Genomic DNA, 144179 nt, shown 5'->3' with positions numbered 1-144179 from the left:
ATTTATTGTAGTATAGTTCTATGAACTAACTATGGAAAAGGTCCAAATATACACTTATACTATGAGAAACGATTGAAATATACCTTTCATTATACTTTGGGTCCAACTATACCCCTGTCGTAATACTTATTGGTTCATATATACCCCTCTTCCATTAAGTTTGTCCAAGGTGGACATCTAATCCTACGTAGCACTGATATTTGATGAGGTGGATGCCACGTAGCATGCTATCCCAGCGCCCCTAACCCATTAAACCCCTCTCCTCTATTTGTTTTTCTACCACTAAAATTTATTATTTTTCCACCACTAAAATTTTCTTCTCCTCCACCACCATTGCCACTATAACCGATACCATGAACTATATTGAATTTTCAGCTAGTCAACTCAGACCAAATCGAAGTATCTTAACAGTATGAGACTGAATGCTGCCCATTTGTAAATGCTTTGAGCACCTGGGTCTGCAAGAAAATACTTCAATCCTCACCCCAATATCACGCACTCTAGTAATACATAAATAGATTATCTAGTTTCTCGAGGAAGAGAACTTCACCTGGAATACGAAAACCTTCGGATTGCATTGAATTCAATGCGAGCGATGAGTGGAGAAACAAACATATATAAAAGACTAAACTTAAAAATATAATATTGTTCATGGCGGTAATGGTGGCAATGGTGGTGGAGGGGAGGAAAATTTTATAAATGGTGAAAAGAAATAGAAGGGAGGGATAAAATGGGTTAAGTGGCATGTCACGTAGCATTCACCTCATCAAATGTAAGTGTCATGTAGGATTGGATATCCACTTTGACAAACTTAACGAAAAAGGGGTATATTTGAACCAATAATATAACAACAGGGGTATATTTGAAACCAAAATATTACGACGGGTATATTTAAACCAAAATATTTATAACAACGTGATAGAGCATATAATCATACGACTACAAAAGTATGAGTGGTCATTTGGTTTAAGGTATAGGGGAAAAACTCCCGGTATAAGATTCCGCTTAATTGACTATACAGTGTCTGGTGTGTAACATATAAAATTTTATATTACTAATTTAATCTTTGCATAACTAACGTAACATTTGATTTTCAGTATAACTAATGTGATTTCTGGTATTACATTCTCTGTATCTAATTGACATAACTTATGTGAGGATCTAGTTATTATTTTGTCCAACAAAGCTTGTTGATCAGAACACACTATCGCAAATAATTAATATAAAAAAAATTCTATTGGCATCGTTTATTGAATTAGTAACTATTAGGAGGTAATGAACAACCATTCTGTTCTCCTGATCAAAACTTGACATGTCTTTATTACAAAAATAACTGTGAGCATTAAACAAATAGTATCTGAAATAGTTATAAATATTAATTTACTGATTTTGCTAATTTAGTTAGACAAGATACATATATATAGTGGGAAACATTCTATAGGCTAAATTAGGACCCTCATGCAGATTCTGGACCAGCTCTTTCTTGCTCTAGTGTTTAGCTTTTCAATGAGCAAAATAGAGAAGTTTAATATAAGGGGACAGGGCAAATTTACCCTTGTACTTTGATATATTATTCACATCTATCCTTCGTTATAGTACCGGAACACATCTACCCTTGCTTTTACCAAACTTTATAAAAATACTCTCAATCTAACAAAAACCACCTGACTAAAAAATGACCCTTTTTTTATTTTTAAAAAACCCTTTAACCCATAACCATGATCCGTTAACCCGTTAATTAAACAAGTGACTGAGTGAATTGGTGATCGAATACTAAGGTAAACGCTGTCACTTTTGCTTAGCTTATTACCAAGTCATGCAATATACTTATTCTGTGAAATTCTCAGCAAGATTCGTTCATAACTAGGCTCAGATATCTGACTTGTCGAAAAAGAATAGAAAACAAGCAATCAAATATTCTGCACCGAAGTGGGGTTAGTCTAATTTTTGATAACCATTTCTGGAACTCACTGGTTAAGCCTTTCCAGTCAACCACCAACAGATCAATTTGAAAAACTGAAGCTTACCACTTTCCAGTTTCCTCTTACTTTCTCATTTTTGTTCTGTGTCCACTATTCTTAAGGTTGATGTCAACTAGAAGATAGCAGGAAATTGCTTATGCTGCTCTAACTTTGGTTATGCAGAGCTTAGAGCAATTTCTCAAATACAATGTTTATTTGATTTCTAGCAGAAAGACAGATCGAATCAATGCATAAAAGTGTTAGTTCTTTGCAAGATTTCGTAGGGAAACACAGAGGTAATGAGTACCAAGGAAATGACCAATTTGTGAGGAAGAACTACACGGGTTTGACGGATTATGGATTTTTTTTAATAAAAAAAGGTCATTTTTTAATGTGGTGGTTTTATGTTAGATTGAGGATATTTTTATAAAGTTTGGTAACAGCGATGGTAGATGTGTCCCTTAGTATAACAGGATAGATGCGAACAATATAATAAAATAGAAGGATAATTTTGACCCTTTGCCTTAATATAATATAGTAATACAAATCACAATTCTCTAGATTCTGTGCATCTAGTTTTTTAGCCTAGCTAGAAATCCAAGACCTGGATCTGGAATTAGAGAAAAAGGATGAATATATCTGACACAAGGGCCAAAATTGTCCTTCTATTATACGAAATAAATAATTATACCCTCCTTTAAAAGTTGGTAGCATAAATGCACCAGTCATAACCATTTAGGCATATTTTTGCCTTCCTACTAACAGACTCAATTTTAAATTTTTTTAAATTCCAAATATAATTTTATCCCATTTTTAAATGACACCTGAAATTAATATATAGCCCCTTTTTTTCAAGATCCCACCACTCCTCTACCCTGATTTTTATACCCCATCCAACCCCCTTTTTTTACTCCTCCTCTTTCTTCTTACTCTAAATATTCTTATTTTTCCTAAAGCCACCTTTCATTATAGTATTAGCTTTTTCATTTTTAATCGACCTTTATAATTGACTGATCTAGTATAAAATACCAGTTAACTAGTAGCATTGGCAGAACGATCGGATCGGCTGAACTCTTTAAAGATTTCTTACAAAAATGATTCTTTAATGACTTTTAGTTGGTCTTCTTTTTTTACTGAATTAACCAGACTAAAGACGAGCCAAGAGTTACCATACCAGACTAAAGACGAGCATGTCCATCTCAGTTGCTACAACTGTATCTTTAGTGGAGTTTTTTTCTGTGAAGTAGTCTTTTTCCGCATTACCTTCTCCACATTTGAGCTTGCACTTCTATGATCCATGCGGTTGGCAACATGATATCTGTTAGAATAGCCAAAGAATTCTCGTTGTTGTTAAATGGTCATGCTAGGATGGTTTGTACCTCCATTGAAGTATGGATTCTCTTCATCCAACAGGATTCTACGTTGATGATCCATCCTATGAAGGGTTTGCTGATATTACTTTTTTGTTTCTTTTCTCTAGTGGAAAACAACAAGGAAGAGAGAAATTTTGTATAGAAAATTTTTTAATGGGGCCTTTGCGGAGGTCTGGTGAGGTTCTCTAATGGAAATTGAAAAGAGATGAAGGAAAAAGAGAACAAAAAAAAATTAAAAAGGGGGTTGGTGGGATATAAACGTAAGGGAGGGGTCTTGTAAAAGAAAGAGAGGAATAAGTGTGACATATGATATTTTAAATAAGATTTTAGAAAAGATTAAAATCTCAAAATTGGGTCTGTTAGTGGAAATGGGCAAAATGTGCCCAAATGGTGACATTTATGCTACCAACTTTTAACGGAGGGTATAATTGTTCCATATCTGATAATCCTAATGGTCATGGTTTTAGCTGGTTAGTAAATTTTAAATCAACTAATCATCCCCATTAAAACATTGGATGGATGCCTATGTCGTATGTACAAGACCAAATTAAGAGCATGTAATACGTGATGAAGTTTGGAGAACAAAATGGATTGGATCTGTAGGTTTCAAATTGAATCTTTTCATATTCAGAATGCGAATCTTATAATTACAAGGGATTGACCATAGTGTAATACAATTGAGATAAACAATAAATAATCAGATAGTAATTTGATATCTCTAACTCACCTTATAAACAAAATCCAAAACGGGAGCATAGTTTGTTGCAGATCCATACCTTTTGCCTTATATGTGCATGGATCTCAAAGTAAGCTACCCGAAATCCGAATGTTGGGCTATTGGCAATTCAGTTTCAGTTTACAGACATGCTGCTGCCTCTATTTCTTGTTGAAGCCAAACAGGGACTTAATCGCATTGATGGCATTCTCGTTAATGAAAGATTCATCGAACTTCTTCATGAGAGACTCAAAATCCGCAGACGTCCTTAGATTGGCAAGATCAGGGTCTGTCCTGATTCTCTGTTAACAAGCAGCATTTGAAAATTTTTAATCAGGTACTACACCGTACAATTTCCTGCAAACTTTTTGCATGTCTCTTTTTCTCATGTACCTTAAAATCTTCAAATCCTGCATCCATTGCATCCTCCAAGGCAGATAACCCTGCTTGAAGCTATCATAGGAGGTAAAGACTAAAGAGAGTCATTTCAAGAACCAAGATCCAGTTTATAAGAGCAATTTATTATCAAAACGAATTCATGGTCAGTTAAAAGCTCAGCCTACTCAAACAAAATATGCAGGCAGCATTTTAAAATTCGAGAAAGGTCAGCTTCCAATCAAAATGGTGGGTACTACTGAATAAAATTAGCCAAAGGTTTGCAGGTGAATGTAAACCTAATAATAGAAATACGATTTTGTTGAAAGTACTAATACTTACCTGATTAAGCTTGGAATAACAACAGGCAACATTGTAACTTGCCACAGCAGCTTCATTTCCAGTTGGTCTTGATCCTAACACAGACTCAAATTTTTCTAGTGCTTCTTCATATTTGCCATTCCTTTTACCAGTCAATACAAAGAAGAAAAATCAAAACGTTATATGCATGGCATTAATATTACTATCCCAACACCTGCATATGTAATGCATACAGGAAGCCAACAATCCAGAAATATGAACCTTTTTTACATGATTGACTATAAGCCAGTGCTAGCATGAGAAACAACAACAACAACAACAACAACAACAACAACAACAACAACAACAACAACAACAACAACAAACTCAGTGGAATCCCACAAGTGGGGTCTAGGGAGGGTAGTGTGTACGCAAACCTTACCCCTACCTTGAGAAGGTAGAGAGGTTGTTTCCGGTAGACCCTCAGATCAAAGAAATATATGTTCTTGACAATTTTGAAAATACCCATATGGTAGGTATGTAAAAGATTGGAGAGTACAGAACCAATCAAATGATTGCTTCAGCCTTACTTAGAGAGTTGCAGTCCTTCACGAAGATCCTTTTCTCTTTGCTCCTTTTGCTCTTTCTTCCTCCGAGCATTTGTCAACTGAGAACATCAGAGTTTGAGGCATCACATGCAAAGGCAAGGCAAATGTCTAAATAGTAATTTCGGTGTAATCGTGTATACGTGGAATTTGAAACTTCTTTACTCACTTGAATCTCCCTAACTCTATCACTAATGAAACCAGCATTCCTTTCTGCTCTGATAATTTCCTTTTCTGTCAATTCACCTGCTTCTTCCACCTTCCCTGAGAAATAATGGTGGACGGTATAAAAAGGCTAAGGAAAGCGATTTATATGAGTATGAGGTGAGAGGGATATAGCTAACATATAAAGGAATAATCAGCACGAAACCAAGTGAAGCAGTGCTGGCTTAGATCAGTTCAATCAACTAACCATATCTCTTTTGCATCTTCATGAGCAAAGGTCCAATTCTCTGTCTGATAGTGTACATTGTTCTTCCATATTCAGCAGCGGGCCATATTTCTTCTCCAAACACTGCACTGAACAGATTTTGACATTGTTTCAATCACATTCTTTGGCATGCTATTTTGTGCATGCATAAATACCATCAAATGTACAAAAAACCGCACGTGAAACACAGATTAAGCCACATCCACAGTAACATAACGCATTATGAAAGTTTCCTCGGCAGCCCAGTTTTTAACTTTTTATAACACAGAAATGCTAAAAATTTCTATCTGCCCTATCCTTCTCCTTTTAATTTCTTTAACTCTTAGAATGACAACTCTACCTAAGGTAGTAGTTAGTTTTGACAAGTCATGGATAATGGATGGGTTACAACTTCATAGTAACTATTTTCCGACGCCACATAAAACAACTAGCAATCAGCAAAAAAACAAGTACTTTACTTTCATTAGAGAATTACAACAACAACAAGCCAGTAATTTCGCACAAGTGGGGTCGTCTGGGAGGGTACGCAGCCTTCCACGACGGAGAGACTATAGAGAGACTGTTTTGGACGAACATCGGCGGGACAACAGATGGAAAAAAAATTAAAAAAATAAATAAAGTAGTGGGCAACAAGTATGGATAACAACAAGATAAAAACGACCGAAGTCAAGAAATCAGTTAAACTCTAGTTCTTTCATTAGAGAATTAAAAAAACAAAAAGATAGAGAAAGGAAGAGAGAATACCTGGTGGCAAGGACTTTATCTCCGACAGAGAACATGCCAGTCTTGTCAGCAAAACCTCCAGGGGCAATGGCGTCAATGTAAGTACCCCCATCTCTGCCTTTGGTAAATTTCAGCCCGTAAGGCTGCACAATCTCTACTTCATACTCTTCGTACTTCTCTTCTTTTTCTTCTTTCTTCCCCCTCTGCTTTTGCAGCCTGAGCTTTAACCACCAAGATTGAAGCTTTTCCCAAATGGCTACTGCAGAAACTCCTAAAAACTGGCAGATGATTCTTGACCTTAAGCAAAGAACAGGAAGATGGGTTTTGCTTGGTTTGATTGAGCTTGAGCAAAGAACAGAGTGAGGTGTAGCTGCTAGTGGTAGAAGCCATGAAAAAATGAATTTGATTTGCTTTTCAAATGCTGTTGTTTCAAAAGTGATCATTCAGGATTTCATTTTGTTGCAAAAGGATTACCATGGCTGTGACTAGTGGCTCTAGTAGCCTCTTCACTTTGATTCCAATTTGTGGTGCCACGTCGACGAATTGATGGGTTTGAGATTTTGGGCTGTCGGACTCAAATATCGGATCCGGACATTCTTGGAATCCCAGAATGTAACATAGCGTGAGCTGGCCATTTTTGGGCTATTTAATTAAAAACAAATAGCCAGCATTTATAAAGTAGTTTAAAAATAACTATGTATTTTTTAATACGAAAATAAATTAAAATAAAACTATCCTTAGTTAAAACAGAATAATTTGTCATGGAGTTCAAAGTTATGTATAGTTAAACTCTATAAGGTGGAATTCAAGCTTCTCCAAGCTAAACTCAAGAGTTTGTAACGTCTCGGCTGGTCGTTTTGAGTATCATAACCCCGTTTCCCATTTACTGCTCAATTTATATTTTATAGTTATTTTATGACTTACCGCGTTAGTTGGTTCGGGTCCGGAAGGAATTCGAAATGAAATGAAACACTTAGTCTCATAATTGAAAATTTTAAGTTAGAAAAGTTGACCGGATATGGACCTATGTGTAAACGATCTCGGATTTGAATTTTGATGATTCCAATAGCTCTGTATGGTGATTTTGGACTTAGGAGCGTGTCCGAAAAATTATTTGGAGGTCTGTGGTAGAATTAGGCTTGAAATGTCGAAAGTTTAATTTTTGAAAAGTTTGATCGGGGGGCTGACTTCTTGATATCGGGGTCGGAATCCGATTTTAAAAATTAAAATACCTTTGTTATGTCATTTATGACTTATGTGCAAAATTTGAGGACAATCGAACGTGATTTGATAGGTTCCGGAGTCATTTGTAGAAATTAGAAATTTCAAAGTTCATTAGGCTTGAATTGGGGTGTAATTCATATTTTTAGCGTTGTTTGAGGTGATTTGAGGGTTCGACTAAGTTCGTATGATGTTTTAGGACTTGTTGGTATATTTGGTTGAGATCCTGAGGGGCTCGGGTGAGTTTTGGATGGTTAACGGATCAAAAATTTGGACTTGAACAACTTGTAGGAATTTTATCATATCTGATGTTGTTTTCCTTCTACGCGATCGCGTGAATGCGTCTGCGATCGCATAGGCTTAGTTGGTCAGTGGGGGTTTTGTTCTACGTGATCGCATGGGGATATCTGCGATCGCGTAGGGTTAATTTGAGGCAGTGATATTTTGTGCTTCGCGTTCGCGTGAAACGGGACGCGATCGCGTAGCTATGTGAGTTTGTTATTCGCGAAAGTATGAAGAAGGTCGCGTTCACATAGAGGAAATGGGGCAGAAATGGAAATCACGCGTTTGTGCTTCGCGATCGCATGGTTAGGTCCGCGATCATGTAGGTCAGTGATGTTTTGCATCGCGATCGTGTGGAAAAGTCCGTGATCGCATAGAGTTAAATATGGGCGATGGAAATTGTTCTTCGCGATCGCGTGGGAATGTTCGCGATCGCGTAGAGCAAATGTCTGGGCAGAGAGTTTAAGTTCTGGAAATGGGACTTCGTCAGTTTTGACAGATTGGAGCTCGGGAAGAGGCGATTTTCGGGAGTTTTTCAAGAAAAATAATGGGGTAAGTGTTCTTAACTCAATATTGGTTAAATTACCCGAATTCATAGTTGTTTTTATCATTGAATTGATGAATTAAGTTGGAAAAATTTGAAAACCCTCTTGGTTTAATTTGGAGATTTGAGGGTCGAGTTGATGTCGGATTTGAGTAAAATTTATATTATTGTACTCGTGGTTGAATGCGCGTTCATATTTTATAACTTTTGTCGGGTTCCGAGACGTGGGAAATTAGGATTTTTATGGGAAAATTATATTTTCATATGAAATTAGTTCCAATAAATTTTATTGACTGAAACGAATTATTTGTGACTAGATTCGAGACATTCGGAGGCCGATTTGCGAGGCAAAGGCATAGCAGAGTAAAGAATTTCAAGCTTTGAGGTAAGTAATAGTTTTAAATCTGGTCCTGAGGGTATGAAACCTTGGAATTTGGTATCATGTGATTACTTTGGAGGTGACGCACATGCTAGGTGACGGGCGTGTGGGCGTGCACCGAGGGGATTGTGACTCGGTCCGTCCCGTGGAAACTGTAAAACTGAATAACTTGTTGATAGTTATGTGCTCTCTATGTGTTGTGGGAACTTGACTATAAGTCTTGCTAGAAACCATGTTTAGGCTATACGTTGGTATTGTTGGGACTCACAGAGGTCGTGTATATATTGAATTATCTGGTTAAATTGTTGTTTTGTACTCAGTCTCAGCTTACTTGATTATTTTATCTCAGTCTCTATTGTTTATTAATGATGTATCATATCATTGTTGTTTGGGCTAATTTTATAATTGTTGAGAGCCCGAGAGACTGGAGAGCTTTATGACTGAGTGAGGTCGAAGGCCTTATTATGAGATATTATACCACAGCATGTGAGTTTACCTTACGGTTCCTTATATTATACTATTGCACGTGAGTTGGTCGTGCAGCACGTGAGTTGGCCGTACGGATCCTTATATCATACTGTTGCACGTGAGTTGGCCAAGCAGCATGTGAGTTGGCCGTGCGGATCCTTATATTATACTATAGCACGTGAGTTGGTCGTGCAGCACGTGAGTTGGCCGTGCGAATCCAAATATTTATATTATGGCACGTGAGTTGTCTGTGCAGCACATGAGTTGTCCGCACAGATTATAGCGCTTGGGCTGTAGGAGCCTCTCCGGAGTTTGTACACCCCCAGTGAGCTCGGGTACCCATTGAGTGTGAGTGCTGAGTGCTGAGGGCTGAGAGCCGAGTAATTGAGTTGTTGTGACGAGTTTAGTAATTGTTGCCTGAGAGGCTGTACTTGCTTTCATTTGTTGTTACACTTAGTTCCTATCTGTCATTGTTGTAAAATTCTCTGAAAGATTTAATATCTGGATTACATGAACTTGAACTGTATAAATTGATTTGACTTAAACTGCTGGATTTGAAAGCATGTCTATTCTTTGCTGGAATTACTGAAAATGAATTATAATTGTATAACTCGTCACTATTTTTAGTTCCTTATTTATTATTGCTACTTGCTGAGTTGGTTGTACTCATACTACACCATGCACTTCGTGTGCAGATCCGGGTATTTCCGAACATAGCGGGTGTTGATTCTTTCGCAAAGTTGATATTCCGGAGATTCTGAGGTAGCTGTCGTGTTTCACAGACCTTTCATATCTTTCCCTATCTCTTTGTTTACTGTATTTGATCTCAGACTATTATAGACCGTATTTTCTAGACTTGTATTCATAATATATGCTCATGTACTCAGTGACACCAGGTTTTGGGAAGTGTTATATATGTATTTGTGAGTTTTTCTTCCGCTAAATTTAGATATTATGTTTTCAATCTTAAAGGAAATCGGGGGGTTATTGATGTTATCGGCTTGCCTAGTATTGAGATAGGCGACATCATGACAGGTCAGATTTTGGGTTATGACAAGTTGGTATCAGAGCCTAGATTACATAGGTCTCACGAGTCATGAACAGGTTTAGTAGAGTCTTGCGGATCGGTATAGAGACGTCTTACTTATCTTCAAGAGGCTGCAGAAGCCTTAGAAAAAAAAAATTCACTTTCTTGTATTCTGTCATGCGAATTTGTTGATTCCAGAAACTAAATTTTTGTTAGTCTATTCTCTCACAGATGGTGAGGACACATACTACCAGATCGGACAGTCAGCCACCAGTTAGAGCCGCGAGAGGCCGGGGCCATGGTAGAGGCCGGGGTCGTGGTAGAGGCCGGGGTCGATGTAGAGGTCGAGGTGTAGCTCGTGAAATAGTTGGACTAGCACCTGTAGTACCACCAGTTGCTCCAGCTCAGGAGCAGATTCCAGATATTGCCGAGACGACAGGATCAGCTCAGGCACCAGCTATGCCCATTGAGATTTTGGGCCTTCATGAGACTTTGGCCTAGATATTGGCAGCTTGCACTGGTCTAGCTCAGGTGGTTTCGGCTCAGGCCGCACCTGCCACTTCTCAGGCTGGGGGAGGTACTCATACCCTTGTTGCCCGTACTCCAGATCAGGTAGTACAGGGACTTCAGATACCGAGGGCACTACTAGCCCAGCCGACTGCAGCTGCTCAGGCCCCGGTAGTTCCTGTTATGGTAGATGATGAGCAGAGGATACTTGAGAGATTTGAGAGGCTTCGACATCCATCTTTTAGAGGTGGGAAGTCAGAGAATGCTCAGGGTTTTTTGGATAGGTGTTAACGGATGCTCCGAACAGTGGGTATTCTGGAGACCAATGGGGTTGCATTCACTACTTTTCATTTTTTTTGGGTTGCACTCAGATGGTGGGAGACTTACGAGAGGCGTAGGCCGGTTGGCGCAGCACCCCTTACTTGGCAGTCGTTCTCCATGGTCATTTTGGAGAAGTTCGTGCCTTAGTCCCGCAAAGAAGAGCTGCGCAGACAGTTTGAACTGCTTCGCCAGGGTGATATGTCCGTGACACAGTACGAAATGAGATTTTCTGAGTTGGCTCGTCACGTAGTCTGGTTGGTTCCCACTGATAGGGAGAGGATTATGAGGTTTATTGATGGCCTCACATATCAGCTGCGGTTACTTATGACTAGGGAGAGAGTATTTGGTGCTACTTTTGATGAGGTAGTGGACATTGCTCGGCAGATAGAGATGGTTCGTATCCAGGAACGTACAGAGAGAGAGACTAAGAGGCCTCGTGGTCCAGGTGATTACAGCGGTATTCCTTTAGGGGGTCAGTTTTACCGCGGTAGGGGTTGCTCTTACAAACACGCTCAGACGGTCGTCTAGTTCATCGTGGTGCATCAGCTATCCACGGTTCTTACAGTGTTCACTCAGGCCAATCTTTATTCAGTGCACTATCAGCACAGAGTTCTCATCATGCCTAGTCCGCTCAAGCTTCTGCAGGTAATTCTTTGGGTTATCAGGAGCAGCAGTTCCGTCAGAGGGGGGGTTGTTTCGAGTGCGGAGAATTTGGTCATTTCAAGAGAGAGTGGGGCTCCACAGCAGAGTCCTCAACTGACGGCACCAGCACCAGCAGTTCCACCACCCGCCCAGCCAGCACGGGGTGGGGGTCAAGCAGCTAGGGGTCGCCCAAGAGGGGGAGGCCGATCAGGTGGCGGGCAGGCTCGATTCTATGCTTTTCCTGCCAGGCCAGATGTTGTTACCTCAGATGCAGTGATCACAAGTATTGTTTCAGTGTTCCACAAGGAGGCTTCTATATTAATTGACCCTGGTTCCACTTATTCATATGTATCATTGTATTTTGCTCATTATCTGGACATGCCCTGTGAGTCCTTAGTTTCACCTGTTCGTGTATCTACACTGGTGGGCGATATTATTATTATGGATTGTGTGTATCGGTCGTGTGTGGTAACTATTGGGGAACTGGAGACTAGAGTTGATCTCTTATTATTCAGTATGGTTGATTTTGATATAATCCAAGGTATGGATTGGTTGTGTCCATGTCATGCTATTCTGGACTGTCACGTAAAAATTGTGACGTTGACGATGCCAGGGTTGCCAAAGGTTGAATGGAGGGGTTCTCTAGATCTTGTTCCTAGGAGGGTAATTTCTTATTTGAAGGCCCAACGTATGGTTGGAAAGAGATGCTTGTCATATTTGGCCTTTGTGAGAGATGTTGATGCAGATACTCCTATTATTGATTCAGTACCAGTCGTGCGAGACTTTTCGGATGTATTTCCTGCAGACTTGCTGGGTATGCCGCCCGACAGGGATATTGATTTCGGCATTGACTTGCTGAAGGGCACTCGGCCCATTTCTATTCCTCTGTATCGTATGGCACCAACTGAGTTAAAAGAATTAAAAGAGAAACTTCAGGAACTCCTTGAAAAAAGGTTTATTAGACCTAGTGTATCACCTTAGGGTGCACCGATTCTGTTTATGAAAAAGAAAGATGGTACTATGCGGATATGTATTGATTATAGGCAGATACAATCAAGAATAAATATCAATTGTCGCGTATTGATGACTTATTTGACCAGCTTCAGGGAGTGAGGGTGTTCTCCAAAATTGATTTGAGATCTGGGAATCACCAGTTAAAAATTCAGGATTCGGATATTCTAAAGATGGCATTCAGAACTCGTTATGGCCACTATGTATTTCTTGTGATGTCTTTTGGGCTAACCAATGCCCCAGTAACATTTATGCATTTGATGAATAGTGTGTTCCAGCCATGTCTTGATTTATTTGTCATAGTATTTATTGACGATATTCTGGTGTACTCACGTAGCCAGGAGGATCATGCACAACACTTGTGTATTGTATTACAGAGGATGAGAGAGGAGAGACTTTATGCCAAATTTTCTAAGTGTGAGTTCTGACTCATTTTGGTGGCATTCTTGGGACATATAGTGTCCAGTGAAGGAATTAAGGTGGATCCGAAGAAAATAGAGGCAGTTCAGAGTTGGCCCAGGCCATCTTCAGTTACTGAGATTCGGAATTTTCTCGGCTTGGCAGGTTATTATCATCACTTCGTGGAGAGTTTCTCGTCTATTGCATCGCCTATGACTAAATTGACCCATAAAGGTGCTCCGTTTAGGTGGTCGGATGAGTGTGAAGAGAGCTTTCAAAAATGCAAGAAATTTTTTACTACAGCTCCAGTATTGGTATTGCCTATAGGTTCAGAGTCGTATACTGTGTATTGTGACGCGTCGCGTATTGATCTCGGCGTAGTGCTGATGCAAGATGGTAGGGTGATCGCCTATGCGTCCAGACAATTAAAGGTACATGAGAAGAATTATCCAGTCCATGATCTTGAGTTAGCAGCTATTGTTCATGCCTTAAAAATTTGGCGGCATTACTTGTACGGTGTCCAGTGTGAGGTATATACTGATCATCGGAGTCTACAGCATCTGTTCAAACAGAAAGATCTTAATTTGCGGTAGCAGAAGTGGTTAGAGTTGCATAAGGATTATGACATTACCATTCTCTATCATCCCGGAAAGGCCAATGTAGTGGCCGATGTCTTGAGTCGTAAGGCGGAGAGTTTGGGCAGCTTAGCATACTTACCGGTAGCAGAGAGGCCTTTAGCATTGGATGTTCAGGCCTTGGCTAATCAGTTTGTTAGATTGGATATTTCCGAGCTGAATCGAGTTTTGGCCTGTGTGGTTTCTCGGTCTTCTTTATATGATCGCATCAGAAAGCACCAGTATGATGATCCACATCTGCTTGTCCTTAAGGACACGGTTCAGCACGATGATGCCAAAGAAGTCACTATTGGGGATGACGGTGTATTACGAATGCAGGGTAGGCTATGTGTGCCTAATGTAGATGGTTTTCATGAGTTGATTCTCGAGGAAGCTCACAGTTTGCGGTACTCCATTCATCCAGGTGTCGCGAATATGTATCAGGATTTGAGCCAGCACTATTGGTGGAGGCGGATGAAGAAAGATATAGTTGGGTTTGTAGCTCGGTGTCTAAATTGTCAACAGGTAAAGTATGAACATTAGAGGTCGGGAGTATTGCTTCAGAGACTTGAAATTCCGGAGGGGAAATGGGAGCGTATTACCATGGATTGCGTAGTTGGGCTCCCACGGACCGTGAAAAAGTTTGATGATGTTTGGGTGATTATAGATCGGTTGACCAAGTCCGCACATTTTATCCCAGTTGGTACTAATTATTCTTCGGAGCGGTTATCTGGGATTTATATTCACGAGATTATTCGCTTACACGGTGTGCCGGTGTCTATCATTTCAGATCGGGGCACGCAGTATACATCACAGTTTTGGAGAGCAGTGCAGCGAGAATTGGGCACACAAGTTTAGTTGAGTACAACATTTCACCCTCAGACGGACGAACAGTCCGAGCGCACTATTCAGATATTGGAGGATATGCCGCTTGTGTCATTGATTTTGGGGGTTCTTGGGATCAATTTTTGCCACTCGCGGAGTTTGCTTACAATAATAGCTAAGAGTCAAGCATTCAGATGGCTTTGTATGAAGCTTTATATGGGAGACGGTATCGGTCCCCGGTGGGTTGGTTTGAGCTGGGTGAGGCTAGGCTATTGGGTATTGACTTGGTTCGGGATGCTTTAGAGAAGATCAAAGTAATTCAGGAACGGCACAGTCTAGACAGAAGAGTTATGCCGACAGGAAGGTTCGTGATGTTGTTCACATGGTTGGAGAGAAGGTTTTGGTCAAGATTTCACCCGTGAAGGGTGTGTTGAGGTTCAGGAAGAAATGCAAGTTGAACCCTCAGCATATTGGGCCTTTTGAGATACTTAAGAAGATTGGAAAGATGGCTTATGAACTTTCTTTCCCACCTAGTCTCTCAGGTGTTCATCCAGTGTTCCATGTATCCATGCTCCGAAAATATGTCGGGGATCTGTCTCATATTATGGATTTCAGCACAGTACAGCTGGATGGTAATTTGACTTATGATGTGGAGCCGGTGGCTATTTTAGACCGGCAGGTTCGAAAGCTTAGGTCAAAGAACATAGCATCAGTGAAGGTGCAGTGGAGAGGCCAGCCAGCCGGAGAAGCTACTTGGGAGATTGAGCAGGCGATGTGGAGCAAATATCCACACTTATTTAAGACTCTAGGTATTATTATTCTAAACCCGTTCGAGGACGAACATTTATTTAAGAGGGGGAGAATGTAACGACCCAGCCGGTTGTTTTGAGTATTATAACCCCGTTCCCCTATTTACTGCTCAATTTATGCTTTATAGTTGTTTTATGACTTATCGGTTAGTTGGTTCAGGTCCGGAAGGAATTCAGAATGAAATAAGACACTTAGTCCTATAATTGAAACATTTAAGTTAGAAAGGTTAACCGAATATGGACCTATGTGTAAACGACCTCGGATTTGAATTTTGATGATTCCAATAGCTCCGTATGGTAATTTTGGACGTAGGAGCGTGCCCGAAATATTATTTGGAGGTCCGTGGTGGAATTAGGCTTCAATGCCGAAAGTTTAATTTTTGGAAAGTTTGACCGAGGGGTTGACTTCTCGATATAGGGGTCGGAATCCGATTCTAAAAATTAAAATACCTCTGTTATGTCATTTATGACTTGTGTGCAAAATTTAAGGTCAATCGGACGTGATTTGGGGTGTAAATCATGGTTTTAGCATTGTTTGAGGTGATTTAAGGGTTCGACTAAGTTCGTATCATGTTTTAGGACTTATTGGTATATATGGTTGAGGTCCCGAGGGTCTCGGGTGAGTTTTGGATGGTTAACGCATCAAAAATTTGGACTTGAACAGCTGCTGGAATTTTATGATATCTGATGTTGTTTTCCTTCTACGTGATCGCGTGAATACGTCTGCGATCGCGTAGGCTTAGTTGGTCAGTGGGGGGTCTGTTCTATGAGATCGCGTAAGTTTAATTTGAGGCAGTGATATTTTGTGCTTCGCGTTCATGTGAAGCGGGACGCGATCGCATAGCTATGTGAGTTTGTTATTCGTGAACGTGTGAAGAAGGTCGCGTTCGCGTAGAGAAAATGGAAAGAAATGGAAATCACGTATTTGTGCTTCGCGATCGCGTGGTTAAGTCCGCGATCGCGTAGGTCAGTGATGTTGTGCATCGCGATCGTGAGGGAAAGTCCGCGATCGCGTAGAGTTAAATCTGGGTGATGGAAACTGTTCTTCGCGATCGCGTGGGAATGTTCGCGATCGCATAGAGCAAATGTCTGGGCAGAGAGTTTAAGTTCTAAAAATGGGATTTCGTCAGTTTTGGACGGATTGGAGCTCGGGAAGAGGCGATTTTCGGGTATTTTTCAAGGAAAACAATGGGGTAAGTGTTCTTAACTCAATATTGGTTAAATTACCCGAATCCATGGTTGTTTTTATCATTGAATTGATGAATTAAGTTGGAAAACTTTGAAAATCCTCTTGGTTTAATTTGGAGATTTGAGGGTCGAGTTGATGTCGGATTTGAGTAAAATTTGTATGGTTGGACTCGTGGTTGAATGGGCGTTCATATTTTGTAACTTTTGTCGGGTTCCGAGATGTGGGTTCCATGGGCGATTTTTGGAGTTAAAATTAGGATTTTTATTGAAAAATTATATTTTCATATGGAATTAATTCCAATAAATTTTATTGACTGAAACGAATTATTTGATAGTAGATTTGAGACATTTGGAAGCCGATTTGCGAGGCAAAGGCATAGCAGAGTAAAGAATTTCACACTTTGAGGTAAGTAAGAGTTTTAAATCTGATCCTGAGGGTATGAAACCTCAGAATTTGGTATCATGTGATTACTTTGGAGGTGACGCATATGCTAGGTGATGGGCGTGTGGGCATGCACCGATGGGATTGTGACTTGGTCTGTCCCATAGAAACTGTAAAGCTGAATAACTTGTTGATAGTTATGTGCTTTCTATGTGTTGTGGAAACTTGACTATAAGTCTTGCTAGAAACCATGTTTAGGCTGTATGTTGGTATTGTTGGGACCCACAGAGGTCGTGTACATGTTGAATTATCTACTTAAATTGTTATTTCGTACTCGGTCATAGCTTACTTGATTATTTTATCTCAGTCTCTATTGTTCATTATTGATGTATTATATCATTGTTGTTTGGGCTGATTTAATGATTGTTGAGAGCCCGAGAGACTGGATAGCTTTATGACTGAGTGAGGTCGAGGGCCTTATTATGAGATATTATACCACAGCACGTGAGTTTGCCTTGCAGATCCTTATATTATACTATTGCACGTGAGTCGGTCGTGCAGCACGTGAGTTGGCCGTGCGGATCCTTATATCATACTGTTGCACATGAGTTGGCTAAGCAGCACATGAGTTGGCCGTGCGGATCCTTATATTATACTATAGCATGTGAGTTGGTCGTGCAGCACGTGAGTTGGCCATGCGAATCCTGATATTTATATTATGGCACGTGAGTTGTCTGTGCAGCACGTGAGCTGTCTGTGCAGCACGTGAATTGTCCGTGCAGATTATAGCACTTGAGCTGTAGGAGCCCCTTCGGAGTCTGTACACCCCCAGTGAGCGCGGGTACCCATTGAGTGTGAGTGCTGAGAGCCGAGTAATTGAGTTATTGTGACGAGTTGAGTGATTGTTGCCTGCGAGGTTGTTCTTGATTTTATTTGTCATTGCACTTAGTTGCTATCTGACATTGTTGTGAAATTCTCTGAAAGATTTAATATCTGGATTACATGAACTTGAACTGTATAAATTGATTTGCCTTAAACTGCAGGATTTGAAAGAATGTTTATTCTTTGCTGGAATTACTGAAAATAAATTATAATTGTATAACTCGTCACTATTTTCAGTTCCTTATTTATTATTGTTACTTGCTGAGTTGGTTGTACTCATACTACCTCCTGCACTTCATGTGCAGATCCAGGTAGTCCCGAACATAGCGGGTGTTGATTCTTTTGCGCTGTTGATTTTCCTGAGATTCTGAGGTAGCTGCCGTGTTTGACAGACCTTGCCTCTCCTTCCTTATCTCCTTGTTTACTGTATTTGGTCTCAGACTATTATAGACCATATTTTCCAGACATGCATTCATAATAGATGCTCATGTACTCAGTGACACCAGATTTTGGGGATTGTTATATATGTATTTGTGAGTTTTTCTTCCGCTAAATTTAGATATTATATTTTCAAACTTAAAGGAAATCGGGGGTTATTGATGTTATCGGCTTGCCTAGTATTAAGATAGACGCCATCACGACAGGTCAGATTTTGGGTCGTGACAGAGTTAAATTCCAGCACGGCATGTTAGAGTTCAAGCTTCTTCAAGCTAAAATCTAGCACAATGTATTTAGAGTTTTGCCAAAATGAATAAGATGAGCTCTTTTGCAACTTAAATTGCTTTCTCATACATCGAATGTGAAAAACAAGTGAATAAGAACTATAATAAAAATATAAGGAATTATTTCAGCGGCATCACTAACTACTCCAACAAATAAAGAAAAGTAGCATTAATTATGCATAGTGGTGGTAAAATAGTTGAAAAATAGTTATCCATGCATATTATCCATTAAAAATTTAGTTGGATAATGAACTTTTTAAAAACGGGCCAAATATGGATAAGAATCATATCATCCGCTTAGAAAATGGATAACTAATGGGGGTTCCTCAAGTTTAGGAAACTAGGAATTCTCCCAAAAGTGATCATATTCAAGAAGTTAATATGGATATCCATATTGTCCGCCGAATAACCCGTTTTTTATCTGTATTAAATATGGGTTGGATCGAATAATTTATCCGTTTTGCATTACCCGTTTTCGACCCGTCCATATCCGACCCGATTCATGCATGACAGCGGTATGAATGAACCATGTTCCTGTATATAGCAAAAAGGAAAAAGGACTAATCTGTTATAAAATAAAGAGTGTAAAGTAAAGACAAGTATAGAGAAAAACTAATATATTATTCAATTTCAAACTAATGTAGATAATGAACTAAAATCTCCTCTATTTAAAGAAGAAAGGAAGTTGTTGTGTAAGCTGCTTCTCCAAGCTGCTTGTAAGCTGCTATTATACCAGATATAGATAATCTTCTACCGGGTGTAATATTTATCCATAACTGAGTACCGAAAGGATAAGCTCATTGTACCAGATATAGATAATCTTCTATCGGGGATAATATTTATCCATAACGGAGTACCAAAAGGATAAGCTTCTTTAGGAGGCTTATTTCCAATAGAGTACTAAATAGATAAATATATTTACGGTAGAGTCCCGTATGGATAAGCTTCTTCGGGAAGCTTATTTACAACGGAGTACTAAATGGACATTCATAATATTATATATTTATAACACTCCCCCTTAGATGTTCATTAAAAGATAATGTGCCCCATTAAAAACTTACTAAGAAAAACCCCGTGGGAAAAATTTCTAGTAAAGAAAAAAGAGTACACATATCTAGTAATACGCATTGCTAGCTGCCTCATTAAAAACCTTAAAAGGAAAACCCTGTAGGAAAAACCTTAGTAAGGGAAAAAGAGTGTAACGCGTATTTTACTCCCCCCTGATGAAACCTTTGTTTCAAATATTGAGTTTCCGCATTCCAATCTTGTATACTATCTTCTCAAAAGTTAAAGCTGGTAAAGATTTAGTGAATAAATCTGCTAGATTGTCACTTGAACGGATTTGTTGCACAATAATATTACCATTATTCTCTAGATCATGTGTGAAAAATAACTTTGGTAAATAGTGTTTCGTTTTATCTCTTTTTATGACTCATCCCTTTAATTGGGCTATACATGTAGTATTGGATTCGTATAATATTGTGGATTTTTTATCACATTCCAACCCATATTTTTCTCGAATAAAATGAATCACCGATCTCAAACATACGCATTCCCTACTTGCTTCATGAATAGCTATGATCTCAACATGATTTGAAAAATTAGCAGCAATAGAATGCTTTGTGATGCGCCATGATATGACAGTACCTCCACATGTAAACACATACCCAATCTGAGATCGAGCTTAATGGGGATCGGATAAATAACCTACATCTGCATAACCAATACGATCTGCACCACGTTTGTTAGCATTAGCTAGATACATAAGTGCACCAATTGCACTGAGATAGAGTATTTCATGACCAATGAGTTCAGCATCCTCTTTTGGAGGTCGGATCAGATCCTTATTCACTTCAAGTAATCGAACACTCATTGGTGTACTTAATGGGTGCGCTTTGTCCATGTAAAAGCGTTTAAAGACCCTTTCTATATAGGCAGATTGATGGATAAAGATCTCGTCTGCTAAATATTCAATTTGCAGACCAAGACAAAAATTTATTTTTCCAAGATCTTTCATCTCAAATTATTTCATAAGATATTCAAATTGCCTTTTGGAGCTCTTCTGGAGTTCCAACAAGATTTATGTCATCAACATAAACAGTAAGTATAACACATTCTGATTCCATTTTCTTTATAAAAATATATGGAGAAATAACATCATTTATGTAACCTTCTTTCAGCAAATATGCACTAAGGCGATTATATCATATGCGCCCAGATTGATTTAAACCGTACAAAGATTATTTGTAATTCGATTTAGAACATTTCACGATACTTTGAGCTATATGCTTCAGGCAGTTTAAATCCTTCATGGATCTCCATATAGACTTAATCAAATGAGTCATATAGGTTATGACATGCATTTAGATGGCATGACATCTTCAGATGTCTGGACTATAGGTCCGATCCTCACAATAGTTTACAGTATTGTGAACTATATTGTACCAAATTTATCGTTGACGATCATTTTTTATCGGTTCCTAAGCGACATAACTTATTAAGATCTCATCACTTTCTTTTTTTCAGGCACCTGAACTTTTTCTGGAGTTTCATGAAATGTTATGTCGTGGGCTCTTCTAGAGCTCATTTCCTCCTCATTATGATCATTTTAATCATTTTCTCCTATCATTTTTCAAGGATTGTTACCTTTGGAACCGATCGGTTTACTACGCTTCATGCGTGCGGTAAACTTTATCCTTCGGGGACTTTAATTTAAATAGGAGCATTTGTAGTTGAAACATGATATTTAATTTTGGATCAGCAAATGCTTCTGGCATTTGAATTGAATTATCTTCTAAGTGGGGATCATATTAATGATGATTTCGATTCATATAGCATATTTTTCAGTTGTTTATTCCATCCCCCAAATGTTAGAAAAACTAACACAAATATCCCCAATCTTTTTTGGGAAACCTATTTTTGTGCATTGTGGTAGAGAAATTAATCATATACCACATATCAAAAGTTATTAGATAGTAAAAATATTTGATTTCTGATCCTAAACCAATTGTGAGGGGAGGACTTATCATAATTTGTTGGTCTGATGCATACAAGTGTTGTTGTATGCAATTTAGAAAATCTTAGACAAACACATGAGGGTTTTTTCTCATAAGTAATCGTTTAGCCATTAATAGGAGGTATTCAATACTAAACTAGCTTATATATAAACCATCATCATCAAGATGAACTATATTGACTTTATAATCTGAAAATTATGCTCTTAATTGAGAAAAGAAATTTCAAATGCCAAACTGCAGGTTGACAATAAACACACATGTAATCATCTCATATATGCATCTATAAGTAGGGGTGTTCATAAAAACCCGAAAATAACATTCTAGTTTGATTGTTAGTTTTCTTTTGTTAAGTATAAGAATCCATTTCATATTAAAAATAATCTACCTTTAATTGAGTCCTTAAATTATTCATCATTATTTGATTCAATTATCATTAATATATCTAGGTAAATAATAGATTTCTCAAAGACAATTGATTTGATAGTGTTACGTTGAAAATGAAGTCGCCGGAATATGTGTTTAGTAGTGTATGTCACATATTTAAGAAAAAACTGATAAATAACCAAAAAAACTGAAAAATCGACAAAACTCGATATAAATCAAAACGATAAAGAAACGACTTAATTGGTTGGGTTTAGTTCTAATATTTGAAAAACCGACTTACTTGGTTTGGTTTCTTTTTCAAGGAAAAACTTATCCAAACTGAATCATGAACACCCCTATCTATAAGTGGTTCACATGATAGGTGAATGTACCCATATTCACCTTTTATATATTCCAGAATTTAGGGGTTTTAGTCCCAACTTTAGCTGGTATAATCAATTTATTATGAGAACAAGCAACACAAGAGAATTCTTGAAAAATCTTCTTGTTCTTCGGTATATGCCTATCTGAATTCTTAAATAGCTCATTTCAAAATAGCGAATGAAAACTTCAAGATTATCATAGCATGTGATCTCTTAGTAAGCTTCTAGTTTACTATGGCATAAACTTTTGCATTAGTAAACTTCTGATTTACTGTGACTACTTTTGTATCAGCGAATTTCTGATTTACTGTAGCTACTTTTGTCTTAGTAAAACTTCTTATTTACTGTGACTGCTTTTGCATTAGTAAACTTCTGGTTTTACTGTGATACATGATATAGTACAAATTAAAAAATAAGGCGGGTCACTTCTCACATACATATCATTTTACCCCCTATGATTGTGGAAACATGAAGATTTCAATCTTCTAATCATTTGTATTCTCAATATGATAGCCATTTGTATTAGTAAACTTTAGGTTTACTACAACATATGTTTTGACCATAATCATATAATATGAATGATATGTTTGTACATAAGATTTTCGAGAGCCTTCGTTTATTATCCACAATCTAATATTTATCGAACACTACTGGTGTCATGTATCTTCTAGACAAACAGCTAGCTCTTCAGGAGTTGTTGATACATTTTGTACTATCAAATATTGCCCAGACACTTCTGGTATCATGAGAGAAAATTATAATCAAATAAACAATAAAAAAAAAATTGTTTAAGCACAAGAAAACATCTATTCATAATATTTTCCTACTTCAAGAGGAAATTTCAATTGTGTTACTTCTTCAGGAGCAAATTTAAAATACGAAATATTGAGTATATATTCTCTAAACCATATTAACTCTTCTGTAGGTGAATTGTAATATATTTACATCAAGAACGCGTTCATATTTATGGCTTTATTAATAGTATCACATTCACTTCAGTGAATGAATTAATATTTATCAAATATTCTCATCATTCAGGAAATCGAACATAATAATCTGAACGCGCATTAATCACATCAAATTGTGATGATTCAACCTCTTTTAAAATATTTACTACTTCAAGAGCAAATCGAGGCGTGCATGTAATATAGAGAATATTTCTCTAGCTTATCTTTAATTGTAACCATAGAAAGCCCAAATTGTCACTTCTGGTAGACATAGGCATATACCACTTCTGGTGGTTAACAAAATTTAGTTACAATGAAATATACGAAACATAACCACTTCTGGTGGTTGTATATTTTTTACAAATTCTGCTGGAGTTTAAGTGGATCTAACAATGTTATCCAACAATGTTATCCACTCTGTAATCCTTTATTAAGATAAGGATGAAAATAAATACCAAAATAGGTAATGTATACGTAATATATAACCAATCAAGTGATGATAAAGATATTAAAATATAAGCAAAAGGCTCAAATTAATTTACGCAAATTTGGCCACTCCAGATGTAAGTGATATCTACATCACTACTGTCAAGAAGAAGAACTCACCACCTCAAGGATATAATATACCTTATGATGCTCGGAATGAACAAGATCACCACGGATATAAGAGTGTTGCCTTACATCGGAGATGAACACTCTCATACATTCAAAGTATTTGATCGAGATGGCAGAGTCTCGTGCTGATAACGTGTGATGACCCAAAGGGTCATTTTGTGAATTAAGACTCTACTTCATGCCCGTTAGCCTTAATTTTACTCACCTCAATTTGCGTGTGCAGTTCGAGCATAAATCCGGAAAGCCTTTATGTGGAAATTTATGAAGTAATAATTTTTGGGATTTAAAATTAATTTTTATTTGACTTTGATCTATGTTTTGAGTGAACGGATCTGGATCCGTGATCCAATGGTCCCGGAAGGTCCGTAGTAAAATATGAGACTTGGAGGTATGCTCAAAATCAAATTCCGAGGTCCTTAGCTCGAGAAATAAATTTTTGATGAAAATTGTAAGACTGAAATTCTATGGATTTAAAGAAATTGATTAATATTTGATCTCGTTGATATCGGGCCCGTATTTTGGTTTCGGAGCCCGGTACAGGTTTAATATAATATATAAGTCATGTTTGTGAAATTTGGTAGAAATCAGAGTTGATTTGACGTGATACGGACGTCCGGTTGAGAAGATAGTAGTTTTGAAATGTTCTTGAGGAATTCATGAGTTTTGGTGCTAAATCCATAGTTTTAGGTGTTATTTTTGTGATTTGATCGCACGAGCAAGTTCGTATGATATTTTTACACTTGCGTGCATGTTTGGTTTGGATCCTCGAGGGCTCGGGTGAGTTTCGGGTAGGCTACGGAGTGATTTTGGAACTTAGAACTTTGCTGGTTTAACTGGTGTCTCTAGCAGGACTCTGATCCCGCAATTGTGAAATTAGGCTTCGCACATATGAACCAAGCAGGTATGGCAATTGCGAGATTTTTATCGTAACTGCAAAGAAAGCCTAGGCCAACAGTTCTCGCAATTTGGAGTTTATCTTCGCAATTGCGAAGGGGGTCTGGGGAAGGGCATGTTCGCAAATGCGAACTTCTACCCGCAATTGCGATGGGCCAATTGTCACAAATACAACATACTCTTCGCGTTTGCGAAGGAAGTGGAAATATAAAGGTTCTCGCCTTTGCGATGACTCCTTCGCATTTGCGAGCTTTGCAATTGCGAAGCTCAGGTCGCAAATGCGACATCCGCAGCTGATAACTTTAGACTTAGACGGGATTTTTTATTCATTCTTCAATTTTTCAAAACCTAAACCTCAAGAGGCGATTTTCCAAAGACCAAATCTTACCCAAATCATAGGTAAGTGATTCCTAACTCTTTTCTTTCAATCTTTTATATCTTATAACAAGATTACCTAGAATCAAGAATTGTTATGGTGAAATTAGGATTTTTGGGTAGAACTTAGGAATTTCGAAATTTGGGGATTTAGACCTCGAATTAAGGTCGGATTCCAAAACAAATTGTATATCCGGGATCGGGGAAGAATGGGTAAACGGATTTTGTTCCGAACCTCGAGTTTGGACCAAGCGGGCCCGAGGTCGATTTTTGACTTTTGTTGGGAAAACTTAGAAAACACTGTAATTATGCATTAAAGTTGATTGCTTTAGCGATAATTGATGATATTAAACTAATTATGATTAGATATGAGTGGGTTGGAGGTGAATTCTAAAGGGAAAGTGGTACTTGAGCAGTGAGTGGCCTGCGAAATTAAGGTAAGTGTTGTGTCTAACTTTGGCTTGAGGGAATAGGTATTGTGTGAGTATTTGCTACGTGTTTTGTTGTTGCATATGATGTATAGTTGAGGTGAAGAGCATCTATGCGTTGTGGTCGAGTCATAGCATGCGAGTGAAATTCCATTCTTGCAAATTTGTAGTCTTAAATCTTATTATCCATGCTTATTGTTGTTGTTGAAATGTTGGGAGACTTGTATCCGGTTCCACCAAGGTTGATAAAATTGTGAATATTGATTAGAGGTTGAGATGTTAAATTGTGAAATTAATCATTGATAAAATATTGATTTCTTTGTGAAACTTCTCTCTATCCGTTGTTATTGATTCTGTGAATTGTGAGGAATAGTGTAAAGCACAAAGGGTGATGCCGTGCATGATTTATTTATATTGTGAGAAGAGTGTAAAGCACGAAGGGTGATGCCGTGCATGATTTATTTATATGGTGAGGAAGAGTGTAAAGCACGAAGGGTGATGTCGTGCATGAATTATTTATATTGTGAGGAAGAGAGTAAAAGCACGAAGGGTGATACCGTGCAGTCTTATTTATTATTTGGTGAGGTTGAGAGTAGAAGTATGAAGGATGATGCCGTGCAGTTTTCCTTACGGTTTTAATTGTTTGATTTGCTTACTAATTGTTGTTTAATTATGTCTTTTCATTATTCTCACTCCTTATATTGAAATCCCCCACTGCATGTCCCCTTCCCATTATTTTATGTTTTAGTTTTGTATTGGCGGTTATTTCCACTAGCATGATTATACTGTTCAGGTTTTATGTGGGTGTCTTGTCCTAGCCTCGTCACTACTTCGCCGAGGTTAGGCTCGACACTTACCGGTACATGGGGTCGGTTGTACTGATACTGCACTCTGCACTTTCTGTGCAGATTTTGATGCCGGTTCGGGTTGATCGAGATTTTGCTATTGGTCTGCTGTCCGGAGACTCAAGGTAGATTTGTCGGCGTTCACAAACCTTGAAGTCCCCGTCTATCTTTTCTGTTATACTATTTCTTTCATTCAGACAGTTGTATTTCTTTCAGACTATTACTTGTAGTAAATTCTAGAATGCTCGTGAATTGTGACTCCAGATCCGGGTGGTAGTAATTAATACAGTTTTATGATATTTCGCACTTATTATATTTCATTTTAGTTAATTATTGTTAATTACTGAATGGAAATATGGAATTTGTTAATGATTCTCTAATGTTGGCTTGCCTAACAAGTGAAATGTGAGGCACCATCACGGTCTTGTCGGTGGAAAATTTCGGGTCGTGACAAGTTGATATCAGAGCACTAGGTTGCCTAGGTCTCACGATTCACGAGCGAACTTAGTAGAGTCTGGAGGATCGGTACGGAGACGTCTGTGCTTATCTTCCAGAGGCTATGAAGTTTGGGAACAAGTTTCACTTCTATTCTTCTCCGTCGTGCGATTTTGATTTCTCAAAACTGATTGAACTCTTATACCCATATTCTCTAGCAGATGGCGAGAACACGTACCGCTTCCTCAGCTGAGCAGCAGCCAGAGCCTCTAGTGGAAGCTCCTACACGAGGCAGAGGTCGAGGCCGAGGTCGTGCTAGAGGCCGAGGCAGGGGAAAGGCTCAGCCTAGAGCCCGAGTAGCAGCCCCAACAGTGGAGCCTCAGATAGAGATTGACGAGGAGGTTCCAGCCCAGACTGTTCCTGCCGGACCAGCTCAGGTTCCGTAGGGGTTCATTGCTACCCCAGTACTTAAGGACGCTTTGGTCCGTTTGGTGGGCCTTATGGAGAGTATGGCCCAGACTGGCGCATTTCCCATGGCACCAGCAGACTCTCATGCTGGAGGAGGAGCTCTGACTCCTACCACTCCTGCTCCAGAGCAGATAGATCCCCAGTATCAGGCTCCAACAGCTTAGCTAGTCGGATTAGTTCAGCCGGTTATTGCGGCACAGGTCGAAGGTGGGCCAGCTATGTCTTCTGAGGCTTTATGGAGATTAGATAGGTTTATCAACCTCTTTCCTGTTCACTTTAGTGGTGCTCCTTCAGAGGATCCCCAAGAGTATCTTGACAGCTTTCACGAGGTTTTACGAAACATGGGTATAGTGGAGACCAATGGGGTCGATTTTGCTGCATTTCAGATGGCTGGTTTTGCCAAGAAATGGTGGAGAGATTACTTGTTGACCAGACCAGCTGGGTCGCTTGCTCTTACTTGGGACTAGTTCTCTCAGCTCTTCATAGAGAAGTTTCTGCCTATCACATTGAGAGAGGAGCGTCGTCGTCAGTTTGAGCGTCTCCAGCAAGGCAGTATGACTGTTACTCAGTATGAGAGCCGTTTTGTGGATTTGGCCCGTCATGCTATTCTTCTGCTTCCCACCTAGAGAGAGAGGGTGAGGAGGTTTATTGATGGACTTGCTCAGCCTATCAGATTGTAGATGGCTAAGGAGACTGGGAGTGAGATTTATTTTCAGGCGGCTGCTAATGTCTCTAGACGAGTCGAAATGGTTCTTACTCAGGGAGGTCAAGGGTCTGACAAGAGACCTCGTCATTTCGGTGAGTTCAGTGGTGCCTCATCTAGAGGTAGGAGTACTTTTTGTAGAGGCCATCCTCCCAGGCCATTTCATTCAGCGCTCCAGGCATCCCACGGTGCCTCAGGTAGTCGTGGCCCTCAGATGTATTATTCCGACCAGCTAGCCTACAGTGCACCACCAGCTCCTATTAGTGCACCTCCACTCTAGAGTTATCAGGGTGGTTATTCAGATCGACAGGTTCAGTTTCAGGGCCAGCAGTCACAGCAGCCAAGGTTATGTTATACTTGTGGTGATCCGAGGCACATTGCTAGATTTTGCCCTCAGGAAACGGGCAGCTCACAGCATCAGAGTTCACGTGCCATAGTCCCGGCACCAGTTGCTGCACCACCTGCTCAGCCAGCCAGAGGCAGGGGTCAGGCAACCAGAGGTAGAGGCCACACTGTTAGAGGTGGAGGTCAGGCCGTTAGAGGTGAAGACCAACCAGTTAGAGGTCATCCCAGGGACGTAGTTCAGGGTGGTGGGGCCTAGCCCTGGTGTTATGCTTTCCCAACCAGGCCTGAGGCTGAGTCATCTAACACTGTTATCACAGGTACTATTTCAGTTTGCAGTAGAGATGCTTCAGTTCTATTTGATCCGGGATCTACTTACTCCTATATGTCATCCTATTTTGCTTACTATTTGGTTGTGCCCCGTGATTTTTAAGTGCTCCTGTGTATGTGTCCACACCAGTGGGAGATGCTATTATGGTAGATCGTGTTTATCATTCGTGTGTGGTCACCATTGGGAGTCTTGAGACTCGTGTAGATATTCTACTTCTCGACATGGTTGATTTTGATATCATACTGGGGATGCATTGGCTGTCACCTTATCATGCTATATTAGATTGTCACGCCAAGACGGTGACCTTAGCCTTGCAGGGGTTGCCTCGATTAGAGTGGAGAGGGAATCTTGTTCATTCTACCAGCAGGGTTATCTCTTATGTGAAGGCTCGGCATATGGTCGAGAAGGGGTATCTAGCTTATTTGGCTTATGTCCGCGATTCTAGTGCGGAGGTTCTTTCCATAGATTTGGTGCCGGTTGTTCGTGAGTTTCTAGAGGTATTTCCTGCAAACCTGTCGGGGGTGCCACCCGACAGGGATATTGATTTTTGCATTGATTTGGCTCCGGGCACTCAGCCTATTTCCATTTCGCCATATCGCATGGCCCCACCAGAGTTAAAAGAATTGAAGGAGCAGTTGCAAGATTTGCTTGATAAGGGCTTCATTAGACCTAGTGTCTCGCCCTAGGGTGCACTTGTGTTGTTTTTGAAGAAGAAAGATGGATCGATGAGGATGTGTATAGATTATCGGCAGTTGAACAAAGTCACCATCAAGAACAAGTATCCATTGCCCAGGATTGATGCTTTATTTGATCATCTTCGGGGTGCCAAGGCGTTTTCAAAGATTGAATTGAGATCTGGCTACCATAAGTTGAGAATTAGGGCATCCGATGTTCTTAAGACAGCTTTTCGGACTCGGTATACGCATTATGAGTTTCTAGTGATGTCATTTGGGCTGACAAATGCCCCGGCAACATTCATGGGTATGTGAACCGGGTGTTCAAACCCTACTTGGATTCCTTTGTGGTTGTTTTTTTGATGATATCTTGATCGACTCCCACAGTCGATAGGAGCATGAACAGCACCTTCGGATCGTTTTTCAGACTCTAAAAGATAGCCAGTTATATGCTAAGTTCTCAAAATGCGAGTTTTGGTTGAGTTCAGTTGCTTTCTTAGGTCACGTTGTATCAGCGAAGGGTATTCAGGTGGATCCTAAGAAGGTTGAGGTAGTTTAGAACTGGCCTAGACCCACATCAGCTACAGAGATCCATAGTTTCCTAGGTTTGGCGGGCTATTAACGTTGATTTGTGGAGGGGTTTTCATCCATAGCAGCCCCGTTGACCAGATTAACCCAGAAGGATGCCCCGTTCAGGTGGTCAGACGAGTGTGAAGCGAGCTTTCAAAAGCTCAAGACTGCTTTGACCACGGCACCGGTATTGGTGTTACCCACAGGTTCAGGATCTTATACAGTATATTGTGACGCATCTCATATTGGTTTGGGTACGGTATTGATACAGGGTGGCAAGGTTATTGCATATGCTTTATGGTAGCAGAAGGTTCACGAGAAGAATCACCATGTTCATGATCTAGAGATGGCAGCCATTGTTCACGCGCTGAAGATTTGGAGGCACTATCTTTACGGCATGCCATGTGAGGTATTCACTGATCATCGTAGCTTGCAGTATTTGTTCAAGCAGAAGGAACTCAATTTGAGGTAGAGAAGGTGGTTGGAGCTATTGAAAGACTATGATATCACCATATTGTATCGTCCCGGGAAGGCCAATGTTGTGGCCGATGCTTTGAGTAGAAAATCAGCTAGTATGGGTAGCCTTGCATATATTCCAGTTAGTGAGAGACCGCTTGCATTGGATGTTCAGTACTTGGCCAACCAGTTCGTGAGGTTGGATATTTCTGAGCCCAGTCGTGTTCTACCTTGTACAGTTGCTCGGTCTTCTATGTTTGAGCGCATCAGAGATCGGCACGATGACGATCCTCATTTACTTGTACTTAGAGACACTGTGTGGCACGGTGGTGCCAAGAAGGTTACTGTTGAAGATGACGGAGTTTTGAGGATGCAGGGTCGTATTTGTGTACCTAATGTGGATGGGCTTCGTGAGTTGATCCTTGAGGAGGCTCACAGTTCTCGGTATTCTATTCACCCAGGCGCTGCCAAGATGTACCAGGACCTGCGGCAGCATTATTGGTGGAGGAGGATAAAGAAAGACATAGTTGCCTATGTAGCTCAGTGCCTAAATTGCCAGTAGGTAAAGTGTGAGCATCAGAGACCTGGTGGTTTACTTTAGAGGTTTGAGATTCCTGAGTGAAAGTGGGAGCGTATCACTATGGATTTTGTTGTTGGACTCCCACGGACTCAGAGGAAGTTCGATGCAGTTTGGGTCATTGTGGACATGCTGACTAAGTCAGCGCGTTTTATTCCTATGGCAGTTACCTATTCCTCGGAGCGGTTGGCAGAGATTTACATTCGTGAGATCGTACGTATTCACGGTGTGCCCGCGTCTATCATTTTTGATCGAGGTATGCAGTTTACCTCGCACTTTTGGAGGGCAGTACAGCGTGAGTTGGGTATGTGGGTTGAGTTGAGCACAGCATTCCATCCTCAGACGGACGGGCAGTCCGAACGTACTATTAAGATCTTGGAGAATATGCTCCACGCTTGTGTCATAGACTTTGGAGTTTCTTGGGATCAGTTCTTGCCCCTCGCAGAGTTCGCCTACAATAATAGCTACCAGTCAAGCATTCAGATGGCTCCCTATGAGGCCTTATATGGTAGACGGTGCAGGTCACCAGTTGGGTGGTTTGAGCCGAGGGAGGCTCGGTTATTGGGTACAAATTTAGTTCAGGAGGCCTTGGACAAGGTCAAGATTATACAGGATCGACTTTGTACAGCTCAGTCCAGGTAAAAGAGTTATGCCGACCGTAGAGTTCGTGATGTGGCATTCATGGTCGAGGAGAGGTATTACTCTAGGTATCGCCCATGAAGGGTGTTATGAGATTTGGGAAGAAGGGCAAGTTGAGCCCTAGGTACATCGGGCCATTCGAGATCCTCGAGAGAGTGGGGGAGGTAGCTTATAGACTTGTGTTGCCTCCAGGGTTATCCTCAGTTCATCCGGTATTCTATGTGTCTATGCTCCGAAAATATCATGGTGACCCGTCCCACGTGTTAGATTTCAGATCTGTCCAATTGGACAAGGATTTGACTTGTGAGGAGGAGCCGATAGCCATTCTAGACTGGCAGGTTCGTCAGTAGACGTCAAAGAGTCACCCTTCAATTCGAGTGCATTGGAGAGGTCAGCCTATTGAGGCAGCTACTTGGGAGTTCGAGTCGGACATGCGGAGTAGATATCCCCACTTGTTCGCCAGTTCAAGTACTTTTCTATGTCCGTTCGAGGACGAACGTTTATTTTAGAGGTGGAGATTGTGATGACCCAAAAGGTCATCTTGTCAATTAAGACTCTATTCTGTGCCCGTTAGCCTTAAAAACCTTACTTTTACTCACCTCAATTTGTGTGTGCAGTCCGAGAATAAATCCGGAAAGCCTTTATGTGGAAATTTATGAAGTAATAATTTTTGGAATTTAAAAATGATTTTTAGTTGACTTTGGTCAATGTTTTGAGTGAACGGACCCGGATCTATGTTCCGGCGATCCTGGAAGGTCCGTAGTAAAATATGGGACTTAGGGGTATGCTCGGAATCGAATTCCGAGGTCCCTAGCTCGAGAAATAAATTTTTGATGAAAATTGTAAGACTGAAATTCTATGGATTTAAAGAAATTGATTAATGTTTGATCTCGTTGATATCGGGCCTGTATTTTAGTTTCGGAGCCCGGTATAGGTTTAATATAATATATAAGTCATGTCTGTGAAATTTGGTAGAAATCGGAGTTGATTTGACGTGATTCGGACATCCGGTTGAGAAGATAGTAGTTTTGAAATGTTCTAGAAAAATTCATGAGTTTTGGTGCTAAATCCATAGTTTTAGGTGTTATTTTATTGATTTGATCGCACGAGCAAGTTCGTATGATATTTTTAGACTTGCGTGCATATTTGGTTTGGAGCCCCGAGGGCTCGAGTGAGTTTCGGGTAGGCTACAAAGTGATTTTGGAACTTAGAACTTTTCTGGTGTAACTAGTGTCTGTAGCAGGCCTCTGATCTCGCAATTGCGAGATCAGGCTTCGCAAATGCGAACCAAGCAAGTATGGCAATTGCGAGGTTTTTATCGCAATTACGAAGAAAGCCTAGGCCAGCACTTCTCGCAATTTCGAGTTTATCTTCGCAATTACGAAGGGGGTCTGGGAAGGGCATGTTCGCAAATGCGAACTTCTACCCGCAATTGCGATGGGCCAATTGTAGCAAATGCGACATACCCTTCGCATTTGCGAAGGCAGCGAAAATGTGAAGGTTCTCGCATTTGCGATGACTCCTTCGTATTTGTGAGCTTCGCAATTGCGAAGCTCAGGTCGCAAATGCGACATCCACAGCTGATAACTTTAGACTAAGACGGGATTTTTCATTCATTCTTCAATTTTTCAAATCCTAAACCTCAAGAGGCGATTTTTCAAAGACCAAATCTTCCCCAAATCATAGGTAAGTGATTCCTAACTCTTTACTTTCAATCTTTTACATCTTATAACAAGATTTCAACCTAGAATCTAGAATTTTTATGGTGAAATTAGGATTTTGGGGTAGAACTTAGGAATTTCAAAATTTGGGGATTTAGACCTCGAATTGAAGTCGGATTCCAAAATCAATTGTATATCCGGGCTCGGGGGAGAATGGGTAAATGAATTTTGGTCCGTACCTCGAGTTTAGACCAAGCGGGCCCGGGGGCGATTTTTGACTTTTGTTGGGAAAACTTAGAAAATACTGTAATTATGCATTAAAGTTGATTCCTTTAGCGATAATTAATGATATTAAACTAATTATGATTAGATACGAGTGGGCTGGAGGTGAATTCTAAAGGAAAAGCGGTACTTGAGCAGTGAGTGGCCTGCGAAATTGAGGTAAGTGATGTGTCTAACTTTGGCTTGAGGGAATAGGTATTGTGTGAGTATTTGCTATGTGTTTTGTTGTTGAATACGATGTATAGTTGAGGTGACGAGCATCTATGCGTTGTGGTCGAGTCATAGCATGCGAATGAAATTCCATTCTTGCAAATTTGTAGTCTTAAATCTTGTTATCCATGCTTATTGTTGTTGTTGAAATGTTGGGAGACTTGTATCCAGTTCCACCAAGGTTGATAAGATTACAAATATTGATTCGAGGTTGAGATGTTAAATTGTGAAAGTAATCATTGATGAAATATTGATTTGTGAGGAAGAGTGTAAAGCACGAAGGGTGTAAAGCACGAAGGGTGATGTCGTGCATGATTTATTTATATTGTGAGGAAGAGTGTAAAGCATGAAGGGTGATGTCGTGCATGATTTATTTATATGGTGAGGAAGAATGTAAAGCACGAAGGGTGATGTCGTGCATGAATTATTTATATTGTGAGGAAGAGAGTAAAAGCACGAAGGGTGATGTCGTGCAGTCTTATTTATTATTTGGTGAGGTTGAGAGTAGAAGCACGAAGGGTGATGCCGTACAGTTTTCCTTACGGTTTTAATTGTTTGATTTGCTTACTGATTGCTGTTTAATTCTATCTTTTCGTTATTCTCACTCCTTATATTGAAATCCCCCACTGCATGTCCCTTTCCCATTATTTTATGTTTTAGTTCTGTATTGGTGGTTATTTCCACTGGCATGATTATACTGTTCAGGTTTTTTGTGGGTGTCTTGTCCTAGCCTCGTCACTACTTCGCCGAGGTTAGGCTCGACACTTACCAGTACATGGGGTCGGTTGTACTGATACTGCACTCTGTACTTTCTGTGCAGATTTTGATACCGGTTCGGGTTGATCGAGATTTTGCTATTGGTCCGCTGTCCGGAGACTCAAGGTAGATCTGTCGGCGTTCACAGACCTTGAAGTCCCCGTCTATCTTTTCTGTTATATTGTTTCTTTCATTTAGACAGTTGTATTTCTTTCAAACTATTACTTGTAGTAAATTCTAGAACACTCGTGAATTGTGACTCCAGATCCAGGTGGTAGTAATTAATACAGTTTTATGATATTCTGCACTTATTATATTTTATCTTAGTTCATTATTGTTAATTATTGAATAGAAATAAGAAATTGGTTAATGATTCTCTAATATTGGCTTGCCTAACAAGTGAAATATTAGGCGCTATCACAGTCCCGTCTGTGAAAAATTTCGGGTCGTGACATAACATATTATAAAATAAAGACTGTAAAGTAAAGACAAGTATAGAGAAAACTGATATATTATTCAATTTCAAACTGATGTATATAATGAACTGAAATCTCCTCTATTTATAGAAGAAAGGAAGTTGTTGTGTAAGCTGCTACTGTAAGCTGCTATTGTACCATATATAGAAACTCTTTTACCAGGGATAATATTTATCCATAACGGAGTACCGAAAGGATAAGCTCATTGTACCAGATATAGATAATCATCTACCGGAGGTAATATTTATCCATAACGGAGTACCGAAAGGATAAGATTCTTCATGAGGCTTATTTCCAATAGAGTACTAAATAGATAAACATATTTACGACTGAGCCCCATATGTATAAACTTTTTCAGGAAGCTTATTTACAACGAAATATTAAATGGACATCCATAATATAATATATTTATAACATAATCCTTTTTGTTTTGTTTTCTTTCCGTTGTTCCTTGAAAGTCGTTGTATAAAAAAGTCAAATTGGCGCAGACAGTTCCATCTTGTCTTGATCATGTTTAGTTCTAATTTTTTGCTAAATAAAAAATAAAGGTCAAGTACAAATAGGCATAGTTCGTATGTTCTTCAACTTCAAACTATGGCTGTCCAACGGCACGGGACGGGACAAAATTAACGGGACGGAACGAGACGATATTTAGTCGTGACGGTGGCGGGATGGGACAAACGGGACGAAACGGTAGGCCCATCTCGTCCCGCTAACAAACGGGATGGGACGGGACGGGACGGACGGTAGGCCCATCCCGTCCCGCTAACAAACGGGACGGGACGGGTTCGCGGGCCTTAAGTGTCGTTTTAAAAAAAAAAAATATTTAAGCATTGAGTTTGGCAATGACTATTCTTTTGACAATGACTAAGTTTTTAAAGTTTGCAACAACTATTTTTTTGACTTATTTAATAAACTTAAAAAATTAAACGAAAATTAGAAAACTAAGTAAAGAATTATAAAATATTAAAACAAAAGACTTGTAATGAAATATTCTAGAAATTATAAATTTATAATAGAGTTATAATTTATTTAATATAATTTTAAGCCATTAAGTAATTAAGTAAGAGTGTAAGACAATTCATAAAAATAATTCAACGCTTAGAGCCTTTTATTTTATTAATAGAACTTTCAAATCTCACGTACAAATATAATTCTTTTGAAGAGTACCTAATCTACGGCTCTACGCAGCCACCTTCTAGGAAGGGTTCTATTTGAACTAGGCCTCTTAGTAGCCAATTACAAATTATCATACTAATATTTGTAAACTCCTATATAACTTCGTTGTAACTTATTTATAATTTCTCTCGGACATTGTTCTAGAATTGGCAATGTTGATTGATGTTCCATGAGTTCAATATCGTCATCTCTCCCAGTGCTAAGTATCTTATTGTATTCTTCTTCTTCCCTAGTGGTTAATTTTTCAAAACCAAAATTTCTTCTTTCTAAATTAATCCAATCTCTTAATAATACGGAAATCTCTAGGTTGTACTCCGCTAATGAATGTCTATGATCTCTGATTTGAAATCTTGTCGCGCTAAAAGCACTCTCTGATGCTACTGATGATGCTTGAATAGCAAGGATATCTCGGGCCATTATTGAAAGTGTTGGAAAAGTCTTGTCACGCTCCCTCCACCATGCCAAAAGTTGTTCGTTGTCTTCTTCGTCTTTAATACTTTCCAATCCTTGATTAAGATAAGAATCAAGTTCATCATCAATAGAGGAATCAAAACCTGTTATATCATCCATATCTTCCCATATAACTTCTACTCTAGACTTAGAAGTAGAAGAAGCAGTTTCACCACATGTTGTTTCCATAGATTTATATTTATCAAATATTGATCTAAATTCTAACATAAGAATATATGTTAGCTTGGCAGTCTTCAAGAGATGGTTGTTTATTTTCTTGAATTGCTAAATTCTCATAAATTTTACGAAGAAGTCCCTTTGCACCTCTTAATTTTAAAGATGTGTTAAGTATAGTAGAAATTAAATAAACTTGGGGAATAGGGAAAAAATACTTTTAAAATTTTGCAATCATTTCATTAATGGCCGGTGCATTAGTTGGATTAGTTTTATACTTACCAAATACAACAGAAATTCCATAAATATACCATAATATTTGTGTAACAGTAGGATAATATATACCAGAAAATTATTTTGTAGCATAATAAAAATTTTCTAAAATTTTGTAAGCAACTGGAGCCGTTGCCCAACGACTAGAATTCAAAAAAAAAAAAAAAGGAAGCGGGACAGGCGGGACGGGACGGGACAAACGGGACGAAATGTACATCCCGTGTCCCGTTTAACATGGCCCCATCCCGTTTAGAATTAAGTGGGATGGGACGCGGGACGGGACCGGGACGGGACAGTCCTGTCACGTTGGACAGCTCCGTCCCGTCCCGTCACGTTGGACAGCCTTACTTCTAACACAAAAGGATGTATATGCCACTTTCTCAAATCTCAAGGGACTAACTGCTAGTTTTTGGAACCTCAAGGGGTCTGTGAAAGTTACACCTATAAAATACCCAAAATATTAGAATGATGTAAATTTTTCTAACGTCCATGGAAAATCCCAATGCTGAGAGATAACCAGTCAAAATTGCTCACCAAAAGCAAGCCAAACGATCTTCACTTGTTTATATTCTATTTTCAGACCAAAAACACTAGTGCCACATTGACTTTAATCACTACAATGACTAGCTACCACCCTATAGTCAACCACAAAGAACGATTTGTCACTGTAATACTCAATTCATTTGACTTCACCTAACCACTAGAATGACTTGACTCCTATTCTAATCAACTAGAAAGGCAACTGATTTGTGATTTCCGTACACAATCCATTGACTCAACTAGTATGGGCAAAATTATCTTCCTATAAAACCATATTGTGCTCATTAATGCCTTACTTGAAGAAAAAGAACTGATAGTTTGACAAAAGAATATTTCAAAGAGTATTCGAACCAACCATGACTAAACTATGCCTACTGCTTCTTTCACTGGGATTTCTTAGTTTCTTTAGAGCTGCTTTTTGCTGTCCAATTGATCAAAAACAAGCCCTTCTCAAGTTTAAATCTGCATTCCTCAAGAATGCTGCTGTTAATTCATCTTCTTCAGATGGTTTCTTCAGCTTTGCACTAGAGGACTGGAATTCCACCTCCGATTGTTGTACTTGGGATAGAGTCATTTGTGACTCTAAATCAAATTCTAAAGCTGTGATTGCTCTCTATCTGGATTCCCTTGTTTCTCTTCAATCTCTTGAACCTGTTGCGGTCAGTTCTTCTGTTTTGGCACCCCTTTTCGGAATAAAATCTTTGATGATGCTTATCTTGTCCTCAAATCACATAAAAGGCCAAATACCGGGTGAATGGATCGCCAGTCTTGGAAACTTAGTTCATCTTGAGTTGATGCAGAATAACTTTACTGGCTCTATTCCTCCACAAGTTTTTCACTTAAGGCACCTCCAATATCTAGACTTGAGTGAGAATTTGCTTACTGGTGTTTTGGTTCCTGAAGTAGGATTTCTTCAAAAGTTGAGAACATTGAAGCTTGATGACAACTTTCTTGGTGGAAACATTCCCGTGGAGATTGGAAACCTCAGCAAGATTCAAGAATTGTCCCTCAGAAACAACCACTTTTCTGGTGGATTCCCACTTTCTATATTGAACTTGAAGGGATTGCAAGTGTTGGATTTAAGGGAAAATCTATTTTCACAGCAGATTCCAACTGAGATGGGGAGCTTGTCAAATCTGTCTACTTTGGCCTTGAGCAAGAACAAGCTGACTGGTGTCATTCCAAGTTCAATAAAGAACATGACCAAATTGGAGACTCTTAAATTGGATAACAATATGCTTACTGGAGAGATTCCATCTTGGTTATTCCACATGAAGGCTCTGAAAAATCTGTTTCTTGGAAAAAATGCATTGAAATGGAACAACAATGCCAAGATAGTGCCTCAATGCATGTTATCTGGACTGTCCCTTCAGTCTTGCGGCCTTGTAGGACCGATCCCAGAATGGATTTCTTCACAAAGAAGTATTGATTACTTGGATTTGAGTGACAACAAGCTCGTAGGAACTTTCCCTCAGTGGCTTGCAGAAATGGAACTTGGAACTATTATTCTGTCAGATAACAATCTAACAGGTTCTCTCCTTCCTAGTCTCTTCCATTCCAGAAGTCTATCTCTTCTTGACCTTTCAAGAAACAGGTTTTCGGGGGAGCTGCCAGAAAACATGGGTAATGCTACCACGATTATGGTTCTCATATTGGCTGAGAATAGTTTCTCTGGAAAAATTCCGAGCTCCATCACCAATATTTATCGCTTGTTACTGTTGGACTTGTCAAAGAACAGACTTTCTGGCACAATTCCATTTTTTGATCCAACTTCTTTTGTTGCGTATGTTGACTTATCCTTTAATGACTTCTCCGGTGATGTTCCTCTAACCTTTTCACAAGAAACCAGAATTTTAGCCTTAGGGGGAAACAATTTTTCAGGGAGTTTGAAGAGGAACCTGACCAATTTTTACATGCTTGAGCATCTTGATCTTCATGACAACAGAATCACAGGAGAATTCCCAAATTTTATCTCAGAAATGTCCACACTTAGAAGCTTGAATTTGAGGAATAATTTCCTACAAGGTTCAGTTCCTTGTAGCATTTCCAACTTAAGTAAGCTTCAAATACTTGACTTGTCACACAACAGCTTCACTGGAAGTATCCCTTCAGAGGTCGGAAATCTAGTTGGAATGATTGAAACGCCAAGTACGTTCTCATCAATTTCATTCATTTTCACCTTCTCAATTGAATACACTGACCTGATAGTGAACTGGAAGAGGTCAGTACAAGGTCTGTCATCGGGTGCCAGCATCGACATCTACTCTTGGCTGGACTTGTCAAAAAACCATCTTTCTGGTGAAATCCCATCTTCTATAGGCAAACTTAGAGGCCTAAAGATGCTTAACATCTCTTACAATGGCCTTAAAGGCAAAATTCCAGCAACTGTTGGGAATTTAGAGAATCTTGAGAGTTTAGATTTGTCTCACAACAGTCTCTCTGGTCCAATACCGCAATCCTTTACAAAGCTTCAACAACTCACCACTCTGGATGTCAGCAATAACCATCTAAAGGGTAAAATCCCAGTTGGTGGCCAAATGGATACAATGGATGATCCAACTTATTATGCTAATAATAGTGGTCTTTGTGGCTTCCAAATTCAACTGCAGTGTCCTGAAAACAAGTCACCACAAGCAATGGAACCAGAGAATGAGAGCAAAGAGCCATGGTTTGCATGGGAAGCAGTGTGGATAGGATTCCCAGTTGGTTTCCTTGTATCAATTTTAGTCATATTTCTTACTGGACTTTTCACCCCCAAGAAGCCTACACAACAGCGTAGCCTCCTAAGAAGGCACGCTCGGAACTGAAGCAGTTGCACTTTAAATTGGTGATTCCCTTGAAGATACATAGTACAGATCAAGAAGCAGCAGAGAATTAGGATAGTATAGATAATGACGGGAAGAGTAATTGCCTCAGTTCTCTTACACAGCTGCAGTGGAACCTTTCCTGCATAATTTTACTAATAAATATTTCCATTATGAGAGTACATTCTTTTTCCTTTTTGGGGTACCTTGAGATGGCTATGAGGTTGCATTTGAGTGCTAAAAACAATAGACTTGAGTGCTAATTCGAAACCAAAAACTCTCCTAACCCACTAAGATTTTAATGGCCTATCCAGGTCAGTAAAATTGCCTTTTTCTTTTCCTAATATGGTTCTAGTATATGTGTCTACTGAAGCAAGGCTTATGTCTACCACTATGTTTAATTATCCTAAATATCATTCTAATTGCTTACAAAAATGGAAGAGTTGTAAAATCTCAACTGAAAAAGAAAGGAATGATATGCCGCGAGAAGCAGATCAGCCAAACATGAAATTGAAATGAGCAATCTAAAGCATTTGCAGCTTTAGAAATCTCCAAATTCTTGACTTTCCAGGAAACAATACAAAACAACCCGTCAGAGATAAGAAATCTTACTCTGAAGAAAAACCAGCAAGATCTTCATATACTTCTCCGCCGACAAAAGATGTACTTCTTAGCTTATAATACAATAGAAAAATATATATCGCAGCCTAAGCTCTTTTTTGAAAGAAAAAAAAAATTACTACATGAACTATTTGATTTTACTGATAAAGCTGATCATTGGCGGCAATCTGTTTGTGAGAATGAAGAGGAATTATAACTTGTTACATCTTCAAAGTTAAGCTTGTTTATCCCTCTAATATTCCTTTCATGATCAAAAGCAGTTTCACTGATGCACAATATATTATTGGTCTACAAAGCTGAAACTCATTCAAAGTTTATTATTTGGAGAAAACAACAGAAACAATACATGCTGCTTGTTCTTTATAGTTCAACATTTGTGCGCACAGCTTTTTCAGTAGCCTTCAGATGCTAGAACCAGAAAACTTACTGCAGGAGAAAACAGTTAGTTTGTGTGTGGTTTTATTGCTCAGAAGAATCAAGCAAGAATAAAAGCTTCACGTGTTTACAACAGGGAACAATTGTCAGTTGACATGAATTCTCACATAAGAAGCTTGAAGTGATCACGATCCGCAATGGCAGGAAAGTGATACATGAACAACCTTCATTCCCGTGTAGGATGTTCCCCGGATAATGAAATGTACTCAAATGAGGAGTCTAGCTTTGAAATGACAGCATCAACTCCGCTTCTACTAAAGCACGGCATGGAAGAAATTCTCGATGTAAATGCAATAAGAATAGCAATTCTGATGGAAGCATGCTTAGATGAGTGACTTTAGCGCCTGTAACTTTTCTAATCATGAACAAAGTTCCCGTGCACATGAAGTCAATTCCTCATTGTCTTCTGTTAGGTTAAACTGCAGCCCTACTTTGGAAGTAGTTTCAGGAAGAAGCTGGTTGAGCAGCATCAAAGAATAATGCATAGACAATGTCTTGTCTCCTCTTCAGTGTCAGTATCCCCCGTTTCACTGCAGATAACATCATCTTAACAGTTAGCTTACTATTAAAGGAACAACCCAAGAGGGAATTAAACTGAAATAGGATTTAGACAGAACACAACTACAAAAGTGAAAAGGAAATTACTAATGGAGTATTAATTCATCTAATTTATTTTCATAAAAGAAGCAACGAAATCTTTCAGGCTCCTAATTTCTCTAGCATGATGTAAAGAAAATCCATCCATCAGGAAAGCAGACAGACAGAATTTTGGTACTAAATGTGACATCACATCATGCTTCTCTAAGTCTAGTCTGTAACAGAAGGAATGCAGCCACTAATTTTATGTTTCTGAATGGTTAGATCGTTATGTGTTTCACTATATTCCTGGAGAAGTAAGCATTCCCTCTTTCATATGATTAGAATGCATTTGTACCAATGCCTGTACATGCCATTTCCATCTTCATGTCCAATCAACTAATTGCACAAGATCAATTCACTTAAGGATAGCTCAATAAATAGCTTTTAAATTCTAAGCCGTAAATCCTGTTCTACAAAACTGCACTAAACGGGCTTTAAATAGCTCAGAACTTGACACCATCTCCACTTATCATTAATGAGGCAGGCAGTTAATAGTTTTAAATGGCTAGAAAGCTGTTTGTACTTTCTAGAAAATCTCGCCAACAGCTTACTCGACAAATACTTTATATTAGCATAAAATATAACCTAAAATTGAGTCAAACGCGCTTCAGTTGGGTCATAGCTTGACTGAGTACCATCGTGAGCCAATTCGAAGGCACACATCTTCCAGTTCGACATTATGACCTGTAGAATCTTATTACGTCTTCCAGTTCAACATTATGACCCATAGAATCTTAGTCATGGCAATCAATGCAACTTTCTAATCACACCCTTTTAACTCTCCCCAGCCCAGATTCAAAAAGCCTCATACTCGTTTAGTATAGGCAAAGAAAGTAACAAAAATCCTAGACTGCAAAACACAGGCATTGCACATTAGTACTGTACTTATCATTGTTCACTCACGTCCCATGTCCAACTAGAAATTGTTCTGCGCAGAACTTCATATTCCTATCACATGCCTAATTTCTATTTGGTCTTTATTTTGTTCAGAAATCAAAGATGTTCAAACTTCAAGCAGATAGATCTCAATAATATATCTAAGTAAATCCAACAACCTGGATCTATATTCTCCAAATTTTGTCATATTTACCCCTTAATTTAAACCCCAATAACAGAATTAACAACTCACCTCAATTGAGCAGAAACATTTTTTGTGCAAAAAAGCTGATCAAAGTAGAGCCAAATGTAATGCTGTTCTCAGCAAGAACATACCTGGATTCAAACTCCTTGATCTCAGCAAGTTCTTTCCCTATGTTATCCATCCATTGAACTCTCTTCTTGCCAATCTCCTTAGAAGAATTAGGGCTTTTCCTAATACAGCTTTTAAGATCATTTTCAGGAAGTTGGTTTCCATCTAAAGGACTCTCTTCTTTGACCTCAGCAGCAACAGATTGTTGATCAGAAACAAGTGTTGGAGTGACATGTGGGCCACTTTCCAGTTTCAATGGACCTGAAGTGTAAAGATGAGCAGCAGAGGGTTTACAGAAGCAAATAAATGGACAATGGATTTTGCAGAACAAAACCCTCATCAAACTGCTTTCCTTCATCAATAATTCATCTCAAGAATGACCAGTAGCAGCCCATTGCAAACAACCCCACCTAGTAGAATTCAAAAAAGATCCAATCTTTGACTTCATAAAGCAATTGAAACAACCAATTTTTCATAACAGAAACAATTAATTAATCCAATTACACTTTGAACTGACACTTTGTACACAGGAAATAATGATGTCCCAAATTCCAAAATCCAGCAGAAAATTCTTGTGCTTCATCCAAGTGAAGAAAAAAAAACTACTGAGCAGAAGAAAATAAAATAGAAAACAAAACTAGTGTATATATTTAAAGAAAGAAGCAGAACCAAGAAGCAATAGTTTTGGAATTTGGAAGGGTTCTGATTGTAAAATGAACACCTCTCAATCAATCATCATAATGTCCAGAAATTCTGCTTCTGTATTTGTTTTTTATTCTTGAGACTTATTTTAATGAAAAGAAAGGGACGTGTCTTGTAGTTACATACTACTTTTTAAGAGAGAGAAAACAAAGGTGCTTCCATCTAATGGTGAAATGACTGTCCTACCCTCTGATGATTCATTGATGTGATTCATTCACTTCACAAAACATCCACTTCCTCCCAAAGAAAAACCAAATCCAAATAATGGAAGGCAGAAGAATTCTATCTGAAGCTTGAGTTAAGTATCAGAAGGAACAAAAAGTAAGGTAAAGCTTAGCTGGAAGAAACTACCGGCTGATTTATGAAGAAGATGCATACCAAATTTCATAACACTCCAAAACATGGCAACTGTACCCTTCCCTGTTTATTTAAACTACCACACAAAAAATACTGAGATGTCCCTTTTGAAATTGAAAGCTGCTTTCTTTGTGGTGTTAGTAAGTCTTTTCTTATTTCTTTTTTCTATTAAATTGTCACCAACCACCATGATAATAATATTTATTGTGAACATCCACTCATGTGTGATTTATAAATAACTTGGAACTTTGTACAAAGTACAAACAAACAAAGCTTATAAATAAAGAAATGAATAGGGATCTTCAACAAGGTCTTGGGAAGATTAGGTCAACAAGACAAGATATTGTACAAGAAAAAGAAGAATATATGCAAACAACCAAAGACAATGTTAGAGTTTTACTAAAAAAGATACATAGTGGTTTGCATGATGTAACCCCACTTTAAAAGTAAGCGTAACCAACTTTATTATTAAGTTATATATTTATTTAAGGGTAATAAGATAATGAGATTTGTGACTTAAAACAATACAAGAAGTCTTCAGATTGATATCCAAGGTCTTGCATATATATATATATATATATATATATAGTCCTTACTTTAACTTTCGTGTTTCCTCTTTTTAGTTTTCCTTTCTTTTCTTGGTCATATTGACTTCATTTAAAATGTTTTTCGACAGAACCTTTTTTTTCTTACATTTTATAATATCTATATTTACTTGAGTGTTGATGAATATATAGCATATCAAGGCATTCGAATTCGATTGGTGGGTTATGCAACCTTGTGTGAAGCCAGTGAACAAAAGAAAAGAATCTAAGTATTACTTTGAAAGGCAAACTATTTTATAGAGCATAACCTTGAGGGGAAGTGTTAAGGAAAGTATCATAAAAAATTATTTTTTAAAAAAATATTTTCTACTCTCTAAATAAATACTAAAAAAAATTTTTTGAAAAAAGTTCTTCACTCACCAACGAAACAAGAGAAAATAAATGATAAAATCACTCATTTTTCAGGATCGTACCAAACACACAAAAATAAAAATGAAAAGCAATTAAGGATATTGCACTGGTTTCTTCTCCTTAATTAATGGACGGGCAAATAACCTTTTAACGGTTCTTGGGGCCAAAACTTTTTCATTGCCTCCATTGCTCTCACTTTAGAAAGGCAGACAATAGTTTATCAATACACTTTTTCCTGTCCTGGCAATATTTCAAAGTAGACTACTTGATTAATCTTTGGTTTTCTTGGATTCATTTCCCATATAGCTTTTTATTATTTTCTTTTTCCTTTTGGCAATAGATATCATTTTCATACAATATATAGCCATTTATTACGCCCTTGTTTACTTTTGGCTTTTCTCTAAATTTAGATTCATTTCTCATGTTGTTACCATTTGGGGATTAATATCATTTCGTGCAAGCTAGAGCTACTGATCACGCTATTTATACTAGACAATATTGATTTCTTTCTCTTATGACAAAAAAGCTAAAAGAAGTTATTTAGTTGAAACTAGTAAGGTGTACAATTTCTGATGAGAGAATGGCTAGTGGGGTTGTAGTCTTCTTCTTCTTCTTTTTCTTTTTTTCCTTGGTTGACATGAGCAGAATTGTGGTCTTTTATTAAGCTGCGAAGAGCAAAAAAAAAAAAAAAAAAAAAGGAAATTGTAGTCCGATGCTTATGAGATTAGTGACCAAATTTATCTCTTTTTTTACATTTTCTTTGTACTTCATATGAAAATCTTCCCCACTGGTAATGGTATTATATTCAGTAGTTACACAAATATTATGACTATGCATGAATAATTAAAGCAGGCCACTTGTTTATATAGCATTGCGATGAAGGTGGGGGCCAGTTTAGGATATGAAATGAAAATAGAACCAACCAAATGATTAAGAAAAGCCTATAAAGTTGAGAGCTTTTAAGGACAGAAGTGAAAATATTTCAATCTTTAGACACCAACTTCTTTTAAAAAAAAAAATTTTAACTTTTACCCCCAAAATTGGGACAAACGCATGGGGTAATGTATTTGATTGCGGAAGCAAAGTCTCAGGCTTCTTGTCCTACCTAAAGCCCTACAACCCTAGCCATCAATGATATGGTTCCAAAATCAAAAGCACCTCACGCTGATTTTAGTTGGGTATACTTTAGATTATAGCCTATGCATTATATATCGAGATTGCTCGTGGCAGTAATTATTACGAAAAGCTTAAAAGGAAAAAGGTAAGAAACAATTCATTAGTATGTGGCTTTTCAAAAGTTAAAGAGGAAGTTGTGTAATTACGACAATTACTAGGAAAGCGAGTGTAATTCTATCTTACACTGATATCCTAAAAGAATTCCATGCCCTGCCTCAGTATCATACAAAATAGTGTTAGATGTCAATTTTTATTGGTTTTTACCCGAATATTTTTATTTTATTTTATTTGGGGGGGAGAAGAGGGGTAGTTTGTTTAAGACTTCGTCTTTCATTCATAGTATCATACTATGAATGAAAAGACACGCGCGAAATTAGTATCTTTTTTATTGTTATTACACTAAGCAGCTGCTTGTGGAAAGGAGCAAGCCAGCACCCTCAAAAATATAAGAAGGAACTAATTAATAGTACTAGCATTTATTATCTTTTTTCGTCGATCAGATATGGTGTACCTGGTACAAGAATGGCCAAGGTAAATATAATAAAACCACGCACACTTGTCAAGTTACAGTTGACCAAACCTTTTAAACGACAATGTCCTATTATTAGAACAGTAAGGATCTTAAAGGGGGGGAATTTTGAGTAAACATAAAAAACCCCGACTATTAGACATGAAAAAGCTGAAAACCCCAACTTTTCTTCTAAATGATGGGAAGAACACTTACAACTTTCACGGAAAAAATGATTTATTATCGACGTTTTTGCTCAAATTCAACTTTCTCAGGCAAAGGCAACAATCCTGGCTCAAAATTGGCGAACTTTGTGTAATAATCAACTCAACCACTCTTCATGAAACTATTGTTGAATCTTGAGGACTGGGAAAGCAATAACATCGCGGATGCTTGCAGAGTTTGTCAGAAGCATTACTAGCCTGTCAATGCCAAGTCCCTGAAAATGGATGTCATCCTTTAGTTTAAATGATTCAAATAATAAACAAGTTTATGAGATACTTAGTTTTTTGCTGATCCAAAATTTTGAATCATACAGTGTATAACCAGAATATCGAGCAAACTGTATCAAAACATGGTGCATTTGACAGAATGTTTCAATTGTCCTGTCTTGTAAATCACCAAAAACTAGAAGTTTCATTTGTGGGCAAAACTATGCATTTAAGGAGAAAATTTAGTTACTATCACATAGACATAGTTGTCCATTTTGCTGGATATTTTATAATATGGTTACAAAAGGATATAATCTGTGTAAGACGAAATACAGGTAAGCGGAACACCAAAGGTAGCTGCACCATTTAGTAACTATGAATTCCATGAAAGAGATTGGCTCAACATACCATTCCAGAAGCTGGAGGCATTCCATATTCCAAAGCTGTGAGGAAGTCTTCGTCAAGAGTTACTTCATACGAGTCATCATCATCATCTTTGTTCTCTTGTCCCTCTGAACCAGCCTTATTTAAAACTGATGCCGCTTTCTTCTCATTATGCTGCTTCACTTGCTCTTCCAAGCGTCTTCTCTGCAGCAAGTTACAACAGAACAGTAAATCTTGTTCTGCATATATAAGCAAGTTACAAGGCTTGAATGTATTACAGCATTGATATGTTTTCATATGTAAATGAGCTTCCTAGTATATATATAGGAATTTCAATAGATTATAGTGGGTTTCAAATGGTTCAGCTTTCCTGCGTTATTGGAAATCCCACCTAATATGGCTATATGAGAAGATGTTCATTGATTCAAATCATAGAAGCCCCAGATTTTGCCCACCAACAATTCATGCCAAGCACGGGTATAAGTATTGGTAAGCAAATTTGCAACCGGAAGGCCTAAAAGAAGCGCAACAAAATGATATATTCGATCCAAGCAATTCTCACAAACCAACTAGCAGAGATTCTTAGAACAGCTGGAGTAACTCCAAGTAAGAAGCATGATAGGATGTAACAGGAATTGTGTCTGGGATAGAGTGGTTTCCCTGTCCTATCGGTGGTATAAGGCCATATGCTCTTTCATGATATTCTATTGTACCCATCTTGAGCTATCTTTAAAGAGATTGGAAAGCCCTAATAAAACATTCTGTTTAGCTTGAAGGACATAACCACTTCTTTCTACTCTTCTTCCTTGAGAATAAAGCCTTCATCTTTCTATCGCCAAAACATAAGTTCCGAAGCAGGGAACTCAAATCTAGTAGATTTTGCTAGCTTGAAGAACCCAGACTTCTTTATAAAACTCTTCTTCCATGTTTAAAAGAAAATTCTTCATCTTTTAACCCCAACACAAAAGGTTTTATGCACAGAAATTCAGACCCAAGGAATTGCTCAATGTAAACTTGAAATGCATCCTAAGTATGAACTCTTCAGCAAGAGAAAGCACATGTGCCTGCCTTTTTCCAATGATATCAGCTTACACTCCTCTGCACGTCTAGAAACACAAAAGTGAATCAGGAAAGGACATTTCACAACCAAAAAGATTGTCATTGTCCGCTGTCATTGCCTTGATTAAAGCCAGTATCCGTCTCTCAAAGAATTGGTGAAAATTCTAAAAAGAAAAATCATCCACCCGTTGTATAGGAATTGACAATCCATCATTTTGATAATATGGTGGCAAGAGATTCTTTCGCTTTATCAAATTAAAACATACAGACAAGCAAGCAGTTTCAAGATTTCAACACCAGAATACCTGGTCCAGAGGATCAGTTAATTCTGAGAAGGCATTCGCTAGCTCGCGACCACAAATGAATAGCTCGAATCTCTCAGTTAAGCCTGAATGCCTGAAAAAACAAACATCATGTAACAAGAAAGTCGATGTGTATAATAGAAGTGAAAAATAGAAGCAGCTTCCTTTTGTAATATATTACACAATCCAATATTCATTTGAAACAAAACATTACAAGATCCAATCTTAACTTCAGGAAACTGACAGCGGAAAAGCTCTAACGACATCAAGAATCAGCATAAAGAGTGCTTATACCAGAATCCATATCATTTAAACAACCTAAGAAACTGAATAGCAGAAAGGACAGCAGAGCATCTTTTGACAAAGGAAGATCGCATTGAGTTGAAGCAAATGATACATGGAAGCCAAAACTACTAGACATGACCTCAAAAATTGTGTTCTGCCAAATATAATGTATTGGAGATTTCAGTATCAAACTCAAATATTTAGAAACATCTCAGAAAGCAAAAGCCAGTAACTTTTACTTGTAACAGAAGTACAAGAGTGAGTGATAATTCAGAAATTGATCATGACGTCAGAACTTTCATGTAATAAAGAAGTGATTAAAGACTGACATTCACACAAAGCAGCGAGGGACTAGTCATCTAATCCTAGGAAAATGCAGCATTAACTCGAGAAACGAAGGTGATCTGAAACGAGCTTCATGTATTATTTCAGATGAATGTACTTTACCTCGTGTAAATGTTCTTTCCACAACCATAAAGATGTCCAGGAAAGAAGGTTTCAGACAAAACAACCCCCCCCCCCACCACCACCACCACCACCACCCCCAACACACACACCCCACCCCAAAATGAAAATGTGAGTTGTGTAGTATATGTTGGTGGGAACATGTGGAATCATTTATTGACTTATGTGTATTTGGAGCACAAAAAAAAAGGAGCTTACCCAGTGCACTCCAAGTGTGAGGGTAAGGGGAGAGTGGTGTATACCCTATGCCTCCTTCCATCTAGAACTAGTGACCTAGAGATCTCCATTTTGGAACTGTCTGAAGAAGGAACTAGGTAATATTTTGAGACATAAAGAGTATCTCCTTTTTTTGCTACATCCTTTCGTTTTCGTTCTTATTTGGTAGACAATTTATCATTTTCTTCAACTATTAAGCACATGCTGCCTTAGAAAGATCCTTGATGTTTAAAAAAAGATATCTGAAGAGAGCACCCCCAGGTAAGTTGTTTCAACATTCAAAAGAGAGCCAAAAGAAAGGTCCATTTGACTGCTAGTGTGAGAATTCAATTGATGGTTCAGTACCTTCTATGTGGTTTGGCCAGTGGAGATATTTCAATAGGATAGTCCAAGACAAAAGTCGGTTGTAGAAGCTTTGGTTCTACTATCATCTCAAAGACCTGAAAATGGTTACAACACAAAGCAAATTCACATTAACAAACCAGCTTAACCAATAAGGTGCTCTCGCATTGACATGTGGTTTAAAGCTGCTAATTCTATGTATCTGCAGAAGGGAACATCAAAGATTCTAAAGAACACTATTCAACCTCATTAAGCAAATGGCCAACAGAAGAGCATGCTTCAATTGAACCCTTATCCAGATCATCACCAAGAATATCAATCGCTTTACGAGTATGTTCTTTAGCAGCTTTAAGATCATCACCAAAGTTATTAAAATCAATCCCGGTAGCTTCTCTCACAAGATTATGCATTGTCTCCCTCCTCCAAGGTCTTTCCAAGCAGATCTCCACACCCTGCAAGAAAGCATGAAGTTTGATTCCTTAGATTAAAGTTTAACAGGTAATAGGGGGAAGAAAAGAAATACCAAAAGTGAGAACCAAAACCTATTAAGCATCAAACTAATGATTCACTAAAAAGTTAGTTCAACCCAGTAAATATATGTAACTGGACCATGTATCCATAACCAGTGCTAAATCATTTTACACATTCTCCAAGTAAACATATGCAGCACATCAAAAGACATGACGTGGGATCCCCAGAAAAGATCAAATAAGACAAGATGCTTTGCTACAACTCAAGGAAACAGGTCAGACATGTGGAGAGCTGTCAACCCCAAAGAGTAACTAAAAATGTTTAACCGGCCATCTTTGGGCCAAAATTATTCTGCCGTTCAAAATTATTTTGTTATGATGAGAGAATATTATATCACGGCGCACAAGATGGTCGAATACGGAAGATCAGCACTAGGAATGGAAACTCAACAGGTGCCACACAAAAGCATGTAATTCCATTGAGAAAGATGAAGTTCACATGATCCCTCCTATTTCTCAAGCGCATCCTTATAGCCAGATCAAGGAAGAACTAGGTTGGCTTCCAAGGAATCTAAAAGAACAACAAAGCCAGATGCTTGCACGCTCAATCAATTCTCAATATTAGGTCCACAATATAAGAATGGTTGCCACACCTATTCCTGTAAATGACTAGTTAATAGAAATCATCATGACAGAGAAGATACATGAATGTGCAAAGAAGAATCACCAATTTCAAACACTACTGAAGAAGATTATCCAGAGGAAATGGTACTCACCTGATAATCAATTAAAAGTTTCCCATTAACTGCTAGGGCACATCGTGTCACCATCTCTTCTGTCATATTCATCATGCTTTCATAGTCCGAGTATGCTTCATACATCTAAAACCAACAATTGAAATGATTAATGATCAATTTGCAGGACAATAATTTGATTATACATTCTACGAATGGATTTGTAAATTCGCTTTAATGCCCCATAAACCAAAAATAAGAAGTCTTTTGACAAAGAGCTGTTACCTCTATGGTGGTGAATTCAGGATTATGTCGAGTTGAAATGCCTTCATTGCGGAATATACGGCCAATTTCATAAACTTTTTCGAATCCCCCAACCTACAGTTACGTAAGAAATATGGACTGTTACAAAGAAATCAGAAGAAGCACAGCTCTTCCAGTAAGGGGGAAGGAAAATACAACAGAATCCTTTCCCTTCTTTGTCCTATGTGCACATATGCACACGACTAATCATGGTTCCAGCATCTACTCATACTTTTACATTTAGCTCCAGGAAGAACTAAATAGTTAAAGTAGTCTCATGTGAACATCTTCTGCAAAAGAAATTATAATGGCAAGTTGGCAACTACAGGGAAAGCTCACCAGCATTCTCTTCAAATGAAGCTCTGTTGCAATTCTCAAATAAAGATCCCTTCCAAGAGAATTATGATATGTAATAAATGGCCTAGCTTCTGCACCACCAGCTGCTCCCTAGTAAATGAAACTGATTAAACAAATGAGAAATAATGTGATCTTAGAAACAATAGAAGTCCAAATCCCCCAAAAGGGGAGGAAAAGAACATAGATGCTAAAGTTACAAATAATACAGTTTTGTGTATGTATATATCAATGCTTTTTTATTTTTATTTTCCTATCTTTCCTCTCTATATTCATCCTTAACTTGATGGATCCGAGAGGGGTTTTTTTTTTTTTTGGGGGGGGGGGGGGGGGGATGTACAGAAGAAAGATGAGGACCAATAGATAGAGACAAATAGGAATAACCGAATTTCTAGTTTTTACACTAACAATTTCTAGTTATTCCCTTAATTTCGAACACTTTCAAAAAATGTAATCACTTCATATTTCAACAATGCACCACTTAAAATTTGATCAACTTGTAACTACAACTGTCCATGGCTACAACAATGCACTTCCCCCAGGTTTTCATTCAAACTAGTGGTTTTCCTGCTAAACAACAATATTTGTTTACTCATTGAGAAGGTGGATGATGATTGTTTCATTTTGCTCTGCCCATTAACCTATTTTCTAATTAATCCAATCATGTAATTCTACATCTTATCTCAAAAAGAAAGAAGATTAATGAGTGATAGAGAGGAAGATCTGGATGTAAAATAAGAGCAGCTGTTTAACTTGGGCCAATCCTTACAGGAATGACCTATTGACCTACAATTAGCTCAACAGGAGCTTGGAACAGCTTCAAAGGCTTGCACTGAATAAGTGCAAGGCAGAAATAGCAAGGGAAAAAGCTAACACAACAAGAGATGACTAAGCACAAACAACATCCCAACCAAGGGCTTCAACAAGCTAGAGAACCGAATAACAACCAATGTGCGCTTGGTTAAGCACTAGGTACTGAAGTAGTTATTGGTCATATGCAAGTATACAGTAGCTTAATTTATACAGGTAACTACAAAAGGAGCTTCTGGGATTTTTGATTGTGCACACACTGCAGCTTAATTCTTAAAGTATTTACAGTATTAAAAAAGTGCCTCTAAGGTAATCATGAGGATGCAGTGCACAAAGGATAATAAAGTGCTTATGCGAGAGTAGATGTGATTTTGAGGACTCTAGGAGGGATTCCTAGAATTCCAAAGTTCTCCTACCTTCTTGCCCACAACTATTACTATTGTGTGATCTAAATCTAGGACCCAGTTTGCAAATCTCATTTGCATGCATATTGCACTAACAAAGTGACTTGTAACATTAAGACGCTAAACCCTAACACAATAGCCTTGTCATAGGCTCATGGCCCACTAGTAAGGGAAGAGATTAATAAGGAGAGAGGATACAGCTTTCCCCTACTCTTCAGTATGGTCCCTAAAGCTCCAAGTTTGGCTGGAAGCACCAAGGTTTATCCTTACAGCTGAGAACTTGAGAGAAAGAAGTATGACACACACAATCTGCTCATATGCGTACAAGAGATTGGGAGGAGTCGTGGATCTCTCGCTGGTGCAGTGTCCGGGTAGCGTACCACCAGAAAAGATTTGCTAATCAGCTCGGCTTTGAGAAGGAGAAGTGGAGCTTAGCAAGTAGTTCCTCTAACTCTTATGTGGACAATCTGGATAAAGAAATAGAAGGGCTTTCGAAGGGATGGAGAACTCTTCTTTACAAACTAGGGGGTCCTTATTTTCTATAAATTTTTGGTGCACATATATGATTTCAGATAGTACATATGACTAGGTGCAATTCCCACAGAATCACATTTTTGTTTAGATTCTCTACTTTTTGCATGCCACTTGTATAGGGAGAGTTCTTGCCACTAAATCAATTCAATAGTTACTTTATTGAAAAAGGAAGAGATTAACCTAGGTCTCATCTAACTCCTTCCATTAAAAGATATTTATGGGGATTGGTCGGTACCTCTTTCTCGTATCAAGCAATACCAGTTAAAAAACCTATATTCCCTGAACAACAGGAGCAACCATTCTGCTGCATCTAACACTTGGAAGCAGTGGTGGAGCCACATGTATTCAAGGGTGTCAATTGACACCCCTTTGCCGAAAAATTACACTGTATATGTAGGTAAAAATTCTTGATTATGCATATATACTATATATTGACTCCCTTTGGCTTCTTCATTGGTTTACTTCTTTATATTTTGACACCCCTTAATAAAAATTCTGGCTCCGCCACTGCTTGGAAATTTACAAAAGCAAATATTATAACACTGAGAGCATAATATACTATTTCATGGAAGAGTAGCTCACAAGCTTCATGAGAAAAAAAACACTAAAAAGGAAAAATAAATCACAACTAAATAGGAGATAACATTTGCCCATACAACCAAAAGGAAATTCACAAACCTGGAGAACAGGTGTTTCAACTTCCACAAAGCCAAAAGATTCCACTGTCTTGCGTATTTCTGATACAATCTACTGAAGGAAGGATTAAATCAGCACGGAATCTAGTGCATATTTTCAATAAGAAAAGAAGAAAAAATATTATGCATTTACAACATTCATTGTACTTAACCTTATCAAAAAAAAAACATTCATTACTGCCCATTGCAACAGAAGTTCTAGAGAAAGTAGCACTATTAGTCTACTACACAAGTCTCCACCATAGGTAATTCAAGAAAGACAAAACAATATAGCATTAATCAGCAAAAGGCTATCTGAGGTTAACTTCATGCGAGAGATTATCACAAATTACTTAAGGGAAGATTCAAACAAACAATGCCAAGACAATATGAACTGAAAGCATTTTCCTTTATACTACAAAATTCCAAGTATAGTCTTGTAGATTTGTGCTTTATTTGTTAACTGTGGTTATAAGTGCATTATTTGAAAGATGACAACTTTGCTATGAAAATATATAAATATCATGAAAGCTACAATAATAAGCTGAAAGTAGCTTAAAAGTTAGAGCTTGAACTGAGCTCTTTATAGCTCATGATCTCTTTATAGCTCATGATCTGTAATATTTAGACACGTCGATCCTCAACAAAGCAGAGGCTTTAAAAAATCAAAAGAAGAGACAAAAGAAAAGAACCCCGTTCACTGATGACGAAAAAAATACCTTATCTATATCATTCTTTTAATAAGTCAGATCTCATTTATATGATTTACTACATGCATTTCTGAAATCATCAATCACCAGCGGGGAAAATAAATGCATGTTTAAAAGGAATGTTTAAAGTTCCAGCCTGCAATATTACCCATAATAACAAAATTACATTATGATCTAGTCACCAATTGTTAAGAAATAATGAGATAAAACAGGAAGAGGATGTCGACCATCAGAGAACTAGAGACCAAAGTAATAACACAAAACTTTATGCGCAACTTAACTCCCAAAACTGATGGAGACTCCAGTCATTTTATTCTGCAAGGAGAAAATAGAAGGAAAATTTGCAGACTAACGATCACAAATTATTAACTCAGTAAATCTCCATACTGCTGGGAAAAAATAATTTACTGAAAGGTTTTTACAGTTCAAGAGGTAACCAAATGATGATAAGAGAAAGATAGTATTGTACTTTTGACATAACAGTCAGAAGAAATAAATAGCTAACTAACCTTTGCCCTCTTGCGAAAAGTATCAGCCACCTCAGGATTTGCAATCATGTCTACATACCTAACACAAGCAGCAAGGAGAATGAACACACCCTGATTTTGGAATACCAGCTATCACAATTTGCTCCATGTTATAATAGCACGTGCCTCAATAACTTTTTTAAGCAGCAGTAAAGAAAATTAGACATTTTACTGGTTTCCTCCTTGTATGCATAAGACTCACGAGAAGAAAGGCAGAGAAATGTTTGTAATAGAAGATATTCTCTCCCGAAACCCAATATTGAAAAAAGTTGTAAGATATGCCAAAGGCCCAAACCTAAGGTAGATTGCATATTTTCCTTTGCTTTAGCTACTTTAAACGATCAACTTATGTGAAAGTAAAAAAGCAAAGGCCCCACGGCTTCGGTTTAGCGGTAAAAGCGCAGCGTGTGATGTGTGGATGAGGAGCATGTCACAGGTTTGAAACCTGTCGCAAACAAAAGGCCTGGTTGTTAATTGGAGAGGAATAAAGGGTCAGGCCCTATCGATCAAGTTTCGATCCGTTCGCCACTGGCCCTCATGAATTTCTCGGCTATCAAAAAGGAAAGTGAAAAGCAAAATACAAGCAGAACTGATAGCAAGAATAAGAGGCAATGGCACCAGCCACAGATGCAGAAAACACCTGGAGAGCAACTTATAAGAGTCGCTCATGTACCATCTGCCATTATTGACCAGAGTATCTAAAGTTACTCTGGCTAAAAAACCTGTGACAATCATATTATGTATTCTAACTGAAAAGATACAAATTTAATTGCCAAATAACCCACTCTACAGAATTGCTATGATAGTTGTGCAGTTACCCTTCCAATAATGAGTCAGAAGTTGCAACTAGAAGCTTCAATCACAAACTTGTGCAAGAAAGGAAACTCACCTCTGTCGATAGCGCTTGTCTACATCTGTTAAGCCATGATATTTGTCCGGCAATGGAAGCAATGACTTTGTGAGAATCGAGAATGAGTTCACACATACAGATAGCTCCCCTAGAAAGAAAACAGTAAGAGATACTTCAATGAAAAAGGCTTCAAGACTTCATGACAACAGCTCAAAAAATAACAGAAACAAAGTTTAAGAAGATATGATTTATGTATTTGCAAAAACTAATTACTCAAAATAATGCAGGTCATTTTCAGGATTTTGGAATCATAAACCAAATCAAACAGAAGTTGCAAGCGTATACAGAATCTGAAGAACGAATTGATGCTAGTGACTAGAAGGAAGTGAATATTAAGAGCATGCTACGCCAACTACAGATTTCCATCTTAGGCCTGTATAGGATACCATAACTGTCTCATTGCTCATGTATATATCTTCTGCTTCCTTAAAAGTGAAAATGCAAGCACTGGAGATAGGATGACATCCACGGATGAGTCGGTAACAAGTGTCTAACGAACCATACACGTGGTCAAAAATATGTGTTTTGCCGAAAAATTGTCAACTTCCCTTAAATCAGGGTTGTGAAAAGCAATCGCTTCCTCACTTAAAGCGAGAAGCGAAGCGAAGCGACCCTTTACCCGCTTCTACTATATGAAGCGACTCAGGTGGACAAAAGCATGCGCTTCCCACTAAAAAGCGAGAAGCGGCGAAGCGAAGCGACCGCTTCTCTGTTTTAAAACAGCTGCCAGCCTATTTAATTAAAAAAGAAGGGTGTACAGTGTTCTTTTATTAAAACACGACCAGCAGCAACAGAGATTCTAAGTAGGGTTCCCTTTTCAACTTCAACAGAGATTCAGCAGCAACAGGTATGTGATGATTTCCTCCTCCTCCTCCTCCTCCTCCTTTCATTGTTTCAGCGTCCAAATAGCAGCGAAATGCTGGCGAATATTTTTTTTTTTACCTTCGGTTCTTCTTTCTTAGTCTTCTCCTCTTCGTTGAAATGCTGCCCAGTTCTTCTTTCATTGTTTTTATGCTGCCCAGTTTTTAACAGAATGGTATACTGCCCTTCCTCTTATTTTTATATCCTTTATTCTTAGTTCTTATTGCCTTTCTTATGTGTTATGTAGTTGTTCTTTTAATGACAATCTTGTAGAAGAATAGGATGCTCATTTTGTGCTTTAATTAATGCTACTCTTTAGTTTTTACATTGAAGTATTGAACATTTGCTTACAGTTACATGTGTTGTCTATGTAGTATTTATTTTAATATTTTTTTTTTAAATTCCGCTTCACTTCAAAAAAGCGAGCGCTTCGCTTCTCGCTTTAAGCGAAATGGGGGTTGTCGTTTTTCCTCGCTTCACGCTCTTCACAACACTGCCTTAAATAAATAAAAAATTGATACATTAAATACCAGAGAAAAGAAAATTTAACTATACCTGCATTATTCTTCTAGACACAACTTTCTCTTCTATTTTATTCTTTTAGAACACAAAAATTAAATATGACCTTACATGTTTCTTAACAAATACTCTATTAAGCAACTCATATTTTAACTCCTCTTAATATTGATGCCAAGTCGAAAGGGATAAACAAATTGGACAGAGTGTACCAAAGTACGTATGTAAAACCTGCAAAGAAGTAGTCTTTATTCCTAGCTTAAATTTGACATGTTCTTTGATGTAGGGCAGCACTTAATCTAATAGATCTCTCATATATGTTCATCTCTAGGGTTGTAAGCAGCCTACTAAGTGGTCTCCTATGTACTGGGCTTTTTAACGTTCTTGTAACTGTCTTTTGTCTCGAAGCCCATGTTTATTCAACTTGTGCTTTTTCTTCACCTGAGCAAAGATATTGCCAAAAGAAGAAAAAAGACAGGAAATAAAAGAAAATTCCTCTCTTGATTGCAGCCAGAGAGATAGCAAAGAAGATGGGCATAAATCAAACTTTTGCTACACATATACCCCTGATGTGTCCTCCACTCCACATGCCTTCAGCATGTCAAGAAGAAGGCAACATTTTCTTATCGGGTTGCAAGCTCTAGTAGGATTTTAACCACTTATTTCTTCATTGCTCCTTCACGTCACAGATCTGGAGCCTCTTTTTGAATGTTCGTGGAGTTGCATGAACTATGCCTAAGACTGCAAAAGAGCTGCTGTTGGGCTGGAATTTACAAGGTCTGGGGAACGAAAACAGGAAATTTGGACCACCATTCCATCAGTAATTTGGTGGCTCATTTGAAAAGAAAGAACAAAGTGGAATCTGTAGTTAGCACTAAAAACAGATGTATAGCTTTGTTATTTTTTTTTGGTGCAATTGGTCTACTGCAAATGACATAGATGACATGGTTGATTTCTTGAGCTCATTACACAATCTGTAGTGTAGCTATCTCTTGTAAACAGTGTTATCAAAGGCTTAAGCCCTAAAGCGAGGCTCAAAACATGTTGAGTTTCAGTGTTGTCATCAAGGCTCTAAGGCATATTTTTCCTGGCCAACGAGCGTAATCCTGAAGAGGCGACACTAAACAATTGATATTTCACTTTATCATAAAAAAAAATTCAATTTCTTTGTCCATATATTTGGTAATGCTTACAGATATTAATCTTGGACGACACATACATATTTGTTGTTTTTCTCCATTTGCGGCTTTCTTCATTAAAGCCCACGCTTTATTTGAGCTTTACGCTTAAAGCCCCAACAGACCTTAGAGCTTTTTTTCACTTTTCGCCTTTGATAACACTGCTTGTAAATATTTTACAGCACTTGTTGCTGTATTTCAATGAATTACTTTTACCAATCAAAAAAAAAACTCTAGTAGGATTTTAAAATTTTCAGCGGATAATGGGCAAAGCCTGCTCTTATTTTACGACAGTAGGGACGATTGCTTCCATTACTTATCAGAAAGACTCCAAATTCTCCTTTTGGTGCTTCAACTTTGTAATCTTTCCTATCCTTTAGGCGGGGTTAGGTTTTTAGGAGGACTTGGTTACATAGGAAGGAGATCCAAACAAACAATAAGATGAAAATGAAGAGGCGGAGAAGGATTCACATATTTCGCAACACTACCAAAAGCAACAAAAAAAAAGGTGCACAAATGTCTTTATCAACCAAATATGTGATAGGTATAAATTGTTCAAGGATCTAAACTGTTGAATACAGAAGCAAGTGAACCTATTCATAGAAGAAATAAGAATGGATGTCAAAAGTAGAACCCTGATGGGCATAGACATGAAATTACCTTTCTCTGTGCGCTTGATTGAACCATTTGCCCCCAATATATCACCAACATCAACAAGCGTCTTCAATTGCTCAAACTGATCATTTACAAGCCTTTCCTTCTCACAATAAAGCTAAAACCAACATTAACTTATTTCAGTAGAATGCAACATTTTTCTATTTGAAGATTGCTAAATTTAAAGGTAAAATATCAATGCTAATTCAGAAATACAAGAAAATCTCTTATAACAGGATCTAGCAATATATCCCAAAGAGGTTTCTAACATGTAAAATGTTAACTGAACCTGAAAAATTCAAGCAATTGCAATCTCAGTTTCTTGAGCACAAAAATGCTAAGAGCTAGATAAGAAGCACATGAGATGTGCTGTTTAAAATGAATAAGCAGTTGAAAACTTCGCACATCAAACAGACGATAGAAACTATGAAGGACTGAAAGTATCCCTGAGACATGTCCGTAATCCATATCAAGCACTCACTCAGGCGATTTCAACAAATCTAGAAAAGAAACCAATTACTAGAACCATCAAACATATTTAAATAGATGTCTTAAAAATTTGTATATTTATAGTAATGCAGCACTATGTTGTTTGTATAGTAATGCGGCACTACAGCTATTGACTCTCTACCTCCATTAGGTAAGGGTAAGGTCTGCGTTCAGACTACCCTCCCCAAACCCCACCTGTTGGGAACATACTGGGTTTGTTGTTGTTTGTATAGTAATGCGGCACTACAGCTATTGCAGGCTTGCAGCAAGTAGACAGCAAGCAACGTAAAGTATCCCAAAAGCAAAAAACAGATAAAGTAGCCTATGGCAATATTTTATTTTATTTTGAAAAGGTAATGTAAGAATATGGCAAATATAAAAACCTGAATCATGCCAGAATCATCTCTTAAAGTTAAAAAGGCGAGCTTTCCAAAAGCTCTGCGAGCGACTATTCTTCCTGAGACAGAAACATAATCATTTTCACTATTCGACTCTTCACCATTTCCTAAATTCTTATAAATCTCTTGCAGTTGACCAGCAGTGTGAGTCCGGTCCCACTTGTAAGCATAGGGCTCCAAGCCATTGCTTCTCAGCTCTTCCACCTGCGAGTAAGCAGAAGACATTAGATTTGAAGATGAAATTGAAAGTTTACATTGGACATGGAATAAAGCCAGTCGAAAACGAAAAATGAAAAGATCAAGTAGTTGCTGGCTTTTGCTGGTACTAAACCACCATTAGTGGGAAAGATTAATGCAAAAATATTTTAATCCTTATTAAGTCTTAGGTAAAGAATGTAAGATAACTTCCATTACTCAGGGTGCTTGCCTTTACATGCTCTGAACTATGATGATGCATAAAATCTCAAGCTACGTTCGACAAGCGTGCTTTCATAAGACATAGTTACATCAATACAAGCTTAGATCTACCATGCATCTTGGTGTCCAAAGTCAGTTAGAAACTAGCATACGTGCTCATAATAAAACCAATATTCATAAAGACTTTGACGTCAAGATATCCACCAGGTATTGAGGTCCAAATGTTTTCTTTCCAGAGAAACTAGCATACGTGCTCATAATAAAATCAAGATTCATACCCAGAAATTTAAATAGGTTCACAAGTGATCCTTTTACCCCAATAAAAAGAATAGTTACAGATGGAAACTCTATAGCTAAGTACTCCCACCATCCCAATTTATATCACTTCTTTCAATTTATAACGTCCCAAAATGTTTTGACACCATTCCTTTTCTATAAAACAGGTATAAATTTTCAAAAATTCAATTTAATTAGACCATTCAACATTTTCTATAACCTTTCATATCAAACTAACTTTTAAACCATTGCTTCAATATTTTCCACCATCATTATTATTATAATATATGACTTGAACTTTGTACCCAATCAAACACCGTCAAATGGAATGGAGAGAGTGACTAGTTGTGAGAGGGTGTTTTACTGGTAAAATATAACTTTTAAATGGCCCCAAGTACGTCAAGAAAGCATTTCTTCTTATTCAACTTAGGATTATTTTTCTTGATAAGATAAGTTAACAAGACTCAGATTGATTATCCCCTCCTCAGGAGGTGTGATAAGGGGTTATGCGAGGATTGTAAGGTGATCCCGAGTGAGAACCTCGCGACACAACATAGACTTCTGGTGATGGACGTCGGTATCTAGATAAAGAGGAAGAAGAGGTTTGTACTGGGTCAACCGAGGATCGGGTGGGGAGTTTTGACTAAGGACAATGCGCAGGAGTTGGAGAGGCGGTTAACGGCTATGGGGGCCTGGAAGAGTAGTGAGGATGCTAGCATTATGTGGACGGCAACGGCGGAATGTATAAGGGAGGCGGCGAGGGAGGTGTTAGAGATCTCGAAGGGCTACTCTAGCGGGCACCGAGGCGACTGGTGGTGGAATGACGTGGTCCAGGGTAAAGCGGAAGCAAAGAAAGCTGCATACCTTAAGTTAGTGGAGAGCACCGACGAGGAGCAGAGGAGAGCGAACAGAGAAAGATATAAGGAAGTTAGGAGGGAGGCAAAACTAGCGGTCACGGAGGCTAAGACAGTTGCATTTGGTCAGCTGTAAGAGGAACTGGGGGCCAAAGGCGAGTACAAGAAGTTATTTCGGCTGGCCAGAGCGAGAGAGAGAAAGGCTCGTGACCTGGATCAAGTTAGGTGCCTCAAAGACGAGGAAGGTCGTGTATTGATGTAAGAGGCCCAGATTAAGCAAATATGGCAGTCGTACTTTTATAAACTGTTGAACGAAAAGGGGGACAGAAGCATCGTGTTAGGGGGATTGGGGCACTCTGAGAGTCGCCGAAACTTTAGGTACTGTAGGCGTATTAGGGTTGAGAAGGTCGTGGAAGAGATGCGTAAGATGAGTCGGGGCAAAGCGACCGGACCAGACGAGATCCCAGTAGAATTTTGGAGGTATGCGGGTAGAGCACGCTTGGAGTGGCTGACTAGGCTGTTTAATGTTATTCTCAGGACGAAGAGGATGCCAGATGAGTGGAGGTGGAGTACGCTGATTCCGTTGTACAAGAACAAAGGTGATATCCAAAATTGTAAAACTATAGGGGTATCAAGTTACTGAGTCATACCATGAAAGTTTGGGAAAGGGTGGTAGAAGGGAGGGTAAGGAGGGCGGTGTCTATATCAGAGAACCAGTTCGGGTTCATGCCGGGTTGTTCTAATACGGAAGCTATCCATCTTATTAGGAGGTTGGTGTAACAGTACAGAGATAGGATAAGGGATTTGCACATGGTGTTTATTGACCTAGAGAAGGCGTATGACAAGGTCCCTAGGGACGTTCTTTGGAAATGCATGTAGGTGAAAGGTGTACCGATAGCTTATATTAGGGCGATAAAAGATATGTATGATGGAGCTAAGACCCGGATTAGGACAGTGGGAGGTGAGTCAGAGCCTTTTCCGATGGTTATGGGGTTACACCAAGGATCTGCGCTCAACCCGTTCTTATTTGCCCTGGCGATGGACGCACTGACACACCATATTCAAGGGGAGGTGCCTTGGTGTATGTTGCTCGATGATGATATAGTTCTGATTGATGAGACGCGAGGCGGCGTTAACGAGAGACTGGAAGAATAGAGGCAGGCCCTGAAGTCTAAAGGTTTCAAATTTAGTAGGACCAAGACGGAATATTTGGAATGCAAGTTCAGCGACGTGTCGGGGGAAGCGGATGTGGATGTGAGGCTTGACTCACAAGTCATCCCTAAGAGAGAGTTTCAAGTACTTAGGGTCTATTATCCACGGAGATGGGGAGATCGACGGGATGTCACGCACCGTATCGGGGTGGGGTGGATGAAATGGAGGTTAGCGTCTGGAGTCCTGTGTGACAAGAATGTACCACCGAAACTTAAAGGTAAGTTCTACAGAGCGGTGGTTAGACCGGCCATGTTGTATGGGGCTGAGTGTTAGCCAGTCAAGATTTCACATATCCACAAGATGAAAGTAGCATAAATGAGGATGTTGAGATGGATGTGCGGGCACACTAGGATGGATAAGATTAGAAATGAGGATATTCGGGAAAGGGTGGGCGTGGCTCTCATGGATGACAAGATGCGGGAAGCGAGTCTTAGGTGGTTCGGGCTTGTGCGGAGGAGGAGCCTAGATGCTCCGGTTAGGAGGTGTGAGCGTTTGGCTCTGGCAATTACGAGAAGAGGTAGAGGGCGGCCTAAGAAGTAATGGGGCGAGGTGATCAGGCAGGACATGGCGCAGCTTCAGATTTTCGAGGACATAGCCCTTGATAGGAAGGTGTGGAGGTCGAGCATTAGGGTCGTAGGTTAGGGGGTAGTCGAGCATTTCTCCTCGCTGCATCAACTAGTCTAATAGTGTTTCGTATAGGACTGCTAGCGGTTTTTGTTGTGTTTAACATTTTATTTTATTTTATTTTATTTATTTTTATTTTTTATTTTTTATTTTTTTGTCTTTCACATTTTGGCCTTTCCATTTATTTGTTGTATTTTACGATGTTGATACTATTTTTTTGGTTTCAGTTGTGGTTACGGATCTATTGTCTTTGAGCCGAGGGTCTCCCGGAAACAGTTGAGTAAGGTTTGCGTACATTTTACCCTCCCCAACCCCCACTAGTGGGATTCTACTGGGTTGGGTTGTTGTTGTTGTTGTATAAGATAAGTTAACATAAACTGCACCAAGTAGGTGCTGATACATACCTCAGCACACTTATAATTGCAGGGCACTGAGGAAAACCATATTTGCCTAATCATATGAATTTAGCAATTTACACCAAAAAGCCAAAAAATACAAGCATTTGTATTTGATCTTCTATACTGGTTCTGCTTTTCTTTCAAAACACCTTGAATTCTGTTCACTCAAGAAATGCATAGTGGGATGATAGACCCATATGCTTCTGAGCTCTTCGTCAAGCTCCTGAGAGAGCAGCACCAGAGTACTTCTTTAACTGACTTTGGAATGACCCATGTAAGCCTAAGTAAGCTTCGGAACATGTCCCAGATTCTTAGGCCAAGCATGGGAGATAGGACTATAGTGTAAATGCAGTTCCAGAAAACACAAAGGAATCTGCCTTGTTGACATTAATCAACAAGAATTACAAGTCAATACAGAATAATTGAAGCATGCAGTAATACTATGTACAACTACTAATCTGAATTCTTAAAGGTAATGGAAGTCCAATGAACCTCAAGCTAAAAAGAGCGGACAAGTTTCCACAGCTGTACTTCTGTCTAAATTAACTTATCACCTCAAGATTATATGAGGAAACCACAATAAAGATATGATCAAAAAGTGAAAGCAATGACAAGTTAAGCATAAAGGGAAATCAATGTTATCTGATCCATATGGCAGTTATTGTTATGTCAAAAATTCTTGTTAGAAAACATTTTATTACTGATCGAATAGTGTAGAAAAAGTTACAGAGGATTGCATAGCTTACCCCCAAGTATATTGGTAATGAGGCCTAGTTAATTGGATTGATTGATTACAATATAATCGATTGTAATGACGCCAATAGTATTAGAAAGCACTCCGGTGTATAATTTCCATAACTACTAAACAAGACCATTGTGATAAAGATACAATTTTTACACTGACCATAGTCACAATTTTTACACTAGTTTTTCACCTAAATTCTAGTCGTAATTGGAATGGCCATAAATTGACAAAAATTAATAACAAAAAGTGAACTTTACAAGAAACCAGTAATAGTTTCAGTAACCTTGTTGATGCGTATGGCACGAATAGCCTCTTTATCGGAAGTGGAAGTAGAAGTGCCGGAATTGGACCTACGGTTGCGGCCGCCGGCTCTACCGGTAACTGCAGCTGCAGTGGCGGCAGAAGAAGAAGAAGAAGAGCAGCAACGAACAATGAAGAAAGGAGAAGAGGGTCGAAATCTATGAGACCTAAAAGAAGCAAAGTGGATAAGTTGCTTCAACGGCTGCAGGGCTTCCATTGTCGCACTTCTCTTCTTCTTTCTCTCTGTTCCCCCTATTTATAATTTCTTCCCTGATTTTTTCATTTAAATCGAAAATACGTCTTGAAATAATTTTAATTCAATAGTATCTAAAATTGTTTTTTGAGAATATAAATTTCTTATCATGATAGGCAACTAAATACTACATCTTCAACAGAAAAAGAGAAGTTTGAAGTTTGTACATTTTTCTATTATTTGTTTTTAACAGTATATTTTTTATCGAAATAGAAATATGAACAATCTCGAATGGACAAATTAAAAAGATTACTTTTGAATTTTCAGTTTTAGTTAGCGTAGGGTATCCACTGCATTATGTTAGTCACATGAGCTAATTAACTACGATTGATGGCGAAGAAAATTATCCTTTTTAATGTTAAAATAAAATCCTTTATAACACATGTCCTTAATTTTCGTGATATATTTGTTTGATTACACACTCCCTCACCTTACTCAAGCTCGAGATGAGCAACAATGGAGGTGAGAGATATAGAGAGAGTGCATAACGAGGAGAGAGAAGAAAAATATTTGGAATGAGACAACCGACTTTATTTGATATTTGTATTGACAATATATACAAAATTGCCTAACTAAAAATGAATAGCTAAAATAGCCTCTTTACAAATTAACTAACTAGCCATTTTACAAGTATATAGCCACTGGTTACATAATTAACCATCTCAACACCCCCTCCCCCAAGTTGGTGGTGTGAAAAATACTGTCAACTTGTGCAAAACTGCTGAATGTTTAACGCCTGTTAGTGCCTTAGTTAGAACATATGCAAGCTGGTCTGTAGTTCCTACATGATGTAGTGAAATCAGCCCCTCTTGTAGCTTACTTCTCACAAAGTGACAATCTACCTCTATTTGTTAGGTTCTTTCATAGAACACTGGGTTCCTTGCTATGTGCATGGCAGGCCCGCTATCACAAAACACTGCAATGGGCTTGAGGAAAGGAACTATAAGTTCTTCAAACAATCTACTAAGCCACAACAATTCCCCCCACTACCTTTCTTAGAGCTCTATATTCAGTTTCTGCAGAAGACAATGAAATGGTATCCTGCTTCTTGGATTTCCAGCTAACAGGACTGCTTCCCAATAGTAAAAGGTAGCCACTTAAAGATTTTCGGGAATCTGAGCATGTTGCCCAGTCAGAATCATAGTAGGCCCTGATAGTATAATTTGTATCTCTAGACATGAATATCCCCAGGGTTGGATCTCCTTTCAAATATCTAAGTAGATGAAAGGCTGCTTTCAAGTGAGGTTGTCTGGGGTCATCCATGAACTGGCTCAGATTTTGTACAATGTAAGTTATGTCCAGACTAGTATTGGTGAGGAAATTGAGCTTCCCCACTAGTTTCCTATAGTAAGTAGGATCAGTCACAGCCTCTCGTTCTTTTGCCTTGAGCTTGGCTATTAGGTCTAGTGGTGAAGTAAAGCTATTGTAATCTGTACACTGATATTCTTTGAGCAAGTCAAGTGTGAACTTCCTTTGAGATATTATCACACCATCATCTTTGTAAAGAACCTCTAAACCTAGGAAGTAGTGTAGTCTGCCCAGATCTTTTATCATGAAGTTGTTATTCAGAAAAATCTTTAAGTCTTCAAACTCCATTATGTCAGTTCTTATCACCACAATGTCATCTACATACAATGCTATATAGACAGTTGAGTTTTCAGTTTTATTGTAAAACAAAGAATAGTCATACATAGAGTGTGCATAACTCCTTGAACATAAGGCTTCAGTGAGCTTAGCATACCACCGCCTATTCGCTTGTTTCAGCCCATAAAGGGATTTGTTGAGCTTGCAGACCAACTCTGAACTATCTACAGTCATGCCCTGAGGAATCTCCATGTAGACTTCATCATTTAAGTCCCCATGTAGGAATGCATTGTTTACATCCAATTGGGACATATGCCACACCTTCTTCACAACAACAGCTATCAGAGACCTCACATTTTTCATATTGACTATAGGGGAGAATGTCTCTATATAGTCATTGCATGCTTGTTTGGTATATCATTTCACAACCAGCCTAGCTTTGAGTCTTTCTACACCCTCGTCTGCTTTTTGTTTTATCTTATACACCCATTTGCACCCTATAGTTTACTTCCCAACAGGTAAGGGCACTAGGTCCCAGGTATGGTTGGCATGTAATGCTTCAAACTCTTGGTTCATAGTTGTTTGCCATGCAGGATTCATAGATGCCTCCTCATATGATGAAGGCTCACTATCACTGCAAAATGTCTCTTACAAGACTTTGGCTCTCGGGATTTAGAGCATCAGTGGAGACATGATGATGTTTAGAAAATGAAGCATTGAGAGAAAATGGTATAGGTGAGTTACTGAGAGAAACATGTGATGATTATTTCAATTTTGGAAGTGGGTGTAGATAGTCTTGTAAGTATAGTGGTATTCTGTAAGGTCTTTGTGATTTTCTTAAGGTAATGGATGTGGGGTCTGGTTGATGCCCAACTGGTGATGTGCTTTGGCTTGAAGACTGTGGTGTATTAGATTGTGGTGAGGGGGTGGAAGATTCAATTAATCCGGAGGATCTCATAGGTATTAAAGGAGTATCATGCTCTGAAAGCTGAATGTGTGTAACACTTGTGCCATCATCACTATCACAAAGATGTTTATCATTCTTAGGAGTGTGATCAAAGAAATGGGCAGGATTAAAAACAGAAGGAAAAGGTGTGTTTTCATATGATAGAGTGAAGGGAAACACACTTTCAATGAAGACAACATCCCTGGAGACATGTATCTTTTTAGTGGCAAGACTTAGGACTTTGTACCCCTTGACTCCATAAGGATAACCAATGAATATGTGTGATGTTCTAGGTTCAAATTTGTCCTTATGCACCTTTGGTACAAAAGGATAACACATGCATCCAAAGCTCTTTATGTGAGAGTATATTGGTTTTCTTTTGTAAAGTAATTCAAATAGGGATTTAGGGTGACTATGGGAAGAAGGTAGTTTATTTATGATGTAAGTTGCATACAGAATGCATCCACCCCAGTACTTCACAAGCAATTTAGATTGAAACAAGAGTGCCCTAGCAGTTTCTAGGAGATATTTGTATTTTCTTTCCACTGTCCCATCTTGTTGTGGTGTGTAGGGGCAGCTCATTTGATAGGTGATGACTTTGGATTGGAAAAATACGTTGTCAGATCTGATAGTTTTGATTTTGGTGTTGAATTGGGTTTCAACCATGGAAACAAAGGTTTTTATAACTTGTAGGGTATTACTTTTACAAGTTAGAAGATTGGTCTAGGTGCACCTACTATAGTCATCTATCATTGTAAGAAAATATTTGTAATTATCATGTGTTGTCACATGATAAGGTCCCCATATATCTATGTGGAGTAATTGAAAATTTTCAGTTGTGAATTTGATTTTCTAGGGAAATGGTAGTCTTCCTTGTCTAGCCATTTGACAAATGGAACAAAGGAAAGGTTGTTTGGATAGAAAATAGACAAGGATAGAGGAGATCCCTCTCATTTTGACAAAGGGTACATGCTCTAGCCTATTATACCACAAAATATTCATATCATAATCAGTGGATGCACAAGAACTCAGATTAGAACTCTTATTGTTATTACTTGAATTTGAACTATTTACAAAGGGGAAAGGTATACACTTATTTGTAGAAATTGAGCTATGTACAGATGAATGACTAAGACAGGGTGAATTGTGTGTGCAGTGAGTCCTATTATCAAGGCAAGAAACTGAATTGCTGGCTACAGAACCTGAGTACTTGTTCCTCAGACACTTTGGGCAAAGAAAGTACAAACCATCACATGCCTTACCAATCTCCAAAGGCCTCTTCATTAAAAGAGGCATGCAGAATGCAAAGATGATCAGTGAAGGCTACCATACTCTTGGGGTTGGAACTGGCTAGACAGTGAATAGAAATTAGATTGTATTTGAAGGAGGGTATAAATATTACTTTATGTAAGGTGATGTCAGGCACAAGTGTTGCACTATCAATTTCTGTTACTTTTACTTTCTAGCCATTTGGGAGGACAACTAGGAGTGGATAAGGTAATGTCACAATGTTAGTAAGTAGGTATTTATTAAATGTTATGTGGTTTGAATCCCCTGAGTCTAATATCCAGGAATCAGTCTTGTTTTTGAAACACTTATAGGACAATTTACCAAAATCTATAGAGGAAGTGCAAACTACTATACCTGCAAAGTTCATAGCTCAATTGATGAGATTGCCAGCATTTATATGTTCTCCTCCATTCCCAGCTTGAAAGTGTTGCAACGAAGTCATGATCTGTCCATATTGCTCCTTTGATAAACTAATGTTTTGATCTTCATTCGGGTTATTAGCTTCCCCTACCTTGTTGCAAGATGTGTCAGGATGGACATTAGCCACTACCCTTTTTTCTTTGCTAAAACTCTGATTTCAGTTGAAACCTTGATTTTGATTGAAGCTTTGATTGGGATTTTAATTTTGATCGCGTGAATATCCAGAATTATCAGGGTAGCTATGTAGTTTATATCACTTATCCTTAGTCTGCCCTCGCTTCTTGCAGTAGTCACACATAGGCCTTTCCCTTCCATAACCACTGGGGTTGCCATTATTGGTGAGTAATTGGTCCTGTAGGTATTGGACCTAGAGCTGGTGGCATTCAATAATGTGGACTCGATGAACAATTGAGTGTTTGGTTTGATTTTCCTCGGTTTCTCGTCTTGTATCAGCAAGGAAAAGGCTTGAGCCAATGTTGGTAATGGATTCATCATGAGAATGCTTCCTCGAATTACAGTATATGTCTCGTTCAAACCCATGAGGAATTGTATTAGCTGCCTATCCTGTTCAGTTTTGTAAAAGTTTTCCTTGGCACCACAAGTACAATTACAGTTGCACTGGGACCTTTTACTCAAAGTGCTCAATTCTTCCCAAAGCTTTTTCAATTTAGTGTAGTAACTGGTAATATCAAGGGCTCCCTGAGATGTATCATTTATTTCCTTTTGGATTTGATACAATCTAGCTCCATTTGTTTGCTCATATCGATCTTCTAACTCAATCCATAACTCCACAACATCATTCGCGTATTCAACACTGTCTGCAATGTCCTTCGAGAGAGAATTAAGGATCCGGGAGGTCACCATATCATCACATCGCTCCCACTGACGGAATGTGGGCGAGTGGGCACTACAAGAAAGTATGAAATTTGCAACAACGTTTTAGCAACAACTGAAATATTATTGGCTAAAATAAATAAATGGCAACAACTTAATAAAATTGTTGCTATAGCATAGATTTTTTGGTAACAAAATTATCTTATTGGCAAACATGTTAATTTTGTTGCCATATTCTATTATTTAGATAATAAACTTTAAACTTTAAAAATGGCAACAACGTTCTAGCAATAATTATAGTGTTGTTGTTGAATTTTAATAAATGGCAATAACTAATTTTAGTTGTTACAAAAAATATAATTTTTAACATAATAAAATTAAATTATAAAGAGAATTGGCAACAATAAAGTTTTTTTGTTGGCAATACACATTAAATTGCCAATGAGATGCATGGGTTGTTGTGGCCTAAAACTTTTCAATGTTCCGCCAAAATTAAACGCGGCAAATATTTTGTATTTTAATTATTTTTTTCGGACTTTTAGCCCACTCTCTAATAACCATTCTTGCTAGGGTTTTTCTTATCATTTCTACTTGAAAGAGCCCTTCTTCTTCTGCGTCCTCCTTGTTGTGTCCTATTGCTGCTGATCGGAGAAGAACCGGTAAGAACTCTATCTTCAATTTCTTTACCTGATTGCTTGTCTTTTATTAGAGAAGTACTTAATTGGATATGGCTATCTTAATTTCTTCTATGCCAGATTAGGATTTGCACTTTTTCTTCTCTAATTCCTTATGCTTTAGAAAGCAACTTTGCATAAGTTTTTCTTTTATTATTGTTCAGTTTCTTGTTCCTTTTTTAATGGACCTTTTTCTATTGTTGTCATAACATGAATGTGAATTATTGTTTCCTCGAAGGATTCTGGATAAGATACTAGATTGAAGGTTAGCAATTCTACACTTCTAGTTTTAAATACTAATTTCATGAAAAGTTTATCAATTACTTGTTATTTGTGATATTGGAACGGACGACTATGGAAAATTTTCTTGATTGTATGATGTTGATATGTTAATCCAATATATAGTTTTGTTTTTCTTTACGAGTTTTTACACGTTTTCTGTTATGGCGAAATATTTCGGATATGTCATTGGTTTTGCCGTAACTCCATGTTTGCTAATTAATTTGAAGGTGAAATCTTTTTGGTGAGGTTGCTGGTTGTTTCTGATCTCTTCTTTTGAAATTCATCCTAGACTTTATGTAGTTGTGAACTTATGAGAAAAAGTTAATTATATAGTTTTACATCTATTGTTTTATATTTTATTGTAGGTAAGTATATGATAGATAAGAATTGGCTACTTATTAAGAATAGGACATTACTAGAATAGTTGAATGGTGCGGAATATTTTTTGAACTTTGCATTTTCTAATCCTGATGTTGGTGTAAGAATTCAGTGTCCGTGCATTAAATATAATAATGTTCTTAGAAAATCACGCGATGAGGTTAAGACAGATTTACTTAGGTGGGGAATAGATCCGACCTATGATAGGTGGATTTATCATGGTGACCCGGATTCATCTTCAGATGATGAAACAAATTCCGATATAGATTCAAATTTAGGGAATGATGATGCTCGCATTTTTGAAATGTTGCATGACATGTATCGTGGTGTTCCCTCTAATAGTCGTGAGTTTGATGAGACCACTGAGTCTAGGTACGAAGAGCCAAATACAAAAGCTAAAAGTTTCTATAGGTTATTAAAGGATGCAGAGCAAAAGTTATATCTAGATTGTGAAAAGTTTTCCAAACTCTCGTTTGTAATGTATCTTTTTCAGATGAAGTGTTTACATGGCTGGACCAATACTTCTTTTGAATCTTTGTTAAAATTATTAAGTGATGCTCTTCCCAAAGAAAATGTGCTCCCTAATTCTATCTATGAAATTCAAAAGATCATAAAAGATTTGAGTCTAGATTATGTTAAGATAGATGCATGTGTTAATAATTACATTTTATATAGAAAGGAATACGCTGATCTTGAGCAATGCCCTAGATGTAGTGAATAAATATGGATAGTAAGAAAAGGAGAAGATATTGATAATGAAGTTGCTTTAAGAAAATTGAATAAGAGAAATAAAAAAATTCCTAGAAAGATTCTTAGATGCTTTCCTTTGATACCAAGGTTAAAACGATTATTTATGACAAAACAAACCGCTGAAGATATGACATCGCATAAAAATAAGAGAGTTGATGATGGAGTATTAAGGCATCCAGCTGACTCATTGGCATGGAAAACTTTTGATGAAAAACATTCAAGTTTTGCTTCAGATCCACGTAATGTAAGATTTGGGCTTGCTTCATATGGTTTTAATCCTTTTGGTTCAATGAGTAATGTCTATAGCATGTGGCCAGTAGTTTTAATTCCATATAATCTCCCCCATGGATATGCATGAAACAATCTAATATTTTGTTATCCTTACTTATTCCTGGACCAAAAGGTCCTGGTATGAATATTGACGTATATTTCCAACCCTTGATTGATGATTTAAAAACCTTATGGGAGAGTAGAATTGAGACTTATGATGCTTTTAAGAAACAAAATTTTTACTTGTATGCTGCTTTGTTGTGGACGATTAATGACTTTTCAGGTTATGGTATGTTATCCGGTTAGATCACCAAAGGTAAATTAGCTTGTCCAGTTTGCCATGTACATACTGAGTTAAATTAGCCTTAAATGGCTTTAGGTTTCGAACAATGGAATCTGAGTTATATTTGAAAATCCAAAATAGTGGTATAGTTGTAAAGAGTGATGAGCATACAGAAAATGTTGATTATTATGAAAAGATAAGAGAGATTTTAGAGATCCAATATATGGGTAATTCAGTCATATTATTTAAGTGTGACTGGTTTGAAGTTCCTCCCCAAGGTCGAAGTCAAAGCAGAGGTTACGAAAGTGATGAATATGGATTCATATGTGTAGATGTGACACGAATCCATTACACAAATGATCCATACATTTTAGGCTCGCAGGATAAATCTGTGTATTATGTTAAACATGGTCAAAGTGAGAAATGGCATGATGTGGTAAGGGTAAGACCAATTCTCGAACAAGAAGATGAAGCAGAGCCATATCAATTAATTGACTTGGTTGAAAGGGAAGAAGCAAGCCTTCAAGCAGAATTGAACAATGATGTCATAATAATTCAAAGAGAAGATATTGATGGAGTGAGTGTTGAAGCACCTTCTATTAATAATGAGGAAGAAGTAGATTTAGAAGTTGGGGAAGAATCTGATCATGAAAATGGGGATGCCTATAATAATTCTGTAACATATGAAGAATACCTTTCTGAGGAAAAATATCTTTTTGAGGAAGAATATAATGAACACGATGATGATGATTGGTTGTGATCTTCAACTAGTCTTCAAAACTACTTTGCTTATTTCAATCGGTTTCTTCACATGACTTATGTTCATCCATCAACGTACCGAAATGGTTAATTTCTACTTTATACTACTCCTTTTATATTTTAATTTTTAAATTTTTGTGATTTTTGCTTTGTAACTTTATTTGTTTCTCATTACTTCTGAACATATTTTGTCTTTTTCTTATCATTTTGCTGCCTTCACTTCTATATTCGATGTCACAACCCAAAAACCTAATCTGTCGTGATGGCGCCTATCGTGGATCTAGGCAAACCGACTCATTTCCAAACAAATCGATATTTTTATTTCAAAGATAATTTCAATACTATTTAACATAAAACCTTCATTTAAGGAGTTCAAATCAAGGAAAATAGAAGTGCGGAAAAGAAAAGCCCGACATCGGGGTGTCACTAGTCATGAGCATCTACTATAATCTGTCTAATAATATCAAGGCTAACTCAGCCTGAAAAATAGCTAAATACTACTAGAGGAAGATAAGAGGGAGAAGATCAGGGGCTGCGATCGCCAAACAGCTACCTTGCTATCTCCAAGAAAATCTGCAACCAGAACACTCAATAACCGCTACCGTGTCCAGCTACACCTGAATCTGCACACAAGGTGCAGGGAGTAACTTGAGTACGCCAACTCAGTAAGTAACAACAATAAATAAAGACTGAGCAGTAGTGACGAGCAATAAAGCATATAACGTTCATATCATGAAATCTCAGTAAAGTACAGCATGCTTTAAAAATTAGTGTTTGAATCAAATCATCTCGTTTAAACCCAGTTTCAGTAAAAATCATTTAAAGATATTTTTCCAACAGTTTTTCAAACAAAGGCTCAATACAAAGGTGAGCAAAAATGATGAAATCATAAACAGCCCCTCGGGCAAAATATCACTCATATACAGCCCCTCGGGCAAACCTCACAGTCACTCTTGCCACTCGGGCATACCTCATAATAACTCTTGCCACTCGGGCATACCTCACAATCACTCATGCCACTCGGGCAAACCTCACAATCACTCATGCCTCCCAGTCACTCAGCACTCGGCACTCACACTCAGTAGGTACCTACGCTCACTGGGGGTGTGTACAGACTCCGGAGGGGCTCCTTCAGCCCAAGCGTTATAATCTACACGGATAACTCACGTGCTGTAATAATAAAGTATGCTGCAGCGGGCAGCCCCGATCCACACTCATCCTCACAAATTAGGCCCTCAGCCTCACTCAGTCATAAATATGCTGCAGGCGGGCATCCCCGATCCACACTCATCCTCACAAATTAGGCCCTCGGCCTCACTCAGTCAAAACCTCTCAAGCCACTCGGGCATTTCAGTAAAATAGGGCATTCAACCCAAAATATTTATATGCATCAAAATAGAGTCATAAAATTGAGTTATACGGTAAACAAATATAAGCATGACTGAGTATAGATTTTCAATCGAAAACAATGAGAGGATGGTAAGAAACAGCCCCTAAGGGTCCAAACAGCTTTGGTGCAAGGTCCAAACATGGCATTCAGCCCAATTTACAAAAATTCTTTCTAAAACATATAAGTATCATATAATTTCCATAAAATATGCAACTTTACAGTTGCTACGGGACGGACCAAGTCACAAATCCCAAACAGTGCACGCCCACACGCCGGTCACCTAGCACGTGCGTCACTAAAAATAGTACAATGATATAAAATCTGGGGTTTCATACCCTCAGGACTAGATTTGCAATCGTTACTTACCTCAAACCAGTCAAATCTCTAACCCGCAATGGTCTTGCCTCTGGACTCGGCCTCCAAATGCTCCGAATCTATTCACAATCAGTACAATACCATCAATACGCGCTAATGGGATGAATTACACAAGAAAAACTACAAAATTAGACCAAAACTCAAAATTGGCTCAAACCCGGCCCCGGGTCCACGTCTCGAAATCCAACAAAATTTACAAAACTAGAAATCTCATTCACTCATGAGTCTAACCATACCAAATTCATCAAAACACGACATCGTTTGGTCCCTCAAATCCTTAAATTACTTTCCAAAAATTCCAAACCCTAACCCCTCATTTTCACTAATTACAATGATTGAACAACGCAAAATCATCATGTATACAAGTATTAGGGCTCAAGCAACTTACCTCACTGATATCCCTTGAATCACTCTTCAAACATCACTCCAAAAGCTCCAAAAACCGACTTGAAAATGGTGGAAATGAACCAAAATCGCTAAGGGTTCTATTTATGGTTTCTGCCCAGGTTTTTTGCACCTGTGAAAAATTGTACGCTTTTGCGCCACCGCACCTGTGGAACAATCCATCGCAGGTGCGGAACTCACTTAGGAGCCCAGCTTCCGTATCAGCGGTCCAAAACCCCGCGCCGGCGAAGACGCACCTGCGCGTCTACTCCGCTTCTGTGAAGCCTGCCCAGCATCCCCCTTTCCGCATCTGCGCCCCAGGTTTCGCACCTGCGGGCTCGCAGATGCGACCTCTAACTCGCACCTGCACATCCTGCCTAGCCCAGCATTGCCCGCACCTGCGCACTCCCTACGCGCACCAGCGGCCTTGCACCTGCGACTCTTTCTTCCACAGGTGCGAAAATAGCAGTAGTAGCAGCTTCAGCTACATTTTCCAACTTCGACAAATCCGTTAACTACCTCAGAATCACCTTGAGGCCCTCGGGACCTCAACCAAAAATACCAACAAGTCATATATCAACATACCAACTTAGTCGAACCTTCGAATCACTCAAAACAACATCAAATCATCAAATTACCCTCGGATTCAAGCCTAAGAACTTCTAAATTTCTAAATTCGGCAACCGATGCCAAAACCAACCAAACCACATCTGAATGACCTCAAAGTTTGCACACACGTCACAAATGACACTACGAACCTACTCCAACTTCCGGAATTTCATTCCGACCCCGATATCAAATTTTCCACTGCCGACCGAAATCTCCAAATTTTCAATTTCGCCAATTCAAGCCTAATTCTACCACGGACCTCCAAATCACATTCCGCATGCACTCCTAAGTCCAAAATCACCTAACGGAGCTAACGGAACTATCAGAATTCAAATCCGAGATTGTTTACATATAGATCCATATCCGGTTGACTTTTCCAACTTAAGTTTCTACTTAAGAGACTAAGTGTCTCAATTCACTCTGAAACCACTCCTGTCCCGAACCAACTAACCCGATATAACATAATATAGCTGAATAACACAAAAATAAGTTGAAATAGTGAAAACTGGGTTATAACTCTCGAAACAACCGGCTGGGTCGTTACATTTGACTAATGTCCAATAATATATTTTTTTAACATATTACAGCCTATCATGACAATATATGTGCATGTTTCTAATAATACTGAACCTACAGCTGATGTAGTTTCAAGTTCGCATCCAGGTAAGTTATTTCATTCGTTAAAATTTTAGCCCTTTAAAATCTCTTGCTTGTATAGGTTTAATTTGCTATATACCTAAATATTTTCCTATGTGGCTGAAGGAAAAAAGATAAAGGGAAGGGGGAAGACAACATGGTTTTCAGTTCAAAAGAAACAGAAAGACATTGACAATGAAAAGTTGAAGGTGATTATTCCACCGGATAGAACAGTAGCAGTAGGCCCTGGAGCTAAAGATTTTGTTACCGAGCTCTCAGTCAAAGTTCTCCTCCATGCTAGGCATGATGTCAAGAAATGGAAGGATGTCCCTAATCTAGCAAAAGATAGAATTGTTGCTCATATGCTGGTAATTCTCGATCACCTGTTAAATTCTAAAAAAATGGTCCCTTTCTTGATCAGCTTATCAAATTCTTATTTATAAACTTCCTTTTTGTAACGTCTCATTTGATTAATTCAACTCATACTTATTTGTTAAGGTAGCTAAGATAATATACAAGCAAATTCTGAATACAAGATTATTGTTGAACTTGAACAATTCACTAGAACAATGATGTAAGTATACAAATAAAGTATACTAATAATTTATCAGTGGTAAACCAGATTTAGATATGTTGACCTGAAAGGTCCTCAATACAAAAGCAGACAATGAAAGTTCTATTCTAAGTAAGCTCACTTAAGTTTTTTTTTTTTTTGAGTGCATGACACCTTTCAACTTCCAGACACACAACACAATCGAGATACTATCCTTGAAACAGCTAATAATTTATATCGATATCGTCGTAGTAGGCTCCACGATCATTTCAATAAATTTGCTACGAAGGAGGAAAGCTTGCATAACATGCCAGCAGAGGTTAATGAAGCTGAATGGAATTTCTTAGGGGACTTTTTCAGTTCTGATGCTTTTAAGGTAATTAGGAGTACATCAAAATTAAATGGATTTAACTTTATAATATTTCTTAGTTTCTTCTTATACTTTCTTACTTAAATTATAACATATTCATGCAGCAAATGAGTTGCACGAAATAAAACTAATAAGGAAAAATAAGAAATGAATCATATTTGTGGCAGAAAGTCCTTCCAAGCAGTATCTTATGATGCGGTAAGATGTCTTTGTTTTTACTAATTTTGATCATTTTTATTTAATAACATAATATAATTTGTTTTGCTAGAGAGATTCATGTCATGACCCAAAATTCCAACCTGTCGTGATGGCGCCTATCTCGATACTAGGCAAGACTATAATCTCAATAAACCAAAACTTCTCTTTAAGGTTGAAAATATAATATTTAAATACAATACAAACACTCCTTAAAACCTGGTGTCACTGAGTACATGAGCATCTAATATGAATACAAGTTTGAAAAATATAGTCTATAATAGTCTGAGACCAAATACAGTGAACAAAGAGATAGAGAAGGAGAGACAAGGTCTTTGAAATGCGACAGCTGCCTCAAAATCTCCGGAAAATCAACAGCGCAAAAGGATCAATACCCGCTATATCCGGAAATACCTGGATCTGCGCACAAAGTGCAGGGTGTAGTATGAGTACAACCAACTCAGCAAGTAACAATAATAAATAAGGAACTGAAGATAGTAACGAGCTACATAGTTGTGGTTCATTTCCAGTAATTCCAGCAAAGAATAGACATGCTATCAAATCTGGCAGTTTAATGTCAAATAAATTTTTATACAGTTCTCGTTCATGTAATCCGTATATCAACAATCTTTCAGAGATTTCACAACAATGATAGATAGCAACTAAGTGCAACAACAAATGAAAATCAAGTACAACTTATTAGGACAACAACCACTCACTAGGCTCCCAGCCCTCATCACTCACTCTCAATGGGTACCCGCGCTCACTGGGGGTGTACAGACTCCGGAGGGGCTCCTACAGCCCAAGCGCAATAATCTGCACGGACAACTTGCTGCACGGACAACTTACGTACCATAATATAAATATCTGGATCCGCACAGCCAACTCACGTGACGCACGGCCAACTCACGTGCTATAGTATAATATAAGGATCCGCATGGCCAACTCACGTGTTGCACGACCAACTCACGTGCTATAGTATAATATAAGGATCCACACGGCCAACTCACGTACTATAGTATAATATAAGGATCTGCACAGCCAACTCACGTGCTATAGTACAATATAAGGATCCGCACGGCCAACTCACGTGCTATAGTATACAATAAGGATCTTCACGGCCAACTCACGTGCTGCACGGACAACTCACATGCTATAGTATCAATATCTCACCATCAGGCCCTCGGCCTCACTCAGTCATAAATCTCTCCAGTCTCTCAGGCTCTCAATAATCATGAAATCAGCCCAAACAACAATGATATGATGTATCAATAATAATAACAGAGACTGAGATAAAATGTGCAAGCAAAAACTGAGACTGAGTACATATAGCATTTAGCAGGCAATTCAACAAGTACGTGACCTCTGTGGGTCCCAACAGTACTATCACATAGCCTAAGCATGATTTCTAACATGATTTACAGTCAAAATTTATCAACACATAGAGAGCATATAGCTAACAACAAATTATTCAACTTTACAGTTTTTCCGGGACGATCCAAGTCACAATCCCCTTGGTGCATGCCCACACGCCCGTCACCTAGCATATGTGTCACTTCCAAAATAATCGCATGATACCAAAACCCGGGGTTTCATACCCTCAGGACCAGATTTAAAACTGTTACTTACCTCAAGCCATGAAATTCTTTACTCTGCTATGCCCTTGTCTCGTCAATTGGTCTCCAAACGCCTCGAATCTAGCCATAAATAATTCGTTTCAGTCAATAAAATTCATTGGAATTAATTCCATAAGAAAATAATAATTTTCCATAAAAAATCCGAAAATTAGCTCAAAAATCGCCCGTAGGGACCACGCCTCGGAACTCGACAAAAGTTACAAAATCCGGAAGCCCATGCAACCACGAGTCTAACCATACCAACTTTACTAAAATCCGACCCCAACTCGACTCTCAAATCTTCAATTTAAATCAAGAGAGTTTTCAAACTTTTCCAACTCAATTCACCAATTAAATGATAAAAATAACCATGGATTCAGGTAATTTAACCAACAATGAGTTAAAAATACTTACCCCATTGTTTCGTTTTAAAATCACCCAAATATCGCCTCAATCCGAGCTCCAAATCGTTAAAAATGGAAAATGGGACGAAGTCCCATTCTGAACTTAAACTTTCTAAACTGACCTCTCTTCTTCGCGAATGCGTGTAACGACCCGACAGGTCGTTTTGAACATTTGCACTTCGTTCGGTTGTTTGAGAGTATGAGTAGCTCCGTATGATGTACTTTGACTTGTGTGAATCATCGCTTTTGGGTTGCAGGTATTTCGGAATCGAATTGGAAGAAAGAATTTCATTGTTGAAGCTTTGAATTGGGAGAGTTGACCAAAATTTGACACTTTATCATTTGACCTTGGATTGGAATTCTGATGGTTACATTAGCTTCGTTAGGTGATTTTGGACTTAGGAGCGCGACTGGAATGTAATTTGGAGGCTCGTGGTAGAATTAGGCTTGAATTGGCGAAAGTTAGAAATTTGGCGATTTCGGTCGGCAGTGAAAAATTTGATATCGGGGTCGCAATGTAATTCTGGAAGTTGGAGTAGGTTCGTATTGTCATTTTTGAGGTGAGTGCAAAATTTGAGGTCATTCGGACGTGGTTTCGTTGGTTTCGGCATTGATTGCCGAATTTGGAAATTTAGAAGTTCTTAGGCTTGGATCCGAGGGTAATTTTATGATTTGATGTTGTTTTGAGTGATTCGAAGGTTCGATTAAGTTGGTATGTTGATATATGACTTTTTGGTATTTTTGGTTGAGGTCCCGAGGGTCTCGGGGTGATTCCGGGTGGTTAGCGGATTTGTCAAAGTTGGAAAATGCAGCTGAAGCTGCTGCTACAGCTATTTCCGCACCTGCAGAAGGAGGAGTCGCAAGTGCGAGGTCGCTGGTGTGTTTGGGGAAGCCGCATATGCGGAAATGGAAAGCCAAGGCTGGGAACGTAGGTGCGAAGAATTGGTCGCATCTGCGAGCCCGTAGGTGCCTTGAGCGCAAATGCGGAAAGGAAGAGTTGGGATGGTTCCCCAGAAGCGGAAGTGTTACGCAGGTGCGCGCCCGCAGGTGAGGAACCTAGGGTCGCAGGTGTGGAATTTAGGGCTTAAGTGGTTCTCGCAGGTGCGAGGATTCGACCGTAGGTGCGGTTCCGCAGGAGCGGACATACGGCCGCAGGTGCGACTGTGCTAGGCAGAAAAGCCCTATCTCATGTGTTTTGTCTTCATTTTCTGTTTTTGGATTTGAGAAACTGGGGAGAGAGGCGATTTTTCGAAGGTTTTCAAGGAGCAACATTGGGGTAAGTGATTCTAACCCCATAATGGTATAAATTTCGTGAATCTATGGCCTTGCTCATCGTTAATTAGTAGGATTTTGGAGTGAAAGTAGGGGTTAGGGCTTAGAATTCTTAAGAGTTTAATTTAAGGATTTGAGGGACCAAACGATGTCGGATTTTGATGAATTTGGTATGGTTAGACTCGTGAGTGAATGAGATTTCTAGTTTTGTAAATTTTGTCGGATTTCGAGACGTGGGCCTGGGGGCCGGGTTTGAGCCAATTTCGGGTTTTGGTCTAATTTGGTAGTTTTTCTTGTGGAATTCATTCCATTTGCGTATATTGATGGTATTGTACTGATTGTAAATAGATTTGGAGAATTTGGAGGCCGAGTCCAGAGGCAAGATCATTGCGGGGTAGAGATTTGACCGGTTTGAGGTAAGTAACAATTGTAAATCTAGTCCTGAGGGTACGAAATCCCAGATTTTGTATCATTCTACTATTTTTAGTGACGCACATGCTAGGTGACGGGCGTGTGGGAGTGCACTGTTGGGGATTGTGACTTTGTCCGTCCCGTAGCATCTGTAAAGTTGCATACTTTATTGAAACCATATGATACATATATATTTTAGAAAGAGTTTCTGTAAATTGGGCTGATTGCCATGTTTGGGCCTTGTGCCAGTATTGTTTGGACCCTTAGGGGCCTTTTCTTACTATCCTCTCACTGCTTTCGATTGAAAATCTATACTCAGTCATGTTTATACTTGTTTACCGCATAACTCAGTTTTATGACTCTATTTTTATGCATATAAATATTTTGGGCCGAATGCCATATTTTACTGAAATGCCTGAGTGGCTTGAGAGGTATATGACTGAGTGCTGCCGAGGGCCTGATTGTGAGGATGAGTGTGGATCGGGGCTGCCCGCCTGCAACATACATTATTATTATAGCACATGAGTTGTTCGTGCAGCACATGAGTTGTCCGTGCAGATTATAGCACTTGGGCTGAAGGAGCCCCTCAGGAGTCTGTACACACCCCCAGTGAGCACATGTACCTAGTGAGTGCGAGTGCCGAGTGCTGAGTGACATGGAGGCACGAGTGATTGTGAGGTATGCCCGAGTGGCACAAGTGACAGTGAGGTTTGCCCGAGGGGCTGTATATGAGTGATGTTTTACCCGAGGGGCTGTTTATGATTTTATCATTTTGCTCACCTTTGCATTTTTCTTCTGTCTGAAAACTGTTGAAAAATATCTTTAAATAATTTTTACTGGAACTGGGTTAAACAAGATGTTTTGATTCAAATCCTGATTTTAAAAGCATGTGATATTTTGCTGAGATTTCCCGATATGAATGTTATATGCTTTATTACTCATCACTACTGCTCAGTCTTTATTTATTGTTGTTACTGACTGAGTTGGCGTACTCACGTTACTCCTTGCACGTTGTGTGCATATTCAGGTGTAGCTGGACATGGTAGCGGTTATTGAGTGTTCTGGTTGCAGATTTTCTTGGAGATAGCAAGGTAGCTTTTTGGCGATCGCAGCCCCTGCTCTTCTCCCTCTTATCTTCCTCTAGTTTTATTTAGCTATTTTCCAGGCTGAGTTAGCCTTGATATTGTTAGACAAATTGTAGTAGATGTTCATGACTAGTGACACCCTGATATCGGGCTTTTCCTTCCGCGCTTTTATTTTGATTTGAACTCCTTTACGAAGGTTTTTATGTTTAATAACATTGAAATTATATTTGAAATGAAAATATCATTTTGTTTTGGAAATGAGTCGGCTTGCCTAGTTCCACAATAGGCGCCATCACGGCATGGGTTAGTTTGGGTCGTGACAGATTGGTATCAGAACCTAGGTTACATAGGTCTCATGAGTCATGAGCGGATTTAGTAGAGTCTTGCGGATCGGTACAGAGACGTCTGTACTTATCTTCGAGAGGTTGTAGAACCCTTACGAAAATTTCACTTTCTTATATTCTATTATGCGAAATTGATTCAGCTTGAAACATAACTCTTTAAATTCCTTCCACGCATTCGTATGCGCACATGAGTGTTCGGTATCAGTTGCGCATCACCGGCTTGTGATTCTATGAACGAGGTTCGAGATGTGTATTATGTGTTTTGGGGATGGACTAGTCTGGAGGACTTGAGGCCATGTTTAAACTGTAGTTTTGGCTCGGTAGCTTCAGTTGTAACCTGTACATTTGGACTCATATGTCCGATAATGCCCCTACGAGTGGAATTCGTGGCTCAATGAACGGTGGAATGGTTTTGTGATGAGTATGATGTAACTGCGGGATGTGTTAAGACGATTTGAATGTGACGAGAAGTGTTTCCTTGAAATGTAAAGGAAGGCCATTGGGTGCTTGATTTTCGTTTTGATGTGATGTACGGTCTCGAGTGTGAATGTTTTGAAGGATCTTTCACGTTGTTAAATTTTGAGGCAAATTAAATTCTCATATCTTGTCAAAGAGTTTGGACTCAAGAAGAGTAAGTGATTGTGTAGTAATTGTGGTTGTGAATGGGTATTTTTGATGTTCATCGCTCGAGAAAGATGATCTTCAAAGAGACTTAGCGTCGGTAACATTTTATTGGTTCAGGTGCGACAGAGATACATTTCGATTTGATGCAGCAGTTGGGTAGCAAAGTATGAGGGAAGACATGGCGGGAAGTGTTTCGCGGTGGTTGAAGTACTAGCAGGTCAAGTAGGAGAAGTAGAGGTTGAGAAGTTTCTTAAAGGAGATGATTTAACCGAAGTAAGAGTGGCAAATTAGCATATGAATTCACTAGTAGGGTAGTCGTGCGCCTTGAGAAAGTGTAGAATGGTTTGGAATCGTGTTAGTATGTGAATCGGCCTGCAAACTCTATTTGGAGTAATGGTTAGTGTACAAAGGAAAATTGAATATGGCAGAAAGGAGTGTGTTTGAAATGAATAGAGGCGTAAAGATCTGATTATCGTGTCAGGTGCAATATGACTTGAGTTCGAAAGGTATTGTTGACGTACAGTTGAGGTCAATAGGGAAAGTGCAGACTTATACAAATGGTGGGCGAGCATGAATTCAGGAGAATTTACGGATTTAGTGGTCGTTGCACTCAGTGCAGTGTCATTGGAAGATGTCGGTAAGAAATTCCACATGTGGGTTATCTCTTGTGTGCAGCTAGCGGTGGCGTAATGTTGATGAAGCTTTTGCGAGGAATATTACTTGCTACCCGGTAGGAGGCCGCGTGTGTGATTTTGGCTGGAGATTCAGAATGTTCATGAAAGGCTTAATAAAAGACTTCGAGAAGTCTAGCAGGTTAACAGTGCGAGACCTTGGTAATTGAGAAGGAGAAATCCTTACGGGTTCTAATTTTATATAATTGTAGCTTAAGGCTAAGTGAGGGAGTCTACTATCGATGAGTCGATTGCATGGTTATGGGTCATATTAGTTTCGGTTCAGGGTATACCGGTGAATCAGTTATGACTTGTAGAGTTCGAGATCAGGGATGACTCAGGTGAAGGTATTTCTGGACACAAGTTGTATTACACTCTATGGTTATAGGAGTACCATACAATAATTGAGTGGTTATTCACAGAGAATGTAGTGTACATGGAGTAGGAATTTGCTCGGTTGCGTAGGAGTGTGGGTTACTCTTTATTCCCTTGGGTATTGGTGTGCTAATGGGGCACAGGTCGTTTCGGTCCGTTTGGTCGGTTAATTCGAGATTTGAGTAGAGTGGATGACTCTCGAGAATGGTTCCAATGGATTCAAGATTTATAAATATGGCTAGAAAATTGGGAGTTGCATTGAACGGTGTTGAGACTCGTGGCATCTTATATCATTGTAAATTATGTATTTTAGTATTTAGAAGGTGAAGGAAACAGTTTTAGGTTCACATAAAATCTCTTCGGAGTAAGATTTTTGGTTGTGGAACCTTTGGAATACATAAAAAGGGAATTCGGCGGCTTATAAGCCTTAGCGCGGCGTGATTCTATGCTAGAGTTCGTGGGGTAAGTTTTAGTTAAGGATAGTAGGGTTCTAATAAGGAAAAAGTAGCAATTTGTAGGCAATTTAGAAAGAACTTGGAGAAATAGGACAGCTTGGTAGTAGGTTGGGTTAGCACAGTAATGGGTATGATCGGTTCTTTGGGTACTTATGATATGGCTAGTATCTACAGGTGTTTCGTGGCAATGCTCTCGAATTTGGCAACCTGTGTGGCTTGGTGGAGTTAGAGGAATTCAGTTCAGATAGCTTGGTTATGTGCAAATGGATTTCAAAGTGTTCATGATGGGTTCTACCATGGTTTGAACCGGATATTTTCTACCGATGTACGAAACGTGTTGTGTGTTATGATTTTCTCCTAGAAAGAAGCAAGAAAGAGGTTTCTGACTAATAAGGTATGTAATTTGCTAGTGACTCAGAGTTGATAATGGAATTCTTATGCTTGTCACATAATGGCATAATAGATGTGGTGTGTTGTGGGGAGAATAGGAATTACATGTACAAGGTCACAGTTCAGTTTTGAAGGGAAGGACATAAATTCTTAGGCAACATGAACAATTTCCGATGACTAGGTAAATGATATTACTATCTGGTATAACTTGATGAGAGTGTACATTTCAGAAGGGGCAGTGTGTTTTGATTTATGGGTACTTCGCTAGTATTGCGGTACTCTCCTGGTTGATCGACTGTTGATATTCAAATTTTTGTCAGGTGGCACGGAAGAAATTTTTTTAAAGTATTTCTCGTGGGATGATTTTGTATGAGAGAGGTGTTAGGCATTCAAGCGGTAGAGGTGGATTCAAATATGGTGATTCATGTGTTCTATGGAATTGGAGATTGGGAGTTCTCAGGAGCAGATTATTTCATAGTTGTGGACTGTGAAGTTGTGGCCGGAGCTAACCAGATGATATAAAGTGTTATGATTCCGTCATTGTGGACTTTCGGAGGTTGTTTATCTATTGGTGGATGACCATAGTTGATTTGGGGCCAATTGGTAGGCCCAATTAGGATGTGTATTCTACACCGAGCCGGATTGATTGGCTCTATACTGCTATTCTTGAAGGATGTGCCATTCAGTTGATGTGAAGCTTATTCGTGTTCTGAAATAATCTGTGAGTTACTCTTCTATGCTACGAGGAGTTGTGATTCGTTGGTTATATGCACATATGGTGCGGTTCTATTGTGGCCTTATAGCGGAATTTGAACGAGAATAGCATTGGATATTGCTTAGTTGATGACGTATTGGTCGTGTTCTTTCGGGTTTTATGTGGCATGGTGTCGTTTGCTTCTCTGTGGTTATGGTAATGCACTTTGGGTATTTGATGTCGAATTGCGCATGGTTATTGATTTTTTTAGCAGGGTGACTTGAGGTGTTTCATATGGACTAGTATTTGGATAGGGTCGCATATTGCAGCAGAGCTATGTGGAAATATGATCCCTTGTGTAAGATTCGTGTATTATGGTTATGTGGTGTGTGATGGGTTCTTAGCATTGCGTCGGGGTGGTACTCGTCGAGCTTGCAGAACGGTTCTCCTGTTTGGGTCATTGTTACGATTAGGTACACTTGGAATGTTGCTATCTGGTGCACGAATTTCACGGGTTGTGGCTTTAGATTGTATTGATGTGTCATGTCACTAGAGTGGTCATGTGGGATGAGTCGAGGTCATTGGGCCTAGAATGGATGCTATCGGATTTGATTATGGTATAATTGGGAGGATAATATCGGAAGTCGGCTTTGAAATTAGCTATAGTTCTTGTAGAAGGAACGAGAGCTCCATGACCCGTTGGTCTGATGAATGGTTATGAATTTGGTATGTTTCTTTCATCATCGGCAGTGTACGAAGGTTTTGAAATGAGGTTTTGTCTGATATAAGGCTATTACCGGCACTGGATTGATTTGAGTCGATACTGTGATTGAAAATCATTGCTTTGAGCATTCGAGCTATGCGGTATTTGAATTTTAGTATTTGAGTTATGGTTACGGCTTTTGGTACAGATTGTTTAGACTTATACGATATGTAGATGCAAACTTCTCATCTTATAGGAAATTTCGGATGTTGGAAATTTGATACGAAGGCTTGTGGGCTAGGTTGAATATAGAAATTTCAGTTATGCTGTGCTATCGGACCTGTATGGGATAGGGTGACGTGGGATCACCCCCGAGTATGTGCATGGGAAAGTTAAACAGCGATTTGATGGCTTTTGGAACAATTCTAGGCACGTTCGAGGACGAATGTATGTTTAAGTAGGGGAGGATGTAATGAGCCGACCGGTCGTTTTGAACATTTGCACTTCGTTCGGTTGATTGAGGGCATGAGTAGCTCCGTATGATGTACTTTGACTTATGTGAATCGTCGGTTTTGGGTTGCAGGTATTTCAGAATCGAATTGGAAGAAAGAATTTCATTGTTGAAGCTTTAAATTGGGAGAGTTGACCAAAATTTGACTCTTTATCATTTGACCTTGGATTGGAATACTGATGGTTCCATTAGCTTCGTTAGGTAATTTTGGACTTAGGAGTGCGACCAGAATATAATTTGGAGGCTCGTGGTATAATTAGGCTTGAATTGGTGAAAGTTGAAAATTTGGCAATTTCGGTCGGCAGTGAAAAATTTGATATCGGGGTCGGAATGTAATTCCGAAAGTTGGAGTAGGTTCGTAGTGTCATTTGTGACGTGTGTGCAAAATTTGCGGTCATTCGGACGTGGTTTGGTTGGTTTCGGCGTCGGTTGTCTAATTTGGAAATTCAGAAGTTCTTAGGCTTGAATCTGAGGGTAATTTGATGATTTGATGTTGTTTTGAGTGATTCGAAGGTTTGACTAAGTTGGTATGTTGATATATGACTTGTTGGTATTTTTGGTTGAGGTCCCGAGGGCCTCGGGGTGATTCCGGGTGGTTAGTGGATTTGTCAAAGTTGGAAAATGCAGCTGAAGCTGCTACTACTCCTATTTCTGCACCTGCAGAAGGAGGAATCACAGGTGCGAGGTCGCTGGTGTGTTTGGGGAAGCCGCATATGCGGAAATGGAAAGCCAAGGCTGGGAACACAGGTGCGAAGAATTGGCCGCATCTGCGAGCCTGCAGGTGCAAGGCCTTGAGCGCAGATGCGGAAAGGAAGAGTTGGGTCGGTTCCGCAGAAGCGGAAGTGTTACGCAGGTGCGCGCCCACAGGTGCGGAACCTGGGGTCGCAGGAGCAGAATTGAGGGCTTAAATGGTTTTCGCAGGTGCGAGGATTTGACCGCAGGTGCGGTTCTGCAGGAGCGGACATATGGCCGCAAGTGCGACTATGCTGGGCAGAAAAGCCCCAGCTCGTGTGTTTTGTCTTCATTTTCCATTTTTGGGTTTGAGAAACTCGGGAGAGAGGCGATTTTTCGAAGGTTTTCAAGGAGCAACGTTGGGGTAAGTGATTCTAACCCATAATGGTATAAATTTCGTGAATCTATGGCCTTGCTCATCATTAATTAGTAGGATTTTGGAGTGAAAGTAGGGGTTAAGGCTTAGAATTCTTAATAGTTTAATTTAAGGATTTGAGGGACCAAACGATGTTAGATTTTGATGAATTTGGTATGGTTAGACTCGTGAGTGAATGAGATTTCTAGTTTTGTAAATTTTGTCGGATTTCGAGACGTGGGCCCGGGGGCCGGGTTTGAGCCAATTTCGGGTTTTGATCTAATTTGATAGTTTTTCTTGTGGAATTCATTCCATTAGCGTATATTGATGGTATTGTACTGATTGTAAATAGATTTGGAGCATTTGGAGGCCGAGTACAGAGGCAAGAGCATTGCGGGGTAGAGATTTGACCGGTTTGAGGTAAGTAACGATTGTAAATCTAGTCCTGAGGGTACGAAACCCCGAATTTTGTATCATTCTACTATTTTTAGTGACGCACATGCTAGGTGACGGGCGTGTGGGCGTGCACTATTGGGGATTGTGACTTGGTCCGTCCCGTAGCATTTGTAAAATTGCATACTTTGTTGAAACCATATGATACTTATATATTTTAGAAAGAGTTTCTGTAAATTGGGCTGAATGCCATATTTGGGCCTTGTGCCAGTGTTGTTTGGATCCTTAGGGGCCTTTTCTTACTATCCTCTCATTGCTTTCGATTGAAAATCTATACTCAGTCATGTTTATACTTGTTTACCGCATAACTCAATTTTATGACTATATTTTGATGCATATAAATATTTTGGGCCGAATGCCATATTTTACTGAAATGACCGAGTGGCTTGAGAGGTATATGACTGAGTGCGGCCGAGGGCTTGATTGTGAGGATGAGTGTGGATCGGGGGCTGCCCGCCTGCAGCATACTTTATTATTATAGCACGTGAGTTGTTCGTGCAACACGTGAGTTGTCCGTGCAGATTATAGCGCTTGGGCTGAAGGAGCCCCTCCGGAGTCTGTACACACCCTAGTGAGCACATGTACCTACTGCGTGCGAGTGCCGAGTGCTGAGTGACTGGGAAGCATGAGTGATTGTGAGGTATGCCCGAGTGGCAAGAATGATTGTGAGGTATGCCTGAGTGGCACGAGTGACTGTGAGGTTTGCCCGGGGGGCTGTATATGAGTGATGTTTTGCCCGAGGGGATGTTTATGATTTCATCATTTTGCTCACCTTTGCATTTTTCTTCTGTCTGAAAACTGTTGAAAAATATCGTTAAATAATTTTTACTGGAACTGGGTTAAACGAGATATTTTGATTCAAAACCTGATTTTAAAAGCATGTGGTATTTTACTGAGATTTTCTGATATGAATGTTATATGTTTTATTGCTCGTCACTACTGCTCAGTCTTCATTTATTATTGTTACTTACTAAATTGGCGTACTCGCGTTACTCCCTGCACCTTGTGTGCAGATTTAGGTGTAGCTGGACACGGTAGCAGTTATTGAGTGTTCTGGTTGTAGATTTTCTTGGAGATAGCAAGGTAGTTGTTTGGCGAACACAACCCCTGCTCTTCTCCCTCTTATCTTCCTCTAGTTGTATTTAGCTATTTTCGAGGCTGAGTTAACCTTGATATTGTTAGACAGATTGCAGTAGATGCTCATGACTAGTGACACACCGATATCAGGCTTTTCCTTCCGCACTTTTATTTTGATTTGAACTCCTTTACGAAGGTTTTTATGTTAAATAACATTGAAATTATCTTTGAAATGAAAATATCGTTTTGTTTTGAAAATGAGTCGGCTTGCCTAGTTCCACGATAGGCGCCATCACGACAGGGGTTAGTTTGGGTCGTGACAATGCGACATGTCCCTCGCGTTCGCGAAGCACAAAATGTGCTGCCCAACATTTGCTCTTCGCGAACGCGATGCTTTAGAGAGCCCTTCTTCTCGAACGCGAGCTCCCCGTCGCGAACGCGAAGGCAAAAAACCATGCCCACTATTTTTTTCCTTCACGAACGCGATACCCAAATGCGAACGCGATGTACAACCCAACTCCTCTTCGCGAATGCGAGACCCCATCGCGAACGCGAAGAGTAAATCCTGCCTGCCTCAAATTCCTCTTCGCGAACGCGAAAGAGAAAATCCGAAAAATGCAGCAACAGATATCAGCAATCCCACCAAGGCCACAAATGATCCGTTAACCATCTCAAACTCACCCGAGCCCCTCGGAACCTCAACCAAATATATCAACAAGTCCTAAAATATTATACAGACTTAGTCGAACCCTCAAATTACCTCAAATAACGCTAAAACTATGAATTACACCCCAATTCAAGCCTAATGAACTTTGAAATTTCTAATTTCTTCAAACGACTCAGGATCCTACCAAATCACGTCCGATTTACCTCAAATTTTGCGCATAATTCATAAATGACATAACAGAGGTACTCAAATTTTAAGAATCGAATTTTGACCCCAATATCAAAAAGTAACCCCCCGGTCAAACTTCCCAAAAATTCAACTTTCGGCATTTTAAGCCTAATTTCTTTAGACTTAGTGTCTTATTTCACTCTGAATTCCTTTCGGACCCGAACTCACTAACACGATAAGTCATAAAACAACTATAAAGTATAAATTAAGCAGTAAATGAGGGAACGGGGCCATGATACTCAATGACCGGTCGGGTCGTTACAATTCAAGAACTGGCAAAGAGCCAAATCTTCAAAAACTTTGGGAAATGACTCACATACATCAGGACATTGGGTTAATGATGCCTCTGCTGAATTTAATGTATATACGAAGATCTTATCTTTATCCTAGAATATGAGCCGATTGAAACAAATATTACAAGTTTAAACTTGTACAATATTTTGTAGGATAAGCTGATAGAAATTGTGGATGAACAAATTCAAGAAGTGGAAGAGGGTACTGATATGGACCCAATTGTTAATGCTGCTTTCGTGAAACTTGTTGGAGAAAAGTCAGGATATTGCCGCGGTCAAGGATCGGGAGTCAAGCCAGCTAGTAGGAGAACTATGCATGTAACTCAAGAGCAACTGCAAGCACAACAGAGAGAGGTGGAAGAAGAACGCCATAAATGAGAGAGTGTAGAGTGCAAACTAATAGAAGTGGAAAATCAACTCTAGGAGGAGCGGAAAAAATGAGAAGTCATGGAAGCTCGTCTACTGGGTGATCAAAAAATATTAAAACAAGGCATGATGGCACTAGTATCCCATATTCAAAGTTCCAAGGTATTTAGTTTGTTTAAGGCGTTAAAGTTTCAATTACTTGCTTTTGATCCTACGAACAATTTTATTAAAATACTTAAGAATAAATGAGATAACATCACTATTCATGTTAGTCATTATCACACACATATATTACTTTCTTCGACTATAGACATGCCACAATTTTACATTTGAAATGCAATAGAACAGAACACTAAGCACTAAATGGTCCTGAAGTACATGAAAATGAATTTGCTATTTTCAGCTCTAATAGAAACTGAAGGAGCAGTAAGTTAGATGTTATCTTTGGCGAGGAGCTATTTTGTTGGGGTCTTGGAATACAATTTTTCAAGTAAACAATGACTTTCTACTAATTGGTTATAATTTACTACAACTTCAATACTTGTTTTAAATACTATGATAAAGATACTACTAAGTCTAATACATGATGTTCTGTTTTATATCCTATGGTACTAGCTTTGAAGAATGGACGTTCTCATACACTAATTTGTTTGTCATTTCTACATGATATATTAGATATTCAAGTTATAAAATGCTCTATGTGGATGTTGTCTGTTTATTTGAATCTCTAGAAATATTGTGTTCTACTGAAAGGAAACTTGTTCTAGATTTTTTTGATGTTATAAATTTGCTTCTTCGAGGTTCTATCATGTTTAAGTTTAGTTGTACAATGTTTAAACAGACTGGACTTCCTGCTGCAATTTTTGACATGATTGCTAATTTAAATGATTCGGATGAGACAAGTCCTACAAATCTTATGGATGATACCATGGTAAGTAAACTTATTTTAGTTCATATGAAAGGAAGTTTCTTGGCTGTATATGCAAATGAGTCTATTTGAATAAATCAATCTTTGTCTAGTATTTTGTTTCGACTATAGTATTGTATCTCTGGGAGTATTAATAGGTTCTGATGCAACTTTATTTTGGGGAGTACTTTAATCAAGCTTGCACTGCTAGCTTACATATCTATTTTTTTTAAGTTGATATATGATGTGATTAATGTAAATTCTTGATAAGTCTTCGTATGGAATAGCATATTCAACTATTTACTGTTGTTGTCAGGTTATTTATTTGAGATATTAAAATGGAATAGTATTACTATTAATCTGGCTGAAAAGAGAACCAGTTTGCTCAGATGAGGAGATATATAGAAACGCAAGACTGGTGCGATGGTTTGTTCTCTGCAAACAATGGTTTTTTACTTCTAGTGAGATGGAAAGTATTCTACTCGTTTCTTTCCTTTTGGAATTGTTTTCTTTGACTGAGTTGACACAGTTATTTCCCGTGTTTGTGCTCTTTTTAAGTTCTTGTATCGAGAGTCTATCGAAAATAACCTATCTACACCAGGGTAGGGGTAAGATCTGCGTACACACTACCCTCCCCAGACCCCACTTGTGAGATTATACTGGATTGTTGTTATTGTTTCAGTTATTTCTCATTAAAATATGTTATTGATTTTTCTTAAGTCTTTGGTTTCAATAAGACTTAGAGAAATTTTGGTATGAATGCCCATGGGAGGATGACTTGAAATATGCTAGGCTGTTTGTGACCAGGATTATATAATTTCTTGCCTGGTTGTGGAAAAAGAAAAAAGGAAAAAGGATAACCATACCAAATAGTTTGAAATAAGCATTAAATCAAGAGTGCTTTGAGGCATGATGCACTTTACTCTATTGCTTCTTTTTATCAACAGCTAATTATTGCTTCTTTGCAGTTAAATAAGCTTCCACTGGTTTCATTATGCACTTTTGTACTTTATTGCTTCTTTTTATCAACAACTAATTATATTTATTTTCTTTTTAGGATGAGCATGCGTAAACACGAACAATCCTGACATCCGGTTCATGTAGTGCACAAGCTGTTGGGAGAAGATTTATTTTTGGGTTACTATTAGAATAGAACTTAAGGACCTTGGATATATGATGCTTTTACTCGTTTTGTAAGTAAAAATATACTTTTAGGACTATTTAGTTTTTGAAAGTTAGTGTATCCACTGCATCAATTTTACGTATAGACGCTTTATTTATATCTATATAAAATATAATTTATTATTTCTACTTGTATTTGTGAAAATTTAAAGAATATATGAATTGTGTATTTAGTAAAAACACATAAATTGTTGCCAAAGTAGTACTAGAGAATCTGTTGGCAAAAAAGTATTATTGCCACAATAATAGTTGTTGCTAAAAGTCTTGATAACAGATTATTAACTTTACCGCCAATTTGTTTTAGCAACAACTGATATTGTTGGCAAGAAAGCTAATTTTGTCGCAACAATAATTTTTATTGCTACATGTCTTCATAATCCACGACTTTATTGACCTTTTACCAACAAAAAATAACTTATGACAACGATATATATTGTTGCGCTAAGTTACCTTTGGCAACAATATTTTCTGTTGTTGCATATACTTTTCCCATCGGTGTTTACTGAAACGGAGTGCAACGACTTCTTTGTCGTTGCCAAAACTATTTTTGGCAACAACATTGAATATATGGCAACAAAAATGTTGTCGAGAAAGGCCTTCTTTCTTGTAGTGGGGGGTCTGGGCGCTTGCATTCACTATTTATAAACCCTAGTTTATTTTTGACCGGCAGTCCTCGCAATACACTGCGTCTCCATGATCGATAACCAACTACACTAAAAGGAGTTGATACAAGTATAGCACCTGGACTATCCGACGGGTGCAAATACAAAGGATCGCTTGGATCGATTCCGAAATTTCTTTGAACTCCCACATTCACTGCTGTTAGGGGTATTCATGGTTCGATTTGGGTCGGTTTTTACCTTAAAAAAAAACAAACCAAATACGTCGGTTATTCAAATTGTTGAACCAAACCAAACCAAATTAATAGAAATTAATAAATTTCGGGTTTTGTCGGGTTTTTTTTTCGGTTTTTTGATTTTTTCGGTTTTTATCGGTTTTTTTAAGAATACATGAGTTGTGGCCTTTATGATTCCTTTTGGAAAGGGGTTTGCTTTCGGTTGAATGACTAGTAATGAGAAACTCAATAATGAAATGACTGGATAAAGAAACAAGATGTCCCAACTTTACACAAAAAACACATAACAAATTTTTGGCTCCTTTAGAACTCTAGCCAAAGAGTACAGCTAAAAGAGAGAAGTTATATGACCTTTCTAGCCACATAGAAAAATTAGACAAGCATGTCCAATTTCTATATCACTCACTACTCATACCTATGCACTTAAAACTTCATTACACAAATAAATACACATCTACAATCCCTCATGAAAAAAGAAATGCAAACTTGTAGTTGAAGATGGAGCTAATCACCAAAGACACACATTAATGCTATTTTATCACCCCAATTTTAGAAAGTTAACTGATGATTGCAAAGTCACAAAGATTATATTACAATAATTAAATTATAATAGGATATTGTAAAACAGTTTTTCATATGGTAAAGTAAATCATCCACATCAAAAAATACATCCAAATTCCAAGCAACAAGAATATAGTTGAAGCCAGTTCCATCATCCGATCTAATCAATGCTCAAAACATTGTCGGGATATTCTGAAAAATAAAAAAAATAAAAATATTAAGCATTAAGTAATTCACAAATATAAATATATTCATAATGAGTTAAATGTATAAAATTACCTTTTTCAACTATTTTAAATTTTTGGATTTCTTCTAAAATATCTTCAATGTTGCATTCTTTGGGAGTTGACCTGAGCCATTGTTGCGTGCAAATTAGAGCTTCTACCGTCTTTGGCGATAAAGAGCTTCGATATGAATCAAGAATCCTTCCACTAGTACTAAAAGCCAATTCAGATACAACAGTAGAAACAGGAATTGCAAGAACATCTCTTGCAATCCTAGAAACAATTGGATACCTTTTACTTGCATCTTTCCACCAAGACAAGATATTAAAATCTTTGGCCAACTCCAAATCATCTATCAAATACCTCTCAAGATCAGTCTTACTTAGGGGTGTTCGCCAAAAACCGAAAAATCGAACCAAACCGAAAATCAAACCAAACCGAGAAAATAAACCGACATTTTTTTGGTTTAACTTGGTTTGGTTTTTAATTTTAAAAAACCGACAATATTTGGTTTGGTTTTGGTTTTATACAAAAAAAATCCGAAAAAAACCAAACCAAACCGATCATATAGATACCTATTTTAAAATTTATTTTTATATAGGTATATTATTTCTAATTTTTTTTTATACAGTATATGTAATATTTTACACTGTTGGGCCTAACCTTTGAAATATTTCATTAACTGCAATGGGCCTAAGTCAATTTAGCATGTTCACACAAAAGGTCTTTAATTCCTTAGGGTTTATTTGATTCTCTTTCACCCCTTCACAACACAATATACGCAGCTTCCAGGCCAAACAAAATTCTCTCCTCTTTCCCTCTAAAATTCTTGATAGCGACCGATGGCAACCACAATTATGAGAAATGAGCAGGTTTTTGCCTTTCTTTTTGGTCTTAACCCCAACTAGTTATCTTTTTTTAATGGATAATTTAAAAATAATTTAAATGAAATTGTAAAGTATTTTTGTATCTCTTATGTAGTTCTTTTTGTTCTTGACCATTGTTTGCATGTTTCGTCTCTCTTAGCAGTTGGATTCAGAAGCCGAGGTTCAGAAAATTCCTTAACTTGAAGGCAACAATACTCCAGTTATTGATTCAAGTGTTCCTACTTCTCCTAAAAAGCATAAAAGATCAGCACATTCTGAAAATGATTTTGGCCTTGGGAGGGAAACATCAGACATTTGGAAATACTTTTCCAAATTTTTTGATAAAGATGGTAAGCATAAGTCAAAATGTAGTTTCTGTACTAAAACTTTTGCTTTCGATACTAAGAAAAATGGAACTACTACATTATGGAACTATTTGAATATTGTTTGTAAGAAATTCTCTTTTAGATTCATTGACACAACACAGACGACACTTAGGTCTTACCCAATTAAAGGAAGCGGACAAGAAGGTAATGTTGGTACTTGTAAACTGGAAAGAGTTGTGTATAATGCCAATGAAGTAAGAAGGGCTATTGCTGAATTTATGATCATTGATGAACAACTATTTAAAGTCGTCGATGGGGAAGCTTTTAAAAGATTAATGTCAATTGTTGTGCCTAATTTTGAGTTACCCTCTCGTTTGACTATTGCTACGCAATGTTTAAAAATTTATCATGAGGAAAAAGAAAAGCTTAAAAAGCATATTCAAAATCAACATGTATGTCTCACTAGTGATACGTGGACATCGCTCCAAAACCTAACTTACATGGTTATAACTGCCCACTGGATTGATGATAATTGGAACTTGCAAAAAATAATTCTAAACTTTTTTCAAGTTCCAGATCATAAGGGTGAAACAATTACAAATGGTATTGAGGTTTGTTTGTTAGAGTGGGGAATTGAAAATCTATTCATTGTGATCCTAGATAATGCAACTGCTAATGATGCAGCAATTAGACACTTGAAAGGGAGGATTGAGGATTGGAAAGGAATCGTCTTGGAAAATGACTTTCTACATGTTAGATGTAATGCTCACATTTTGAATTTAATTGTAAAAGAAGGATTAAGTGATCATATTGAGTCTATTTCTCGGGTTAAAAATTCTGTGAAGTATGTTAAGTCCTCTTCTGCAAGATTAGCTTCCTTTAAATCAATTGTTGAAAAGGTAAAGATTGATAGCCATGGCCTTTTGAGTTTAGACGTTGAAACCAGATGGAACTCAACTTATATGATGTTAAGTACATCTATAAAATTTAAGAAGGCCTTTTCAAGAATGTATATTGAGATCACAAGTACCAAAAGTATTGTCTAGATATGATTGGAAAAGCAGCGCACCCAAGTGGGGATGATTGGAAGAAGGTAAAGGTTTTTACAAAGTTTCTTGACATTTTCTACCAGATTACTTTGAAATTTTCAGGAACTTTGTATGTTACTTCAAATTCTTTCTTCCATGAGCTTTTTAATCTTCTTAACTTTATTGTCAAAAATTCTCAAGGTGATGATCAAGTTCTGATTGATATGGTTGTTTAGATAAAACTCAAGTTTGATAAATATTGGGGTGACTTTAATAATATGAATATTTTATTATTTGTCGCTATTGTGTTGGATCCTCGGTATAAGATAAGGTATGTGAAGTTCATTTTTGCTAAATCTTATGGTTCTGTGGCTGGAGATTTGAGATCAAACAAAGTGATAGATACTCTATCTCGCTTGTATAATTGCTATAAAGATTCTTCTGCTGAAAATTCTGATGAAATTTTGGGAGGTCAAGCTAGTACGATGAGTGAAGGTGATACTGGAGAGATATGGAAATCACAATGGGAAAAATATTTGCAAGAACAAGATAATGAAGGAAGAAAGACTGATCTTGAGAGGTATTTGATAGATGATTTGGAGTTGGCCAAAGATTTTAATATTTTGTCTTGGTGGAAAGATGCAAGTAAAAGGTATCCAATTGTTTCTAGGATTGCAAGAGATGTTCTTGCAATCCATGTTTCTACTGTTGCATCTGAATCGGCTTTTAGTACTAGTGGGAGGATTCTTGATTCATATCGAAGTTCTTTATCGCCAAAGACGGTAGAAGCTCTAATTTGCACTCAACAATGGCTCAGGTCAACTCCCAAAGAATGCAACATTGAAGATATTTTAGAAGAAATCTAAAAACTTGAAATAGTTTAAAAAGGTAATTTTATACATTTAACTCATTATGAATATATTTGTATTTGAGAATTACTTAATGCTTAATATTTTTATTTTTTTTTATCTTTCAGAATATCTCGACAATGTTTTGAGCATTGATTAGATCGGATGATGGAACTGACTTCAACCATATTCTTGTTGCTTAGAATTTGGATGTATTTTTTGATGTGGATGATTTACTTTACCATATGAAAAACTTTTTTATAATATCCTATTATAATTTAATTATTGTAATATAAACTTTGTGACTTTGCAATCATCAGTTAACTTTCTAAAATTGGGGTGATTAAATAACATTAATGTGTGTCTTTGGTGATTAGCTACATCTTCAACTACAAGTTTGCATTTCTTTTTTCACGAGAGATTGTAGATGTGTATTTATTTGGGTAATGAAGTTTTAAGTGCACATGTCTGAGTAGTGAGTGATATAGAAATTGGACATGCTTGTCTAATTTTTCTATGTGGCTAGAAAGGTCATATAACTTCTCTCTTTTAGCTGTACTTTTTGGCTAGAGTTCTAAAGGAGCCAAAAATTTGTTATGTGTTTTTTGTGTAAAGTTGGGACATCTTGTTTCTTTATCCAGTCATTTCATTATTGAGTTTCTCATTACTAGTCATTCAACTGAAAGCAAACTCCTTTCCAAAAGGAATCATAAAGGCCACAACTCATGTATTCTTAAAAAAACCCCGACAAAACCCGAAAAAAAAACCAAAAAATCAAAAAAAAAACCGACAAAAACCGAAATTTATTAATTTCTATTAATTTGGTTTGGTTTGGTTCAACAATTTGAATAACCGACATATTTGGTTTGGTTTTTTTAAGGTAAAAACTGACCCAAACCGAACCATGAACACGTTAGTCTTACTTCCTTCATTATCTTGTTCTTGCAAATATTTTTTCCATTGTGATTTCCATACCTCTCTAGTATCACCTTCACTCATCGTACTAACTTGACCTCCCAAAATCTCATCAGAATTTTCAGCAGAAGAATCTTTATAGCAATTATACAAGCGAGATAGAGTATCTATCACTTTGTTTGATCTCAAATCTCCAGCCACAGAACCTTAAGATTTAGCAAAAATAAACTTCACATACCTTATCTTATACCGAGGATCCAACACAACAACGACAAATAATAATATATTCATATTATCAAAGTCACCCCAATATTTATCAAACTTGAGTTTCATCTTAACAACCATATCAATCAGAATTTGATCATCACCTTGAGAATTTTTGACGATAAAGTTAAGAAGATAAAAAAGCTCATGAAAGAAAGAATTTGAAGTAATATACAAAGTTCCTGAAAATTTCAAAGTAATCTGGTAGAAAATGTCAAGAAACTTTGTAAAAACCTTTACCTTCTTCCAATCATCCCCACTTGGGTGCGCTGCTTTTCCAATCATATCTAGACAATACTTTTGGTACTTGTGATCAGCAATATACATTCTTGAAAAGGCCTTCTCAAATTTTATAGATGTACTTAACATCATATAAGTTGAGTTCCATCTGGTTTCAACGTCTAAACTCAAAAAGCCATGGCTATCAATCTTTACCTTTTCAACAATTGATTTAAAGGAAGCTAATCTTGCAGAAGAGGACTTAACATACTTCACAGAATTTCTAACCCGAGAAATAGACTCAATATGATCACTTAATCCTTCTTTTACAATTAAATTCAAAATGTGAGCATTACATCTAACATGTAGAAAGTCATTTCCCATGACGATTCCTTTCCAATCCTCTATTCTCCCTTTCAAGTGTCTAATTGCTACATCATTAGCAGTTGCATTATCTAGGGTCACAGTGAATAAATTTTCAATTCCCCAATCTAACAAACAAATATCAATACCCTTTGCAATTATTTCACCCTTATGATCTGGAACTTGAAAAAAGTTCAGAATTTCTTTTTGCAAGTTTCAATTATCATCAATCCAGTGGGCAGTTATAACCATGTAAGTTAGGTTTTGGAGCGATGTCCACGTATCACTAGTGAGACATACATGTTGATTTTGAATATGCTTTTTAAGCTTTTCTTTTTCCTCATGATAAATTTTTAAACATTGCCTAGCAATAGTCAAACGAGAGGGTAAATCAAAATTAGGCACAACAATTGACATTAATCTTTTAAAAGCTTCCCCATCGATGACTTTAAATGGTTGTTCATCAATGATCACAAATTCAGCAATAGCCCTTCTTACTTCATTGACATTATACACAACTCTTTCCAGTTTACAAGTACCAACACTACCTTCTTGTCCGCTTCCTTTAATTGGGTAAGACCTAAGTGTCGTTTGTGTTCAGTCAATGAATCTAAAAAGGGATTTCTTACAAACAATATTCAAATGGTTCCAAAATGTAGTAGTTCCATTTTTCTTAGTATCAGAAGTAAAAGTTTTAGAACAGAAATTACATTTTGACTTATGCTTACCATCTTTATCAAAAAATTTGGAAAAGTATTTTCAAATGTCTGATGTTTCCCTTCCAAGGCCAAAATCATTTTCAGAAGGTGCTGCTCTTTTATGCTTTTTAGGAGGAGTAGGAACACTTGAATCAATAACTAGAGTATTGTTACCTTCAAGTTGAGGAATTTCCTGAACCTCGGCTTCTGAATCCATCTGCTAAGAGAGACGAAACAGGCAAACAATGGTCAAGAATAAAAAGAACTACATAAGAGATACAAAAATACTTTACAATTTCATGTAAATTATTTTCAAATTATCCATTTAAAAAAATAACTAGTTGGGGTTAAGACCAAAAAGAAAGGCAAAAACCTGCTCATTTCTCATAATTGTGGTTGCCATCGGTCGCTATCAAGAATTTTAGAGGGAAAGATGAGAGAATTTTGTTTGGCCTGGAAGCTGCGTATGTTTTGTTGTGAAGGGGTGAAAGAGAATCAAATAAACCCTAAGGAATTAAAGACCTTTTGTGTGAACATGCTAAATTAACTTAGGCCTATTGTAGTTAAAGAAATATTTCAAAGGTTAGGCCCAACAGTGTAAAATATTACATATACTGTAAAAAAAAAATAGAAATAATATACCTATATAAAAATAATTTTTAAAATAGGTATCTATATGATCGGTTTGGTTCGATTTTTTTTGTTTTTTTTTTTTTGTATAAAACCAAAACCAAACCATATATTGTCGATTTTTTAAAATTAAAAACCAACCAAGTTAAACCAAAAAGATGTCAGTTTTTTTTCTCGGTTTGGTTTGGTTTTCGGTTTTTGGCGAACACCCCTAACTGCTGTACTAGATACAACGCTCAAATCGTCCACAACCATGAGTAATTGAAACTAGTTATGCTAGTATTACATTGTTAGAAGAAGAAGCCCTTATTTAGGCACTTAAATTAGGGTAAATAAAACTGACCTTAGGAATCGAACAAATTAGGGCAAAATCGAACGGATGATGAACAGAAGAGAGATAACGAATCAGAAGAGATAATCGTGATGGAATGGCCGGACTCTGATACCATGTTGATTACACACTCCCTCACCTTACTCAAGCTCGAGATGAGCAACAATGGAGGCACGAGAGATAGAGAGAGTGCATAACGAAGAGAGAGAAGGAAAATATCTGGAATGAGCCAACCGACTTTATTTGATATATCTGTATTAACAATATATATAAAATTGCCTAACTAAAAATGAATAGCTAAAATAGCTTCTTTACAAATTAAATAACTAGCCACTTTTTAATTTTTCATGATATATTTTTAAATTTTTATGAAGGTTAGTGAAGTTAACTGTTTTAATAATTACTTTAACTTTTTAACCGTCAACTGAAATAGAGTTATCAAAATAAAGATAACATTTTCTTAAAAGCCCCCTCCTTTATTTCAGAGGGAAATGGATTAAAAGAAAAAAGAAAAAGGTAAGTACTTGGGACTCGCTCAAAGAAAGTAGCTGTTTGATGGGCCTTATATAGGTTGAAGGTCAAGAGGTAATGTCAATAGTCCAAACCTCCTCACTTCACTCTACACTTCTCCCATTGAACGGATTTGAACAATATTTTGCTATCACACGAAATTAATTAATACCAAAAGTTTACATGAAAAGTTTCCTAGGGAGACATTCAGAAAAACACAAGAAATTAAGGAAGAATGGGATACTTATGGTATGTGTTGGGGATCCAAATAATATACACCATGTATATATCGACATCACCATCAATTGCAATGGAAAGTAATGATTCATCAATGGCATTGTCAGGTCAAGATGATCACATCGTGTTCTGCGTTAGAGATTGCATGCGCATTTGCATGAAGTTGGATGGTGCCACCTCCGGTGAGTGCGAGCATGCTTGTCGCAACGGATGTCGACCATTGCTTGCTCGCAAAGAAATAGGAACCCTTAAAAATTTTAACAGTTCTGATATGACTCTCCCTGAGTAGAATAACCCTATTGACAAACCTGAAAATTTTATAGTATATAACCATAATAATTAGGGTATTTGCGTGATTCATCTATTTTTGCAAGATAGCTAATATTAATAGTATGATGCTTTTTTTTAATTCTAGATCATTTTCAAAAGGTTGAATTCTGTACTCCGTCTTCATATGATACGTTAATCCGTAATCTCATTCATCACGCTAATTATCTGCATTTTTAGCTTTCCCGTTGATAAATTCTCTTGACTTCATATTCTTAATTTCCATGATATTATACTATCCGTCCCATTTGTAGTGTGGCACGCCTTCGCTCAACTGTTGCCTTTAGGCTGTAGACTTCATGAGGGCGACAATATTTATTGTTTGCAACGCCGCCGTTGATCATTTACACGGACTTACAATTTACGATTTAAGTTTTAGATACTTAAATTGCTCGTGGTAGAATAATTAAGCATATATTGAAAAAAACATGCAGTTAAAAGGTTAATTTGATAGAAAGCAAGTTTGACTAACATAACTGCCACCTTTCAAATAATACTTGACTAAGCGACCATGCAAATTCATCTCTGTTTATCTTTTTTCTTTTGTTTTGTTTCTTGAATTGTTCTTGTTTATCATGATGATCTAAGAAAACTAAATCAGTTTGCTTGTTGAGAGGGCAAAGATCGAGAGATATCCCATATGTTGAAGAACTTAATTCTTGTACATGATATATGAGTTTTGCCTTGAAGGCCCAACTGGTATGCAAGAGGAACAAAAGAACTAACAGGGGTTTAGGGCATTTTGGTTGAAGTAAAGTGGGCTTGTACTTTGTATTGTTTTTGCGGGTGAAATTCAAAAATAGGATTTATAAGTGATAATTGAAAAATAGTACAGTTTCAAAAGTAATCGAAATTTAGCCACTTTTCATGTAAAGATAAATTTGAACGAAAATATTGTTCAAAATCCGAAAAATATTCCAGCATAATATACTGGAGTTTGAATTTTTTACATGTAAACTTCCAATACAATATAATGGTCGAGCATAATATGCTGGAAGTTTATACACATGTGCATCAATCTCCAGTATATTATGTTGGAACTTTTCGTGTGTTGGAGTTCTAACATAATATGTTGTAAGTTCATACACAAGTGCATCAATCTCGAGTATATTATGCTGGAACTTTCCGTGTTGCAATAAAATAGTGGCTATTTGTCGATAACTTTGCAAACGCTGGCTATTTTTCAACAATCAGTCCAAAAACTGACTAGCCCGTGTTATTTTTATTGTTTTTTGTTGAACAAGGAATCACACAAGAATCGAATGCTGACATCTTTGCTCGTCGATTCCTTCCTAAAGAATATTCATCTATTAATATTTAAGGCCCAAGAGAAGTTCTATTATTAATGAACTAATTTGAATTCGCATAATAAAAGGTTCACTTTGACTCAAACTCAAGATATCAATTTTTTGTAATTCCTTCACACCCCTATATATTTCTAATAAATGGGGTGTTCTAGGCCCGTGCTATAGTGCAACGCATGAGCGGCCCTTAAGAGCTCCTGTAGCAATCTCTTGTGATGAGCTCTCCCCCCAAAAAATGAGCTAATATCTCGTGCCCGAATGACCACGTAACACACAATACAAAATTGAGAAGAACAAATAATACACTTGAACTTATGTGCTTGGTGCTTGAAATGTCTTGAAGTGCGCGACCCTATTTGGAATGTCTTTGAAATTCGAAACCTAAGATTGAGGAATGAAACAATCCATCGAAGGTGTGGATTTAGTTTATGAGAGATAAAAAAAAGTAAAGGTAAGAAGTCAATTTAATCGGATGTGCAAGGTAAGAAGTCAAGAATGCGACTAATTCTTGACAAAAATTGGATTTAGGAGACATTCATTTTTCCACCGCACCAATCACGGAATAATACATTCTTCCAATATATTATGGGGCCAATCAAAGAAAAGTCAAAACTTTAACAAAATATATTCATGGCGCAATCATGTCGTCTCATGCAAGAAAAATAAAAAAAAGTCTTCAAACGCTAGTGATATAGTTACGTATAAGTAGGAGGCAACTTTACATATATATCCACACTTTTCTCTCTTACATACATGTCTTCACTATAAATTTCATTTTTATGTAGAACATTTCCATGCTTTTTCAGTTCTAATTAGTTGCTCCATTTTCACGAGTGGTTGTGAAAAATACTAATTAGTGAGATCCTTAAAAGAGTTGCCCATGCCCTTTCTTTTTTATTTTCTTTATAGTTTCTCATTCATAGGGTTTCCATACTAGATGTTCAATTAAGCAAGCTGTTCGAACCAAAAAAAAAAAAAAAAAATTAAAATCGCATTAACTCATCTTTCTCATTTCCTCACTTTCAAATATATAAAGGATTTTAGTGCGAATCTAATGGAGGAGGAATAAACAGAAATGAAGCAGCAGGCACATAGAGAATTCATAGTTGTTTCATAAATTCATTCCTTCAATTAAGTAAGTTACTTTCAGTCATGCGAATTTGCAATCATTTTTTATGTTTATTTACCCTCAAAATCGGATAACAATTAAATTTGTAAGTAGTTTTAAGTATACGTGATTTAACTTGATCGGGCGGAATTCTAGTTTTTTTGCCAAAAAATGCAACAAATGAGGAATGATCATGGCTGGGCGGTGACTACGGTTCCTTAGGTCGTATTTGATAGTGAAAAATTCGTTTAAAGTATGATTGTCAATAGTAGTCATCACTTAACAAATACTGCGGTGATTACTTTGATGGAGTGATAATTGATCTTTTACAGTTAACTGGAACGTGGAAGAATGATATCTAGTTATCAATAACTATGACAATCCATAAAACAGTAAAACTTTAAGTAGAAGTTGGGAATCAAACAGCAAATTATCCCTTTTTATTTCTTCTTTTGGTGTCTGTAATCTGTTCACCGCGCTTTTCCATTAATTAGTTATTGTATCACGGATTTATTCAGAGTTCTTTTAATTGAGTAATAAAAAAATGCTTGTAAACGTACTTGATGCATTATTGTAGAAGTTTATTTTGATATGGAAATAAACTAAGGCCTTAGACTTTGCATTTACTTAGAGAAAATTTTGTCTTTTTCTTATTATAGGAATTAAATGAAATGAGAAGATATTCCTAAAATTAATTAATTAGAAGAGTGTAATAGATTGTAATTATTGCATTAATTATTAAAAAGTCAAAACAATTATTATAAAAAAATTAAAATAGAAGAAAAATAAGTACAACAACAACATCATACCCAGTATATTCCCAACATGTGGGTTCTCGGGGGAGGGTAGTTTGTACGCAGACCTTACCCCTACCTAATGAAGGTAGAGAGGTTGTTTTCAATAGACCATCGGCTATACCTGTTTAACAGGTCGGGTTGATCCGTTTCCGGACCGGCCCAGACCGGTTGTAACCCGGATCGGCCCGAACCGGTAGCTAGGGGGTCGGGTGGGTTGGATTATGGGGGTTAGGAGGGTTGGTCCGTTTAAAAAAATATTCGGTTAACCGAACCGGTCAAACCCGGTCAACAAAAAATATTGTTGAACCGGTTAACCGGCCCGGACCGGACCGGTTCAACGCCTATAAATCTAAATTATTTTTTTTAAGTGATGACCGTTGGCAACGGTCAGCTTCAATTTGGCCGTTGCCCAACGGATTGATTGCAAAAATATCCCTTTTGGGGCAACTTTTTTTAAAAAAGATAACACTTTTAGTAATTACTAATTTAGTCCTTTGAAAAACTATAAATACACCCCCTCCCCCATCTTCTTCATTTCTTCACTATCTCTCATTTCTCAAACTCATATTCTCAATTATCATTCTCTCTTTCTTTACCTAAAGTGCAATCAACTATTTGGCTCTCATTCTTTTTGGAATTTAATTTATCGTATTATTTATTATTTGAAGTTTGAACAATTGAACTTCAAACTTTGAACAATTGACCTTTTTTTGTGGTAACATTGGAGTTGCGAAATCATCAAGTGTTCAATTTATTGCCGAATTCGGTGCACTCCCTCCAACTCTTTCTCTTATTTACTATTTTATTAGCATATTTAATTTTTGCTAGCAGTTAAATTTTCACAATATGTTTAATGCTGCAAAAAGAGTTTGTAATAAGGTTGTTAATCGGGGTAATCGGGGAAAGAGAAAAAGAGGTACTATTTTAACATCTGGTAGTAATTTAAATAACTCTATACATATTTCTGAAATATTATCTGATAATAATATAGATTATGAACAATTACAGGAAGATTTCGGTATAGAAGATAATGAATTAGAAATTAAAGATGAGACACCACTTACACCTAGTAATGAATTAGAAATCAATTATTCATAAACTTATATGGAGATTGGACCAACTGAAACCCCATATATATATATGTAACACCCCGAAAAATTTTGAAGAACTTAAGCACTATTAAGAAAGTCGATGTGCGCTAATTATATTATTTTGTGTGAAGACGAGGTCTATTAATGGGATGGATATCAATTGGATATGATAAAAAGTGTATGAGTCATATTATAAGTGATGTGGGGTCTAAGGAGAGCCCTAAGTCCAAGTCAAGTTGGAAATTTCATGATAGACTAAAGTTCCAAATGAGTACGCACAAAACAAAACTTTGGACGATCATATCTATATATATGTAAGGAGTTAGGTTATGTATGACCTATTGAATTAAATGTCTTTGAGTCTAATTTCTAACTCTTCAAACCGTTTGTCATTTGGACATTCCTACAAGACGTTATGACCAAATTATCAAAGGTTGGCGGAGGAGCCTACGGATGCGAAGCATCCGAGGCCGCGTCTGAAAGAGAGGCTGGCAGTGAAGTGATGCCATAGCATCCAGGTCCGCATCCGAGCTTCAAAGAGGAGTGAAGTGGGGATGCGAAGCATCCAGGACCGCATCCAAAACCCAGAAATCTGGGCCTATAAATACAAGGTCGGGTAAAGAGGGTATTTTGTGTATTTAGGGGTTAGGGTTCTTGAAGTGAAGGGGCGATTTTGAGCTCAAATCAAGTCAATCGACCAAGGTAAGTTGTTGATGATATTTTGGGTTGATTATTACTCAATATACATGATTTCTAACATCATTCTTACATCCAAATATAAGATTTCATCATCAAATCCTCAAGAACACAAAAATCACCAAAGTTGTGATTTTTCAAGATTGATCTACTAGAGGTAATTCCAATGCTTCAAACTCGTTTATTATGAGTAGTTAGAAGTATTTGAAGTATTTGTTACAAGTTTTAATGGTTTAAAGATTGTATTATAAAACTCTAGTTCATGGCATGAATAGTACTTTTGAGAAAATAAGAGAGAAGATGAATGGTAATCTTGGCGATGAAATTTATGAATACAATGAATCTATGGGATTTTTTACTAATATTGGTCTCATTGGATGTTGTTATTGTAGATTAAAGTTGATTAGTGTAGTGCATCGTTGTAGTATCAAGGAAAGATTTTGAGGTATGTTGGCTAAACTCTTCTTTAAGAATTGGAATTTCCAATATCCTTGTAAGTCCGAGATGTTGATTATAAATGGAGTATTCCGATAAGTTCTGTGATGAAGATATATGTTCAATTCGTGTTTCAAATTCTCTTATCATATTGCATTATAAATTAATGATGTGTCCTAAACTATGGATTATATATCCACATATTATAATTTCTAGTCGTGATTTATGCGAAAGTTATTATTCCATGTTGTGTAGAGATTGTGATTGTGATACACCTCCACCCGCATACATTGGGGTGAGGCGGCATAAACACTTTGTGTGGGGATTATGGTATAGATATTGTGATTGTGATACACCTCCACCCGTATACATTGGGGTGAGGCGGCATGACTGCTTTGTGTGGGGAAGTTGTGTAGAGATTGTGATTGTGATACACCTCCACCCGCATACATTGGGGTGAGGCGGCATGACCGGTTTATGTGGGGATTATGGTATAGAGATTGTGATTGTGATACACCTCCACCCGCACATATATTGGGGTGAGGCGGCATGATCGCTTTGTGTAGGGATTATGGTATTGTGGAACTGCACCTCCACCCGCTAACATTGGGGTGAGGCGATACGACCGCTTTGTGTATAGTTTTGGTATTGTTGTGGCACCACCACCCGCATACATTGGAGTGAGGCAGCATAGCCGCTTTGTGTTGGTATTGGTATCGTCAATGCATTTTCACCCGCATACATTGAGATGAGGCGGCATAGCCTCTTTGTGTAGGTTCTTGGTACTGTGGTTATACATCCACCCGCATACATTGGGGTGAGGCGGCAGGGCCGCTTGATTAGAGTTGTGGTATCGTACGTACACATCCACATGCATACATCGGGTGAGGAGGCGGGGCCACTTTGTGTGAAGATGGTTACAGAGGTCCTCATCTTAAATCCTATAAATGTTATTGATAACTTTTAATAAGCTTGCTATGGTTTAATTGGTTATCTATATTATTCTATTGCTGCACTGGTTCATCATATTCATTTTGTATTTCTGAATTCTTAAATTAGTGTTTAGTTTTCATACTAGTACTATTCGACGGTACTAACATCCCTTTTATCGGGGGCGCTGCATCTTTAAATAGATGCAGGTGGTTCTACAGCAGGCGGCATTGATTAGTGATAGCAGTGCACTCTTTTCAGTTGATTTGGTGAGCCCCACTTCATTTCGAGGTCATGTATATTTTGTTTCTCATGGGTTTTTGTTTTGAGGTATAGTTGGGGCCTTGTTGTCGGTATTTTCATATTACTCTTCTATTGTACTTAGAGGCTCCATAGACAGGTTGTAGTTTGTGGTTGATGTTGGGAACCGAACTAGAAATGTTGGTATTTGGAAATCATGTTTTTCATTAATTCTATAAACTCGTAATATTTTAGAATTTATGAATGTAGTTGCTAATGGGAATGAAAAGAAAGTTGTTAATAAAAATTGTTTCCAGTGTTTGATTAATAGAGTACATCTCCTCTTTATTCTTGGATGAGTTTGGGTAGAAGGAAATCTAACAGGCTTGCTCGGTCGGGTTCTCTCGGTTGATGCCTGCCTTTCTTTTATGAGCTGTTCTCATAAATTTGTGCAACACCTATTATTTTCTATCATTAATGTCGTCTACCTTGCATCTATTTTTTTTTTTTACATACAGAGAAACAATGGAGAAGCTAGAAAAAACTATTGTTGTTTACATTTTCTCAGGGTTGTTTGTGTAAGAATCCATTTTCTCGAGTATTTTATGCTTCTGTAACTCTAAATCTATTGTAATATAGCTGGGATAGCATTTATTAGTTCATGCATACGTACAACTGAACTAAAAAGCTAAAGGGAAGTTACACGTTTGGCCGCTCGTTGTTGGGACCAAACACACTCACGCAAGTATACGCAGTCGTTAAGTAATAAAGTAGTGTCCCACGAAGACTTATGATTAACTTTTGACTAATTCAAACTCGAATAGCTTATCGATTCAAACTATTTCTGACAAAATATATAATTTTCTAAATTACTACCTAAAGGCTGTCAAGTAATGAATTGCTAAGAATCAAACACAACACTTAAATAGTTTTGAATAACAATCAATAGGATATAATATTCCAGGGTCACGTGTTATCTAACAATCATGTTGCATTCTTAGTTTAAAGTAACTAATTGATTTATCTGGATTGTTGATTCACTGGGTTGATATTACTCGTAAGCATCTGTCGAGGCCTTACTCGCCTATTCAAGCTAACTTAATACCTATATGTCTATGGAATTTAGTTTAACAAGAACGCACTTACAATTCCTGTATTGCAACCGAGTAAGGCAATTAGGTATATGTCTATCCTAATTGCGAATCTGTTCCCCGATACCCGGGTTTAAGAACTTACTCTATTTAACTCTATATGCAATCTAGAGTTCCCACTTTCGAGTTCAACTCTAGATTCATAGATAGTATTTCACTGTTAGCTACTCAGCAAAATAATTTAAAACAGAATTAAATAAACAACCCAATATGATAAAATCAACTTCGTCAATTTAAACTTCAAACATCAACATTCATGTATACCCATGACCCTAGAACAATAGGGTTCTTAGCCACTCATGTTCATACAATCATCAAAAATTGTATTTTCAAACATAAAATCAATGAATACTAGGAAAGGGATGGAAGAATTGATCAAATCCTCTTTTTTAGTGTTTTGTGCCTCTCCTCTTCCTTTAAATCCATTCCTCCCTTCAAAAATAGGTTTAGGTTGGCTTTTACATGAGTTGGGGGCGTCTAGGGGTCGAAATAACCGAGTCCTAGTCAAAAAAGGAGAATTCCTGTTGTGAGCGTCCAGGCCAGCATGGGGCGCTGGACCTGGCGCTCAAACTTCTTTGCTTCTGTAAAGTGCGCCACAGCGAGCGCCCCACGCTAGCTGTGGCGCTCAACTTCCATTTCTGCAATTTTGTTCCAGTTTCGCTCCAATTCGCACCCTTTCGTCCCAAATTGCATCCGAATGATTCCTATACATAGAAATACCAAAATTTAGCACAAACAATCATATTAAACATCTCAAATCGTCGAGACGTGAACAAAATGTGAGGCGATATATACTAAAATATGCATTCATTAAGCCGATTATCAACACCCCACACTTAAATTCTTGCTCGTCCTCGAGCAATGGAACTATCTGAGCACTAAAGAGGACTTCACAATTAATTCAATCAATTCACCCTACCTTTTGACTATGATCGATGTCGACAATTAAGCATGAACACACAAATTTCACATTCTTCCCGTTTTTAAACAGCCCAAGTATACTCAATGTTTTTCAATCAACTCAAGCAACCTCTCCACAACCACCTTACCTCAAGAGACGACTTGTTACCACTAAGCATCCTCAACTCACGCACTCACTCAACACAAGAAAGTGTACAATATCACCAATCCGTCATGAGATCAAGTGCCCTCACCACAAGCAAAAGAGTGAATATCAAAGTAGTCCACAAATTTAAATATGTCATTGAACATAAATTAAGGACATCACACAATTGAACAACATTCACTCACTCTCATAAAGAATTCATGTGCATCCCGTGGTCGTACCATAAGCTTGCCCGTAGTGTATATCTCTACTAATCTAAGCTAACTAAATCTAGGATCAATTAGGACTTTAAGGTTGTAATGTAGGCTAAGGGATGGGTAGGATACATTTAGGAATAGTGACTAACCCTCCTAAGTACTTTAATACACTACACTCACAATTCAAGCGCAATTGCTTCGCAACCCATTCACTTGTCATACACCATAACTAACATAGCCCTCTTTTCCATCAAACACCTCTATGGTTTCACTAGCACGAGTGAGACGGATTAGGAGGTCTGTCTTTCTACATTATTTGAACTTTTGTTTGCTCTTTCTTGCAAAACATCAACTTTTTCATTTTTATTTTTATTTTATTTTTTTATTTTTATTTTATTTATTTTTTTTTTTTACAAACACTCCATACATTGAAGCTCATGAGCTAGTGACCTTTATTCACAATTTTAGTGCACCTTAAGGGCCCTTCCATGGTTCCACTCGAAAGTCACTTCCCAATCTCTCACCTTACTTCTTCTAGCGACTAAGTGCCTTAGGAGGTTAAGGTTCAACAATCTCACCTTAAGAACAATTATAATTACGGCTTGTAATGTGGTTGCCAAGGAAACGGTCTATAGGCTCAAAGGGGCTAGCAATGGGAAAATTTTTATTTGTCAGTGACAAGCACCTTTATGGTCAAGCAAGAAACGCCTATGTCATCTCCTAGACTAGCACAACTTAATGATTTCGCATTGATTAACACACCGGGCAAGTTCTAGACTACATAAGATAGCACGGAATATCAACAATCCTTACACACACATGGCACTTGACTCACTCAAGATGGTTCTGTGTGACTCTCACGTCAAGCAAGCATATCAAGTTGAGAATTGTTTTTAAGCAACACTTCACTAGGTGGCATACAAGTCAATCAACTGAGAAAAAGGCGTCGAAGAGTAGGCTACTTAATTTACTTGGGCATTACAATTCAAATCATATATGCAGGAAGACAGAGCACATGCCCTAACTTAATTTACCAACACCAAACATGTCAACAGGTACCTCAGACCAATCTCAGTTTTCTCCCTTATCCTACTTCTAAAAAGAAATAAAACAAAACACCCGGTTCGAGCTACACCCTTGGAAAAGAACCGGCGTTCAAATAAAAATCAAGGGATACTACTAACGATCAAAAGTAAAACAAAGAGAATCTTTTTGGTATTTTTAATCAGACTTTTCATCCCTCAGGAAAAGTGTCCAATAGATCCATCGTCGGGAAAAGTCTTTGGTTTTTTTTATTTTTTATTTTTATATGTTAGTCTTAAACTAAGCTAAAAGGTGAAAGAGAAAAAAATAGTCTTAAACTAAGCTAAAAGGTGAAAGAAAAAAATTATAAAATAATAATAACACTAAAAATTTCAATTCAAGGAGTATTCCCTCCACCCCACACTTAAATAAGGCATAGTCCCCGATGCTAAATAAATTCAAAAATAAAGTAAGGTGGAAAGAAAGAACTCCCTGCTAGTCGGAGTCTGCCTCATCAGGATGCCAACCAGTGGCGGCAATGTGCGCATCATCATCCCCAAAGGGTACCAAAGCCATTGGTCTCATATCGTCATCATTATCCGCATTATCAGATTCTTCGTCAGTGTTTTCATCCTCAGATGGATGAACGGGACTGCCTGGTGCTATGCCCAACATCTCCTTGGAAGAACTGGAGAGATCACTTCGCATCTGCGCGCGCTCCCCATCTGACACCCCAAGCTTGCTCATAATAACATTGAGGGATTTGTAAAGATACCTGTTGAAATTTTCGTCCCTCTCATTCCTAGCAGCTTGGGTGAGCTTGGGTGTGGGTTCTAGCATGGATGTGATGTCTAACAATGCTGTGGGTGCCTCCACTACCTCGTCATAGCCAGGGTACTCTGGCACCCCACGAGAGAGCATGTATTGTGTTAAGGTGTTGCCAAAGAAAAACCTTTTTATCCTTCCTCCAAAACGGGTGCGGGCCATTTCCATAAGTATTAGCTCACCCATATTTATGGGGCGCCCGGTCATCAAAAAGTAAATCACACACACTCGAGCTCGAGTGCACTCAGTATTATGTTCAACGGGCATTACTCTAGCTTGCACAAAATTTTGCCAAACCTTAGCCGTTTTGTTGAAGTCGAAACGGAGCATTTCAAGGTGAATATTGCCCTTAGTTCGCGTCCATCTTGCATTAGAATCAACGCCACAAAGAGTGTGACCTATTGCTTGGTAGTTTGGACTTTTGACAAACTTTCGAAGCCTTCGTGGATTAGGACTATCCACTCCCAAAAATTGACACAAGGCTTCCCTATCCATTGGAATTTCCTGACCTCTGACCCACGATATGTCATTTTTCTCGTTCCAGTTAGCATACAACTCTCTTACCATGCTGAGATTTGTCAGGCCCGGACATTCGAGGAGCTTATCCATCTTCTTTGCAATCAATGTAGCAAGTATATTTGGGACGTTCCGTTCTAAAGCTTTCACATTTATCCCCATTTCAGATATATATCGCCCATATGGAACAAAAGTATCATGCCATTTGATGGCGTCCTCCCGAACAAGTTCCACTCGAGGCTGTGGTGGCCTTTCAGACCCACTAGCCTATTGCTTTCCTTTGGCTTGTCGGGAGGAGCTCTCGCCTTGCCTGCGTTTCTTTGGAGGGGGAGCAGTAGTGGAGGATTTCCCCACCCCTTTTCCTTTAGCGGCATCGTCACGAGCCATAGCAACCTACACATGATAAACACAAAGATGAGAATGAATCAAGAGACGTTGCCTAAGGTCATCGTGAGAGGCAAGATGACCCCACACTTAAAACCGAAGGTTATGTATAAGCGAATCATAATATTGATCCAATGTGCACCAATGTGTCATCACAAGGCTATAGGTACTTAGACTTCCCTATGCCATAAAATTCAATTAGCCTATCATGGCCGTAACTTAAATATAGTGCAAGCATAACAAAGTTAAAATCTATATTACTACACTAACTACACTTACAAAAGTTTACAACAAGAGACAATACCCCCACAACACCCCACACTTCACCCAAACTCATATATAACTACACTCGGCTACTTAGACTTCACCGGTGTTCAAATTTACTCTCTTAAGCATTTTAACAAACACCTTGTGGGCATCAATTGTGCTGTTCTATTTCAATAATGGTGGGAGAAGGTGGCCCTCCTAAATTTACATGAAGTAGAGGGAATTATAGTTTACTACTTCAAACACAAATGCTCAACCAATGTTTTGCACCAATTTCGTGTATAATCATTCCACCCACAATAACATCCAAATATGTTTAAGAAACCTAGGGTGTTGGAAGATGGAGGGAGAGAAATAAGACTACACTACTCTAAGAAATTCCAAAATACAAGAAAAGAGATAGGAAGAAAAACATACCTTAGAGTCTTGAGATGGAATTGAGCAAGAGATATTGAAGAATATTAGAATTTGAGAGAAAAGGGGAAGAAGAAGAAGAAACCGACAGTGTGTTTTGAAGAATGGGGGGTTTTGGGTTGGGTTGTCTTAATTTAGGTGGGGGAATGGGTTTGGGTAATTGGGTATGGGTTGGGTTGTGAGTGTATATGGGTAATTGGGTAATCGGGTAGGGTATTTTTAATTAAATAAAGAAAACGAAAAATAAAAACAACAACTACTTACCTGGACCGCCAGCCCAGCGCCCCACGCTGGGGTTGGCGCTGGAGCATTGAGGACACTGTAAAGTGCGCCCCAGGCAGTGTGGGGCACTGGCCTGGGCGCTCACTTCGGCGAATTTTTTTATTTTTTTTCGACTATCCGAGCACTCGATATATACATTACACACATTCCACACCATTTCAACCTACAAAAGAGAAGAAAAAAAAGAAGAAGAAAAAAACTATGCTGCGAAAGCGGTAAAAAAATTGGGTTGCCTCCCAACGAGCGCCTAATTTAACGTCGCGGCACGACTCAACACATGTTTAAGCATCATCTAAGTTCACTGAGGTCTTATGACGTGCAATGTCACCACCCCAATAATGTTTTATTCTTTGGCCATTTACCAAGAAGGTGCCACTTGAGCTCTTATCACGTAGTTCCACCGCTCCGTGAGGCCTCACACTTACCACAACAAAAGGACCTGCCCAACGGGACTTAAGCTTTCCAGGGAATAGCTTCAACCTTGAATTGAACAAAAGAACTTCTTGACCCGGCTCAAACTCTCGATGTTGAATGTGTTTGTCATGCCACCTCTTCGTCTTTTCTTTATATAATTTGGCATTTTCATATGCATGCAATCGAAACTCATCAAGCTCGTTGAGTTGCAGCAGCCTATTCTCACCAGCTGAGTCCATATCCATATTTAGCTTTTTGATCGCCCAATAAGCTTTATGTTCAAGCTCGACTGGCAAGTGACATGCCTTCCCATAAACTAACCTGTACGGAGAAGTACCTATGGGAGTCTTGTATGCAGTTCGATATGCCCATAATGCATCGTCCAGCTTTCCTGCCCAGTCTTTTCTATTTCTACTTACTGTTTTCTCCAGAATCTGCTTTACCTCTCTGTTTGAAACTTCTACTTGACCACTCGTTTGGGGGTGATAGGCAGTGGAAACTTTGTGCTTAACTCCATATTTTGCAAGAACATTATTTAGCAATTTGTTACAAAAGTGAGTTCCTCCGTCGCTTATCAACACTCTTGGAGTCCCAAAGCGCGTGAAGATGTGCTTCTTTACAAAACTTACCACTACCTTTGCATCATTAGTAGGCAGAGCAATGGCCTCCACCCACTTAGAAACATAGTCGACCGCCACCAAAATGTACCTGTGACCATTAGAGTATAGGAACGGTCCTATGAAATCAATCCCCCAAACATCAAAAAGCTCTACTGTCAGAATATTTTGCAAGGGCATCTCGTGCTTCCTTGTGATAGTTCTGGTTCTTTGGCATCTGTCACAATTTTTAACAAAGGCATGTGCATCCTTAAATAATTTTGGCCAATAGAAACCTGATTGTAGCACTTTTTGGGCGGTTCTATCCCCACCGTGATGACCTCCATATGGCGAAGCATGACAACCATGCAATATTGCATTCATCTCTTCTTCAGGAACACACCTTCGCACCAACTGATCTACGCATTGCCTATATAAGAATGGCTCATCCCATATGTAGAGCCTCACATCATGTAAGAATCTTCTTCTATTATCAGGTGTTAATTCTAGTGGTGTCACCCCACTTGCAATAAAATTTACATAATCCGCATACCATGGGGCTTCACCTGAGGTGACTGCTAATAGCTGCTCATCAGGAAATGTTTCTTTGATTGACTCTCCTTCAGCTATATGGTTCCGACTTTCTAATCTGGACAAGTGATCAGCCACTTGATTTTCTGTCCCTTTTCGATCTCGGATCTCTAAGTCAAATTCTTGCAAGAGGAGGACCCAACGAATCAGCCTTGGCTTGGCATCTTTCTTTTCAAACAAGTATCTGATAGCTGAATGATCTTTGTAGACAACAACTTTGGTTCCCACTAGATAAGATCTGAACTTGTCAAATGCCCATACCACTGCAAGCAACTCTTTTTCAGTAACTGTATAATTCATCTGAGCTGGATTCATAGTTTTGCTCGCATAATAAATGGAGTGAAATATTGTATCCCTTCTTTGCCCCAAAATAGCTCCGATTGCTATGTCACTTGCATCGCACATCAACTCATATGGCAGTCCCCAATCTGGGGCGATGATAATTGGTGCAGTCACCAACCTTCCCTTCAGCTCCTCAAATGCTTTCAGACATGCATCATCAAACTTGAAGGTGACATCTTTCTCTAGAAGCCTGCATAATGGAGAAGAAATTTTTGAAAAATCTTTAATGAATCGACGATAAAAACCTGCATGGCCCAAGAAACTGCGAATGCCTTTGACGGATGTCGGTGGGGGCAATTTTTCAATCGCCTCCACCTTTGCTTTATCCACCTGTAAACCATCTTTTGACACTTTGTGCCCCAAACTATACCTTCACGTACCATGAAATGGCACTTTTCCCAGTTGAGTACCAGGTTTGTCTCTTCAAACCTAGCTAGCACTTTATCAAGGTTTGTTAAACAATTATCAAAAGAACATCCAAACACAGAAAAATCATCCATGAATACTTCTACAAATCTTTCAACTATGTCAGTAAAAATAGCCATCATACACCTTTGAAAAGTCGCAGGTGCATTACAGAGACCAAAGGGCATTCTATTGAACGCATACGTGCCATAGGGACATGTAAATGTGGTTTTCTCTTGGTCCTCTGGGGCTATAGCAATCTGATTATACCCTGAATAACCATCTAGGAACCAATAGTATTCCTGTCCTGATAACCTATCAAGCATTTGGTCAATAAAGGGGAGGGGGAAGTGGTCCTTTCGGGTGGCTTTGTTCAATTTTCTATAATCTATGCAAATTCTCCACCCAGTGACAGTTCTTGTAGGAATTAAGTCATTATTTTCATTAACCACTACAGTCATCCCCCCTTTCTTTGGCACACATTGAACGGGGCTTACCCATTTGCTATCAGAAATTGGGAATACAATACCTACATTAAGACACTTAATCACTTCTTTTCTTACCACATCTTTCATGATTGGATTTAGGCAGCGTTGTTCTACACTTTCCTTGTGTCCATCCTCCATGAGGATTTTATGCATGCAGAAAGCTGGACTAATGCCTTTGATGTCAGACATCGTCCACCCAATTGCTCGCTTGTGCTCATGTAGCACTCTCAACAACTTTTCTTCCTACAATTTAGACAAGTCAGAAGAAACAATAACAGGTAAAGTGTCAGAACTACCCAAATAAGCATATTGAAGGTGAGGGGGTAGGGGTTTAAGCTCCAATTTTGGAGCTTCTTCAATTGACGGCTTTGGAGGGGGGGCACTTGGCCTATTCAGGGGCTCAAACGGGTTTATTCCTTGCATGTAAGCACATGATGCATCTAGGATATGCATCATCTCCTCAACCTCATCATCAATCTCCAAGCTATCAAACATCATGATTGCTTTTTCTAGAGAATCGTCTAGATATACAATCGTGTCAAGAAGTTTTTCATCCACCTTCACAACAGATATCATAGAGAGCTCCTCATAGTGGCGGGGAAGTTGGATCGCTTTGTATACATTAAAAACTGCTTCCTCATTGTCCACCCTCATAATCATTTTTCCCTCTCGCACTTTAATTATTGCATCACCAGTAGCCAAGAGAGGTCATCCCAATATGATTGGAACTTGTTCATTAGCCTCAAAATCAAGAATAATGAAGTCAGCTGGGAAGATAAATTTCCCAATTTGCAGCAATACATCTTCAATTACTCCTTCAGGGTAGGCTATGGACCTATCAGCTAATTGCAACATCACAGTGGTTGGTCTTGGAGCTCCCAGACCCAATTGCTTAAATAATGACAAGGGCATTAAATTTATGCTTGCCCCCAAATCACAAAGGGCACGACCCACGTTAATATTACCAATTTGTACAGGGATGGTGAAGCTGCCAGGATCCTTAAGCTTTTGAGGAAGCTTATTTTGGACCCTTGAAGTGCACTCCTCAGTAAGTGCAACTGTTTCGAACTCAGTCAATTTCCACTTGTGAGCCACTATATCTTTTATGTACTTAGCATATTTTGGGATTTCACGAAGTACATCCACCAACGGAATATTCAATTGAACTTGGCTTAACATAGAGAGAAATTTATTGAACATGCGATCATCATTCTTTTTCTGCAATCTCTGAGGGAAAGGTGGTGGTGGCCTTGCAGCCTCCACTGGCTCTGAACTTGCATCATTTTTCTTTGACTCGTGTATTGCCTTAGGGATTAGCTCCCTCTCAGGTATAGGACTGTTCTTTCTCTTCTTTGGCACTTCTTCTAGTTCCCTCCCGTTTCTGAGTGTAACTGCATTAACTTGAGGGTTCTTCTCTGTATCACTGGGAAGCGCGCCTGCAGGTCTAGTATTTTGATTTGCTGCTAACTGTCCCATTTGCCTCTCAAGATTTCTGAAATCGGTCCTGAGTTGTTGATTATCAAGCAACAACTTCTTCAGCAAGTCATTCGTACTCTCTTCTGTTTGTAGGGGTGGTCTCTGAGGTTGATTGAAATTTCCTTGGGGCCTATACTGGTTCTGATTCTGTTGATTTCCTCCCCATGAGAAGTTAGGATGATTCTTCCAATTTGGATTATAGGTATTCCCATATTGCGCATGCTGATTCATTGGACCCCTACTCTGTTGTCCCACATAGTATATAGACTCAGGATTCGTGGGGCACATGTCACTCATATGACTGTCACCACATAGTTCGCAACAAATAGACATCTGTTGTACATGTTGCATTTGTTGTGTTTGTTGCGTGGTCATTCTATTCATCTGATTTGCCAATTTTGCTATATCGGCTCTCATGGCGGAGAAATCATCAAGCTCAATCAACCCGGCTGCCTTCTGTTTAATTGCCCTTCTTGAATCCCCCTCTCCTTGCCAATTATGGTCATTGGCAGTAAAGTTATTTAGCAAGAGTTGTATTTCACTATACGGCCTCGCCATGCAACTACCCCCACAAGCTGAGTCAAGATTTATTTTTGATGCTTCATCTAACCCATCAACAAAAGTGTGACCCAATACCTCATCAGTCTGACAATGATGCGGGCAGTCTCTGAGTAGCTTCTTGTATCTTTCCCAAGCTTGACGAAGTGTCTCGCCATCCCGTTGTTGGAACCCAAGAATTTGGCTCCTCAGGGACTTCGTCTTCTTAGTTGGGAAAAACTTGATTAAGAATTTCCTTGCTAGATCATCCCAAGTGTGGATTGAGTTCGTGGGCTCCTTTTGCAACCATTCCTTAGCTTCCCCCAACAGTGAAAAAGGAAATAGTGTCAGCCTGACATAGTCCTTGGAAACGTTCGGATAATTGTAAGTGTCCGTAATTTCCAAGAAGTTCTGAATGTGCCTCTGCGGGTCCTCATGAGATAGACCCACATATTGTCCTGTGGACTGAATCAGCTGTACCATGTACTGTTTGAGTTCAAAATGCCCAGTGATATCAGGCTTCACAATAGCCTGAGTCATATTCGCAAGATTGGCCCTTGCGGCTTCAATCACCGGACGCTCTTCATTACCTGCCATCTCTATTGGCTGTGGTTGAACTACGATGTCCAACTCTCTTTCTATTTTCGTTCTAGCTTCGAGTTCCCTTCTCACTCTATGTAGTGTTCGTTCGATTTCTGGATCAAGAGGAATGAGGTTGTTTGCACTTCTACTCCTCCGCATTCAAGAGAAGATCCTGCGTTAACACAAACAAGGCAAACTGAAAATTAAAACTTGAACAAATAACTAATAAAAGCTTAACTTAGTCAAGTAGCTAATTTCTAAATCCCCGGCAACGGCGCCAAAAACTTGTTGGGACCAAACACACTCATGCAAGTATACGTGGTCGTCAAGTAATAAAGTAGTGAATAAAGTATAGTTCCCACGAAGATTTATGATTAACTTTTGACTAATTCAAACTCGAATAGCTTATCGATTCAAACTATTTCTGACAAAATATATAATTTTCTAAATTACTACCTAAAGGATGTCAAGTAATGAATTGCTAAGAATCAAACAAAAAACTTAAATAGTTTTGAATAACAATCAATAGGATATAATATTCCAGGGTCACGGGTTATCTAACAATCATGTTGCATTATTAGTTTAAAGTAACTAATTGATTTATCTGTGTTATTGATTCACAGGGTTGATATTACTCGTAAGCATCTGTCGAGGCCTTACTCGCCTATTCAAGCTAACCTAATACTTATATGTCTATGGAATTTAGTTTAACAAGAACGCATTTACAATTCCTGTATTGCAACCGAGTAAGGCAATTAGGTATATGTCTATCCTAATTGCGAATCCGTTCCCCGATGCCCGGGTTTAAGAACTTACTCTATTTAATTCTATATGCAATCTAGAGTTCCCACTTTCGAGTTCAAATCTAGATTCGTAGATAGTATTTCACTGTTAGCTACTCAGCAAAATAATTTAAAATAGAATTAAATAAACAACCCAATATGATAAAATCAACTTCGTTAATTTAAACTTCAAACATCAACATTCATGTATACCCATGACCCTAGAACAATAGGGTTCTTAGCCACTCATGTTCATACAATCATCAAAAATTGTATTTTCAAACATAAAATCAATGAATACTAGGAAAGGGATGGAAGAATTGATCAAATCCTCGCTTTTTTAGTGTTTTGTGCCTCTCCTCTTCCTTTAAATCCGTTCCTCCCTTCAAAAATAGGGTTAGGTTGGCTTTTATATGAGTTGGGGGCGTCTAGGGGTCGAAATAACCGAGTCCTAGTCAAAAAAGGAGAATTCCTGTTGTGAGCGTCCAGGCCAGCGTGGGGCGCTGGACCTGGCGCTCAAACTTCTTTGCTTCTGTAAAGTGCGCCACAGCGAGCGCCCCACGCTGGCTGTGGCGTTCAACTTCCATTTCTGCAATTTTGTTCCAGTTTCGCTCCAATTCGCGCCCTTTCGTCCCAAATTGCATCCGAATGATTCCTATACATAGAAATACCAAAATTTAGCACAAACAATCATATTAAACATCTCAAATCGTCGAGATGTGAATAAAATGTGAGGCGATATATACCAAAATATGCATTCATTAAGCCGATTATCACTCGTCTATGAAACTATCTTTCCGTTTTGCTAGTCAAGCTAATATACATAAATTATATATATATATATATATATATATATATATATATATATATACCTTTCGGCTATTTTTGGGGGACATGCGGCTATACAATGTAAGAATACTAAAACTAAATGCAAATGTTGGACTAAGTGGTAGGTAAAATGACATTATATAGCCTCTCAAAATAATAGTCGAAAATATATTTTTTTGTATATATACATTTTGTATGTTATATATAAATATTAAACAACCGAATATAAATAGTTTCTGGTGCAGGCTAAAAGTGAAACAACACTAAATGGTGACTTTGATTGTGTATTTTAGTGAACTTCTAAAACGATGATATATATAGCATTGATCTATATGTGTTTTCTTGTGTGTTTTGGAATAAATTCTGGTACTCCATATTAACTACTCTTTTGTCAGGAAAAGGGGATTCTAAATGGAATGGACACTGTTTTAATCAGTAAATATTTTATGTTGAAGTAAAGTTAATTCAACCACTGCATCGTATGAAAGAGTTCAACTTTAATGTAAATGCCTAACTCGAAACAGAGTCAGATCGAGAATTTACAAGTTATGTGTGCATCATTACCTTCAATAATAAGCATTCACTGGTCATAAAAACTGATAATAGGAGGCATATTTGGATGGTTCGATCGATTTTGAGTCAATTCAGTTCGGTTCCTATACTACATTCTTTATCTTTAAATAACCTTATCAATAAACATATCAAAATTTGTTTGATTTAGTTAAGTTTTTTCTCCCGCGATTCAGTTTCATTAAATAAAATTAGAAAACTGTGAGAAAGTAAGTGGTAAACATCTATTAACGGTCTTTTTCTTTTCCTATGGAGGCCATGAATAAAAGCAACAGATAAATGCTTGTGTGGTACGAGGGAAAAGGATAACTAATCTCAAGATTAATATCACGATCCAATTTAGGATCATGACCGACACCTAGGAGCAAGTGACTCCAAGTAAGCCTCATCGATATTTTACAGAAAATCAGGCAGAGTTTCCTCTGTTTTTGGAGTATCCCAAAAATTTTCCTGTCTCAAATCAACAACCAAACATCCTAATATCAATTCAAACGATAATGACTTTATCAATTAACTAAAATAAATATCTACCACTAATAGTCCACCCACTAACAACTAGAAATACTACTTTATCTCCAACTTTGTTAAGAATTAGCGATACTCAATATAAGTCTATAATAACAAAAGAAAACTCAAGACTCTAAAAAGAATGACTATGGAGCGACTCTAAGAGTTCAAATAAAAGACCATAACAATAAATAAAATTTTCGCCAACGCGAACAAGTGCGAGTCTCACCAAGAACTATCAACTTGTGCGCTCTAATTAACGAAATCCTCGCCCGCGTCAACTGTTGTCTCTGTAAAAAAAAAAAATTAGCGAGAAATGAGTCGCTAACTCAGTGAGTAATAACACTTAACCATTTTTATTGGGGACAAGTCAAAAACATGCTAGTATATTAAACAGAAAATATCATAAGAATGCCCTTTCAGAAACAATAAATAATTTTCAGTCTCATTATGTTTTTCTTGTAGTATAATACAAGTATAAATTAAGTAATAAGCTCGGTAACCATTGTATAATATCAATATTCACACTTGGGAGGTTTCAATGAACGGGTCATGTAATCGGTATAATTGTGGACTTCTTCGCAAGAAGTCAAATATAACGGCAGTCCCTACTCGAGGAAAATCAGTAACGGTATGTTAGTTCTACCTTTTCACTAGCGAGAGTTATAACGGTAATCTGTAATTACAAGGTGCACCAGGTCTAACGAACCCGCCGTTAGCTACGGGATCCTTCAATGTCTACTCCCGTTTATACGTGTCTCTGTAATCCGTATATACTCGTAGAAAATACTTTAAAACAATATAGGGCATGTCAACTCTTATCAAATCATATAATTTCATTTCGATAACAGTAAATTCAAGTAATGGTAAAACAGATCTAGTGACAACGGAAATATTTATAACAACGGTAAGCATCTCAAATAACTATTTTGGTATCATATCGAGTAAAAGACATGTCCCACATGCAACTCAAAATAATCGGTAACATATTCATATTAAAATCATGTGCAAATCGTGCAAGTTATGAAAACACAAATTGCGGTAACTTACTACTCACAGTACTTCGTGCGGAATACCAAACTCGTCACCTCGAACGATCTGTACGATTTTTTTCAATCAATCTATAATCACATCAATATCGATCTCGTGTTAATTTTTTTTGTTTTAGCTAATTCATAGCTAATTTAGAATACCCAACCCCTAGGTTCATGTTTGACTCTTAATTCGTCAATTTATACTTACTCACGCTACTAGTAGTTTAGAATACTTCAAAATCTATTAAATATAACTTATTCATATGTTATACCCAGTTAATTAACAGAAAAGTCTCATGAATTTCTCCCAATTTTCTTAACTTTATCTTTCAAATTCTTAATCTAAATTCCAAAATTATATCTACTCAGCCCTATAAGAATCATGTATATAAAATTCCATTATTTGTACTAGATTAAAAGTAACTTGAATTTTGTTATTTCTTCCCTTAGTTAACGAAGTAATAGCTAATAGTGTGCTAAATATTAAGTAAAGGAATCAGATTACCATGAAAAAATTTTAAAATTCAATTACCTAGCTTGTTCCCCTTCTCTGTAAATCCCCTTGCTAGAACAGAGTAAACCCACTTTGTGGTTGCGTTTGATCGCCTCTGTCCGTTTTGCTTCTGCCGAGTAAAGTTGCTTGCCCCTTATTCTTTTGTTTCTGTTAGTGTAGGGATTTGCCCCTATTTCATCTTATATTGTATTTTTTTTGTTTATTAGTTATTTTGGGTAAATTACTTAATTACCCTTTATGTAATGAGGAGTATTACATGCTCCCCACCTTATAAAATTCGGTCCCCGAATTTACCTTAGGTGCATACCTGTAGACTGAAATAAATGAGGATACTTAACTCGCATAGCATCTTCTATTTCCCATGTAGCTTCTTCAACAGTATGATTTCTCCATAAGACTTTCACGAACACAATTTCTTTTGACCGTAGTTTTCTTATTTGTCTAACAACAATAGCCATCGGCTCCTCCTCGTAAGACAACTTCTCATCGAACGGTATAGTCGGTGCTTCAAGTACCTGAGATGAGTCTGATATATATTTTCTTAGTATTGAGACATAAAACACTGGATGAATAAAAGACAACTCAAGAGGAAGTACCAAACGATAAGCCACAGCTCCCACTCTGTCTAGTATCTCATACAGTCCAATGAACATGGGGCTTAACTTGTCTCTTTTCCCAAACCGCATCACACCTTTCATAGGGGAGACTCGTAAGAACACTTTGTCCCCAATTGTGAACACTAAATCTCTTCTTCTCTTATATGCATAAGACTTTTGTCTACTTTGAGTTGTGAGTAATCTCTGTCTGATCAACTGGACATTGTCAATAGCTTCTTGTACTAAGTCTGATCCCAATAAGTTAGTCTCTCCAGCTTCAAACCATCTTATAGGAGAACGATATCTTCTACCATACAATGCTTCGTACGGTGCCCATCTGTCTATGTATGAAATGCAGTACTAAGATCTACTCGTGTACCCAATACTTCTTGAAACGATTTCCAAAAGTGTGAAGTAAATTGTGATCTTCTATCAGAGATGATGGATATTGGAACTCCGTGAAGTCGGACAATTTCGTTCATAAATATCTGTGCATACCTCACTCCATCATATGTAGTCTTCACTAGCATAAAGTGTGCTGATTTTGTCAGTCGATCTATAATTACCCACACAGAATCATAACCTCTAAGAGTACGGGGTAGGCCAGTCACAAAATTCATGGTAATTCTTTCCCATTTTCACACTGGAATCTCAAATTGTTGAAGTAGACCTGCAGGTCGCCGATGCTCAGCCTTGACCTACTGGAAAGTCAAATAGCTAGAAACAAAGTTAGCAACATCTTTCTTCATACTTTCCTACCAATAAAATTGCTTTAGGTCATGATATATTTTTGTGGATCCAGGATGTATAGTGTATCTAGAGTTGTCAGCTTCTTCAAGAATAGACTGTCTCAACCCATCTACGTTTGCTACACATAGCTTGTCACCCATTCGAAGAACACCATCACTTTCAACAATCATAGCCTTGCTTTTACCAGCTAAGGCCTCATCTCTGTATTTGCATAATCGCTCATCCTCATATTGGGTGACCTTAATTCACTCAACTAATTAAGACTTAGCCTGAGCACAAGCCAACAATGCCTCTGAATTTACGACACTAAATCTGATATATGTATCTTCTAGTATCTGAACATCCTTGGTCAAAAGTCTCTTTGTAGGAGCTATATGTGCCAAACTCCACATAGATTTTCTACTCAATGCACCAGCCACCACATTGGCTTTTCCAGGATGATACAAAATAGAACAGTCATAGTTTTTGAGTAGTTCCATCCATCGACACTGCCGAAGATTTAGATCTCTTCGCTGAAAGATATACTTCAGACTTTTATGGTCAGTATAAATCTCACAAGTTTCGCCATATAGGTAATGCCTCCAAATTTTTAAAGCAAATACCATTGCAGCCATCTCCAAATCATGTGTAGGATAGTTTTGCTCGTGCTTTCTCAATTGTCTCGAAGCGTAAGTTATAACGCGACCATTTTGCATGAGAACACATCCTAATCCTACCCTCGAGGCGTCACAGAATACTGTAAATACTCCAGAACCTGATGGTAAGGCTAATATTGGTGCAGTTGTCAAACATGTTTTATGTTTCTGAAAGCTCTGCTCACATTCCTCCGTCCACTGAAACTTTGCATTTTTCTGTGTTAGCTTAGTCAGTGGCGCTGCTATTCTGGAAATATCCTGCACAAAACGCCTGTAATAGCCTGTTAAACCTAAAAAGTTGCGAATCTCTGTAGGAGAGGTCTTGGCCATTTCTGCACAACTTCGGTCTTCTTAGGATCCACCATAATTCCATCTTTGGATACAACATGCCCCAGAAATGATACTAAGTCCAACCAAAATTCACACTTTGAGAACTTAGCATAAAGCCGATGTTCTCGCAATGTCTGCAACACAGTCCTCAGATGATTCTCGTGTTCTCCTTGGCTATGAGAATATATAGCAGGATATCATAATAAATACTATTACAAATCTATCCATAAACGGTTTGAACACCATATTCATTAAATCCATGAATGCAGCTGGAGCGTTAGTCAGTCCGAAAGGCATCACCGAAAACTCATAATGCCCATACCGAGTCCTGAAAGCAGTCTTAGAAATATCTTTATCTTTGTTTCTAAGCTGATGATAACCAGATCGAAGGTCAATCTTTGAAAAGTGCACAGCTCCATGTAACTGATCAAACATGTCATCTATACGAGGCAAGGGATATTTATTGCGAATTGTTATTTTGTTCAACTGCTTGTAGTCAATGCACATTCTTAGAGATACGACTTTCTTCTTTACGAACAATAATGGTGCACCCCATGGTGATACACTAGGTTTAATAAAACCCTTATCTAACAAATCATGTAACTGTTGCTTTAGCTCCCTCAACTCTGTTGGTTCCATCTGATATGGGGGTATCGATATGGGTTGTGTGTTAGGTGGAAAATCAATACCAAAGTCTATTTCTCGTACTAGAGGCAATCCTGGTAAATCCTCAGGAAATACATCAGAAAATTCTCTCACTACTGGTACATTTTTTTATACAAATTATTTCCTTTCTTGTGTCATTTACAATAGCTAAGAAACCTTTTTTCAGAAGTCGTTGAGCCTTCATAAAAGATACAACTTTGCAAGTCTCTAGAATCTGACCCCTTTTAGAACAAAACTAGGTCTGTTTGGTATCTCAAACTTAACTATCTTTGCATGACAATCGACGATAGCATAACAAGAAGATAACAATCCATTCCCATCAGCATGTCAAAGTCAATCATATCAAGTACAATAAGGTCGGCTAGAGTATCTCTACCCTCAACCCGAATCTGACAAGCACGATATATGTATTCAGCTAATAGAAAATCTCTAACAGGAGTAGTAACTAGAAAAGGGTCATTCAATAGCGCAGGTTGTCTACTAAACCTCAAAACAAAGTATGAGGATATATAGGAGTGAGTAGACCCCGGATCAATCAACGCAAGTGCATCAAATGAACAGACAGAAAGAATACTTGTAACCACAGCATTCGATGCATGAGCATCGTGTCTAGTAAATGCGAAAACCCTCGCCTGACCTCTACCAGCATTCCCTTGTCTTTGATTCACAGTAGCACGGTCTCCAGCACCTCGACCTCTATTTCCTATACCTGTAGCACCTGAAGTATTACGAGTAAGCTGAGTAGGTACAGTTGACTGAATAGAAACCTGGTTGAAATTTCTCGGAGACTGAGGGCAATCCCTTAAGTGATGTCCCAACTGACCACACTGAAAGCACTCTCCCGTTAGAACACGACATTGGCCCAAATGTGATCTACCACAGGTCTGGCAGACTGAATTAGTGGCATATATCTGCTCAGAATTACGATGTCCAGATGATGATCCCCTAGTACCCTGTCTTAATGTGGTCTGTGAAGACAAGTATGTACCTGTCTGAGAACCCTGTTGTTGTTGTCCCTGATTTCCTGCTCTGCGATTTTCACTAAAACCGCCATTGAAAGACCTCGTCTTGGCCTTCTTATGTAATTCACTAGTTGCACGCTCATCGCATCCCTTATTTTCAATCTTTCTAGCGAGATCGACTACATCAGTGTAGGACAAAGTCTTCATCGGTGGGGCTACTGCAGTGTATAAATGACCAACCAACTCATCAACAAACCTCCGAACTCGAACTTCATGGGTAGGCACTAAGTAAGGAGCATATTTTTCCAGATTACAAAACTTCGTGTTGTAGGTTGACACATCCATATCTGGAGTCTGAACCAATCTCCCAAAGTCTCTAACATATTTTTGCCTCAGGCTATCTGGAAGAAAATGATCCATAAACAACTTACTGAACTCGTCTCATGTCAGTGGGGCTGCTCCTGCTGGCCTTCCTAGCAATATAGTTACATACCATGTGTTAGCCATATCCTTTAGTTTGTATGTTGCGAACTCCACAGCCCTCTCACTAGAACATCCTAGAGCACGCAATGCCTTGAGTGTCCCATCCAAGAAACTTTGAGGATCTGCTGAATTATCAGAACCTTTGAATTTTGGTGATTTCAATATCAGGAACTCTTGTAGGGATACTTCTTATTCCCGAAAGTCTGAGTCTGTGCTTGTGTCTGTAAAGTAGCCTGGGGAGCTGAACTTCCACCCTGAGTAGGCACCAATGCCTCTAATACATTCAATAACCTTGTCAATGTGTCAGCAGGTAAGGTAACAGTAGGTACAACAGGTGGCACTGGTGATGGAGCATCCTGAACCCCCTGTTCTTGCACTTGATCTGGCATAGTAGCTTGGGTTTGACCCACGTTCTCAACTTCAGGTTGAGGGGCGGCCTGTCTTCTGGTATGATGAGTCCCACCTTGTCCTCTACCTCAGGTAGTACCACGTCCAGCAGATGAGGGTGTTCGTGTCCTAGCCATCTACGAAAAAAATACTCCAAAGTCAATCTCAAGTTATCTCAACGCACGATCAAAGAATGAAAGAAGGGAAAACATTCCTAGATGTTCAGTAGTCTCAAGATCATAAGTATAGGCGCCTACACACCCATGAAAAACATTCTACTAAACATTGCTCCATGACTCGAGACTTAAAGCCTAAGCTCTAATACCAACTTTGTCATGACCCAATATAGGATCATGACCAGCACTTAGGAACAAGTGCCCCAAGTAAGCCTCATCGGTATTTTACAGAAAATTGAACAAAGTTTTCCCTGTTTTTGGACTATCCCAAAAATTTCCCTGTCTCAAATCAACAACCAAACATCCTAATATCAATTCAAACGATAATGACTTTATCAATTAACCAAAACAAATATCTACCATTAATAGTCCACCCACTAACAACTAGAAATACTACTTTATCTCCGACTTTGATAAGAATGAGCGATACTCAACATAAGTCTATAATAACAAAAGAATACTCAAGATTTTAAAAGGAATGACTATGGAGCGACTCTAAAAGTTCAAGCAAAAGACCATAACAATAAATAAAATTTTCGCCCACGCGAACAAGTGCGAGGCTCACCAAGAACTATCAACATGTGCGTCTAATTAACGAAATCCTCGTCTGTGTCAACTGTTGTCTCTGTAAAAAAAATTAGCGGGGAATGAGTCGCTAGCTCAGTGAGTAATAACACTTAACTACAACTGTTTTTATTGGGGACAAATCAGAAACATGCTAGTATATTAAACAGAAAATATCATAAGAATGCCCTTTCAGAAACAATAAATAATTTTCAGTCTCAACATGTTTTTCTTGTAGTATAATACAATTAACAATTCAGTAATAAGCTCGGTAACCATTGTATAATATCAATATTAACATTTGGGAGGTTTCAATGAACTAATCATGTAATCGGTATAACTGTGGACTTCTTCGCAAGAAGTCAAATATAACGGTAGTCCCTACTCGAAGGAAATCAGTAACGGTATACTAGTTCTACCTTCCCACTAGCGAGGGCTATAACGATAATCTGTAATTACAAGGTGCAACAAGTCTAACGAACCCGCCGTTAGCTACGGGATCCTTCAATGTCTACTCCCGTTTACACTTGTCTCTGTAATCCGTATATACTCGTAAAAAATATTTTAAAACAATATAGGGCATGTCGACTCTTATCAAATCATATAATTTTATTTCGATAACAGTAAATTCAAGTAACGGTAAAACAAATCTAGTGACAACGAAAATATTTAAAACAACGGTAATCATCTCAAATAACTATTTCGGTATCATTTCGAGTAAAAGACCTGTCCCACATGCAACTCAAAATAATCGGTAACATATTCATATTAAAAATCATGTGTAAAGCATGCAAGTTATGAAAATACAAATTGCGGTAAGATTACCACTCACAGTACTTCGTGCGAAATACCATACTCGTCACCTCGAACGATTTGTACGATTTTCTTCAATCAATCTATAATCACATCAATATCGATCTCGTGTTAATTTTCTTGTTTTAGCTAATTCATAGCTAATTTAGAATACATATACTTACTCACGCTACTGGTAGTTTAGATTACTTCAAAATCTATTAAATACAACTTATTCATATGCTATACCCAGTTAATTCACAGAGAAGTCTCATGAATTTTTTCCAATTCTCTTTAACTTTATCTTTTAAATTCTTAATCCAAATTCCAAAATTATATTTACTCAACCTTATAAGAATTATGTATATAAAATTCTATTGTCCGTACTAGATTGAAAGTAACTTGAATTTTGTTGTTTCTTCCTTTAGTTAACGAAGTAATAGTTAATAGTGTGCTAAGTATCAAGTAAAAGAATCAGATTACCATGGAAAAGTTTTAAAATTCAATTACCTAGTTTGTTCCCCTTCTCTGTAAATCCATTTGCTAGAACATTACCTAGTTTGTTCCCCTTCTCTGTAAATCCCTTTGTTAGAACAGAGTAAATCCACTTTGTGGTTGCTTTTGATAGTCTCTGTCCGTTTTGCTTCTACCGAGTAAAGTTGCTTGCCCCCTTATTCTTTTGTTTTTTGTTTATTAGTTATTTTTGGATAAATTACTTAATAACCCTTTTTTGTAATGAAAAGTATTACAATTAAATTTAAGATAGTTTTCACATGTTTCGTCAAGATAAAATCGTGGTATAAAGAAAATAGTTTATAAAATATACCTGAATGAAGATAAAACTGTCACCTAATAATTAAGACAAAATAAAAGAAAAACCATGCTGCTACTTGTTGTCAATTGGTAATACTATATTTTTTTTTTTCCCTAAAGCGACCAAACGATTACATGACGCCAAATATGATGAAAAGAGAAAAATCTCTCGTTCTCATTGATTGAAAAGGGACCAAGCATAAATGGAATATTTATAAACTATTGCTTTTAGAGTCTAACTTATATTTTAAAGCCAAAAAGAGACTCCATTTTCCGACACCGTCTTGTACAAAGTACTTCAAACTTTGCAACCATGAGATCAAAGATTACATCATTTGCTAAACACCAAAAAAGCAAAAGAGGCAAGCAACTAAACCACCAAAAGAAAGCAGAAGTTAATGAAGAGGGGCTTCTTTTAGCAAACTGATAAAACAACAAGTCAAGTGTACAATTGCAAATCAGGAAATAACTTGCAGCAGTTTCAGCAAAAAGGAAATTCAGATTTAAATGGTTCAAACATTAATGCCTGGAGAGTAACCCCAACCTATAAAATAAAACCTCTTGAGATTTAGTATACCATCAGGCCCTAATCCTTTTATTTCACTTCAATATCCCTCAACTGCCCCAGAAAAAAGACTGTCCTCTTGTCTGCCCAGACCTATAACCAAACAAGATGAAAGAAAGACTGATTATGATGATTACATCAACACTAACAAGTTGAACTATAACGTAACTAGAAATAATTAACCCAAAGATAGTAGAGAAAATATTGCAAATAATCCAAATGTAAAAGTCAAAACATGTACATACATTTAGGCCTTTGCTTTCAGAAGTCTTGCTTTGAGCTCATCGGCCACGGCGTCAATGAACTCTTCAGTGTTGAGATAATGATCTCTCGAGAGCCTGTTCAAATTTTTAAAGAGGAAAGCATGAGAATGAAAACTCCACTAACAAAGTCAAATAAGAAAAATAATGAAAAGAATGAGACAGGATGGCTCACTTGGATCCATGGATGATAAGTGCAAGATCTTTGGTCATCTTTCCAGATTCAACTGCACCAATGCATGCTGCCTCTAGTTTCTCAGTAAAATCCAAGAGCCTTTCGTTGTTGTCTAACGTTGCCCTGTTCACAAACAATTTAGTCAGTATTCACAATCGCATCATTTGGGGGCAATCCACCAAAACTTCCTTAAACCAGTCCAAACAGCAAACCGCACTCTAAAGCTCAGCAGATCGAGAACTAGTCACCTACCTGTGTGCAAGTCCACGAGTCCAGGCAAAGATTGACGCAATACTGTTTGTGCTGGTTTCACCTCCTTTCTGGTGAACCCTGTAGTGGCGGGTGACAGTTCCATGGGCTGCTTCAGCCTCAATGGTCTTGCCATCAGGACACACCTGAACCATATATCCACAACTTGTCAGAATCCGAACCAACGATTCATATCAGCAAATAGCAATAAAGAAGAAATGATCCAAAGAGCCATGCATTCTAATAGATCCCAAGAAAGCTATAGAAATAAAATAACCTAAAAACTACACAATTAAGGAGTTGGTTGAAGCAAAAAAAATGCTAGAAAATAAACATACCAGGACAGATGTCATCAACCCAAGGGATCCAAAACCTGTTCCAAGAAAAAAGGCATAAAAATTATAAACCTCTAGGAGCAGAGTTATAGGAGGGGAAACAAGAATACTTGATTCAGCAATTATGTGTATTAGCACATTAATATGTCATAACATATTCTATGAGGATCTGTTAAAATGACAGCCTTAAACACTACAAACACATGATCAGATACCTTGTGCTAAGAAATCACTCTGTACATCCCCATCATAGTTCTTGCAGGCCCATACATAACCACCTTCACTCTTTAAAGCATAAGCGACCATATCGTCGATAAGACGGTGTTCATACCTATAAAACATCACTAGAGAGTCAATGTTGTGTACTTGTGATAGTAGAACCATGCTTACCAAGTGAACTGTGGAACTCACCAAATTCCTGCTTCCTCATACTTGGACTTCCAATTTGCTTCATAAACTTCTTGGAAGATGTCCTTAAACCTTTACAAGAGCATTAATGGTAGCTCAGAGGGACAGAATAGATACAAACACTACTAGATATGTGCGAAAAAGACAAAATGGCTCAAGGTAGTCAATCTATTTGTAATGGACAAGTGAAGGCCAAATGGAAAACGGAAAGATCAACAGTTAGACTGCTTACCTCCCATCATATTTCTTAAGAATAGTATTCTTTGTACTAAGATAGAGTGGCCATTTCTTTTGGTATGCCATGTTCATTGAAGCCTCAGCAAATGAGCGGACGGACTGCATCACATCAAGAAAGCAAAAGAATATAAATATACAAATCTGCAGCAATTTAATATTCCAAATATGGAAAGACATCAGACTTATTTAAGCAAACCTCATCTGTGTTGTACATGGATAAAGCTACTCCACCAGCACCAGTAAAGTTGTAAACTTCGAATTCAGTCTTCTCGTCTGTTCCCTCTGGCACTGATAAAGTATTAAACACAACATTTCAGTAAACATATTTTAATTGAGTAAGCAAAAACCCTTTGTTAATGCGAAAAAGTTGGGATAGACCTTACAAGATGAGTAGCATTGCTATCTAATTGGTTCATATCAAGTAAAGCAACCAACAAAAGCTTACCAAACACCAATTTGAGTTTTCCAGCTCCTTGAATAACTGTATCAGTAGCCCGGTATTGATCTCCAAAAGCATGTCTACCAATGCATATTGGTTTAGTCCAACCTGGTTTAAGAAGCAGATTTTGCTCAATGACACTACTAAACTAACTTAAGGGAAGACACAAAAGCAGAAAGCACAATAAATCTGGGATACCTGGGACAAGTCGGGGAATATTTTTGCACATAATTGGTTCTCTGAAGACCGTTCCTGTAGTCAATGCCAATGTGTGCAATGAGCTATAATCAATCAAGCCATAACTAAGAGACAACATGATCCAGAAACAAGAAGAGACCCAGGGGTACCATTTAGGATGTTTCTAATTGTCCCATTTGGGCTCCTCCACATGGATTTCAAGTTAAACTCTTTTACACGGGCCTCATCTGCAAAATAGCACTTTCTAAGAATGATAGTATAGTTATACTTTATCTAGAACTGATTTTTGCTGAAAATATGAGCAACAGCTAAACAAAAAGGAGGGGAGTACAGCTGGACACCAAAATAAGCACCTGGAGTAATGGTTGCACACTTAATAGCTACATTGTATCTGCAGTTAGACCATACAGTAGAGATTAAGAAACCGGAAGAAGGCTGAAAACTTATAACTATTGAACAACCAATCCCATTTAAAGTTAATATGAAGCACAAATGGAGAGAGATTCAGTCATCTTAAGAAATTAAAGAAGGCATTTGAATAGAGAAAAGGATAGCAAATGGATTTGTTCCAACAAATGGATAGTATCTTCCCATCAATTTTAAATTAGGACGTAAAGATGAAGAAAAAACATACTTCTGAGTGGCTTCCGCACTTTCAACTGTAACCTTATCGTCTGTGGCATCACGGTGCGGAAGGCCAAGGTCAAAGTATTTTATATCCAACTCCAGAAAAGGACAGATGAGCTAAAGCAAGCAAAGAAGCTTCATTTATTAGTGGCTTGCAATTTTATTATTAGAAGATACATAAGAAACCCATATGGTTCAGAAACAAGCCAAGGGAACTTGTTACCTTATCCTTGATCGATTTCCAAATAACACGAGTCATTTCATCTCCTGGATCACATAATCAAGAAGAAGAAAATAAGAGAAAATGGTGTAAAAATGAAAGCTGTAGAAACTCTGGGGATAATAGACCAACATAATCAAAGCAAAATTGACTTGTGGAATGATGTGTCCGGTCAATGTTATATTGAAATACTATAGAAAGCTATATTAGATCTCAAAGTATGACCTACGATCAAGTAAGACAAAAAAATGGTGTAAAAATGAAAAATAAGTTTTGTCAACTATAAGTGCATTATGCTAATCAGTAAGCTTAACAACATAACCATGAATGAGTAGTAATCTGATATTAGCTCACACAATGTTGAACTAATTAAAAAAGGAGGGAACACTTCAAATTAAGAACATTAGACAGTTTTTCATTTTTTAAGCATTCCCAAATTTAAAAAGAATGTTTAGAAGAGTACACCAAGGATCTGTTTGGTTTGGATTATGTAAATAACTCTGATTATTCAAGTAAACGTCAGCGAACTATCTATCTATTGACAGAAAAAGTGATTTTTACACATGATAACTAACATTGAGTTTAAAAATTCTAAACCAAAGGAATAAACATAGGAAAAAGAGTCAGTAGATACTCCTCTTCAGCATCAAATCCAGTACAAACAAGGAGTGTAAGCAGACCCCACAAGACATGCAAGTAATAGTGCAAAAACGAATCCACAAATATGTCTCAATTGTTAAAGTTTCGATCTTTTTTCTCAAAGAGCTCAAAATCAAATCTTAAATGAATGACTAATAGTTATATAGTTAACAACTCCGATCTAACCAACCCCACAAGATATATGTAAGTAATAATGCAAAATTAAAGGCCATATATATATATATATATATATATATATATATATATATATATATATTTCGATCTTTAGAGCTCAAAATCTATTCTTTCAAGAATGATCAGCAGTTAATCAGTAGGATCTAACAAAGCTCTGATTATACAGAGTGAAACTGCTACAATTACAGATCTTTTTTTATTTTGCACACAAAAATAAATCTGTAAAACAACAAATTTCAGCAAGAAAAGAAGAAGAAATATACAGATAAAGAAAGTAAAGGAGAAAGAGATCTAACCGTCCATCTCAACGATAGGGTTTTCAACCTTGATTTTGTCGAAAGTCATGTTTGCAGATGAAAGGGGTGAAGATAGAACAGAAAAATCTCCGCCGAAGAGAGAAACAGTGAAGGGGGAAGTTGGTGAAAGAAGATGCAGAGTGTGAAAGAGGTATAGTAAGCTAATGCTGCTATGCTTTATAAATATTAGGAGTTGGTCGAGCTACGACTTTGTGGTTTTTTTTTTTTTTTTTTTTTTTGGTCTGATAATTTTTTTTATATGTATCATCCTCTGTGGAAAATTCACTAACACCACTAATTGAATTTGAATTCGTGTCATGTATCTGAGCTGTCAAATTCTAATTAAAATTCTTTTTTTAAAATTTTTAAAGGATCATTAATTAAGGTATGCAAAAAATATTTACATAGAAAAAACATACTATCATGCATCTACTTACCAATAGTAAATGTGAGTTGCGACTACGAGGGTCAAACGAGCAGGTCGGGTTGGATATGGTTCGGGTCGAAAACGGATAATGAAAAAATAGATAAATTATTCGACCCGACCCATATTTAATACGGATAAAAAACGGATTATGGGTAACCATATTATCCATGATTTCTTGAATATGAACACTTTTTAGAGAATTTCTAGTCTCCCAAACTTGAGTAATCCCTAATTTGCGGCTTTACAAATGTAAAAGTTAAACTCATTAGTTATACGATGGTTACCCATTGGTTATCCATTTTCTAAATGGATCTATATTTGACCCATTTTTAAAAAGTTCATTATCCAACCTATTTTTTAATGGATAATATGAGTGGTTAACTGTATTCTTTTAACCATTTTGTCACCTCTAGTTGCGACTATTGTTAATTAAATTAAATTAAATTAAATTAATAATGTGGCATTTAGAGTTTTTGAGTAATAATTTGTGGTAGATTTGGAGTTCTAAAGAGTTTAGTATCAATCGGAAGTCCAAGAAAATTTGTTGTTGCACCTTGCTTTCTTTATTGGTGAATGGTGACGGAGGGCAATAATCAGCAAGACTCATATTCTGATTTGAAATTTAAACATGATTTCACATTTAATACTCCAGTAAATTCAAATTTTGAAAATTCACGTTCCGGTACATTTGCCAATTTATTTCATAATTACATTAGGATTTAGGATAAGAATCTCATTGGAACAAAACTAGCAAAAAAAGCAGCCTAGAGCATTAAGTTTTTACTATGCGCGGGGTTCGAAGAAGAATCGGATCACAACGGTCTATTGTACGCAGTCATATCTTGTATTTTTGCAAGAGGCTATTTCCACGACTCGAACATATGACTTCCTGATCACTTGGCATCAACTTTACCGATTACTAGCATTGATACAGTATTCCTAAAGATATTCTTTATCATTTGCTTTCATGATACTACTTGATAAATCATGTTAAAAGTGTTTAAAGATCAATGTTTGAGATATGGTTAGGGATAACATCGATCGGTGGTCACACAAGTGGCATTATCTAGTAGTAGGAGAGTGCTTTGACAAAACTAGAGAATGCCTTTGGCTTCGACCTTTAACATGACTGGACAAAAAGGAGAAAGTTGTAGGAGTAAGTTTATAATTTGTCAGTTTATAATTTGTCTAACTTTTCAACAGAGACGTTGGTGAAGTAGACGTAAAACTACTTTTCTGCTGGTGTACCTATGAATTATCCCCTAAAAGGCAAACTGAAAGTATCTCTTCCTCTTCCTTTTTTTTTAAGTATTACCTAATGTACATATTGCAATTTTACACTCGTTAATTAAGCTTGCAATTGTGCACAAATGTGCAGGTGAAGTACAAAAGTAATATTGTAAAGTTTTGTATTCTGCACCCCCAGCCAGTTCCACTTATAGCTTGTTTGGTTAGCTTCTAAAATCAGCTTATTCTGTGAATTGTTTTTTTCAAAAGAGTTTTTGATGAGTCAATCGAAATTTGGAACAACAATAATAGCCAATATTTGTACTAATTGTTCTAGTCTAGTGTACTCGAGTAGATAAATTATCTAGTATTCTAGTGTTAGGAGGTAAGATTTTGGTGAGTCAATCCAAATTTAAAACAACAATAATAGCCAATATTTGTGCTAACTGTTCTAGTCTAGTGTACTCGAGTAAATAAATTATCTAGTGTTCTAGTGTTAGGAGGTGAGAAGCTATTAATCATTCAAATATCTACCCTGATTCCTTCATATTTATTTGTTACCGGTCTATCAACGACAAGACACATGAGAGATCCAAAAAGACACTTATAAAATATTGCAGTGAAGGCTCATTTCCTTAATGGGCAAGTGAGAAGGGGGAAATACTCGTCTCAGCTGAAATAATTGAAAAGAGGTAAAGGAAAGAAATCTACAGGCTAATAATCGTATTTTTTATTTGTTGGATTTCAAGAAGTTGGTTTTGAAACTATTATACTAAAAGCTTGTTTAACAGTTTTACATCATGACACACTGAAGAATACTGTACATGTTGTGAATATGTAGTATTATAAATTTTAATCAAGAGTTTCAATTTTTTGTATGAGGAATATAATATTAATGAATTGAGCTACACTAAAAATAAACGTTTCAATCCCATGTGCGAAGATCCAAAATCAAATATTTTAGACAACTTTTGCCAGCGAATAGATCCCATTTCCATAGCATTACAGAGACAAAATAACAGTAATAAAAGCTTGGTCGTATCTATCTCCAGTTTTTCATTTTAAAACCTGAAAATGAATATAGCAAGTGGGGAAATAAATTATATCCTATATTTAACTAGTAGGCAAATGTCTTATTAATAATGTCACAAATGTTTACCCGAAAAGCGGTACAGTTGAATTTGTTCATAGTTTCTAGACAAGTGAATTAATTTGATCCTAAAGATAATGAAATAACTTGTGAAAATAAAATACCTAGCCTTAGGATGTAGATGGAATGACAGAGCTGATGAGTCCGGGAACAAGGTTTGTAGGCACAATAATGATGAGATCAAAAGCGAGAGAATAAAATTATATTAAAATATTGTATAGAATGTAGTGTAAGTTAGCGAGAAAATTCCTCTTCTTACAATGATAACATAGCTCACTTTTTTATAGTTACGTCTAGGAAAGGAGGTTTTAGGATCATGCCCTTCTTTAATGTCAATTATGAGGGTCATTGATGAAGATGTAACGTTAGACATAAATGCAAAATTTCTTGTAACGGATCATCATCCTTTATGCTGCAAAATATTCTGTATTAAATGTTACCTGACGCAAATTATTTAATACTTTTTTTATGATCGCTATTCCTTCCGGTGACAAGCGGAATAGCTATGTTCGGTGGTCATCCTCATCTTACGTTCCACGTGTCCTTTTAAGCAGTCACATGTCATGTCATATTTTTCCCTATACAACAAAATGTCAATTCAAATTAGATCTATAGAGTATTTAAGACTACAAACTTGTATAATAATGTTTGTGTTACATGCATATTATAGATGTTATTCTTATCTAACTCTTATATATGTGCGTACCAGAGGCGGATGCAGTGTGTTAGTTATGGGTTCAATTGAACCCATAACTTTCGACGTTGAGTAGAAATTTATGTGTAAAAATTCATTAAAATTGCAAAAATAATAGATTTGAACCCATAACTTTAAAAATATAATAGGTTCAATGTTAAAAATCTTAAAAGTTGAACTCATATAATTTAAATTCTGAATCCGCCTCTGGTGCGTACCCTATGCTGCATATGATATAAATTATATTACAGAACCAAATGGTACAGTTATACCATCATAGCTTACAACTTAGTTTACAATTTATGCAGTGGCCCTAACTAATAACCTAAGCCCTACATAAACCATCAATGCTAATTAACCCACCTACAAAGGTGGTGCTTATCACAATGTGGCGGAGCCACATGCGCCTAACCCGAAAAATTACATTGTTTAGCTTGTTAAATATTTTTAAAAATATGTATATATACTATATAATGACATTTCTTGACTTTTTGTGAGTTTGTTTTCTTATATTTTGACTCTCCTTAATAAAAATTCTGGCTCCGCCACTGATCACAATGGCAAACAATGGACAACATTCGTGTTGGTAAAATATTCTTCAAAGCCAATTTTCCTTGTCCATTTAAAGTTATTTGCATTTCAATTTATGAGTTAAATTTTTTAACTCTAGTTTCAGTATCTCCTAATTAATTGAAGTAGAGGGTGCTTAAGCCAATATAATCATTGCCCAAAAAGGCAAAAAGATGTGCCTTACTGACTTATTTAACGGAAGAAATTCAAAAATAGCCACACTTTCAAAAGTAATCAAAATTTAGCCAATTTTCATATAAAGATAAATATGAACGGAAATACTATTCAAAATCCGCAAAATACTCCAGTATATTATACTGGAGTTCCAGCATAATATAATGGAGTTCCAACGTAAGTATACTAGAACTCCAACATAATATACTGGAGTTCCAGCAAAGTATACCAGTCCAGTATAATATGCTGGAAGTTCATACACAGGTGCTCGAATCTCCAGTATATTATGTTGGAACTATCCGCGTATTCCAGCATAATATGCTGGAAGTTCATACACAGGTGCACCGAACTCCAGTATATTATGCTGGACCGGTCTCTGTTGCGGCAAAATAGTGGCTATTTTTCAATGACTTGACAAACACTGACTATTTTTGAATGACCAGTCCAAAAATTGGCTAGCCCGTGTTATTTTCACTTATTTAACCCCAAACCTTGCCATTCTAAGTTCATCCAATGGGCTATAGTAAGCATGTCCATAGATTAAAAAACTTATGATCGTCTTCTTTTTTAGTTTCTAAAATGAAACAGAAGCAAATATATGGAATAAAATATTCATATTTTGCAGAGAATATAGAACTGTGTAATTCCAACATTTATTAACAAACTAGAATCCTTCTTTTTTTTTTCTTTTTCTTGTTTCCCTTAACAACTTATACTTGAAATTTAGAACGACGAATACCATTGAACTAAGAAACTAATCTGAAAATATAAATTAGAATATAGGGTAAATGAAAAATGAAATTAGATTATGGGCCTCCATGGCCCAGTTTGTAAGCCCGAAATTTTCACAAGACCAAGTTATCCTTTTTATTGGGCTTTCTTTTTTATGCAACTCCACTTCTTAGGGCGTTTAAATTTTGTCCTCGGTAAGAAAAAGCATTGGGAAAATATTCTTCTACTAGAATTTTCAGAAGCGTTCCCTGTAATTTTTCATATGGTGATCACTAGAATTTGCCACAAAATATAATAATTGATAGAATTTTTTCATATGGTGGTCACCAGGATTTGCCACAAAACATGACAATCACTAAAAATTTTCATTAGAGAAAATTCTGGTGATCGCCAAAATTCTGACCAAAGGCTATTTTCTCCAGACTTTTCTTATCGAGGACAAAATTTAAACGGTGGTCAGTGTAATTTTCTGAATGATTATGATAACTCCAGATTATGCAAGGCCTATCAAATTTTGATCATAAGTAATTATTATCAGTATTAGAACGAAATCATTAAAAGTAACCACTTGT

The 144179-nt window shown here is 37.8% G+C and overlaps 7 protein-coding genes and 1 non-coding gene across 42 annotated transcripts; 3 read left to right on the top strand and 5 right to left on the bottom strand.

Annotated features, from left to right (window-relative positions):
* Positions 1–3934: 3934 nt before the first annotated feature.
* LOC107829709 (protein MET1, chloroplastic) lies at positions 3935–7001 on the bottom strand. The gene is made up of 7 exons (XR_012695114.1): positions 6504–7001; positions 5742–5848; positions 5499–5593; positions 5315–5391; positions 4767–4887; positions 4443–4502; positions 3935–4351 (listed from the first exon to the last, which is right to left on the bottom strand). It is a non-coding gene; the product is annotated as a protein MET1, chloroplastic (transcript).
* A 30855-nt stretch (positions 7002–37856) lies between these two features.
* LOC107829703 (uncharacterized) lies at positions 37857–40754 on the top strand. The gene has a single exon (XM_016657168.2). It carries the CDS (start codon positions 38125–38127, stop codon positions 40573–40575), a length of 2451 nt encoding a protein of 816 aa, XP_016512654.2. The 5' UTR covers positions 37857–38124; the 3' UTR covers positions 40576–40754.
* Positions 40755–41490: 736 nt separating this feature from the next.
* On the bottom strand, positions 41491–44821 carry LOC107829708 (uncharacterized). 5 transcript variants are annotated; one of them, XM_075222297.1, is made up of 3 exons: positions 44510–44821; positions 43480–43717; positions 41491–42158 (listed from the first exon to the last, which is right to left on the bottom strand). In XM_075222297.1, the coding sequence occupies exons 1-3, from the start codon at positions 44559–44561 to the stop codon at positions 42098–42100; spliced, it is 351 nt and encodes a 116-aa protein (XP_075078398.1). In that variant the 5' UTR covers positions 44562–44821; the 3' UTR covers positions 41491–42097. The 5 variants fall into 5 exon arrangements, with proteins under 5 accessions (XP_075078398.1, XP_075078400.1, XP_016512660.1 ...); XM_075222299.1 differs by having other exon boundaries at positions 44537–44812; XM_016657174.2 differs by having other exon boundaries at positions 43480–43866; positions 44537–44804.
* Positions 44822–47162: 2341 nt separating this feature from the next.
* LOC107829706 (lysine--tRNA ligase, chloroplastic/mitochondrial-like) lies at positions 47163–66385 on the bottom strand. The gene is made up of 14 exons (XM_075222296.1): positions 65975–66385; positions 61151–61369; positions 60285–60396; positions 57049–57157; positions 56142–56199; positions 54927–54995; positions 52486–52593; positions 52129–52221; positions 51886–51990; positions 50885–51091; positions 50643–50737; positions 49335–49425; positions 47995–48174; positions 47163–47594 (listed from the first exon to the last, which is right to left on the bottom strand). Exons 1-14 carry the CDS (start codon positions 66206–66208, stop codon positions 47502–47504), a joined length of 1773 nt encoding a protein of 590 aa, XP_075078397.1. The 5' UTR covers positions 66209–66385; the 3' UTR covers positions 47163–47501.
* A 5345-nt stretch (positions 66386–71730) lies between these two features.
* Positions 71731–95164, top strand: LOC107786477 (uncharacterized). 31 transcript variants are annotated; one of them, XR_012695104.1, is made up of 11 exons: positions 71804–71977; positions 72231–72257; positions 78235–78476; positions 78917–79037; positions 79136–79229; positions 83957–84020; positions 90221–90288; positions 92740–93114; positions 93794–93883; positions 94176–94285; positions 94917–95164. XR_012695104.1 is itself a non-coding variant. In XM_075222281.1 (10 exons), exons 1-3 carry the CDS (start codon positions 78066–78068, stop codon positions 79006–79008), a joined length of 495 nt encoding a protein of 164 aa, XP_075078382.1. In that variant the 5' UTR covers positions 72265–78065; the 3' UTR covers positions 79009–79037; positions 79136–79229; positions 82867–82934; positions 83957–84020; positions 90221–90288; positions 92740–93114; positions 93794–93883; positions 94917–95164. The 31 variants fall into 31 exon arrangements, 16 of the variants coding, with proteins under 16 accessions (XP_075078382.1, XP_075078383.1, XP_075078381.1 ...); XR_012695105.1 differs by having other exon boundaries at positions 71805–71977; positions 94176–94277; XR_012695100.1 differs by lacking the exon at positions 94176–94285 and having other exon boundaries at positions 71810–71977.
* Positions 95165–99180: 4016 nt separating this feature from the next.
* On the top strand, positions 99181–99768 carry LOC142164146 (zinc finger BED domain-containing protein DAYSLEEPER-like). The gene has a single exon (XM_075221337.1). The coding sequence runs from the start codon at positions 99181–99183 to the stop codon at positions 99766–99768; it is 588 nt and encodes a 195-aa protein (XP_075077438.1).
* A 16122-nt stretch (positions 99769–115890) lies between these two features.
* Positions 115891–127852, bottom strand: LOC107815846 (uncharacterized). Its single transcript, XM_075221336.1, has 4 exons — positions 127731–127852; positions 126944–127569; positions 123693–123808; positions 115891–116016 (listed from the first exon to the last, which is right to left on the bottom strand). The coding sequence occupies exons 1-4, from the start codon at positions 127850–127852 to the stop codon at positions 115891–115893; spliced, it is 990 nt and encodes a 329-aa protein (XP_075077437.1).
* Positions 127853–134196: 6344 nt separating this feature from the next.
* Positions 134197–138766, bottom strand: LOC107815853 (isocitrate dehydrogenase [NADP]). Its single transcript, NM_001325963.1, is given in 16 exon segments — positions 134197–134448; positions 134601–134693; positions 134791–134913; positions 135043–135185; positions 135378–135412; positions 135590–135705; positions 135786–135854; positions 136015–136118; positions 136216–136307; positions 136465–136566; positions 136657–136710; positions 136806–136883; positions 137010–137047; positions 137291–137400; positions 137507–137550; positions 138634–138766. Coding segments are annotated over 15 exon segments (1248 nt in total). The 5' UTR covers positions 138683–138766; the 3' UTR covers positions 134197–134448; positions 134601–134602.
* Positions 138767–144179: the final 5413 nt, after the last annotated feature.

The sequence above is a fragment of the Nicotiana tabacum genome, chromosome 9, assembly GCF_000715075.1.
Source record: "Nicotiana tabacum cultivar K326 chromosome 9, ASM71507v2, whole genome shotgun sequence".
NCBI classification, from domain to species: Eukaryota; Viridiplantae; Streptophyta; class Magnoliopsida; order Solanales; family Solanaceae; genus Nicotiana; species Nicotiana tabacum.
Note: the sequence above shows the minus strand (reverse complement) of the source record. Positions and strands in the feature narration are given on the sequence as shown.

Excerpts from the sequence above, each read along its gene's own strand:
- LOC107829703 (XM_016657168.2), top strand. The coding sequence starts at position 38,125 with ATGACTAAACTATGCCTACTGCTTCTTTCACTGGGATTTCTTAGTTTC.
- LOC107829708 (XM_016657174.2), bottom strand. The coding sequence starts at position 43,814 with ATGAAGGAAAGCAGTTTGATGAGGGTTTTGTTCTGCAAAATCCATTGT. Across the intron at positions 42,159-43,479 it reads ATCAAGGAGTTTGAATCCAG|TGAAACGGGGGATACTGACA; the intron begins GTATGTTCTTGC and ends TGTTATCTGCAG.
- LOC107829706 (XM_075222296.1), bottom strand. The coding sequence starts at position 66,208 with ATGGAAGCCCTGCAGCCGTTGAAGCAACTTATCCACTTTGCTTCTTTT. Across the intron at positions 61,370-65,974 it reads GTGCCATACGCATCAACAAG|GTGGAAGAGCTGAGAAGCAA; the intron begins GTTACTGAAACT and ends GCTTACTCGCAG. Across the intron at positions 52,222-52,485 it reads TTCATTTGAAGAGAATGCTG|GTTGGGGGATTCGAAAAAGT; the intron begins GTGAGCTTTCCC and ends ACGTAACTGTAG.
- LOC107786477 (XM_075222279.1), top strand. The coding sequence starts at position 78,066 with ATGACAATATATGTGCATGTTTCTAATAATACTGAACCTACAGCTGAT. Across the intron at positions 78,136-78,234 it reads AGTTTCAAGTTCGCATCCAG|GAAAAAAGATAAAGGGAAGG; the intron begins GTAAGTTATTTC and ends ATGTGGCTGAAG. Across the intron at positions 78,477-92,739 it reads GAATTGTTGCTCATATGCTG|GATAAGCTGATAGAAATTGT; the intron begins GTAATTCTCGAT and ends AATATTTTGTAG.
- LOC142164146 (XM_075221337.1), top strand. The coding sequence starts at position 99,181 with ATGAATATTTTATTATTTGTCGCTATTGTGTTGGATCCTCGGTATAAG.
- LOC107815846 (XM_075221336.1), bottom strand. The coding sequence starts at position 127,852 with ATGAATTTTGTGACTGGCCTACCCCGTACTCTTAGAGGTTATGATTCT. Across the intron at positions 127,570-127,730 it reads ACTACATATGATGGAGTGAG|ATGGGCACCGTACGAAGCAT; the intron begins GTATGCACAGAT and ends ATACATAGACAG. Across the intron at positions 116,017-123,692 it reads CAAAGAAGTTTGAGCGCCAG|GTTGCTATGGCTCGTGACGA; the intron begins GTCCAGCGCCCC and ends TATCATGTGTAG.